This window comes from Pinus tabuliformis, chromosome 6 (assembly GCF_031772625.1).
Source record: "Pinus tabuliformis cultivar Carrire ecotype Pingquan chromosome 6, CPIR1, whole genome shotgun sequence".
Taxonomy (NCBI): Eukaryota; Viridiplantae; Streptophyta; class Pinopsida; order Pinales; family Pinaceae; genus Pinus; species Pinus tabuliformis.
In genome coordinates this window covers 564947469-565091647 of record NC_142292.1, presented here as the reverse complement: position 1 = coordinate 565091647, position 144179 = coordinate 564947469, and the positions used below count along the sequence as shown (strand labels likewise).

The window sequence follows — 144179 nt, the reverse complement described above, 5'->3', positions numbered from 1 at the left end:
AATTATAAAATACTGTAGGAAAGGAGAAGTTCAAGGAAGATGACATCTTTGCCATGAGTCTTATTGTAGACTCCGTTAGAGTTAATCTAATTCCTTATATTGATACTTCCAAGAAGATGTATGAAGCCCTAACTAATTTATTCACTATCAATAATGTTGGTCAAGCCATGAGTCTAAAGAATGAGCTTCGTGATGTAAGGATGACAAATGATGATAGTGTGTTGAGAAATCTAGGGTATGAATAGTTAAAAGATTTCTCTGCTTGATAATTGCTTGTGATATACTTTTACTTCTTAGCTTATAGTCTTTTCTTTGTTATGTTATTATTGTGTTCTTTTCATCAAGACAATTACCAATATGCACAATAAAAGACAAGTGACACAGTATGTAGGCTTGTCATCCAGGGCCAAAACCTCTCACCTCTTGAGAGGAAAACCCGATCAAAATTCTTCTTCTAGATCTTCAATTGATGAGTACCAAGACCATGACAAAGACCCTTGACTCTGGTATTTTCCCAAGAACCTTGTCACTAACCTTGATGCTTTGTCTCTTCCCTTGCTCGACTTTCTTCTTGATCTCGAACTGCTCTCCTCGGCTTCTAGAGAAACTCGGTTTCTATCCTTCACACTGCTTCTTTGCATCCCCTAGAGAATCTCGGTCTTAAGTCTCTAGGTCGGTCACCAGAACAAGTACCCGAGAAGAACCCTTCCTTCGTTGATCCTAGAAGAATCCTTCCTTCGTTATCTCCAGAAGAAACTTCTCCTTTGCTGACCCTAGAAGAAACTCTCCTTCGCTAACCTAGAAGAAGCTCTTCTTCGCTGACCCAGAAGAAACTCTCCTTCACTGACCCAAAAGAATCTCTCCTTTGCCTTCTTCGTACTTCTGCTTTGTGTGAAAAATCGGTTACCCAATTACTACTGCAACAATTGATGTTAATTCTTCTAATTGTTAATTCGATTAAACAATTTACTTGCTGTGTGCTACGACAAATATCGAATTAAATACATTGCAACCTACACAAATAAAATTTGCGTAAACTAAATATAGCACAAGAGAGATAAACATCACACACATCTACACAGTTATTTTTGGACAAATGTCCCCGGAAAAACCCAGTGTGGGAAAACCGGTGCAGCAACTGAGGGTTTGTATTATTAGGCAGTTGTTTTTTTGAATAGAATCTTTGGATGCCTTGCTGGCTATCCAAGACACAGAATATGACTGACAGAGGATTAGTGAGAAATACCTCACACTATCACTGGCGATCCTAACTAATCCAGCAACAAAATGGCTAGCCCCTTGCTGCCTCTGTGCTGTGACTGCGTAGGCCCAACGTCACAACTTCTAGGGACAACGTCACCCCTTCTGTTGATCGATTTGCCTCCGAGACTTCGATTCTGTCCTCCCAGTCTCACACCCCGACTTCCGGCTTCCGAAAACGACCTCTCCAACAAAAATACGGATCTCCTCAAGGCTCTGCGCTGCCTCTGTGTTAGCCTACGTTGCCTCTCTTGGATCTCTCTCTGCCTCTCTTGTTGAGTATTCTCAGATGAGAAGAAACCTCCAACCAGAACTATCCCTGCCCCTCATTGCAAGAAATCACTTTGAATTTCTTTCGGCAACTGTTGCGCTGCTCTCTTCAGAAATTTGATCTCTGATCTCCCACTCGATGTGTTTTCCAAATTCCCATCAAGCCTCCTCTTATAATCCTTCTGTTGAGAACCAACGACCCATATTAGATTCTATTCAATGGCTAGATCATTTTGGCTTGATCCTCGTCTTCTTCTAGAAGTTTCACCTAGAGTTAGATTAATACCCTTTAATTATTTAATTTCCTAAGATTAGACTTAGGCACCCATTAAAAAAAATTAATTATTTTAATAAAACTGTCTCTGAGTGGAATTTCCCAAAACAATTTCTGGGTATTAAGAAATGCATGTGTCCAAGCCTCCCTGCAAATTTTGAGGCTTAGAGCACATCTGATGCTACCCAGAATCAACACTTTGTAGCCTCTTCTTCACACATCTTTTCACCGAATTGCTTGTTGAGTTACTTGCCTCTAAGTGAGGCCGAGTGTGGCTATATATACACCTCAACACATGTCCTTTAGGTCGACATGATCACTAGAGGTTAGGCCGACTTCTTCTAGCAAGTTCTTCCATCGTTGTAGGCTGACTTGAAGAGGATAAGTGACAAGGTCTTGGAGGATACTTTACATAGACAAGTTTGACCTTTTACAAAGTGTAACATGACTTCATTACATGACAATGACTAACATTTTATGACTAGATGACAAATAATTCCTAAACTCTCAATGGGAGTCTTGACTCAAAAATAAAATCTCTTGCTCATGAAACCCATGAAGCAAACAATACAATAATTCTATTTTTCTTCTTTACATCTCATTACTTAAAATCATAATTACATGTCATTATGAAGAAAGAACCTAGTTACACTTTTCAACACTGCCTCTTAACTAGGGAGGTATTCATAATGGTACTTGGACATTCTCAATCTGAATAATTTCTCATAAGAAGAATTTTGGATTGGTAACTCATTTGTATAGCATCATATCAACCAACATTGTCACATAGGAAGGCCTTGGCTAACAACTCCATCTCTCCACAAGACCTGAGCTCAATGTTGGCGAGACCAATGATTCATAGACACTCTCATCATTGTTTCTCTCGGAACATCCCCTACCTGGGTACGCAGGGTGTGTTCCATGAGGACTATTCTTATCTTGGACTCCCCAACCCTCAAAGAATATTGGTCCTCTGTGACTACTCTTCTATTGGATTCCCCATCTCATCCTCAAAGAGTATCGGATGCCAAATAATTACCTAATCCTCCATTCTGTCTTCCCAGGTGAAGACCAGAATGATGTGTCTATCTCTCCCTCTCAGATAGGGAGGACATATTCCAATAAAGGAATGTACCTAAGCTCCCTCTTGGCTAAGAATTTCCAAGTTTGTTTGAAGTAAGAAACTTCTTTTCAGGCTCCCTCTTAACTAGGGACCTATAGTAGCTCCTCAGGTGCAGATGATGAGACAACCAGCTGCTTGAAAAACTCCTCTCTTCTTCGATGTCATGAATTTCTTCTTTGTTGTGGAGTCTTCATCTTTTGGGGACTTCTTCATAGGGCACAAACCATCCATCACTTTCATCCATGAGTTAGTCATGTCCTTATTTCATTAGAAAGTGATCCATCAATTTTCCATCTGGCTTTGCTTCATGTCACGCTGCTTTCTTCATGCCATATTTTCTGGAAGGATCTTACATCCTTCTATATGGTTTTCCTGGAAGTCATCCACAGATCTTCCCTTTGGCAGACCTACATAAGCCCATCCAGATATTAGTTCAAAAATAAGAAATGAACACTTAAATCATAATTACCCTTGTGATGATCTTTCGTCATGACATCTTCCTGTAGGTATCAACATCTTGCATGTATGTTGACACATCTCCTAAAGATATTCATTGTCAAGGGTCTCCATCATTTTCTGACTCCTATCAGAGTCTTCATATATTTTTAGGGAGAGATTCTAGTCAACTCTTCTTGGTCTCGAATGTTGAATGCCTTCTACCTTTGTTGCATATTTTCATGATCTCTTCCTTTCTTTTCACACACTTCATTCCCAGGAGCTTCCAATCAGAGTTCCTCAATTTTAGTTAGCTTCCTCATGTTTCATATGATAACATATTATGTTGATTTCATCTAGTGTGATTTATGCCTTTCTGCAATCTTTCAGAGGAGGAAATTCTTTCTTCTTTTGATCATATTTCCCAAGATGGAAATAGTGATCCATATTATCTGCAACCATATGACATGACTTTCATAATAACCTATGGAAGCATACATACCTCATCTTTTCTTTGGGTCATCCAGACTTCCTGCAACAACTTCCTTTGAACGAAAGAGATTTATCCTTTAGACATGCTTCATTGTTATGTCATCATACCATCATTCCTTGAATCCCACGAATTGGAATTCTTGATGAAACATTTGCTTCCTTTCTAGATCGGTGAATCCTCTGATATAGATTCCATTGGAGAAACTTGAGGATCTTTCATATCCTCACCCAACAGATGTTTCCTTATTGACTATTGTATGATGATTCCAGTCGATGATGACTTTTTCTTCATATAAGTATAACTTGAGATTTCAATGAGGTTCCCAAGAGCTCTTATTCTTTGTAATCAATAGAATTTATTCCAGACTTTCTTTCTGTTTCCCATATCAAGAGCTCTTGCTTCTAAAGCTTCTTTCACGAAGCTATTTTCTAATCAGATGCATCCTATCTTATTTACACTGCTTACTATCTATAAATTACAAGTACCATCTAGTGAAGAAGATCATTTCAATCATAGTAGAGATCTTTTACTTCTTCCTTCTTAAGCTTCTTTGTCTTAGGTTCTTTCATTCCTTAGTAATATGGGCTTCTTCTCTATCTCTCTTGCCCTTATTACGTTTAGGACAATCTCTTCTATAGTGTCCAAGTTCCTAACATCCATAACATCTTACCTTAGCCGTGTTCTTCTTTTTATTTTGAGGACCAAACCTTCAAAATTTCCCTTTTCTTCTTGCCATAGCAGCATATGCTTGATTCTGCTCATTTGGTCCAACATCAACCTTCGCCTTCAGTCTGGTTTTTTTGATCTTACAGAGTGACCATAGATCTTGAAATGGAGTAGTCTCTTTCTTCCCATATAAACTTGAAGTGAAGTTACCCCATTCTTCTGGTAGTGCATTTAGTACCACTGTGGTCATCTCTCTATCAGACATGACTTCTCCTAGCTCTTGTAGTTGATCTCGAATTTCTGATATCCTCATGAAGTATGAGGCTATTCCATCTTCCTTGGACATCTTTAGTTTGTAGAGTTCTTGCCTTAATGAGATTACTTCTCCTACAGTACTTACAGAAAACAACTCTACCAATTTGTCATATATAGCTTTTGCAGTCTCCAACTTTGATACATATGGGATTAGAGAGTCTTTTATAGATTCTATAAGAATCCTTTGGGCTCTCACTTCTCCCTTCATGAATCTAGCATGTGCTTGAGTATCTTCTTTTGGAGGCTGGGTTATCGACCCCTTGATGTGATCCATGACCTCATTCTCAATAAGATTTAGGTCTTTTCTTCCATGCAAGGTAATTTGCAGCCCCAACCAATTTATTGCTTTCCTTGCAAAAAGACATTTTGTTATTATCAGATATAGTCATAGACTTACTTGAGAAATTGATGCTTGCTTCCTCCTTAATCTTGATGTTGATAGAGGATTTGCTTCTTGAGAGATTGATGAGGGAGAGCTTGATTCACGATCCTTCTTGAATGTTTTAGTCTTCCTTCTTTCTTGAAGATGGTTTCAAGACTCTTGTTGGTGTAGATTTCTTCGATCTAGGGTTTTGAAGATCTTGACCTTGGTAGCCCTTGAATCTGCTACAATCCTTCTTCGAGGCTTGATGTCTTCTTGATTGAATGCCCCTTCTTGACTTCAACACCTAAGCTCTGATACCATGTTGAGAAATCTAGGGCATTAATAGTTAAAAGATTTCGCTACTTGATAATTGCTTGTGATATAATTTTACTTCTTAGCTTATAACCTTGTTTTTGTTATGTTATTATTGCGTTCTTTTCATCAAGACAATTACCAATATGCATAATAAAAGACAAGTGACACAGTATGTAGGCTTGTCAGCCAAGGCCAAAACCTCTCACCTCTTGAAAGGAAAACCCGATCAAAATTCTTCTAAATCTTCAATTGATGAGTACTAAGACCATGACAAAGACCCTTGACTCTAGTATCCTCCCAAGAACCTTGTCACTAACCTTGATGCTCTGTCTCTTCTCTTCCTCGACTTTCTTCTTGATCTCGAACTACGCTCCTCAACTTCTAGAGAAACTCGGTCTCTATCCTTCACACTACTTCTCGGCATCCCCTAGAGAATCTCGGTCTCTAGTCTCTAGGTTGGTCACCCAGAAAAAGTACCCTAGAAGAACCCTTCCTTCGCTGACCCTAGAATAATCCTTCCTTTGCTATCTCCAGAAGAAACTTCTCCTTCGCTGACCCTAGAAGAAACTCTCCTTCGCTAACCCAGAAGAAACTTTTCTTTGCTGACCCAAAAGAAACTCTTCTTCGTTGACCCAGAAGAATCTCTCCTTTGCCTTCTTCATACTTCTGCTTTCTAGCCTCTTCTTCACACTTCTCTTCACCGAATTGATTGTCAAGTTACTTGCCTCTAAGTGAGGCCGAGTGTGGCTATATATGCACTTCAACACATGTCCTTTAGGCTGGCATGATCACTAGAGTTTAGGCCGACTTCTTCTAGCAAGTTCTTTGTTATGCAACCAGCTCACAAAATAGAAGAAAAGATAGATCAACGACTTCAAAATCAGCCTCTTCGATGGGGCAACCTCCTTACATTACACAAATGAACAATTTTGGATGATTCAAATGACAAAACCTCCTTTCTATATATAAGAGTCTAAGGGGTCACAATATAGTCAAAGCCGACATAACAATAATAATGTAAGGGCACAACAATAACAATAGTGGGCTTCTATGGGGCACAACAATAACAATAAAGGAGCTACACTAATAACAATGAGGGAATATACTAGTATTATAGGGACCTAACATACCCCTCTCCTTCAAAAAAAGTGGTGTCCTCAACGCTTGAGTAGTTCTGGATGTTTCTGTATAAAATTCTCATCCTCCCATGTGGAATCTTCCGTGGGTAAGTTCTTCCACTTGATCAGATACTCTGAAATTGATCGATGTCGTAGCTGTGGAGTTTTTGTTTCCGTGATTGCTTCAGGTTCCAATATGATTTTTCCTTCATTGTCAAGTTCTGGCAATAATGTTTGAACTGAGAGCTTGTCACCTATAACCTTCTTTAAGCATGAAACATGGAAACTGGGTGCACTCGAGAAGATGTAGGAAGCTCCAATTTGTATGCCATAGTACCAATTTTTTGCAACACCTTGTATGGACAATAATACTTTGGTGATAATTTATTATCCTTCTTAGCTTGCTTGAGGGACATTTGTTTGTATGGTTGTAGCCGTAAAAATATCCAATAGTCTACATCAAAACTTATTTCGCTGCTATGTTGATCAACCTGTTGTTTCATTCTATTCTGCGCCAAAGTGAGGTTATCCTTTAAGAGTTGGAGAACTTGTTGATGCTCGATGTTATCTTCCACTGCTTGAACCTTAGAATTTTCTCGTAAAGATGATGTGATGGACGATGGATGATATCCATAATGTGCAATAAATGGGGTCATTTTTTCTGCAGTATGGAAGGAAGTGTTATACCACCATTCAACCAGAGGTAACCACTTGATCCATTGTGTCTGTTTATCAGATACAAAGCAACGAAGATATCCTTCCAAACATTTGTTCACTATCTCAGTTTGCCCATCTGATTGAGGATGATAAGATGATCTAGGAGCTAATTGAGTACCTAGACAAGAAAATAATTCCGTCCAAAAATATCCAGTGAAAATAGGATCTCTGTCGCTTACAATAATCTTTGGGTTTCCATGTAGCTTTTGAATTGTTTCCAAAAATGCAGTAGCAACTATACTAGCTTTAAATGGATGAGATAATGCACAAAAGTGTGCATACTTGGTAAGTCGATCAACTACTGATGACACTCTTTCCTTTGGACTTGGGTAAACCTGTGATAAAATCCATTGAAACCTCCTCTGAACTTTGACTTGGAATGGATAAAGGTTGTAACAGACCCGGGGTCTTAATTGTCTCAACTTTATTTTGTTGGTAAACCAAACATTCCGCCACAAACTTTTGAATATCAGATTTAAGGCCATCCCAAAAAAAAATCTTTCTTAACCTTGTGGTAATTTTTTAAAAATCTTGAGTGCCCTCCTAAGGGAGAGGTGTGCAATTCCTGAAGAATCTTTTGTTTGAGTTGGGAATTCTTACAAAAGTACAAGCGATCTTTGTACCATAATGAATCATTATTCCTGCTGAATGTCTCAGATGTACTAGGATCTTGCTGTAACTTTTGAATGAGTGCCCACACTTCTTCGTCATTCTTCCATTCATCCCATGCTTTGGTTATCCAATCTGGTTGGATAATAGAAATGACACAAATCAACGCTTTCACATCCTCATCCTTTCTTGAGAGTGCATCTGCAACAACATTTTGCTTCCCTTTTTTGTAGATAATTTCAAAGTCACAACCCAACATCTTTGTGACCCATTTTTGTTGCTCTTCTGAAGATAATCTTTGCTCTAAAAAGTATTTAAGACTATCATGGTCTGTTTTTACCTTGAAGTGCCTTCCCATTAGGTAAGGTCGCCATTTCTTAAGTGCATGTAGTATTGCCAACATTTTCTTCTCATAAATAGCTTTGTGTAAATACTTTCCTTTGATTGGACGACTTTCAAAAGCAATGGGTTTTCCTTCTTTCATTAAAACAACACCAATTCCATTTCTTGAGGCATCACATTCCACAATAAAAGTTTTTGTGGACTCTGATGTAGCTAAGACTGGTGCTTGGCGCATTGCCTCTTTAAGATGCTCAAAGGCCTTAGTTATTTGTGGAGTCCAAGAAAATGCATCTTTCCTCAGTAATGGTGTTAGAGGTGCTACTATTCTCCCATAATTCTTAACAAACTTGCGATTATACCCTGTCAACTTGAGAAATATTCGCAGATGCTTTATGGATGTGGGTATTTTCCATTCCTTAATGGCTTTAATTTTGTTAAGGTCTACCTTAACACCCTAATGAGATACAATATAACCCATATATTCCACCTCTTGTACTCCAAAGGAACATTTGGAGGTTTTTGCATATAATTGTTTCTCCTCCAATAGCTTGAGCATTATGTCAACATGTTGAACATGATCCTTCCAAGACTTGCTGTAGATTAGCATATCATCAAAAAATACTAACACAAATTTTCTAAGAAGGGGTTTGAAAATGGAATTAATCAAACCTTGAAATGTAGAAGGTGCATTGGTAAGGCCAAAAGACATGACCAAAAATTCATAATGACCCTCATGAGTTCTAAACGCTGTTTTCAGAACGTCTTCAATCTTCATTCTTATTTGATGATATCTGGAATGAAGATCCAACTTGGTGAAGTAAATAGTTCCATGTAATTCATCCAATAATTCATCAATGATAGGAATGGGAAGTTTATCTTTAATAGTGAGCTTGTTGAGGTTCCTATAATCCAGACACATGCGCCATGATCCATCATTCTTGTGCACCAATACCACTGAAGCAGAGAAAGAACTTTGACTAGGTTGAATTATACCTGCCTCTAGCATTTATGCAACCATACATTCAATTTCACTCTTTTGGGCATAGGGATATTTGTAAGGCCTGATGTTTGGAGGAATACTTCCTGGAATCAAATGAATAGCATGATCATGATCACAAATAGGTGGGAGGCCTTTGGGAGTCTCAAATACCTTGGAATGATTGTCCAAGACTTTTTGGAGGTCTGGAGAAATAGATGATTTCGATGTTTGAGCCTCAAGTGAACATAATTGTGCAATTACACCCGTTGTTCTTTCTTTAGAAGCTTTGTCATGCTATTAGAGCTGATTATCTTTCCTGGTTTCCCTGCGATACCTGTTAATTCAAATTCTTTTCCTTTCCAAAAAAAATTCAAGAAAAGTTCTTAAAAATTAAAAACTATCGCTCCCAAAGATTGTAACCATTGGACTCCTAGTACAACATCAACACCACCCATTGGAATGGAAAACATTGGACTATTCAATACATATTCTCCCATGGATAACTTGATATTATGGCACTTTCCCGAGCAATTTATGGTTCCTCCATTTGCAACCATCACTTGACACTTTGGTGCTGGATATAGGAAGCAATTTAATTCCTTGGCTATCTTACAATGAATAAAATTATGGGTACTACCCGAATCAATCAACACTATTACCTTTTTCTTCTTTATATGTCCTTCTATCTTGAGAGTTTGAGGAGTGGTAATTCCTGCGAATGCATTACAAGATATGGTCAAATTCATTTCTTCTTTCTCTGGGGTTGGTTCTTGGTGTATATCTTCTTCTTTTGATGTTTCTTGTTCCTTTTCTTCCTCCTGTTCACAATCAATGTAAAATAATTTCTTCTCAACACACTTATGACCTTTAGTGTACTTGCTATCACAACTGTAACAAAGCCACTTTGCTCTTTTTTCTTCCAATTGTTGTGGTGTCAACCTTGTAGGTTGTGGAAGGCTAGGATCAACCACATTTCCATCTTTATAGTTGTGAGTGGTAGGCTTCCTTGTTGCCATAATTTTGCTTTCAATTTTTCTTGCCAACCTAAATGCATTCTCCAATGAATCAGGTTCGCAAAGGCGAATCTCATGTTAGATGTTATCCTTTAGAGTCCCTATGAATACATCAATCCTATGCTCCTTTGGAATATCATTTACCCTTATATTCAACTTTTGGAAGTCCTCAATGTGCTCCACTATTGAACCCTTTTGTTTGAGATTTATCAATTGGCTAAAGAAGGTGTTTCTCTTTGTATCTTCATAATGTGCTATCATTTCCTCCGTAAAAATTGACCAAGTGATAATTTGTTTACAAGAGCAAAGCCATCGATACCATACAAACTGATTGGGTTTTAAATATAAAATTGCAATGCGTACCTTTTGTGTGTTTTGCACATTATGGAGATCAAAATATTGCTCCATCTATAGTATCCATGTTACGAGATCCTTGCCATCAAACTTCCTCATATCGATCTTTGGAATATGGTGGGTCTTCAATCCAATATTAGAGTCTATGAAATCATGATTAACATTTCTTTTGTTCTCATCATGAGTTTCCTCTACTACCTTTTCGCCATTAGGAAGCATTTCGTGTAGCAACTTTGTCAAACCTCCCTTCAAACCTTCCATGTTTTTCTTCAAATCTTCAATGTTGCCTTTTGATTCATTGATGTCATTCTTCAAACCATCAATCTTAGCTTCCATGCCATTCTTCAAACCATCCATCTTAGCTTCCATGCCATTCTTCAAACCATCCATCTTAACTTCTGTTACTTTTTGTGAGAGTGAAATTTGTTGCACTTGGTCTCGTAATTTTGATATATCATGTTGCATTTCTTCCTCTTCTTCATGAGTCATAGAAGAGCTTTCAGGTTGCTTACTAGGTGTTTCCATTTTCTTTCTTCGAGGCATCAATTAATGATAATTATGCTTCAATATTCCCTTTGAATCACTTCAAACTAATTTTTCAAACAAAACTTATGCAAATTTTAAAAAAGACTACACACCTTTTATTTTTTTGTTTTGCTTTGTAGGAGCTCGATTTTGAATCTGATGTATCTCTGAAAGTTTGGATCTCCAAGGTCTGAAATTTTGTCTCGTTGTAGACGTCTGAGTCTTCTTTCCAACCCCGCAAGTCCGATCAAGATTGGATTTTCCAAGAAAGAGTTATGCCCAATCTCCCACAATGACCTGATTATACATTGGTTCAGTAGAGCGAACTTGTACGAAGTGCCACGTGTCACTGTTTCGACCTTCGACCCTGAAAACGATACCCAAAAAACTACAGTCCGTCCTCTTTCTGTATCTTTTTATGAAATTTGAATCCGATGCTCAGAGAGAAAGTTATGACAATTTTCCCAAGGTCACCTGTTTGGGATGGAATTCGAGAACCTGCAAAACCCTAACTTCCTCAGTTCATATCTCTGAAAATTTTGCGAGAAACGGTCTGAAATTCGGACACGAAGTTCTTCAAGATGTCGTCTCAAATGGGTTTTTTTTAGCTTTTGAAGCTTTGTAGAAAAAAAGTTATAGAGAAAATGCCACAATGACCTGTTTGAAGAAGCGAAACCCTAGAATCCAAAGCTTTGATACCAAATGTTATGTAACCAACTCACAAAATAGAAGAAAAGATAAATCAATGACTTCAAAATCAACCTCTTCGAGGGGGCAACCTCCTTTACATTACACAAATGAACATTTCTTGGATGATTCAAATGACAAAACCTCCTTTCTATATATAGGAGTCTAAGGGGTCACAATATAATCAAAGCCGACATCACAATAATAATGTAAGGGCACAACAATAACAATAGTGGGCTTCTATGGGGCACAACAATAACAATAAGATGGCTACACTAATAACAATAAGAGAATACACTAGCATTATAGGGACCTAACATTTTTCCATCATTTTAGGGCGATTTGAAGAGGATAAGTGACAAGGTCTTGGAGGATAATTTACATAGACAAGTTTGACCTTTTACAAAGTGTAACATGACTTCATTACATGACAATGACTCTAACATTTTATGACTAGATGACAAATAATTCCTAAAGACTCTCAATGGGAGTCTTGACTCAAAAATAAAATCTCTTGCTCATGAAACCCATGAAGCAAACAATACAACAATTTTATTTTTCTTCTTTGCATCATATTACATAAAATCATAATTACATGTCATTATGAAGACCAAACCTAGTTACACTTTTCAACACATTGTGGCTTCATATTTCGTAAGGATTTCACAAATAAGAGATCTGTTGTTTTTCCATGACACTAGAGAACCTAGGGTAGAGTCCTAGAATCTCTGACGTAACCAACTCAAATGCCACAACAAACTTCTTTGCACAGTGGAACAAATATCAGTAAATCAACAAGTGCACAAAGTGGACAACCTTTTACAACTTTTTTCAACAACCCAACTTCGTTATATTAACAAAATGTAATACAACTGTCTAGGGCTCATGTGCCAATGCTAATGGCCCTCATACAATCACTGATACAAGGAATTCAAATAGGGTTTGGTGTCAACTGCTATGACGACCAATCTACCCTGAACAAATTACAATTGACTGTCTAGCTGATGTAGCATGCCCTCACAAATTCTCTTGGTCGTACCCTGAACATATCTGCTCATCTGTCTGCTCCCATTTTGTAGCTTTGCCTCTATCAATGGTCTTGCTCCTTTAGATCACTGAACACGACTCACCAATCTGCCCTCTAGCTGATCATTCGTCCATCAATGACTCAACACATAAGGTCTTCTTGTGAGTTGTTCACAACTCCGTTTGTGAACAGCTCCTTGACTTCCCACTATTGCTTCTCAGCTCGTAGGGACTTCTTCCCACTAGTGCCTTCCTTCGCTCCTCCAATGAGGCAAACTTAGGGCATGGAGGGCTGCCCTCTATCACTGTAACCTTCTCTTCAACAAACTTGTGCTTGTCAAACTGCTCCTTTGACATCCTTCTTTAGTCCTTCAAAGATTAGTCCTCGAGCTCTCTTCAAATCTGCCTCTCCTAGCAGATCATTTGTCCTTCAATGTCTGCACTAAGGGCTCCCTTGAACACCTACTTGTTGCCCTCCAACAACCTCAATATGTCCAACAAAAATTGTCCTTCACTAGGACTGTCTATCCACTAACAACAATTCAACTTAAACACATCAACACATACCTTTTGAGCTGGTGCATCTGTTGTAGGGTTTGCGGCCTGGTTAGGGCTTTTATAACAATCACATTATCACTTTCTTTCTGTTGCAAATGACCTACCTCTAATTGCAATCTTCCTCAACTAACACACTGCTCCCATTTGCTGCCTTTTGGGGCTTGTCTACACTTGTTGTAGGCCTTTTGGCCCCTCCAAACAATGCATTACACATCCTCGGCCCTTCTACAATTACTTTAGGGAACGCGGCTTGGTTATATAGAGAATACACAACCAAAAACTCGCATAAACAGCGCAGACAAACCCTCCAAAAATCTTGGCCTGCTCCTCTCTTGAATCTGCCCAACAGTCACAAGAAGTAGCCCTTAAACTTGTCCCTTCTCCTCTTTGCTAGGAACCAAGCTCTGCGACCCAATCAAATGTGTGTTTCTTATGAAATGTTTCACTTGGATGGATGCTTATGAGGTCTACGACTTCCCTTATTTATATGCCACTTGTGGTGTGACAATTAGCCCTTAAGGGCACTCCTTACTCTAGCCCGACTTGTAACTTTTACTTGCAACTCCACAATTTGACATGTAAAAATTATATTCTCAACTTGTAGACCTCCTCTCTTGGTGTTTGAAGTTGCCCCTTGCTCCTCTAAGGGTGCTCTTCCATCTCCAAGGGTCAAATCAACAAATCTCCTCATGGATTCACACCCACAACTTTGGGTGCAAATCCCACATCTTGGGTTCTTAGCCCACAAAGCACTTTTGTGGTGCCAATTCCTCCACAACCCTGAAGCCTAGGGTTTGGAGTACTACCTCGTAGGCTACAAATCTCAACAAGATCAACTTTAATCAATTGGAGAAACTATTTTTGAGAATGAACTTGTGATTGCAACACTCAATGGTCTACCTAGATCATGGGATGCATTTGTAGCAGGTATAAGTAGTTGGAAAGAAGCCCCTTCATTTGAACAACTATGGACGTCTTGTGCTCAAGAAGAATTAAGGATCATATCAAGAGATAGGAAGGAAGAAGTTCCTCAAGCATATGAGACTAGCTTCAAGAAAAGTAGAGGAAAGAAGAAGGGTGGCTCTCAAGGCAAAGGATTAGGAAAGAAGAAGGACATGTCAAGAATTCAATGCTATGGTTGTCATAAATATGGACATTTCAAGAAGGATTTTCCTAAATTGGATAACAACAAAAAGAGAAAGGGAAAACAACATGCTTCCACAACTGATGTTGAAGATGAACACCCAAAGAAGCCCAAAGGTGACAAAGACTTCTTTTACTTTTCTGCTCTAACAGGTTCTATTGCAAATGATGATGACATGTGGTTGGTAGATAGTGGTGCATTAGTGCATATGACCAGAGATTGTGGAAACCTTACTAGCATGATGGAAAAGAGGCTATCTCAAAGGGTAGAGCTTGGAGACAATCACAACTATGCAGTCAAAGGAGTTGGAAAGGCATCCATTGAGTTGGAATCTAGTAACAATGTGCATCTCAACAATGTTATATATGTACCAGGTTTGAAAAAGAATCTTGTCTCTATTTCATGTTTAGAAGATAAAGGAGATAGAGTAGCTTTTGTGGATGGCAAAGTACTTGTATGGTCAAAGGGCTCTAGTATAGAAGATGCTAGGGTTATTGGGATTCGTGAAGGAAGATTGTATAGGCTCGTGAGTCAACCAACTCAAGCCCTAGTACATGATGAAATCAATCCAAGTGAGCTATGGCATAGAAGGTATGGACATATTCATTATAAAGCATTACCTGAATTGAATCAAATAGTTTTAGGTGTCCCAGAATTGCAGATAGATCATGAAGGTGTTTGTAAAGGTTGTGCACTTGGAAAGAATATTAAGAAACCATTTCCAAGTAGTGACAATAGATCTAAAGAAGCTTTAGATTTGATTCACTCTAATGTATGTGGTTCGATGCTTGTGAGATTGCTTGGGGGTTCACTATATTATGTGACATTTATTAATGGCTTCTCTCATAATACATGGATTTATCTCATGAAGATCAAGGATGAGATCTTCACAAAATTTTAGGAATTCAAAGCTGAAGTGGAGAACTTGATAGGTAAGAGAAGTAAGATGTTGAGATTTGACAATGGAGGAGAATACACCTCAAAGGAACTTGTGGCTTGGGATTAAGAGGGAGTTGATTGTCCCTTATAATCCACAACGGAATGGTGTAGCAAAATGTAAGAACATGTCCATTGAAGAATTTGTCGACGCCATGATGGATGGTTAAGATTTGTTGATTTTCCTATGGGTAGAAGCATCATTGACAACCGTATACATCCAAAATAGAAGTCCTCATCGAATTCTAGAAGATATGGCTCTTGAAGGAGCATTCTCTAGAAGGAAGCCAAAGGTTGGACATATGAGAATCTTTGGTTGTCTTGTCTACATTCATGTTCCTAAGGATAAGAGGAACAAGCTTTAACCTTAAGGAAAAAAAGGCATATTTGTTGGTTATAGTGAATCATCAAAGGGCTATATAATCTACATTCCAGAGCAACGAAGGATTGAGGTTGATAGGGATGTCACTTTTAATGAGAAAGTGGCATATTGGAAATCCAAGGAAGTGTCCATGGATTCCTATGATGAAGTAAAACATGAGGATGAGCATTCGAGTTCTACAGAAGGTCTCGCAGAGACAGAAGGGCCTCATGAACCAGTGGAACCGGTTGTTGTTCTAGAGATTAGAAAAAGACCAACATGACTTAGATCTACATTGGAAGAAGCAAAAGGACATGCAACTCCTGATGGCACATCTAGAGAAATTAAGAAGCTTGAAAGGTTTTATAGTTATGCAACTCTCATGACTAATCTGATTGATGTAGAGTCTTCCACTTATGAAGAAGAAACTAGCCAACAAGTGTGGAAGGAGGCCATGAATGAAGAATATCAACCTATTATGAAGAATGATGTCTGGGAGATTGTGCCAAGGCCGAAGGGGAAGTCAGTGGTGACTTCCAAGTGGATATACAAGATCAAGCATGTTGAAGATGGAAGGATTGACAAATACAAGGCAAAGTTCGTGGCCAGAGGATTCTCCCTGAAAGAGAGAGAAGATTATGATGAGAACTTTGCTCCAGTTGCTAGATACACCTCCATTAGATCCATCATTTCCCTTCCAAGGTTATGAGGTGCGTGGAAACTCTTGCCTGCAAGTTAAAGAAGGCCTTGTATGGACTCAAACAAGCTCCAAGAGCTCTGTATGCTTGTATTGACAATTATTTGATGAGATTGGGATTTAGCAAGAGTGATATCGATCCAACCCTTTATTTTAAGGTTGTGAAGAATGCATCCGTGATCCTATTGTTATATGTTGATGATTTGTTTATGACAGGTGCTGAGCCTCTTATTATTCAATGCTAGAAGCAATTGGCTTCCGAGTTTGTTATGAAGGATCTTGGTTTGATGCCTTATTACTTGGGACTATAAGTATGGCCGAAACTTGACAAAGTATTCCTTGGTCAAGGAAAGTATGTAATAGAGATCCTTCAGATGTTTGGCATGATGGATTGTAAATCCATGGCTACTCCCATGGTGACCAACTTGAAGAAGTTGAGAGGCTATGATTCTAGTTTGGTAGATCCATCGATGTATTGGCGATTGATTGGCTCGTTGATGCATTTAGTTAACACCGGGCGGTACATCTGCTTTGCTATGAACACCTTGAGTTAGTTCCAGGTGGAACTGAGACATGAGCATTGGATTGCTGCAAAGCACATTCTGAGATATCTATGTGGTACTATAAACTATGGCCTGAGATATGTTGCAAACAAAGATGTATAGATTCAGGGATATACAAATACTGATTGGGATGGAAGCGCTGATGTCAGGAAAAGTACTTCAGGGGTATGCTTCAGTTTGGGCTCCATTATGATTTCTTGGATGAGCAGGAAGCAGAGATTTGTGGCACTCAAAACCACAAAAGCAAAGTATATCGCAACTAATGAAGCATGTACTGAGGAATTATGGCTTCAAAAGTTGTTTGCAGGGCTGTTTGACTAGGAGTTGGAACTGACAGTGATATATTGTGATAATCAAAGCTGTGTGAAGCTTTTCGAGAATACTATGTTCCATAACAGGTCAAAGCATATTGAGAGCAAGCACCACTACATCCATGACATGGTGTAGGGGAGAGCAGAGAGGCTCGAGTACATCTCCACTGATGAGCAAAGAATTGCTATTTTGATGAGCTGTTGCCCAGGGAGAGGTTCGATACTTCAGAGATAAGCTAGGGCTTGTGGAGATTACCCCTCTTGTTGAGAGGGAGTGCTGATATGACACTAACATGGATGGACATTCTCCCGAAAAGGAGAATGGTCCGAGAGGCCCAGAGTGCTCTCTAAGGTAGGGTTGATTGTGTGCTTCTCAGTGAGGAGGCCCGACCACTCCCCATGAGAGGGTTGATTAAAGTTTGTTAACATCCAGACCCGATTACTCCCCAAGAGAGTGTGAGTGAGGTATTTTAGCATCAAGGCCCATAGTGCTCCCTAGGAGGGGTGAGGAAGTGCTCCTTAGGAGGGTTAAGCAAGTACTCACTGGGAGGGTTGAGCGAGTACTCACCAAGAGGGTTGGGTGAGTTCCTGCTAGTACTCCCCAGGAGGGTTGAGTTTCAGATTTTAGGACCAATCACTCTGGAGGAGTGAGTCATGGTATGCTGATGGTGAGCCATGGGTTTGGTACCACCCCAGATATGGCTACTAGCAGATGCTGATGGTAGATGATGATGCTAATATTGATGATGATTTGATATAACCTTTTCTTAGAGAAATTTGTCAACTTAAGAACATATATGACAATCATTATGAATACCTCCCTAATTAAGGGGTAGTGTCGAATTTGTAACTATGGCCAGACTTCATAATGTATATTTGGCCACTTGATGTACTTGTAATGATTATTGTAAAGCATATTTAAAATGCTAGAGCCAAAATAAAATTTATTTTAAGTCAAAATCCCAATGCGACTTTTAAAAGAAGAAAATTTGAATTTTTGAATTGTAATTATTGGCTCCAAAAGTTGTCAAGTCGGTTTCCCTCCAAGTCCAGTTGGCACATGGAAGGGACACACTCCTTCGACCCAACAGATCATTATATAAAGGCAAGTCGACCTCATTTCTCCACTACCAATTCTCATGTATTTCTCAAGCAAGCTTCTAGACAAGCAAGCAAAGGACAAGAAGGACCAAGAGGACAAAATCATCTCTTCTATCTCTCTCTTCCAGCTCGCATGTGTGGATAGCCTCTCTCTGTGATTGACAAATTTCAAGGCAGTTTTGTTGCAGGGGGCCGAAATTTTGGGCAATTGTAGGGGCGAAATTTTTGGTGAGTGCTAGTTGTAGGAGGGCCGAAATTTCTGGGTTAGATCAAGCAGAAAGAATTTTTGGATTAGATTGGGAGGCTTGACTTGGAGGGTTTGATCAAGTTTGACCATAGTTCTAGGTGTGTCTCATTGTTGCCGCCTCACACACACACCTAAGTTAGTGAGAAAAGCCCTTAACCCCACAAGGTACGGTTGGTGGCAAAATCAAGAGATGGGGCTGTCACCTATTCTCAACTCTCTCTGTTTAAGCTCTCTCCTAGGCAAGCTAAGGGGGGTGGTCCCTAAATGGTTAGCTAAGTTAAAAGTGATGTGAGGTTTCTAGGAGATGTCAAAGTTAATTTGGATTACTTGAGATTATGAGAAAATATGATGAACAATATAAAAATATACTTCAATAACCATCAACACATAAATCAAAGATAAGCATATAAAACTAGTGCCTTCGATATTGCTTCAAAATAAATAATGCTCACTCTAGAAATGAAATGTTTCAAAGTGAAACACAAGTAACCTTGTCAATCAAATAGAAGTTAGAAAAAGATGATATCACTTAGAAGATTTAAAATTGCTCTCAAAGAAATGTTTTCAAAATATAACCATTCACAATTCTAAAGCATGTAAAGAAGCAATATAAAATAACTTGCAAAATGAAAATAAACTAAAACTTCACTTGCGAAATGGAAGATATGGTAGTTGCCTAATGAGATATTGCAAGATAATCAATTCAAGGCATTTTCATCGTGACAAGCATGTAAATAAATTGCAAGTAAAATAGCTTGAAAAGTAAAGTGTGTTAATATGAAATGCACTTAACTAAGATTGGACGTAATTATCTTGGTTAATTTTAAGCTAAATGCCTACTCTAAGTGATAGAACTTCCTCTTGAATTCTTGCCAAAGGTTAAAAATTGGGGTGAATGTAAGAGAGAGGCGCTGAGGACACGATGGTGTCGTTAATGATACCCTTCCCCTGAGTCTTACTAGCCAGCTTGTGCCTTCGTTCTTACAAGGGGACAAGCCACCTTCATGACTGCAGGGTCACACAATCTTTATCTTACTTTGTACCAATTGGAAGAATTTTCCAAGAAAGTCTTCCCTATGATGATAATTGAATTAAAATGCAAACTATGCTAAGACGCTTAAATGTAATGCAAGTAGAATTTCCCAAGAGATATTTGCAATGCTTCAAAATAATGGAAATGAGATGATGCTCAAAGTAAATTGCAAATGTAACTTCAATTGGACAAAGGAGATTAACTTGCAAGTGAATTAGAATGATACAAGTAAGTTTGCTCTGCGAAAGAGGAATTGCCTCAAGTAAATGGAAATGCTCACAATGGTATAACTTCAAAATTGTACAAGACACATAAGCATAAGCTCAAATGAAATTGTGAATTGCTTCAAGATACGCCAATAAACTTAAGCAAAATTTAAATGATATGGAGCTAAGAGTACAATGTTTGCATATAAAGTATGCTTGAAAAATAAGCGAGCAAGATAAAAAATTAGCCTATAGTGAGGCAATTGTATCCCAAAAGAAAAACAATATTGTTAAGCAACTAAATTAAACTTGCCACATAACTCCAAAATACTTGCATGTAAGAAATAAGTGCTCTAAAGAAAATTATCAACTTGTACTCCAAAAAAAAATGAAATGCAAAGCATCAAATGAACTTGTAGCAACATGTAACTTAGAAACCGAAATGTGATGGTGAGGTTGTGTTAATTTTAAAGCATGCAAAATGAGCTAAAGAAGAAAGTTAAAAAAGATGAGATGCAAAATTAATCCATCCACACAAAATCCTCCTTCTAAATAAGGAGAAAGGACGCCTTGGGTAAATCCCAAGCTTTCACAAGAAAAATATATCTTTTATTGTGATGTTACAATGGAGTTAAAGCCTCTTAGAGGGATGCCCAAAAGATTGAAGGGAATTTGTACAAGATTGAGAGCTAGAAATAGCAAAAATATCTCTCCAAACAATAGCAACCGCAAGGGCCAAACAAGTCTTTTTAAAATCTGAAAATTACAATCTCCACAAAATCCCACGACCTATCCTTCTTTGCAACTCCTTTTAGTGTCCACGACCTCTTTAGAATGAATCTTGGATGCTTGAGAGGTCCTACAAGAAAACTAGTTAGAGTTCAATGATTTCTCCTCAAGGCTCTTGTTGCCAAAAGCTCCAACTATGGGCTGCAAAACAAAGAGACAGTTAGTGTAGAGAGAGCATATAAAACAAACAAATATGATACAAAATAATGTACAAGATACCAAATCAAGTGATGGGAGTGAACCTGATCACTTGCCTAATTTGGAAAATGCTCTTAAATAGCAAATTTAACTTTGAAAAACTCTAAATCAAAGAACCATATAATTTGAATGAAATGATGATTCAAGTAGATATTGGAAAAGGAACTCTCCTCTTGCTTATTCTTTTGATGAAAGATTTGAAGAAAGAATTGGTGAGTCTTGAGCAATCTAGCATCCAGGAATGAGTTGATCTATGGGAGAATTCTCCCAAGCCCAAATGGATTCTTGCACAAAAAAAAAATAGCTCTTCCCTACACACTTGAAGCAAATATTAGCTTTCCTAATGGATTAGAACAACACAATGGATTGAGATAAACCAAATATTTCTCCAAAAATAACTTGGCAAGCTCACTCCTAGAATGCTACTTCTAAATCAATAACATGTGCAAGATAGCTCTACACACATCAATCCAACCAATGGCATTAGAAGCTAATAGAATTCAAAAACATAAGAAATACAATAATAACAATAACAATATGCAAATATATTACCTCAAAGTGCGAAGAGAACACCATCAAAATTGCCCCAAAGTCTTTGATTATATTAGCAAATTGCAAGTACAAAATGACAGAGTTTCTTCAAGCTCCAATAGCTTATAACATGAATACATAGTGAGAGCTTTTGACTCTATTATATATAAGTTTGGGAGGCAATCCCAAGGCAAATGGTGTCAATCCCTGGACAAATGGGTGATAATCCCAATGCCTCTACATGCAAATTCAAATTTACGAAGTGGTCATTCGATTTCCTCTAGAGAGGCCCACGCAATCCTTGAGGAGAACTCATTGGAGTGAGAGAGGGACATGTGGTTGTGTGAAGTGGAGTGATAGGAGACCACTCTCCACTTCATCTCAAGCAAACTCAATCAAATATCCACCAAATACTCAACTCAACTTGGAACTCGAGCTATCTTTCACACTTTATGCGATTTGTCTTTGGGAACTCATGGTTCTTCTCTAAGAAATTCGATTTACCTTTTTGTCACATGTTTCTCCTTGATTCCTGGTCCATGGTGGAGTCCACATCATTCTTTAACTCCTTGATAATTTCCCACCTCATTTCCACATCTTTTAGCATGTGTGGATATTTATTTTCTCCAATTTATTTAATCGAGCACTAATTTATTGCCACATTTTCCACAGAGCTTAGGAAAAATGGGTTTTGAGGGTCTATAACTTATTTTTTACCCCTCAAAGTGTGTCATAGTATAAAGTTGAGAGTGAGAGGTGTAATTTTGAGCACACATATCCCATACAACTTCTTTAGACATCACTTATTACATATTACATTCAGATTTTATTCCAATTTCCGCCCTGCAGGAAATTTAAAAAATGACCCCTAGACCTAATCAAATTCCACGAAATTTTACGAATGATCTAGTATGGTAATATACAATGACTCTAGACACTAGGACTCACCCAAGGCCTCACCTTCAAGCTATACTTCGACTTTGGGGTTATGCTTGGAGGAAAAAACTCAATTAATTATTAAGTCCCCTTAAGGATATAATAATTAACCAAGTAAAAAAAACTTCCTAGAGTAAACTCACTTGATGACAAGGTCCGAAGTTACCTACGCCTGTTACATGACTTAACTCATCATACTAGCATCACTTTACACCATCCCCGTAAGTCTTGTGGAATTTGAGTACAACAAAAGAAGATGAGAAGAAGTAGAGTTGAAAAAATCTGGTGATATGATGATCTCTGATGGTGCATGAAGCCTCTGATACATCCTTGGGCATGGAGTCTTAAAAAAATATTTGGGTACACTTCAATGGTCAACATTCGACTCCACATGGGGATACATGCTAGATAGGAAGTGATAGTATGCAAGAACCTGGAATCTGCATGAACAAAAGACATATATGAGTAGCGTCCATTCAAAATATCATCATATGAAATCAAATACAAAAATGAAGAAATGAAATTTTATTCTAAGAGCATAAATGACAATTTATTCATGAAATGAAACTACTTAACCAAAATGACAAGGAATAAAGTTAGAAATACAATATAGAAGATGCCCCATGGCATCAGATATTCTCTTTGTAAAACAATTTGAGCAGTTGGCCATTGACAGGTAGCTCAAGTGATTCTCTGTCCAAGGTGCTCAAATGGTAGGAATTCTGTCCAGTTGCTTCTTTGATAATGTATGGTCCAAGCCACAAACTATCAAACTTACCATGGTTGCCCGACTTTTCATTCCTGCGATCCCATAACAAAACCATATCATCGTTAGAAAAATTCCTATTCCTAGATGATTTTTCAAAATTTCTTTTAACCTTCGATTGATTTTTGCAACAATTTTCAAAGGCTCTTCTCCTAGTTTCATCCAATTCTACAATTTGGTCAATTCTATTTTGCACAACATCTTTCTCAGATGTAAAGCTTTGTAGAAGTTGGTAAGTTGGTAGCCTTAAGTGCATGGGAAGGGTGACATCCAAGCCATAAACTAACTCAAAGGGACTCTTTCCTGTTGAATTCTTCTTTGTAATCCTATCAACCCACAAAGCATATTTAATTTTGCTATCCCATGCCCTTTTGTTATCCCCTACTATCTTCTTGATGATGGTGATCAAATTTTTATTGCTAGACTCAGCTAGGCCATTACCCTGAGGATAGTAGTTTGATGAATGGGATAAAACAATACCGTACTTAAAGCAAAATGATGAGAATTCAACAGAGCTAAAAGCTTTGGCATTGTCAGTTGTGATCTTGGTAGGGACACCAAAACGAGTGATAATCTTATCTTCAAGAAAATCCATCACTACTTTGTTGGTGGCGTGTTTTGTAGGGATGACTTCTACCCATTTAGTAAAATAATCAGTGGCAATTATAATCCATGAGTAGCCATTACTTGAATTTTTGTTAAATTTCCCTATAAAGTCAAGCCCCCAATGTTGAAAGGGAGCTTCCACGACCACAAGCTGAAGAGGCAAAGAAGCTAACTTTTGCTTCCCAGTGAATAGTTGACAAGCTTGGCAACCTCTAACATACTTGTGCACATCAACAAAAATGGAAGGCCAATAATAACCAACTCTCAGGATCTTATGGGTAGTAGTCTTAGCAGCATAATGCCCTCCACAAAATCTTGAATGAAACTCAGTGAGAAGATTTTTGGCTTCAACTTCATCAACACATCTAAGTATCATCCCCTCCGGATTTCTGCAACCCAGACCATCGTTCATAATGCAATACTTAGTTTCTCTTAGCCTTAATGTTTTTCTTTTGTGACCAACTAAATGGCTAAGACATGATAAATTTTGCAGATAGTAAATAATGTCTTTATGCCATTTCAGTGGGCTTAACCTTTGAAGTTCCAATAAAGTTGATTCCAAACCATTTTGACAAATCAATCCTAATGCCCTCCCATTTCCCTCGGTCAAAATTTTGGCCAACCCTTGGCCCTTTAACAACTTCGTAGGTCTAATATCTAAATCATATTCTTGAATCTTTGAGACCCACTTAGCCCTGGTTCCTAAGCAATCAGTTTGAGTTAAAATATCTTTCACAGTAGAGTGGGGGACAAATGCAATAATTCTAGAATATCCCACATAAACTCTAAATTGCTTAAGAGACTTGACTAAGGCATAAGCTTGCTTCTCCATGGTGTTATAATTTAGCTCAGATCTTTGAAGGGTTCTACTCATAAAAGAAATAGGTTGCTCATACCTTTCCTTATTCTTTTGAAGCAACACTCCAACAATAGTATCTTCAAATGCAAAAGAGAAAATCAAAAACTCCTTTGAATAATTAGGGCTCACAAGAACAGGTGCTCTAGCAATGGAATCCTTAATTTCCTGAAAACCTTTTCTTCCTCCATCACCCCAAACAAACTTAGCATATTTCTTTAAAAGGGTTTGAATGGGTTTAACAATTTCAACATAATTTGGAATGAACCTTCTAAGGAAATTGATTTTTCCCAAAAAGGATTGAAGGGACTTAACATTGTGAGGCAAAGGAATCTTTTGAATTGCCTCAACCCTCTCAGGGTCAATCTTGATCCCATCCTTGGAAATGATGTGACCAAGCAACTTCTCTTCAGTCACTCCAAAAATAGATTTAGCAAGATTCAATGATATTCCGTACTCTCTACACCTATCAAAAATTTGCCTTAGATGGCCCACATGAGAAATTCCATCTTTGAAAAAGACAGTTAAGTCATTGTGATAAATCTCATTGAATTTCCTAATTAGACCCTTAAAAGCATAGTCCATAGCTCTTTGAAAAGTTGCTCCAACATTTGTTAGTCCAAAAGGCATCCTCAAATATTTAAAAGTACCCCATGGTGTGGTGAATGTTGTCTTATGTCTATCTTCCTTCTTCACCATGACTTGGTTATAACTGAAAATTCATCTAATAAAGACATCATTCCAGATCCTGTTACCCTTTGCAATAAAGTGTCCATATTAGGTAAAGTGTAATTGTCCTTTTTACAAGCTAAATTAAGATTTCCAAAATCCACACATAGCTTGAATGACCCATTCTTCTTTCTTACAATAACCAAGTTTGAACACCATGTGGAATGCTTAGTGTGAGTTATGATTCTAGCTTGGAGCATCTTTTGCAACTCCTTTTGCACCAAGGGGGCTAACTTAGGATTTATTTGCCTAAGTTTTTTCCTAAAGGGTTTGGCATTCTCATCCTTAAGAGGGATAGTATGTTCTATGACATCCTCCCTATATCCTTTTAACTCCTCATACGAAAAGGCCAAAACATCCTTATATTCTTGAAGTAAATTTATCAACTTTTTCCTTTCCTCCTCAATGGTACCCTTCCCTATCTTAATCATCTTTGGATCATGAAGGGTGCCAATGTTTACTTCAATGAATTCCCTTGGGTCAATTTTCTTATCCTCTTTTCTCTTTACAACATCATGCCTATCAAACATTTGCTCCATAGCTACGCGATTCCTAAGGGTGGGGTTTGACATTGCATTACACTCCTCATAACTCCAACCCTCTTCTTTTTAGCCAACTTTAAAATCAGAAAATTCCTCCATATTATTAAAAAATCGAATCATTCGGCTTTCATCATTAAAGACTTGCCAATGCTCAATATTATCAGGAATTGATGGTTTAAAAATAACTTCCATCTTAATTTTATCATCCATCAAGTGTTCTTCAAGCTGTAAAGTAAATGCAGCAACAACCAGCTCATCAGCTTGTTTATTTCATTCCCTAGGAATTGTTTGAAGATCTAATGCATCAAAATATTCCATATTGTCCCAAACAACATTACGATACTTCTTGAATCTATCATTCTTACAAGCAAATTGATTCTTTACTTGAAGAATGACTAAATCAGAATCCCCCTTGATACTAAACATCTTAATTTTCAAGTCCTTTGCCAACTCTAGACCCAACAATAAAGCTTCATATTCTGCTACATTGTTAGTTGCATCAAATTCCATTCTATTGGCAAACTTGAATATATGACCAAGGAGGGAGGTATGGACAATTCCAACACCCTTATGAAACTTTGAATGGGCACCATCAAAGTTCATATGGCAAATCCAATCCTTTTTAGTTTCCACTTCCTTCTCCAAAGGAGCAATAGAGTTAGCCAAGATAACATAATTTCCCAAGTCATTAGATTCATACACAATTTCATTATAAGGATTCTTGGATTTTCCACATGATACTTTCTCTCCAACTCCCTATCCAACCTAACCATCATGCCCTCACTATTAGGGATGGTAGCATAACTTAGATCCATTTGAAAATTACCCCTTATATCAGTTCCCCACTTTCTAGACAACAACATCCCCCAAGCATTAGGCACATCAATCACCACAATATCCATGGTGATCATAATATCAGGATGTACTGCCAAGTGGACTTGAAGATCCTTTATCAAACCACAAACTTCAATAATTTTTGAATCCATGGCAAAAATGTTGTGGTAAGGTCTAGAAATCCTCAAGTTCAACTAATTCACGACCTTCTTAGTCATGACACAAGATGATGCTCCAGAATCAAACATACAATTGTGCAAAAGTAACCCATTAACCAACAATGTAATAAAGAAAGGTTGATGGTCCTTGTCACCTCTACACATATCACTACTTTGCAAAATGATAGGGGCACCCTCATACCCATCCTTAGCAAAATTTGACATTTCTTTTACTTGAGGTGCATCAATGGCTTTCAACAACTTAAACTTTTGGGAGGGAATCTTTAGGATTTTAGTTACAGGTACTAAAATTTTTGCATTGTTTATCCATCCTCCCAAATCAATATTTAAACCAGATGTAGGTGGAGTGAAACTTTAGGGGCATTTTGATTTCTTTCCTTGTTCTTTTCCCTTTCTCTATCTTAGGCTATCTCTAAAACCTGTCTTGATGAAGACCTTTCCCCATATAACTTTGTGATCCTATCCAACTCTTCAAAGTTATTCCCATTATGGGAAGATGGAGACTTCTTATATTTTGGTTATTCTCTACAATGTCCAATTTTCCATGGACAAATGATGCTCTTTGCCAATCACATTGATTTGCTCATTTGTCCCAACCATTCCTCCTTCCAAAATCCTTCTCACATAAGGACAAGTGGCTTCATCATGCATTTCATCACAAAGTCTACAATAGGGTATTGAATCATCAATTAAATTAGTAGACTCAAGTGGGTTTGATGGCCTATGCTCATTAGGAGGTCCCTTCTTTTGCCATTTATCATTCCCTCGATTTTGGAATCTCCCAGCCTGATTCCTTTCATTCATTTGAGTAGTGTGATTTGCCTCCATAGTCTTAATGAGTTGGATTAATTCTTTGATGGGATCATGTGCACTTTCTTCCTTGGTCTTCCCTTTAGAATCGTGAGACTTTGATGTCCCTCTATTGAAACCAGGGATGTCAGACTTTCCTGATTCCTTTCCATCCCTTTCCATCTTCAAGGCTTGAGTTTGAGCTGCCCCTAGATTTGCAGGTTCTTTCCTTCTCAACTCATAGGTACTTTCAACACCAAAAGCATCCAAATATGAGCATAAAAGAAACTCATCAAGAGGCTTAACTGTAGCAAACATGGTCTTCACCAAATCATTAAATCTCTTATTGAATTCCTCCATGGTTTCATTTTCATTCTTCTTCATATTGCTAATAATGTTGATCAAGTGCCTATTCCCTTTCTTCTCTCCAAATTTTCCCATTAAAGCAGTGATGATAGCTTGTAAGGAGTCATAAGAGTTAGCAGGTTGCTTAGTGAACCAATCAAGAGCATCATCTTCTAAAGAGAGAACAAAAAGTCTCATCTTTACATCCTCATGGTTAGTAGTGTTACGCCACTTGAAAATGCAAACATTGAAATTCATAACATGTGATGTAACACTAATGGCATTGTTACCTTGAAAGGAAGACAACTTTTCAATAGCCTTGTCAGGGATATTGTGGGGATAGCCATTTATGTTAGCAAAATTACAAGGAATAAAAAGATCATTCATGATGTTAGGCTCTACTTGTACTTGAAAAAGCAAATGGATATTAGAAATAGCCTCTTGCCCAAGATTGGCAATAAGTCTACTATGAGAGAGTCTATTTAACCTCGCTCTAAAATCTTTGTAGGCTCAAGAGTGGGGCTAACTAGACCACCTTGAATGCCTCCTAGTAGAAACTAATGCAAAATTTGAATTAAGTGGAGTCACCACTTGAGCAAGAATCTAATCCTAAAGGTCCAATTTGCTAAAACCAAAAGTTAGTCGATTTCCCAGGTATAAGAGGACTCGTTCCCGGCCAAAATAATATTGTTGCTGCGTCACACACACACACCTAAGTTAGTTAGAAAAGCTCTTAACTCCACAAAGTGCGGTTGGTGGCAAAATCAAGAGATGGGGCTATCACCTATTCCCAACTCTCTCCGTTTAAGCTCTCTCTCAGGCAAGCTAAGGGGTGTGGTCCCTAAATGGTAAGCTAAGTTAAAAGTGATGTGAGGTTTCTAGGAGATGTCAAAGTTAATTTGGATTACTTGAGATTATGAGCAATATAAAAATATACTTCAATAACACATAAATTAAAGATAAACATATAAAACCAGTGCCTTCGATATTGCTTCAAAATAAATAATGTTTGCTCTAGAAATGAAATGTTTCAAAGTGAAACACAAGTAACCCCGTCAATCAAATAGATGTTCGAAAAGATGATATCACTTGCAAGATTTAAAATTGCTCTCAAAGAAATGTTTTCAAAATATAACCATTCACAATTCTAAAGCATGCAAAGAAGCAATATAAAATAAATAGCAAAATGAAAAATAAACTAAAACTTCATGGTACTTGCCTAATGATATATTGCAAGATGATCAATTCAAGGCATTTTCATCATGAGAGCTTGTGAATAAATTGCAAGTAAAATAGCTTGAAAGTAAAGTGTGTTAATATAAAATGCACTTAACTAAGATTGAATGCAATTATCTTGGTTAATTTTAAGCTAAATGCCTACTCTAAATAAGAGATCTTCCTCTTGAACTCTTGCCAAAGGGTAAAAATTAGGGTGATTGTAAGAAAAAGGGGTTGAGGACACGATGGTATTGTTAATGATACCCTTCCCTTGAGTCTTACTAGCCAGCTTGTGCCTTCGTTCCTACAAGGGGACAAACCACTTTCATAACTGCAGGGTCACACACTCTTTACCTTACTTCGTACCAATTGGAAGAATTTTCCAAGAAAGTTTTTTCCCTCTGATGTCTATCAACCAAGATTATGCTTGGAGGTTAATTGAATTAAAATGCAAACTATGCTAAGATGCCTAAATGTAATGCAAGTAAATTTTCCCAAGAGATATTTGCAATGCTTCAAAATAATGGAAATGAGATGATGCTCAAAGTAAATTGCAAATGTAACTTCAATTGGACAAAGGAGATTAACTTGCAAGTGAATTAGAATGATACAAGTAAGTTTGCTTTGCAAAAAAGGAATTGCCTCAAGTAAATGGAAATGCTCACAATGATATAACTTCAAAATTGTACAAGACACATAAGCATAAGCTCAAATGAAATTGTGAATTGCTTCAAGATATGCCAATAAACTTAAGCAAAATTTAAATGATATGGAGCCAAGAGTACAATGCTTGCATGTAAAGTATGCTTGAAAAATAAGTGAGCAAGATAAAAAATGAGCCTATAGTGAGGCAATTGTATCCCAAAAGAAAAGCAATATTATTAAGCAACTAAATTAAACTTGCCACATAACTCCAAAATACTTGGATGTAAGAAATAATTGCTCTAAAGCAAAATATCAACTTGTACTCCAAAGTAAAATGAAATGCAAAGCATCAAATGAACTTGTAGCAAGATCTAACTTAGAAATCGAAATGTGATGGTGAGGTTGTGTTAATTTTAAAGCATGCAAAATAAGCTAAAAAGAAAGTTAGAAAATAAGAGATGCAAATTAATCCACCCACACAAAATCTTCCTTCTAAATAAGGAGAAATGATGCTTTGGGTAAAACCCAAGCTCCCACAAGAAAAAAAGATCTTTTATTATGATGTTACAATGGAGTTAAAGCTTCTTAGAGGGCTGCCCAAAAGATTGAAGGGAATTTGTACAAGATTGAGAGCTAGAAATAGCTAAAATATCTCTCCAAACAATAGCAACCTCAAGGGCCTAAGATGTCTTTCTAAAATATGAAAATTACAATCTCCACAAAGGCCCACAACCTATCCTTTGCAACTCCTTGTGTCCACGACCTCTTTAGAATGAATCTTGGATGCTTGAGAGGTCCTACAAGAAAACTAGTTAGCGTTCAATGATTTATGTTCAAGGCTCTTGTTGCCAAAAAATCCAACTATGGGCAGCAAAGCAAAGAGACAATTAGTGTAGAGAGAGCGTATAAAGGAAACAAATATGATACAAAATAATGTACAAGAAACCAAATCAAGTGATGGGAGTGAACCCCATCACTTGCCTAGTTTGGAAAATTCTCTTAAATAACAAATGTAACTTTGAAAAGCTCTAAATCGAAGAACCATATAAGTTGAATGAAATGGTTACAAGTAGATATTGGAAAAGGAACTCCCCTCTTGCTTCTTTTTTTAATGAAATATTTGAAGAAAGAATTGGTGAGTCTTGAGCAACCTAGCATCTGGGAATGAGTTGATCTATGGGAGACTTCTCCCACGCCCAAACATATTCCTGCACGCAATTATTTTTTATAGATCTTCCCTACGCACTTGAAGCAAATATTAGTTTTCCTAATGGATTAGAACAACACAATTTCTCTAAACATAACTTGGCAAGCTCACTCCAAGCATGCTACTTCTAAATCAATAACATGTGCAAGATAGCTCTACACACATCAATCCAACCAATGGCATTAGAAGCTAATAGAGTTCAAAAGCATAAGAAATATAATAATAACAATAACAGTATGCAAAGATATCACCTCAAAGTGCCAAGAGAACACCACCAAAATTGCCCGAAAGTCTTTGATTATATTAGCAAATTGCAAGTGCAAAATGGCTAGTTTCCTCAAGCCCCAATAGCTTATAACATGAATACAAGTGAGAGTTCATGACTCTATTATATAGAAGTTTGGGAACCAATCCAAAGGAAAATGGTGACAATCCCAAGACAAATGGGTGACAATCCTAATGCCTCTACATGCAAATTCGAATTTCCCAAGTGGTCATTCGATTTCCTCTAGAGAGGCCCATGCAATCCTTGAGGAGAACTCATTGGAGTGAGAAAGGGACATGTGGTTGTGTGAAGTGGAGTGATAGGAGACCACTCCCACTTCATCTCAAGCAAACTCAATCAAATCTCTACCAAATACTCAACTCAACTTGAAACTCGAGCTATCTTCCACAATTTGTGCGATTTGTCTTTGGGAACTCATGGTCCTTCTCCAAGAAATTCGATTTCCCTTTTTGTCACATGTTTCTCCTTGATTCTTGGTCCATAGTGGAGTCCACATCACTATTTAATTCTTGGATAATTTTCCACCGCATTTCCATATCATTTAGCATGTGTGGATATTTATTTTCTCTAATTTATTTAATTGTTGGACTAATTTATTGCTACATTTTCCACAAAACTTAGGAAAAATGGGTTTTGAGGGTCTAAAACTTATTTTTTACCCCTCAAAGTGTGTCATAGTATAAAGTTGAGGGTGAAAGGTGTAATTTTGAGCACACATACCCCATAGAATTTTGCTAGACATCACTTATTACATATTACATTAAGATTTTATTCCAATTTCCGCTCTGCTGGAAATTTAAAAATGACACCTAGACCTACTCAAATTCCATGAAATTTTACGAGTGATCTAGTATGGTAATATACAATGACTCTAGACACTAGAACTCACCGAAGGCCTCACCTTCAAGCCGTACTTCGGCTTTGGGGTTATGTTTGGAGGAAAAAACTCAATTAATTATTATGCCCCTTAAGGATATAATAATTAACTAAGTAAAAAAACCTCCTAGAGTAAACTCACTTGATGACAAGGTCCCAAATTACCTAGGCCTATTACATGACTTAATTCGTCATATACTAGCATCACTTTACATCATTCCCGTAGGGCTTGTGGAATCTAAGTACAACAAAGGAAGATGAGAAGAAGTAGAGTTGAAAAACTTTGGTGATATGATGATCTCTGATGGTACATGAAGCCCTTGTTCGTTCTGTGCAGACATAAAGAGCCTTGGAGACACCTTGAATGAAGTGCTGGAGTTGACATTGTAATGTACTAGACCTTAAAGTATCGTGGAGGCCATTTGAAGCATTTGCTAAAGTAGATCTTAGAGCAATTTGTAAAGCATTGTTGGAGCAATAACATTGTTGAAGAAATACTTCAAGACTTGTTGAAGAAACTTTTGGAAGTCTTGAGGAAGCATTGAAACTACCTTGGAGAATTGAAGTGAATTGAGAGGGGTGGAGCCCAAGAAGATTGGAGCCCTCACACAGGGTTGGAAGTTGGAACCTTGTGAAAAACCAGGTTGGAACCTGGATTGTAGTGAGGATTAGAGTCCTCAAGTAGACTGAGTTGGAGCTTGAATATGTTGTATAGGTTGGAGCCTGGTTTGTACTTGTGGATTGGAATCTTCGTTTAGTGTTGGAGTCCTGAAGGAGTACATATTGGAACTTGAGTTTTTATCAGAGAATTGGAGTCCTCATCATTCTTATTGATTCGGATTGGATCATTGCATTGTTTGTCAGCGATCTTGATAAATTTAGAGTGGAAAAAGTGGAGGAATCAACTCACGGGACCGTTTTTACTGGCAGAACCCAATTTGGCAAATGGGGTCTGAAACCTTTCGAGAGCGTTTTGAGGCATCAAATAATGTTTTTTGGGGGTAAAAATTTGCCGCTTTAGTCTTGCATTTTTTATGCTATTCTACACACAAAGATCTTTCCAACGACGCAAGAAGCGCATCAACCAAAGTCCGTATGCGAAAGTTATGCCACTCAGAAGTTGACCTTCCTGTTTTCACCACCATGGTTTGAGAGGATGCCACATGAGCCCCCATTATTCATGAAAAAAGGGGCTAGTCACGTGATTGTGATGTAAAAGACTCTAGAAGAGTTTCTATTGTAACTCTAGTTAAGAGTTGATGTAGTCAAACTTAACCACTAGTAGGCTATTGGGCTGTGTTATAACTGGGCCACTAGAAGGAAGAGACATTCCATTCTTCGAGTGCTTTTGCTCCATAACTGAGAAAAAATAACCAAGAGGGATAGGAGGTAGAGTACACATAGAGGATTTGTGCACTGTAACAACCCACGGGCCACAGACCATACTTCTTTGTGCTTGCAACCATATTTCCAAACAGAGATAGAACGCAGAGCGACTTCACCTTCCAGCTGGGTTTTCTCCCGAAAGGGTTTCCCAGATAATATTTTGTGGCTTATGTGTGTGAGAGCTTTTATTTTGCGATTCTCTATTTTCTGCATAATTTCTATTCGCATGCATGCACTAATTACAGTAAAATCTACAGATCTAGAAATTTAATAAAACGATAATAGTGTAGAATTACAGTTTTTTAAAATAATATTATCAGATCTGTTGTGACGAATTGTCTAGGTGGAATATCCACGACAATTTATGGATCACTTATTAATAAAATTATTCTTTTGTTGTACATCTTGTGTTATGGTTTAATTAATGATCTTAACTGGCATAATTTAACAATTGAAAAGAAATACTGATTTACCCCCCTCTTATTATTTTGAACAAGAAGAATTTATCCTAGAAGAAGAGTTGCTGGGTTTTCTCCCAAGTTTGGGTTTCCCATGGAAAAATTGTTGTCTCTATTATGCATGGCTGTTTCCTTATGATCATATTTGTTTCTACTGTTTTCACTGCTTTACTGTTGAGATTTTGTGTATAATTGCTTAATGATATATGTGGCACAAGATAAATTAATTGAAGATCATTAGAAGTAATTAGAAGATCAGAAAATTGATTTCTACTATCTTTAGTGTAGAAAAATCAACAATTAGTGACCCTCTCTGGGTTTTATATTTTGTGTTGGAATTTCTAATTCTAACCCGTTAGAAATTCTTCCTGTACTATCTGGTTTATTTCACCTACTTGTTTAATTACTTAACAAGTTACTTAACCATATAAATACTGAAAATAAGCACAAGTACAGTCTCAACGTCTACAGATCATCAACTGAAAGAAAACAAGCACACAAGTGACACCGTTATTTTTGGACAAATGCCCCCGAAAAAACTCAATGCGGGAAAACGGTGTAGCTATTCAGAGGGTTATATTATTATGCAGTCTTTCTGAGTACATCTGGGTGCCTAACCGGCTCACTTGATAGAGAAAAATACACGGCAACAATATTTCTATATTCGGAAACAGGTATTCAGAAAACCTGTCCCACGAAACCCTCTCCGGCACAACTGAAGCTCAGTGCTGGCCCTTTTTGCCTTTGCGTCAGCCCCAGGACCCTCTGCGTCAGCCCTCTGAGGCACTGCGCAACCTCTGCGTCACTCCCTCTGCCCTCTCCGTGGATGACGTAGTCTCTCTGGGCTCTGCGTAGCCTGGACTGACTACTGCTCTCGCTCTCTCTGCTTCTGTGCTGGTCTCCCAGCATTTCCTGCCTCTTTGCCTTGTACTCACTGCCCCTCACTGTTGATCACTGATTCAACTTTGCTTAGCAACCCCGCTCTAGCAAAATGAATGACTGATCACTCTAGTGTGTTCTCCAACTAACCCTCAAGCCTCTTCTTATACTTTTCTCGTTGGTCCTTCAACGACCAAGATTAAATATCTAATCAATGGCTAAGATTAGATTTGGCTTGATCCATGACTTTTGGAACCTTCTAACCCAGTTTTATATTAATACCCATTAATACTTTATTTTTCCTAAGTTTAGACTTAGGAACTTCCTTAAAATATTAATTATTTTAATATCTCTCAAACTGGATACAATTTGTCCAAACCATTTCTGGGTCTTGGAGATCTCATGTGCTTTAGCCTCTCCACCAATTTTCATGGCTAGAGCACATCCAATGCTACCCAAATCAACATTTTATAATATTAAAACAATTTGGTCGTGTCTTGTTTCTATCACTCACCCTATCTCAAAAATTTAAGGCATATTTTATGGAATGAAGGTAGCAGCATTATTCTCTTTTTCTAGGGAAAAAGCCTTGTGGAATAACCTTTGAGTACTTCCCTATTATCCATGGATGGTACATGGGGTAAACCATTGGCCCTGATTATGAACCTTATCCACAGGTGGATCAAGAGAGTTGAACCTGTGACCTCCTCAACTTTGGGGGAGAGATTTTGTGTCTGGCTTATTACTGCTTGAGCTAACCCTCAAGGCTATTCAACATTTATCCTCTGATACAGAAGGCAACACGTTTTTCTACTGTGTGAATTGTTTTCTTCAATACTGGATTCATATTTTTTCATAATCTACAAGGTAGGAATTTGTTAAAGTGTCCACATTTATCTAACAGTTCAAGATCAATTTCCTTTGTTATATTTTATTAGTAACCGTTTTGTAAAGTACTTATTGGCACCTTGCATATGGCGTTGGGATAGAAAATATGAATATGTTTCGAGAATAAAAATGTGATAGAGCTTGATGCTGCTCTCTAATTGAAAGCATAGATATTCCCTTTCAGCTTGAAGATTTTCTCTAATCGAGTTTCTCTCTCAATATACATGCATGTTGCATTATGCTGTTATTTTCTGGTTAATAGTCCCTATAATTTGTTTTACTAGCTAATTTCAGTTATTTCTACCATATGATGCCATAAAAGTGGGTTAGAACCCATGGATGTACAGATTGTGAACTGGCCCTATGATAGAGTGGTTTAGGACTTTTGATGCATTAGTGATTAACTGTTGGGATTTTCTTTGATCACACTGATACACTGACTTCACTGCAGGCAGAGGCTATTATATCAAAGATTGCAAATCTCAAATCCGGTGCGGAAATAAGCTCAGAGCCATTACTTCTCATAACTGCAGATCAAGTAAAATTCAATATCTTGAAAGTTGTTCTTTACTTTCTGTGTAGTAATGATTTAAGGATGTCTATAAATAACATAATGGTTCTGATATTCAATATCCTGAAAGTTTATTCTTTACTTTCTGTGTGGTAATGATTTAAGAATGTCTATTGATAACATAATGGTTCTGATAGCTGGGGACTTGATTTTTGCTTCATATACCATGGGCTTGAACTTCACAAAGAAAATGATGGGAGTACTCGAAAATTAGTATATGATGAAAATAATATGTAAATTACAGCTTTTAGCATAAGAAAATTATAGAGGTTTAAATGCGAGAGCATATATCAAGATTGGGACGTAACTCAACATTATACAGTTCTACCTAATTTATATGGGAAAGAGTATTTGAGATAAGAGTTTTTCTTTCTGGGAGTGAGAGAGCAAGAAACAAAACCTACTGTTCATACGTCATAGAATAATCAAGAAGCTGATTTGGCAAATTAACAATTATGCGAGCAATGTCAAGTTGCCAACATTTTGAATTTTGTAACTAGGTTTGGTCTTCATAATCTTATGTAAAAAGTAAAAAGTATAATTGTTTTTGTCTTGTCCCATTCAGACATTTAAAACAAAAGAAAATTGAAATTTTATAGCATATTTAGGTCTCTGCAAAATGCTTGCAGGGTTCTAAATTCGGAGAATTAGGAAATTAATTCTAACAATACGGACAGTGCAATTTAGGCGCAGACTTTACCAATTAAATTCACTATATGTACCTAGCTTTTGATTTTGATGTCGATCCCGGGCTTTTGTTGCTCCGAATTTGCTCCTGTTACCAAATGACCAAATCCTCCCTACCAAACTGGGCACAATCCTTGGTACCCAACTCCAAAATACTTCGTAATTGAAGCACTCTGGCCCCCGTGCCCAAAAGCTTCAAGAACAATTGCTCAAATCTCCAATTCTCAATTCCAATCCTTCAGCTCCGAATTCCAATCTTCAGTTCAGAATTTCAATCTCCCCCCCCCTCCTTCCTCCCTTCCCCCCTTCCAGTGCTCTGCGTACTTGTATAAGTATCTTTCCTAGGAAGTCGTCGCCTTCTTCCACCGCTCTCGACAGATTTGATTTAGAGAGTCATAAGGTTACGTGTTGCTGGAAGGTGAGGTACGTAGATTTAATAGGTGTTGATATTAATATGTTTGAAATGTTTAATGGATAACTTTTACTTTTAAATTTTAATTATAGGTATATATATTAATGTGTTTGTGATGTTAATTATCAAAATTAACTTTATAAATTTTAATTATAATATTTAAATAAAGTGAATTTATATATATTTTACAATTATTAACTTATAACTTTAATATTATGGTGATCAATACTTGTATTAGCAGGATGGAGAGTATTAATTTTATTTATTAATCTTATACTAATGAAATATTTGTTATGTATATTTTGAGTGTCAAATTTGTTGAGAAATCTAGGACATCGAGATTAGGTGAAGTCTCTTAGTTAGATAACTGCTTGTGAATGCTTTTTACTTCTTGATTAGGATATTCTTTTACTTATGTTATTATAATGTTATTCTTCATCAAACAACTACTAAGCATAAACCATAAAGAGACAAGAGACACAAAATATAGGCTATCAGCCAGGGCCAAAACCTCTCACTCTTGAGAGGAAAACCTGAACAAATTCTTCTTCTTATAGAGATTCCAATTGATGAATACCAAGACCAAGACCCTTGACCTATTTGCCACTCCAAGACCAAGACACAAACAATCCTTCTGCTCCTTTCTTCTTCTCGGCTACTCTTCAACTTTGACTTCCTTTTGCTTCAAACCTGCACCTTATTTCGGCCTCCTTGGAAACCCTAGTTGCAACACTCATGAGAGAGATATATGGTGATCCAATCCCTTAACCTTCTTCGCTTGGACTGTATAGCTATCTTCTCCAACTTGGCTTGCTGATTTGACTTCACAAGTAATCTTGCAAACCTTGGTTCTTCTTGGTTCTTTCTGCAACATATGTTGCCTCCTTTCTTCGCACGTGTGATAAGAAACAACCCTAAAACAATCCCAAAACACTCCAAAAGACTTTGCTGTTCCTTTTCCTTACTTCGCTGGTTGTAGGACCATCTTCGTTGACCTTTTTCGCACTTCTGTTTCAGACTATGCTTCATCGAAATTTTGTCTTCAACTGAAATCCGCACCGCCCTATTTATAGTTGTTGGAGTTTGTAATAAGCCGACTTGAAGAGGGTGAACTGACATGACTCTTTGTGTATATTATTTACTCCATCTTGTAGCCGACTTGAAGGAGAGGTCTTGTGCTTGTCTTGGAGGGATTTCATACTTATTTAATGACTCATACAAATGTGTAACATGCCCAAGAAGGGTCCTTCATACATGACATAGACTCAAATTGAATTTTATGACTAGATGACAAATCCTAAAGGCTCACAATGGGAGCCATCACTAAAAATAAAATTCCTTGCTCATGAAACCCATGAGACAAGCATTACAAAAGTAGTTTTATTTTTCTTCTTTACATCAATTACATAAAATCACAATTACACATGTCATTATAAAGACCGACCTAGTCACACTTTTCAACAAAATTTTAGGTAATATCTCCCTTAATCTTTTTAGGTACTCAACCCCTTTATTATTTGTTTAAACATTTTTCATAATTATTTAATACGTATATTAGTGCAAGGCATGCAATGTATGCATATGTAGCTATCATATGCATACATCGTATACATGCTAATACCCTTTTACCTATAAATCGAAAAAATGGGTCATTACAATGCCTAAGTCGGCCCTACAAGAAGTCATGTTGGCCTGCCTATGGACACACCCATTCACTATTGATGAAGACTATTTATAGGTCATTTCGTCTCCCTCCAAAAGACACATCACAGAAGAAGATACATCTGTGGAAGCATACAAAAATCTTAGGCTACATATCTTTGTTGTAGACAGTGAAGTCTGAGGCAACAACTCTGTTGAACTAGACGAAGTTCTGAAGTCCTCATTCTGAAGTGTTCACCTGTGACATGATCTGATGAAGAAAACGAAATTCGACCCTTACGAAAAATTGAAGTAGACTTCTTTGCAGACCTAATTGAAGACAATTTGAGGCACCTTATTTTGGAAATCTTGAAGGGTTGACTTGACATTTGGAGAGTAATCATCTAGTTACTGTTGAAGAAAGTGTAACTAGGTTCGGTCTTCATAAAATGTAATTTTGATCTTTGTACTTGTAAATTAAAAGAATTATTATTTTTGTCATTATCAAGAATGGGTTTCTTGCCCATTCAGTAGGTCAAGCACATGTTTAAGTGGTTCTAGGAAAGTCAAAGAGTCAATGTAATTATTGGAGACCCATGTGGGCATGTTACACTATGTAACCTATGTAATTATATCAAAGATTTGTGTCAAAAATGATCCTCCAAAGCACAAGGACAAGTCTCATCTTCAAGTTAGCTCAAAGAATGAATTTTGGTGCACTTGAAGTCAAGTCGGCCTCACTAGCTCAAGTCAACCCAAATAGGAGGGACAATCTCCTATATATAGGGCAATTCGACTTCACAAAAGCATCACTACTCATCTCTGAAATCAACGAGCAAGGACGAAAAAAAGGTGTGAAAAAGGAGCATTGAAATGATTTTAGGGCAGCGAAGAAGAAGAAAGAGAAACCGAGTTTGGGAGGACTGTTTTTGGGCCTAATTCTGTCATATGCGAAGAAAGAAGGGCAGTTCCGCAGTCACATCAGATCCACAAGGGCAGCAACACAATAGAGTTCGATTGGGCCAAGAAGTGACTCCAAATAAGCCTCCATCTCAAGCGAAGGAGGTCCCACATCTAGTGAAGGAAGGGAGCAAGTAAAAAATTTCAAGCCCTAGATCTGCCACACGTGTGAAGAAATCATATCTGTACTAGGGTTAAGAGGATCAACCTCTAAACTTAGAAATACACCAGAAGAAGAGGCTCATTATCTAGTCGAAATATCAAGAAGAAGAAAGATTGCCAAGCGAAGGAGAGGAAGGCATCAAAGAGGTCTCGTTAAGGAGAGGAAGGCATCAAAGAGGTCTCTAACGAGACCTAGGGTTTTTGCAGTTGCCGGAAAAAGGGCTATCAATTGCCGGAAGAAGTGTGAAGGAAGAAATCAAGGTGCAAAGTAGAGGAAGGCATTAATTGAAGGACAAATGGAATACTGTGTCTTGTGGTTGGAGAATCTACTAGTCAAAGGTCTAGGGTTTGGCATTTGTCAATTGAAGTTTCAATAAGAGAAATTTGCAGAGGGGTTTTCCTCTCTAAGGGAGAGAGGTTTTGCCCTGGCAGAGAGCTAACATTTTGTGTTCTTGTCTCTTTTGTTTTGGTAGCTGTTTGATGAAGTAAGAAGAACGCACACTAATAATAATAAGAGAAGATTGTGCAAATAAGAAAAGTAAAATGTACTTCACAAATTGTTATCATTGTCAGAAGAATCTCACTGTGAACCAGATGCCCTAGATTCTTCAACATGGTATCAGAACTAAGGTGACACATCAAGGAAGGGCATCTCAAGAACACATAGAAGATTGAAGCATCAGGATCAAGAAGCAAGGGCACAAAAAGGTTGAAGCACTAGATCTACAAGCAAGGGTTCCAGATCCATCAAAGACAAGGAGGATTACTATCTCCTCTTCTAGATCCATCTGTTGAAGAATCTAGGGCAATTAGAGTTAATGAGATTCTTCTTCTTCATGATAACTATTTGTGAGGTATTTTAAATTTTTTTCTTAGCACAATCTTCACTTATTATTATTAGAGTGTGTCTTCTTAGTTCATCAAATAGCTACCAAAACAAAGAGACAAGAACACAAGATGTTGGCTTTCTGCCAGGGCCAAAACCTCTCACTCTTTGAGAGGAAAACCCACACAAAATTCTTCTTATAGAGATTCCAATTGACGAATACCAAGACCATGACCCTTGACCTATTTAGCTACTCCAAGACGAAGACACCAATCCTCTTCTTTGTCACTGCTGAGATTATCATCATTGTTGCACCATTGAGGCCATCACTGCTGCACCACCAAAATCTTCATTACTGCTACAACATCATTGCTGCACTCTCACCGAGGTCTTCATCGTAAGAACTAGATCATTGTCGCTGCTTCACTGAGATCATTGCCGCTCCTTCATTTAGATTATCACCATAACACCGAGATCTTTATGCTAAGATATATATACCGAGATCATCATCATGCTTGTGACTGTGTCTTTATGATTACTTCTATGTTCAGAATATAATTGCATCTTAAGTGTATGCCGAGACTGAGGGTGATTCTTTAAGATCCTCTTCTTCACAAAAATGCCGAGAATGTATGCTTGAGACAGAGGTATGCCGAGAGTGTATTTCACCACATATATCCTAAGACTGGGACTGTGTTTTAGCATGCCTAGACAATGCTTCATTGAGACTGTGAGGAGGTCGAGACATCACTGAAAAACTCAGAGATCCTTCCATCCAAAAACCTGAACTCCTGCACTTATCTGAAATTCCTGAGCTACTGTACTTTATCCGAGGTTTCAAACGAATCCGAGTTTTCCTGCACTTTCTGTGGTGACCCTAGCCACATATATATAGTGGTTAGCCTTTTATATAAGTCAACATGACAGAGTGAAGTGTTGTGTCTCCTTTTTGCAAGCTGACATGACTTCTTTAGCTATTTAATTCATTTTTGAGGCTCACATAACTGCTTTCTTCATCGTTCTGCTTGTTGCCTTCTTCAAGAGGATTGTGCTTGTCTTGGAGGGCTGATCTAGACACTAGGTTGACTCATATACATTACATATATGCTCAAGAAGAGCTCTTTAACATTTTCTTTGACTCTTTGACTTTCCTATAGCACTTCAACATGTGTTGGACCTATGTAATGAGCAAGAAACTCATTTTATAATTTACAAAAATAATATTTCTTTTCTTTTACAAGTACAAAGATCAAAATTACATTTATGAACACCGAACCTAGTTACATTTTCTTCAACACTCCCTCTTAACTAGGGAGGTATTCATAACGGTACTTGGTCATTCTCAATCTGAAGAATTTCTCATAAGAAGAATTGAATTGATAATCCCATCTGTATAGCATCATATCAATCAACATTGTCACAGTGCAAGGCGTTGATTAACAACTCCATCTCTCCAAGAGATCATGAGCTACAACGCTGGCGAGACCAATGATTATAGACACCTCCATCATTGTCTCTCAAGGTACATACCCACTCGGGTGTTCACTGAGTATGACCTTCTAGGACCATTCTTATCTTGGGTTCTCAGCCCTCAAAGAATATCGGTCCTCTTGCCTATTCTTATCTTGGATGCCCTACACATACTCAAAGAGCATCAGATGCCATATGATTACCCAATCCTCCATTCTTTCTTCCTAAGTGAAGATAAGAATGTTGTGTCTATCTCTCCCTCTCAATTAGGGAGGATACATTCATCATGTGTGTACATTTCTCTTCATGGTCTTCACTAAGACTTACGGTTGTTAGTCATAGTCTAGTGCATGGCACATGAAATAGAAAAACACAACTGTCACTCCTTTTTAATCATGGGTGACCCAATCCAAGCTCCCTCTTGATCAGGGACCTATTAGGGTTCCCTCTTAACAAGGGACTCTCCTTTTTCATCAACAACTTCTTCTTCGTGGGTCCTTCAGTTGCTTGATCAACTTCTTTCCTTGATGTCATGAATTTCAGTTGAGCTTCTTCCTTGTAGGGCATCAACCATCGATCACTTTCCTTCTTGGTTCGTCATGTCATTCCTTTCTTCATGGAAAGTGGCCTTCTTGATACATATCTGGAACCTTCATCATATGGCTACTTCTTCCTCATCATGTTTCTTTCAGGAATTTCCATCCACCACATGAATGCTAGTTGTACTTGTACTTACAATTCTTGTTCCAGTAGCCCTGCATGAACTCATCCAGATATTACTCAAGAAATCAAAACATAACATTAAATCAAATCGTACCTTTCGAGATGGCTCTTCATCATGACATCTTCCTGTAGGTATCAACATCATACATGTTGACACATCTCCCAAAGATATCCATTGTCAAGGGTTTCCATTTTCAGACTTCCATCAGAGTCTTCATATCTTTCTAGGAGATTTCCTAGTCAAATCTTCTTGGTCTTTTGGATGTTGATTGCCTTCATCATGGTTGTATATTTCACGATCTCTTCCTTCCTCACACATTCCATTCCTAGGAGCTTTCAATTAGAGTTTCTTAATTGTAGTCAACCACCTCATACTTCATGTGAGGACATATTATGTTGATTTCATCTAGTGCGACTTATGTCTTCCTACATCCTTTCAAAGGAGGAGATTCTTTTTCTTTGATCATACTTCTCAAGATAGAAGTAATGATCCATGTTACCTGCAACCATATGACATGACATTACAATATTAAATACAAATAGACATACCTCATTTTACCATTAGGTCATCTAGGCTTCTTCTAGCAGCTTCCTTGATTGAAAAGATCTTCAATCCTTGATCTACTTCATCATATCATCCCAAGAATTCCATAAGTTGGAGTTCCTGATGAAACACTTGCTTTCTCTCTAGATTAGTGAACTCTCCGGTGAGGATTCCATCAGAGAATCTTGAGGATCTTTCATCTCCCCATTTGGCAGATGTCTTCCCTTTTTGACTGATGAGCCTTGTCCTGGATGAATTCTACCTTTCCTTTAATGTCAAATGAGGTTCCCAAGAGTTGTAAGCGCAAGTACAATCGACATTCATGTGGTGGATGGAAATTCTTGAAAGAAACATGATGAGGAAGAAGTAGCCATATGACAGAGGTTCCAAATATGTATCAAGAATGCCACTTATCATAAAGAAAAGAATGACATGACAAACTATGAAGGAAAGTGATTCATGGTTGATGCCCTACAAAGAAGAAGCTGAATTTCATGACATCAGGGAAAGAAAGTGATCAAGCAGCTGAAGGACCCACAAAGAAGAAGTTGTTGATGGAAAGAAGAGTCCCTAGTTGAGAGGGAGCTCTATCAAGTTCCTGGTCAGAGGGAGCTTGGGCAAGTTCCTGGTCAGAGGGAGCTTGGGTACATTCCTTCACAGGAATGGGAATATCTTCCCTAGTTGAGAGGGAGAGATAGACACAACAATTCTTGTCTTCACTTGGGAAGAAAGAATGGAGGATTGGGTAATCATTTGACATTCGATACTCATTGAGGATGTGTAGGGCATCCAAGATAAGAGTAGGCAAGAGGACCAATATTCTTTGAGGGCTGGGAACCCAAGATAAGAATAGTCCTAGAAGGTCAAACTCAGTGATGAAGGTGCCTATAATCATTGGTCTCACCAACATTGTGCTCTGATCTAATGAGAGATAGAGCTGTCAGTCAAGGCCTTGTTGTGGAAACAATGTTGGTTACTATGAAACTATAACAGATGGATTGCCAATCCGATTTCTCTTATGTGAATTTCTTCAGATTGAAAATGTCCAAACACCTTGTAATGATTTATGAATACCTCCCTCGTTAAGAGGGAGTGTTGAAGAAAGTGTAACTTGGTTCGTTCTTCATAAAATGTAATTTTGATCTTTGTACTTGTAAAATAAAAGAATTATTATTTTTGTCTTTATCAAGAATGGGTTTCTTGTCCATTCGATAGGTCAAACACATGTTTAAGTGCTTCTAGGAAAGTCAAAGGGTCAATGTAATTATTGAAGACCCATGTGGGCATGTTATACTATGTAACCTGTGTAATTATGTCAAAGATATGTGTAAAAAATGATCCTCCAACGCACAAGGACAAGTCTCATCTTCAAGTTGGCTCAAAGAATGAATTTTGGTGCACTTGAAGTCAAGTCGGCCTCACTAGCTCAAGTAGGCCCAAATAGGAGGGACAATCTCCTATAAATAGGGCAGTTCGACCTTACAAAAGCATCACTACTCGTCTATGAAATCAACGAGCAAGGATGAAAAAGAGGTGCGAAAAAGGAGCATTGAAGTGATTTTAGGGCAGCGAAGAAGAGGAAAGAGAAACCAAGTTTGGGAGCACTGTTTTTGGGCCTAATTCTGTCACACGTGCAAAGAAAGGAGGGAAATTTTGTAGTCACATCAGATCCACAAGGGCAACAACACAATAGAGTTCGATTGGGCAAAGAAGTGACTCCAAATAAGCCTCCATCTCAAGCGAAGGAGGTCCCACATCTAGCGAAGGAAGGGAGCAAGTAAAAAGGGCTATCTCAAGCCCTAGATCTGCCACACATGTGAAGAAATCATATTTGTACTAGGGTTAAGAGGATCAACCTCTAAACTTAGAGATACACCAGAAGAAGAGGCTCATTATCTAGTCGAAATATCAAGAAGAAGAAAGATTGCCAAGCGAAGGAAAGGAAGGCACCAAAGAGGTCTCTAAGGAGACCTAGGGTTTCTGCAGTTGCCGGAAAAAGGGCTATCAGTTGCCGGAAGAAGTGCGAAGGAAGAAATCAAGGTGCAAAGCAGAGGAAGGTATTGATTGAAGGACAAAAGGAAGACTGTGTCTTGTGGTTGGAGGATCTACTGGTCAAGGGTCTAGGGTTTGGCATTTGTCAATTGAAGCTTCAATAAGAGAAATTTGTAGAAGGGTTTTTCTCTCTAAGAGAGAGACGTTTTGTTCTGGCAGATAGCCAACATCTTGTGTTCTTGTCTCTTTTGTTTTGTTAGCTGTTTGAGGAAGTAAGAAGAAGACACACTAATAATAATCAGAGAAGATTGTGCTAATAAGAAAAGTAAAAAGTACTTCACAAATTGGTATCATTGTCAGAAGAATCTCACTATGATCCAGATGCCCTAGATTATTCAACAGTTACTACTAGTCGGTTTGTTTATGACTTGGATTTCTCTTGTTGACAAATCTTCTACAAGGAAGGAGTGCTGGGTTTTCCCCTTGTGGGTTTGTCCCTAGCCATTGGCCTAATCTTTGGTATCTCTTGTCTATTATGCACTATGATCTTTATTTTCTTTATGTTTTTGAATGTGTAATTGCTTGATGACATAACTAAATGATGTTTATGCTAAAAAGAAACACATATATTAGTGTCAAGTAATTATCATGATTAAAATTCCCACTCAAATTTCAACATGATTTGTAGGATAGAATACAACAAAAACCTCCTAAACACACAACCACCCTTAAAAAAATAAAAATAAAACCAAAAACAAACAAATAAAAAAAATTGTTTTGCTATATTTGTGCATGTAGGAAAGGATGTGGTAGAGCTTCTTAAAATGCAGTCTAGATAGATAGTGACTGCATTAATAAAGTTTCCTTTGTAGACTAGTTTGCATAAAACCAAAATTGTAAAAGATGTGTTGGCGTGGGTGCAAGATTTACCATCGTAGAGACTGCTTTGCATAAAACCAAACTTTGTAAAAGATGTGTGGGTGTGGGTGCAAAGTTTACCATTTTCAAAGTATTGGTGCGGAAATTACACCATTTTTAAAAATTGGGTGCAAGAGTGTTTCTATCTGTCTTTGTATGTGTCTGCTCATAACACCAAATCAAATCACACGAACAATTTTGAAAATTGGGGCAACTATGGGACAAATTACCCATGAGAAACCTTACCACGCTAAAGGAAAGCCATTGTGCCCCAAAGAGAATTTATATTGGTCAAAGGACAATTCAGATGGATAAAGAAATATTATTAATTGATATGAAAAATTTACTTGGCTAGAAATCATCAAACATGTGGAAAATATATTTAAATGTTAATGGCAAATTTGAATTTGGGTTTTTCCCTCCAAACTTACAAGTCGGCCTGCCCAATAGTCGCGACCCTTCATGAAAACAACTAGAAATATGTATCTATCATCTTCCCTTGGAGACAAGAAATATTTGTGCTTTCTAAGACAGATCAATTTGATTTTGCAGTTTGCATTAGTCACTCTAAGGCTCACATGAGAAAGGCTTGCATGGCATTTTTGAGGATCACATTATTCTCTACAATGGGTCGCATTTCTGTGGTAGCTCATATGGATCAGATCTCTATCTATGGCTTGTATCTATTGGCAACTCATACTTTGTCTCCATGACTATGGCTTGATTTCTGTGGCTTATGTGACAATATCTTTGTGACTCGATTTAAGTGGTTCGCAGTACTTACACAGTGGCCCGAATACATTACCTTTGTAGCTCTTTCTCTTTATTCTGAGGTTCACAAATATGCAGTGACTCTCATCTCTTGGTTCACATCCTTCATGTGGCACGTTTCTATAAGTAACCCGCATACTATACCCTGTGGTGTCTCACATTATTGACACGTAATATTTCTTTGGTCTGATCCGCTCACTTTACTCTGTGGTAGCTCGCTCTAACAAACTGTGGCTCACATTGATCTTTGGCTTGCATTGGAAATTTTGTGGTGGCATCACTCTCACATGACAATGACAATGATAACCTCGTGGCTACACTTGATTTATATTATAGTGGCTTGACTTAAATTAAAGTGGCATCGTTTGATTTATATTACAATTGCATCCCTCGAACTACAGTGACATTGCTCGACTCTATGAAGCAATAATATGGCACTATGACAATGATAGGGCAATAATCTTGTATGAATGCTACAATAGTGATAGTAATCTTCTTGTCAATGAAAATAACCTTATTCTCTCTACAACAATAATACATGATGATAGTGATGACACTTGTTGTATGATGACAAAGATGTATATGTTCATTAGAGACATGTGACATGTGATAGTTGTTGAAATGTAACTAGGTTCGGTCTTCATAATGACATGTGTAATTGTGATTTTATGTAATTGATGAAAAGAAGAAAAATAAAATTATTATTGTGCTTGTCTCATGGGTTTCATGAGTAAGGAATTTTATTTTAGTGATGGTTCCCATTGTGAGCCTTTAGGATTTGTCATCTAGTCATGAAAATGAATTTGAGTCTATGTCATGTATGAAGGACCTTTCTTGGGCATATTACACTTGTGTATGAGTCAATAGAAATGTCAAATAACCCTCAAAGACCAAGCATAAGCATTAAACTCAAGTCGGCTTCAAAGTGGAATTAATTATCTCTCTATCATGTCGGCTCAGCTTGATATCAAGTCGACTTATTACCTTGGGAAACAACTATATATAGTGCAGTGCGTCTTCATTTCAGGACAGGATTTTCGGTGATCAAGTCTGAAGTGTGAGGTACAAAAAAACAGTGCGAAGGTGATAGAAGAGGAGCCTAAGGATCAACAAATGGAGAAGGAAGACTAGGGTCTGTTTTTTGGGTGTTGTAGTTGTCACTTGTACGAAGAAAGAAGTAAACTTCTGCTGCAATAAGGCCGAGTTTCAAAGGAAACCAGATTAAAGTCATAAAGAAGGCCGAGTTGTTAAAAGAAGTATCCTCCACCTTGACGCAGGGTTACCCCCGCTTACACCCACAGTATGTATCTACAATGCATAAGTACATTTGTCTCAAGAATTTTAACTCTCTAAGGAGTCAAATCTTCATTTACCAAGGTTTTAGGCTCCTTTCAACGGTATCATTCATTACAATAGCCCAGTCTTTCATTTCCTTCTATCGGGACTCCATCTGCCCTTATAAACCTTAGTTTAACTTTACCCGCACACTAGGCCTTCATAACATTGTTGTCGCATATATATAACCAACCCCTCTTTAAACTTTGGTTAATGCAGACTTAACCCATAAAACCCTCCATCGACGCTTTATTTCTATTATACATAGAAATACACATAAACATGCATAACTTACCTTTTCGCCTTTTTTAAAAGCCTTGCTTTTTTTCCAAGGTTTCCCCTTTATCGCTGATCGCAATCGAGGCTCTCCGCAGTCACATTAACACACACCTCCCCCGCATCCGATATGCGATTACTTGTCGGATTTCAAATATTATACAATTGCGCTTATAAACCTTCTCGGTTCCACTTCTTATCGCTCATCGCATTACTTCTCTGATTTCCGCATTACACAGAAAACACACGGAACTCCGCTCCAAAGCTTAAGGCTGGAACTCAAATGGAATTGAGTCCGCCTCTATAAACTTTCGGGTCCGCGCCTTTCAACCATTTCTGAAGCACTGCTCCTTCCTTCCGCCGATCTTTGATTAAATCAGGGCCGCAGATCTGGCTTCCGATCCGACGATCGAGATCCTTCCCCGTTCCAAAAGTCGCTTGACGGTCCTCCGCCATTGATCTACACTTAGTAGATCCAACGATCGACGATGACTTCGGATAGACAACAGGCACAGAGAATAACTGCCCGAAAAGCAGTTTCCTCTCTCTCCTCCGTTGCTACGTGTCGCTCGATAAGTGGAATCGGGTGCTCACCCCTCGATACCACTTACCGCTTCTTCGCCACCCGAAATACCACTTAAGGTTTGCGAAACCACCTCTTCTTTGTGTTATCTCCTGCGCTCTTTCACCGTGCGATGACCGTTGATCTATGAGATCTAACGGTTCCTGCGCATCACCTCTTCACTTCTCCACTCGTCCCTTTTCTTTGACTTTAATTCATCCTTCAGTGTTTTTCCTGTGGTTTTGGGTTTTTCTTCAAGGATTCATTCTTTCTACTCTTCCGCTGCTCAACTCTCTTTGAGCTTTGCTCCGCGAATTCTCACTTCGCTACCTCTCTAGAGCTTCACTCTGATCCTCTAATTGGATTCAAAGACCCGTTATGATTCTTCTGAATCATTCTTCTCCTCTGCGTGTTCTACAGAACTCTGCCTGCAACCCCTATTACAGAACCTACGAATTCACATATAATTCAACACTCGAAACACACATTCGAACTCAGAATTGAGTTGATTATATTAATAAATATAAACAATGATTACAGAATGGGATCTCTGTCTCTCAGGCCTAATCTTCAGTATTAGTGGCCTTCTCTCTACTCTGCCTGTAGGCTTACATTTATACCAGAAAGGTTTTATTGAACTAATTATGGTTCAAATCATAGATCTAATGAACTGACTCCTAAATGTCCTCTATGTCCACTTCTAACTTCAATTAATTCCTAAGAACTCTCTCTAGTTCCTCGAATCATGAAACTACCTTTAGAGTTATAATTGACTTCTAACTCTCTTGTCATTATTAGCCACTCATGTTCTCCTTTATTCGAGACCATTTACAAACATCCTCACACATCTAATTAATTCCTATTCTATTCACTTAAAAGCCTAAATATTACATTAATTTGAGACTTAGAATCCAACTTCCTTAAAACACATGACCCCCCTATGTTTACTAAAATACAATGATTTTCCTTGGGTTGAATGCTCCTGCATCACACCTCAAGCGAAGGAGTTTAAGGAATGCTATCTACACGTGCAAGGGCTCTGATTTAGGGCCGAAATGTTGCAGGTCTAAAAAAGAGGAAATTTAGCCTAGATATGAAAGGAAGGAGCAAGCAGTTGACCATCGTTGATTCAATAGGGCAAGATAGGAAGCTTGGTGTCTTGGTCTTGGAGAGGTCTAATAGGTCAAGGGTCTTGGTCTTTGTATTCATCAATTGGAATCTCTATAAGAAAAAGAATTTGTTCAGGTTTTCCACTGTTACGAATACAATTTATATAAAAACAAAATAAATGAGTGAAAAAATAATAATTATAATTATAGTTAATTAATGAGTAGTTAGTGAAGAGTCATGTCTTAATGGACATGACCATTCATGAAAGGGCACTTGCCTAGGTATATAAGCAAGCCCTCATTGTAACATTCAATCATCCTTGTACATTTCATATTATTAATAAAATATTATTTATAAATACCTTTGTGTATTTTATATTAAAAGCACAAACACCCTTAAGTTTTGTCGTTTTAGTCGTATCGGAGCCAAGCGAGCCTTTGGATGTTATCCGTTGCACAATATGCTAGTAAGTTTACACCCTAAATTCATTGAGCAGTTAAGTGAAATTTGAGAATCATTTCAGCAATTAAAAAAATCATGTGCAGAATTTACAACATGTCTAAAGGAAGAATACATTAACATGAAAGGAACTAACATTAAAGAATGTTCTAATCGAGAAAATGATGTTGAACATGTTGAATTGGGATCTCCTCAGGGTAACATAAATGAGACTAAAAATCAAAGTGAGTGTAAGACAACCAAAGATGAAGTAGCTAAAGATGATATTGCTAGTGGGACAACTATTGAAGAAAATGATAAAATTAAAGTTGCAAACCAAGGAATCGTGAATTCTGATTTAGTTAAGACCATATCCAATACAGTTGATTTGGAGCAGACAAGGGAGGATGAAGAACAAAATAATGATGAATCTGCATTTACAACAACTATCAAAGATGATAAATATGAATGTAATGATGTGCTTGCCCCATTAAGGGATAGGAAGAAACAAAAGAAAAATCTTTTAGAAGAAGCTGGCAAAGCATATCCTTTCTCAGAACCAGTTGTCAAGCCTAAACAAGCAGCTCAGAATGGTGTGATTGAGCAATCCACAATAGTAAAGGAGGAGCCTGCTCATGTTGTTGAGGAGGTACATAAAAATCACATGCAACAGAGGGAAGTCCTTGAAGACTCAACTGGCCAAAAAGGATAAGAAATTAAACATGCTCATAAGGAAGTGCCACCTCATCCTCCTCAAAGAGCTCCAGTTGAGGTCCAAGCACATAAAAAGTTGTATGCTTCATTTATTAAACAAAATGCAGCACCATCCATCGTTGCAATCCAGAAATCGTCTCTTGTGATGAGCAGGGTTGTACCAATTTTAGCTCAACGTCCAACAACTGCTCCAAGTTCCAATTATGTCAATTTCATAGATAAGAGCACTGTAGAAGAAAGTGGTTCCTATGTTTTCATCAACAACTTGCCTACGAATGTTAACCCGCTTCCCAATTATCCTAAGAGTTTCATGCAAGAGTTGGGGAACTATATTATTGAAATTTTATCAAGCATCTCCACTTTGGATCCTAGCTTGCTTCCTGCCTTCAATGATCAATTCCAAACAGAATCACTGAAAATCATGCAACTATCTGGAGATGGTGCATCACTTGAATGCAAGCAACGCATGGATCAACTTTCATAATTTTTCTCTTTATTGGGAACATGTGTGATAGAGAAGAAGAAGGAATGTCTGGCCAAAGCTGATGCTTCCAGTTCAGCTGGTGATTTGCATAATGCATATGAGGCCCCAGAAGGAAAGCATAAAGATCTAAGCTATCCAGGTGCATCTACTGTAGCCGTTCTCGTTGTTAATGAAAAATCCTTTGTCAATGACTCTGACAAGGATATTATTAATTCAGAGACTTGTGATGTGAAAGCACAAAGGGGTGCCCTTCGGAGGCAACACCAATTGAATGAGAAACTCCAGTATGAGCTGGACGAAGAGAGGAACACTTCTGTGGACGCAACACAGGAAGCTCTCGCCATGACTTACCGGTCATAGAAAGAAAAACATGAAAAAGAAAGAGAAGCATCTCTATTCAAGAAAATGCAAGCTTCCACTAAGCAGGAAAATTTGTCTCTGGAAGATCTCCTTGATGAAAAAGATTGTCATTGAAACCCTGCGGTCTGAGATTCAATCTTTGAAGTAGTCGGTTAGGGTCCAAAATCATAAAAATAGTAATGTTAATCATGAGATGATATCATCAAATTTCACCAATGATTTTTTTAAGGTTAAGGAGGTAGTAAATGACCATGCCCTCTTAATTCCACTGGTGGAATCTACTAACTAGAAAAGGGGGGCAAAGTAGGTAGAGATATTTACTGGTGATAATATAAGTACGATGGACAAACAAAGTACAAATTCAAAAAATGCAAATGAAAATGGCAGTATTAATGTGAATATGAATAAGAAACGCTGTATTTTGATAACAGAGAAGGAAACAAATACCAGTGAAGCCTCATTTCACGCTGTTGATGCTTTAGCTCAGCCTCAATTTATGGAAGAAGATGATGAGAATAATGATACTTGCATAGTAGGATCTGGATTTGATTTTTTTGTATTTGATCGTCTTTCCCATGATGAGGAGGTTCAACAAATTTATGAGAGGATGCAAGCGTTGGTAGAAGAGAGGAAGTCCATGGCGCAGACACTACAACACTTGAAAATGCAGAATGAAGGTTTAATGGAACTCATCACCAAGTTTGCACACCAACATGTTGAAGAATCTAGGGAAAATGTAGTTAATGTGATTCTTCTAGCATGATAACTACTTGTGAGGTATTTTAATTTTTCTTCTTAGCACAATCTTCACTTGTTCTTATTAGAGTGTGTCTTCTTATATTCATCAAATAGTTACCAAAAACAAAGAGACAAGAACACAAGATATTGACTTTCTGCCAGGGCCAAAACCTCTCCCTCTTGGAGAGGAAAACCCACACAAAATTATTCTTATAGAGATTCCAATTGACGAATACGAAGACCATGACCCTTGACCTATTATGCCATTACAAGACCAAGACACCAATCCTCTTCTTTGTCACTGTTGAGATCATCATCATTGTTGCACCATCACTGAGGTCTTCATCAACAAGATCTCCATATTTAGATATGTATAGGAGAGCTACATGTAGATCCACCGATATCATGACTGTCTTATCATAATTGTACCTTCACCGAGATCATAACTTTTGTGACTATGTCTCCATCAAGAACGAGATCATGACTACACCTTAATGCATGTCGAGATAAAGTGTGTCACTATGAGATCCTTCCATCATAATTATGCCGAGACTGTGTGTGCTATTGTAGGATTCCTGTGATCATCCTTGTCACCAAGATTATGATTGCACTGAGATCTTCACCGAGGATGTGACTGTGTTCTCTTTGCACCTAGTCACTGCTATGTTGAGAATACATCACTGTAATACCCATCTGAAAACCATAGTGATCCCTCTCCATCCGAAGTACTGAACTGCTGCCTTGATCCGAGTTTCATGTACCATTGAGATTTCAGAGGTATGTTGAGATCAATGTACCATCCGAAATTCTGTACCTCTGCCCTCATCCGAAGTTGCAGAGAAGTCTGAGTTTTTTTCTGTCTCTCTGTGGTGACTCTCACTGCGTATATATAGTTGTTTGTCCATGTTTATATACATTTTGAGGCCGTCATAACTGCTTTCTTCATCATTTTTGTTGCTACCTTCTTCAGGAGGATTGTGCTTGTCTTGGAGGGCTGATCTAGACACTAGGTTGACTCATATACATTACATATATGCTCAAGAAGAGCTCTTTAACATTTTCTTTGACTCTTTGACTTTCCTATAGCACTTCAACATGTGCTGGACCTATGTAATGAGCAAGAAACTCATTTTATAATTTACAAAAATAATATTTCTTTTCTTTTACAAGTACAAAGATCAAAATTACATTTATGAAGACCGAACCTAGTTACATTTTCTTCAACACTCCCTCTTAACTAGGGAGGTATTCATAATGGTACTTGGTCATTCTCAATCTAAAGAATTTCTCATAAGAAGAATCGGATTGGTAACCCATCTGTATAACATCATAGTAACCAACATTGTTTCCACAGTAAGGCCTTGAATGACAGATCTATCTCTCATTAGATCAGAGCACAATGTTGGTGAGACCAATGACAATAAACACCTTCATCATTGTCTCTTAGGTACATACCCACCTGAGTGTTCACTGAGTATGACCTTCTAGGACTATTGTTATCTTGAGTTCCTAGCCCTCAAATAATATCGATCCTCTTGCCTACTCTTGTCTTGGATGCCCTACACATCCTTAAAGAGCATTAGATGCCAGGTGATTAACCAATTCTCCCTTTCAATTGGGGAAGATGTGTCCATTCCTTGAAGGAATGTACCCAAGCTCCCTCTGATCAGGTACTTTCCCAAGCTCCATTTTCGTTGAGAACTTGTTAGAGCTCCCTCTTAGCTAGGGACTCTTCTACACATCAACAACTTCTTCTTCGTGGGTCCTTAAGCTGCTTGATCAACTTCTCTCCTTGATGTCATGAAATTCAGTTGAGCTTCTTCCTTGTAGGGCAATAGCCATCGATCACTTTCCTCCTTAGTTCGTCATGTCATTCCTTTCTTCATGGAAAGTGGCCTTCTTCATATCTGGAACCTTCGTCATATGACTACTTCTTTCTCATCATGCTTCTTCCATCCACCACATGAATGCTAGTTGTACTTGTAAGTAGCCCTGCATGAACTTATCCATATATTATTCAAGAAATCAAAACATAATATTAAATCAAATCATACCTTACGAGATGGCTCTTCATCATGACATCTTTCTGTAGGTATCAACATCTTGCATACATGTTGACACATCTCCCAAAGATATCCATTGTCAAGGGTCTTCATCTTTTTCCATCAGAGTCTTCATATCTTTTCGGGAGATTTCCTAGTTAAGTCTTCTTGGTCTTTTGGATGTTGATCGCCTTTATCGGGGTTACGATCTCTTCCTTCCTCACACATTCCATTCTCAGGAGTTTTCAATCAGAGTTTCTTAATTGTAGTCAACCACCTCATACTTCATATGAGGACATATTATGTTGATTTCATCTAGTGTGACTTATGCCTTCCTGCATCCTTTCAGAGGAGGAGATCCTGTTTCTCTTGATCATGCTTCTTAAGATAGAAGTAATGATCCTTGTTACCTGCAACCATATGACATGACATTATAATATTAAACACAAGCATACATACCTTATTTTACCTTTAGGTCATCTAGGCTTCTTTCAACAACTTCCTTGATTGAAGTGTCTTCAATCCCTTGATCTGCTTCTTTTCTTATGTCATCATCATCCATGAATTCCACAAGTTGGAGTTTTTGATGAAACACTTGCTTCCTTTCTAGATTAGTGAACCCTTTGATGAGGATTCCATCAGAGAATCTTGAGGATCTTGTATATCCCCATCTGGCAGATGTTTCCTTTTTGACTTGATGTATGATGAGCCTTGTCCTGGATGACTCCTTCCTTTCCTTCAATGTCCACTGAGGTTCCCAAGAGCTATATCCTTCATGTTTGTTTGCCATGGATTTTGTCCTTCATGATTCCCATGGTGATGTCACGAGTTCTTGTTTCTAATGCTTTCATGATGCCACGATGCATCTTATTATCTTGGTCATATCTATAACACAAGATTTAGGAGCTTATGATAGGACCCTTTTGTGAGGGATACCATCTTACTCATAGTAGATATTTGTTACTCCCTCTTTCCTTGGCCCTTTTTCTTCAACTTCCTCCATCTTTCCGGTGATATGAGCTTCTTTCCATAATCTTTCCATAGCATTGAATCTTAGCTATACTATTCTGTCTTGCTTGAGGACCAAACTTGCCTTTCCTTTTTGCACATGTTTGAGTTCTTTTATCCTTCAATACTTTTGCCATCAACTTGTCTTTCTCTATTTAGCATAGAGACCATAAGTTGTCGAATGAGGTAACTTTCTTATCCCATGGATATTTGTTACCTTGATTGTTAGTGCATTATGAATCAATGATGGTTATCTTCCTTCCTAGATCTTGTAGATGGGACCTTATGAAGATATCCTACATCCTTTGATACCCTTTACTTTCATGTAGATCAGATTTCATGTGACCTTCTTCATTGCACCTTCAGAGAATGAGTTTATCATATACATCTCTTTGATGTCTCCAATATTGCTATATGAGGGGATCTTTCATAAGTATCCCTTTCCATGAATTCAGAGGAGACCTTTTGATATGTTCAATGACTTTAGCTACTTAGAGGACTATGTCTATCCTCCTTCTTTATGCAAGGAATCTTGATGACCCAACTGATTTATAGATCTCCTTGCAAACACGAAGTCATTTAACCAAATTTGATTATAGAATGAAAAGATACTTACTTGACATGTGAAGATGAAATCTTCACCTTGATTGCTTTGATGATGGTTGAAGAAGATGTATTAGTACTTCTTCTTGGATGACCTTCTTTTGAATGAGAGAATCTTTCCTCAATAGAAAAGGTTGCTCCTTTTGATGAGGATGATTTGTTGCTTCTTCGGATGATCTTCTTCTAGGGCAAGGAGATGATCCTTTCTTGAAGATGACCACACCTTATTGCCTTCAATATGCTTTGCCTTCTTTTGTAGTGTAGATCATGATTGCTGCTCGGGTTTCAACCTGTTCCAAGATGAGGTGATCTTCGATTTTGAGGTCCTTTGAGTTACCTTTCTTTGTAGACTTCTTGATGAGGGTGTTGGTGGCCTTTTTGATGATCACTGTGGAGATACAAGCTCTTGCTGTTGTAGACTGTCTCCTTGATTATGTAGACAAAAACCCTTGTTGTTGTAGACTAATCCTGTTAAATTGGCAACTAGGGCCAAACTCCACGTGGGTCGGCTTATTTATGGCAGCTGATATTTTTATTGGATCCCTCTCGTCGAGAGGTGTAGGATTGATCCAAAGATCATCCGATTCCAATAAGTATTTATGGAGATATGAATTTATTTTGTTTATATAATTATTATCAAGCCGACCAGCTCTTATGTAGGCTCTAGAAGCCCAAACGTCATGTCTATTCAATCATCCACCTTTAGTATAAATAAGAGAGGATTTGAAGTCATTAGCACAAGGCATTCTTCAAGTGATCTCCTCCTGTCCACGTCTTGGGTTATTGGTGAAGGAGAGACACTAAGAAGAATACGCTGGCCTTGGATGATGCCCTAGCTCTCACGCAGATATGGAGCAACTACTTACAACAATCTCTAATTTGTTGGCAATGGAGACCTAAACGCACAACAAATACTCTATACGCTGTCATGCACATACGTAAGATCAGGAAGACTTACACGCTGGAGACTCACATGCTGAGGTAAACGTAGTCATGATTGCATATACGTTGGGCATTATATATACGCTATTCAATACGTTGTGTATGAGTTCATGTATACGCTGGCAATAAATATGTATATGAAGCAAACAGCAATACAATCACACGCATAGCATCTGAACAGAGCAAATGACAATAAAGTCATACGCTGTCATGTCATCGCAGTCACTGGAACTCACACATGTATACGCACTCATATAAGAACTCGTTCATATATACTCGTAGTCCTGTTCATGACCCACACAGTCTCAATGTTCACGCTGGATAGCTGTATGCAGTCATCACGCTGTCTGCAGTCAATGATATACGCAGGAATATATATGCGGGAATATATAACCGCAGGAATATATAACCGCCGGAATATATATGCCATCAAGCCGCAGTAAGGAAGGAATAGATGCAGTCTCCGCATGCAATGGAGACACATATGCAGGACATAAAGATCCGCAGGCAAAAGAAGACAGTGGCATCTTCATGCTGTCATTGCCAATCTCAGTGTGAAGATGACATCATTACGTAACCCTAAACTGCAGCCATGTGATGCCCTTAACACTGTAAAGGAGTAGACTTATGCGCAGGACATTGAGAAACATATACGCAGCCATGGAATTTATATATAGGCCATGGAAATTATATACAGGACTTCGAATCTTTTATATGCAGGCCATGGCAACATTTATATGTAGGTCATGGATACATCTATACACTGTCATGTTGACACCTTATGCACAGTCATGGAGATACGCTATACTTGTGAAGACAAGAATCTTGAAGGGACACTCCTTGTCTTGATCTACCCTCTAGAGACATTTCTGTAAGGACAACTGTATGATGATGATGCATATTAGTATGGGCAGCATGATGATTATCATGTCTACTGCAGCATGGTGTAGTATGCATCGGTGCAACTAGAGGATGCAGCACGCTGATAGGTATCAGTTGAAGCAGAATGTCTTCAACTGATCTCATCGTTATAGGAGATGATCTATGCTTAGATCTAGACAAGTCAAAGTGTTGACATCTGTTGTAAATGTACTATCTCGCTCTCTCTCTTTCTCTGCTGAACCTTGAAGATAAAAGAAGATTTGATCAAAGGGTTTCCCCACACATTGTGGGGTTTGTCCCTGGCTGGTGCCACATCTTGTGTCCTCTTCTCTTGGCTTGTCTTCTGCGTTTTATATTTATGTTCTATCTGCGATTTATCTTAATGCTGATGTGATAGCTAACTATGAAAATTTAAATAAATTGCTCTAGCATAGAACATACCTAAACTTAACATGGGATCAGAGTTGAGGTGAAGACAATGCCCAAGTAAGAGTGAAATAGCAATCACCGAAGACAATTGGGATAAGACAAAAGGATTAATGGGTTCCTTATAATTCACCTAGGGTGAATTCGAACCAGAGAATGTTATCAGAATGGCGCAACAGAAGTTTTTGATGGCCCATCTAAAGATCACGTCATTGGGAAGTTCGAATCTAAGGGTGGAAGGAAAGGCGGATGTCTTGTTGAAATAAGTTCGGCCATTATGCGAAGGAGTGTCCGAATGGCAGTGACACATCTCTTGATGAAGATAACAATTATTCCTGGGACATCTTCAATGATCAAAGGAATGACTGGTAATGCAGGTCATCAAAGAAATGGTCAACTCTTCCACAAAAGCAAGGAACCCCAGAATCTCTTTTATGTACCTGATCGCAAGAAGAACCTAGTGTCCATCTCGGAAATGGAAGTCAAAGGTTACAGGGTGGCACTTATCGATGGAAAGGTACATGTTTGAAAATAGATCTTTCAAAGATGTTTTTGGGTTTAGGGTTGTATCAAGTTGTAGGAAGTCCACTGGGGACCATGTCCATTGACTCAACACCGGAGGTCTGTGAGTCAGATGGTGACTAGGATCCCTGAATTCAAAAAGGAGCATGAAGGTACATGTCTGAAATGTACCGAAGGAAAATATTAGAAGGGGACCATTCCCCTCATGCAGCAAGTCCACAGGCTTGGAACAACCCGAGGAGTTTGAGACTCATGATCGGGAATCTCATGTGTACAGGTGCAAGAAAACCCTCTATGGCTTGAAGCAAAACACGTCGGGTGTAGTATGAGAAGGATTGATAGCTGTCTAGTGTAGCTGAGATTCACTAGGAGTGAAACCGATCCAAACCATTACTCAAAGGTTGTGGATGATAAACCTCTTGTACCGGCACCTATGTCTGACAGGTGCAGACCCTCTCATTTATAAAAGACAGAGGGAGTTGGATTCTGAATGTGGAAAGAAAAGCTGCAAGCCTATGACTACCTCGAGGATCTTAACTTTCAAGAAGTTATATGGTAATAATGTCGGAGCTGATTTGGGAAATGCCTCTGAGTTTTATAAACTCATTCGCATTGATGTTCTTGGAGAACCTCCGTCCAAACATATGTGTTGCAGTTAGCATGGTGAGCTCATATTTGGTTCAGCCTCACTGGATTGGTGCCAAGAATCTTCTGAGATATCTTTGGGGCACAATCTCTCATGGATTGAGATACACTGCCGGAAATATGAAACCACATGATTATTCGAATGATGAGTGGGCAGGCAGTGTGGAGGATCACTAGAGCACTTCTCAGTGCTGTTTCTCTTTGGAATCTGCCTCGATATCTTAGATGAGCAGGAAGCAGAAGTCGGTGACTCTAAGCACCACCAAGGCAGAATACATTGCTGCTAGTATGGCCTTCTGTGAGGCAGTTTGGTTGCTGAAGCTCTTCAGTGAGCTGTTTGTACACATGATGAATACCACTGTGATTCTCTGTGACAACCATAGGTGGGATTCGATTATTGAGAAATCCCGTATTCGACGATTGCTCTAGCAGGTAGACATCAGATATTGCCTTATTTGGGATATGGTAAGTCGATGAGCAAGGAGGCTCCATCGCATTAAGATGATGTACATGTCGATACACTTTGTTAGAGCCCCATGGAAAGATCAAACTTGTGATTTTCCCAAACGACTTGGAGTCGTCAAGAAACCCTCGTACAAGGGACCTGCATGTTGCATACATTGAGCTTTGGGAGCTCTGGGGGCTTGCGGTTCTTACTGGAGCAACATACGACCACAGGGTGACTCACCCTCCCCTGGTGGTGCGCACTGGAACAAGATGATTCTCTCTCTTGTGGGGCAAGATGATTCGCTCTCTTGTGGAACAGGATGATTCGTTCTCCTGTGTAGCAAGATGATTAGTTCTCCTGTGAGGCCTGGATTTATGTGTTCTCCATGGCGGCCTGGATTGATGTGTTCTCCATGGCGATTGTAGCAGGATTGATGTGTTCTCTTGTGAGGACAGGATCGATTAAGTTCTCCTATCGAGGCATCCTACCCATGCAGTGTGGGACTCATGCGAAGTACCTCTCATCTGATCAATGAGCAGGGAAATGAAGTTAGGGACCATAGTAGTACCGATGGACGCATCGTTGTATCTACCGTACTCCCTACGCTAGGATGACCTAAATTGATTTGGGATCAATGATACTGGTCTGGGACCAGTGGTAGGAGTTGTACATGTTATGACACTGACTTCGGGTCGGCTGAGACTGGTCTGGGATTAGTGGTACATACTCCAAGACTGACTTTGTGTCAGTGCAGGACTGGTCTGGGACTAGTGAGAGTCGTACATACTATGACGTTGACTTCGGGTCGGTTGAGACTGGTCTGGGACCAATAGTACACTCTCTGAGCCTGCGATACTGGTCTGGGACCAGTGGTAGGAGTTGTACCTACTATGACATTGACTTCGAGTTGGTTGAGATTGGTCTGGGACCAGTGGTACATACTTCGAGATTGACTTCGTGTCAATGCAGTACTGGTCTGGGACCAGTGAGAGTCGTACATACTATGACACTGACTTCGGGTCGGTTGAGACTGGTCTGGGACCCGTAGTACACTCTCTGAGCCTGCGATACTTGTCTGGGACCAGTGGTAGGAGTTGTACCTACTATGACATTGACTTCGGGTTGGTTGAGACTAGTCTGGGACCAGTGGTACATACTCCGAGACTGACTTCGTGTTAGTGCAGTGCTGGTCTGGGACCAGTGAGAGTGGTACACACTATGACGCTGACTTTGGGTCCGTTGAGACTGGTCTGAGACCAGTGGTACACTCTGAAACTGCGATACTGGTCTGGGACTAGTGGTAGGAGTGGTACTTACTATGAAGCTGACTTCGGGTCAGTTGAGACTGGTCTTGGACCAGTGGTACGCACTCTGAGACTGACTTCGGGTTAGTGGAGGATGATATGACTCATTCTCGATCAATTCTTCTTCTTCATAGTTCAGCAGAGCCAGCAGAGCAGAGCAGAGCCAGCAGAGCTGAGCAGAGCTAGGCAGAGCAGTGCAAGGCACTAATGGCCGAGATAGTACAGTTGGACATATGGATCAGCGGATGGAGTTCTCCCTAGTTGAGAGGGAGTGTTAAATTGGCAACTAGGGCCAAACTCCATGTGGGTCGGCTTATTTATGGCAGCTGATATTTTTATTGGATCCCTCTCGTCGAGAGGTGTAGGATTGATCCAAAGATCATCCGATTCCGATAAGTATTTATGGAGATATGAATTTATTTTGTTTATATAATTATTATCAAGCTGACCAGCTCTTATGTAGGCTCTAGAAGCCCAAACGTCATGTCTATTCAATCATCCACCTTTAGTATAAATAAGAGAGGATTTGGAGTCATTAGCACAAGGCATTCTTCAAGTGATCTCCTCCTGTCCACGTCTTGGGTTATTGGTGAAGGAGAGACACTAAGAAGAATACGCTGGCCTTGGATGATGCCCTAGCTCTTACGCAGATATGGAGCAACTACGTACAACAATCTCTAATCTGTTGGCAATGGAGACCTAAACGCACAGCAAATACTCTATACGCTGTCATGCACATACGTAAGATTAGGAAGACTTACACGCTGGAGACTCACATGCTGTTAAGGTAAACGTAGTCATGATTGCATATATGTTGGGCATTATATATACGCTGTTCAATACGCTGTGTATGAGTTCATGTATACGTTGGCAATAAATATGTATATGAAGCAAACAACAATACAGTCACACGCATAGCATCTAAACAGAGCAAATGACAATACAGTCATATGCTATCATGTCATCGCATTCACTGGAACTCATACATGTATACGCAGTCATACAAGAACTCGTTCATATATACTTGTAGTCCAGTTCATGACCCACGCAGTCTCAATGTTCACGTTGGATAGCTGTATGCAGTCATCACGCTGTCTGCAATCAATGATATACGCAGGAATATATATGCGGGAATATATAACCGCGGGAATATATAACCGCCGGAATATATATGCCATCAAGTCGCAGTAAGGAAGGAAAAGATGCAGTCTCCACATGCAATGGAGACACATATGCAGGACATAAAGATCCGCAGGCAAAAGAAGACAATGGCATCTTCACGCTGTCATTGCCAATCTCAGTGTGAAGATGACATCATTACGTAACCCTAAAAGGCAGCCACGTGATGCCCTTAACACTGTAAAGGAGTAGACTTATGCGCAGGACATTGAGAAACATATACGCAGCCATGGAATTTATATATAGGCCATGGAAATTATATACAGGACTTCGAATCTTTTATATGCAGGCCATGGCAACATTTATATGCAGGTCATGGATACATCTATACACTGTCATGTTGACACCTTATACATAGTCATGGAGATACGCTATACTTGTGAAGACAAGAATCTTGAAGGGACACTGCTTGTCTCGGTCTACCCTCTAGAGACATTTCTGTAAGGACAGCTGTATGATGATGATGCATATTAGTATCGGTAGCATGATGATTATCATGTCTACTGCAGCATGGTGTAGTATGCATCGGTGCAACTAGAGGATGCAACACGCTGATAGGTATCAGTTGAAGCAGAATGTCTTCAACTGATCTCATCGTTATAGGAGATGATCTATGCTTAGATCTAGACAAGTCAAAGTGTTGACATCTGTTGTAAATGTACTATCTCTCTCTCTCTCTTTCTTTGCTGAACCTTGAAGATAAAAGAAGATTTGATCAAAGGGCTTCCCCACACATTGTGGGGTTTGTCCTTGGCTGGTGCCACATCTTGTGTCCTCTTCTCTTGGCTTGTCTTCTGCGTTTTATATTTATGTTCTATTTGCAATTTATCTTAATGCTGTTGTGATAGCTAACTATGAAAATTTAAATAAATTGCTCTAGCATAGAACATACCTAAACTTAACAAATCCTTCAATCTTGACAAAGCCCTTCAACTTGCTTTGATGCCCTTCTTGAAAACTGATCCTTGTATGTCTCTTTTTATTGCCCTTCCTTTGACTTCAACACCTTAACTCTAAAACCATGTTGAAGAACCTAGGGCAAATGTAGTTAATGTGATTCTTCTAGCATGATAACTACTTGTGAGGTATTTTAATTTTTCTTCGTAGCACAATCTTCACTTGTTCTTATTAGAATGTATCTTCTTATATTCATCAAATAGTTACCAAAAACAAAGAGACGAGAACACAAGATATTGGATTTCTGCTAGGGCCAAAACCTCTCCCTCTTGGAGAGGAAACCTGCACAAAATTCTTCTTATAGAGATTCCAATTGACGAATACCAAGACCATGACCCTTGACCTATTATGCCACTCCAAGACCAAGACACCAATCCTCTTCTTTGTCACTGTTGAGATCATCATCATTGCTGCACCATCACCGAGGTCTTCATCAATGAGATCTCCATATTGAGATATGTATAGGAGAGCTGCATGTAGATCCACCGATATCATGACTATCTTATCATAACTGTACCTTCACTGAGATCATAACCTTTGTGACTATGTCTCCATCAAGAACGAGATCATGACTGTAATAGGATCATGACTGCACCTTAATGTATGTCGAGATAAAGTGTGTCACTATGAGATCCTTCCATCATAATTATGTCGAGACTGTGTGTGCTATTGTAGGATTCCTGTGATCATCCTTGTCACCAAGATTATGACCGCACTGAGATCTTCATCGAGGATGTCACTGTGTTCTCTTTGCACCTAGTCACTACTATGCCGAGAATACATCACTGTAATACCCATTCAAAAACCATAGTGATCCCTCTCCATCGGAAGTACTGAACTGCTGCCTTGATCGGAGTTTCCTGTACCACTGAGGTTTCAGAGGTATGTCGAGATCACTGTACCATCCGAAATTCTGTACCTCTGTCCTCATCCGAAGTTGCAGAGAAGTCTGAGTTTTTTTCTCTCTTTGTGGTGACTCTAACTGCATATATATAGTTGTTTGTCCATGTATTCAAGCCGACATGAACCAGTGAACCGTTGTGTCTCCATATGTGAGTCGACTTGATATTTATATACATTTTGAGGCTGACATAATTGCTTTCTTCATTGTTTTGCTTGCTGCCTTCTTCAAGAGGATTGTGCTTGTCTTGGAGGGTTGATCTAGACACTAGGTTGACTCATATACATTACATATATGCTCAAGAAGAGCTCTTTAACATTTTCTTTGACTCTTTGACTTTCCTATAGTACTTCAACATGTGCTGGACCTATGTAATGAGCAAGAAACTCATTTTATAATTTACAAAAATAATATTTTTTTTCTTTTACAATTACAAAGATCAAAATTACATTTATGAAGACCGAACCTAGTTACATTTTCTTCAACACAACATCCCATTATTGAAGAAGAAATGCTGAAGCCAGGGCATAAGCTAAATAAAAAAACGACAAAGGAATTTTCGAACGGGAATCCATGCACCTTAGTTATTCTCCCGCATTGTATTCCATTAAAATTTATTACAACCGACTCAAATGGATACAGGCTTAAAGTATTAAATAATGTATGATCCATGGTGCCATTGAAATATGTAATGGAGATTGGGAACATATTTAAGATGATGCTGACAAGATGCGTGATAGAAGTTAGGAAAGTGCAGGATAGAGGGACACAACCTAACGAATCCTTATGGTGACTATTAGTCATAAATATGATAAAAAGAATTTTAATAATAAAGTTTCTTTATAAAAGTTATTAAAGTTACTTTGTAATAATTTTATAAAGTTACTTTGTTAAAAATTAATTAGTTAATTTATATATAATAAATAAAATAAAATTATATATATATATATATATATATATATATATATATATATATATTATATCCAAGGGGAAATGGATAAAATCTGATTCCAAGACAATAGTACCGATGACTTACACATGGGAAAGATGTGGACAAGGAAGAAATTATTAGCGATTAAGCAAAGCTTCTTGAAGAGAGAGGCAGTGTTATGAATTCAATTTATATAAAAATAAAATAAATATGAGAGAAAATAATAATAATAATTATAGCTAATTAATGAGTAGTTAGTGAAGAGGCATGTCTTAATGGACATGACCATTCATGAAAGGGCACCTACCTAAGTATATAAGTAGGCCCTCATTGTAACATTCAATCATCCTTGTACATTTCATATTATTATAAAATATTATTTATAAATACCTTTGTGTATTTTATATTAAAATACAAATACTCTTAGGTTTTGTCGCTTCATCCTCTCAAAGAGTGAGAGGTTTGGCCCTCGCTGATAGCCTGTATTCTATGTCTCTTGTCCCTTTATGATTCATGCATTGGTAGCTGTTTGATGTAGAAGAACACTAATAACTTAAGTAAAGGAAGATCCTAATCTAAAGAAGTAAAAAGTACTCAGAAGCAGTTACTAATAGAAGAGAAATCACATAATTACTATGCCCTAGATTTCTCAACATGGTATTAGAACTAAGGTGACTAAGTCAAGGAAGGCATGTTATCAAGGGACACTCAAGGATCAAATCTCAAGGAAGGCATCAAAGAAAAGATCATCTTGAAGTCAAAGGAAGCATCATAACCCTAGATCAAAGAAGTCTACAAAGAAGTATTGGGATCATCATGAAGAAGGAGAAGGCCAAAACCCTACATCTACTCAAAATGTTTTGAAGTCGATTCATCCAAAGGAAGCTAGAGGCGTTGTCATCAAGACTCTAAGGCGATCTCTCTCAAACAAGATCCCTACCATTGAAGACATCATCATCATCAAAAGATCCAAGGGATCTCCCTCTCTGTGGGATCAAGGATCATTATTGAAGAAAACTATCTTCATCAAAAGAAAGTTTTCTATCCTCTATATCATCATCAACATCAAGGAAGCAACAAGAAGAAGGAGCATTCTATCAAGTAAGTATATCTGTCAAAATGTCTTTTTGCAAGGAAAGCAATAAATTGGTTGGGGCTTCAAACTATCTTGCATGGAAGAAAAAGACAGATCTGAATCTCATTGAAAATGAGGTGATGGAACATGTCAAAGGATCTATCACTAAACTAGGAGACAAGCCCTTGCCAAGTATATGAAAGGGGAAGTTAGGGCTCAAAGGATTCTCATAGAATCCATCAAGGATCCCCTCATCCCATATGTATCTAAACTCGAAACCTCAAAAGAAATATATGACAAATTGGTAGAATTGTATTCCGCACTGCTGGAGAAGTCATCTCATTAAAGCAAGAACTCTACAAGCTAAAGATGTCTAGGGAATATGGAATAGCCTCATATTTTATGATGATATCTGAGATCCGAGATCAATTACAAGATTTGGGAGAAGTCATGTCTGATAGTGAAATGACTACAGTTGTATTAAATGCACTACTGGAGGCGTGGGATAACATCGCTTCAAGTATTTATGGGAAGAAAGAAGCCACTCCATTCCAGGATCTATGGTCAGTATGCAAGATTGAAGAATCTAGACTAAAGGCCAAATCTGATGTGGGAGCAGGTGAGCAAAGTCAAGCTTATGCTACAATGACAAGAAGAAAAGGAAAATTTGGAAAGTCTGGTTCTTGGAAAAAGAAAAGGGACATGTCTAAAATTCAATGCTATGGGTGTCAAGAATATGGACACTACAAAAGCGATTTTCCTAAGATCAAAAGGTGCAATAACAAAAGAAGAAGAGATGAAGCTCATATCATTGAAGAAGTGGAGGAAGCTGAAAAGAAGAAGTCCAAGATAGAGGAAGTAAGAGATCTCTACTATGACTGAGATAGTCTTCCTCACCTAAGTTCTTTTCAAATTCCTAAGTCTTCTGTTGTAAGATATGGCTATCATAATTCACTAAATGGGATGCATCAAGGCATCATAGAAGCATTGAAAGAAAGAGCTTAGGACATCATCATAGAGAAGCATGAAAGATGGTTAGAATCTATGGAAGTCAAGGATATAGCTCTTGGGAATCTCATTGGAAACATAAGTGGCAAGGTCATCTAGTACAAGGTTCATCATACATCTGACAAAAGGAAACATTTGCTAATGGGGATACTTTAGATCCTCAAGATTCTCTGATGGAATCTTCATTGAAAGGTTCACCGATCATGAGGAGAAGCAAGTGTTTCATCAAGAACTCCAAACTTGTGGAATTCATGGGATGATGATATGATGACATAAAAGTGAAGCGAATCAAGGGATTGAAGCTCTTTCAATCAAAGAAGCTTTGCATGAAGTTTGGATGATCCAAAGGAAAAATGAGGTATGCATGTTTACATTTGATATTGTGGAAATCATATCATATGGTTGCAGGTAACATGGATCAATGCTCTATCTTGGGAGCATGATCAAAAGAAAGGATCTCCTCCCTCAAAGGAATGTGGGAATGGGTCACACATTCACTAGATGAAATCAACATAATATGTCATCATATGAAGTATGAGGTGGTTAACTACAGTTGAGGAACTCTGATTGGAAGCTCTTGGGAATGTAATGTGCGAAGAAAGGAAGGAAGAGATCATGGAATATGCAACCATGGTAAAGGCAATCAACATTCGAAAGACCAAGAAGATTTGACTAGGATATCTCCATGGAAGATATGAAGACTCCGATGGAGTCTAAAAAGGCAAGAGACCCTTGACAATATATATACCTTTGGGAGATGTGTTGATATGTATGCAGGATGCTGGTGCAAACTAGATGTCACGAAGAAAGACCATCACAAAGGTAATGTTGTTTTTAATGTTCATTCGCTTATTTTTGAACAAATATCTGGATGGGTTTATGCAGGGCTGCAGAGGGAAAATCTATGGATATCTTCCACCACAGATGCACATGCAGTAGGATGAAAGATCCTTAAGTAAACATGGCATGAAGAAAGCAACATGGCATGAAGGAAGGTCAGATATGGACTGATGGATCACTTTCCGATGATGACATGGCTGACTCATGGATGAAAGTGATGGATGGTCGGTGCCCCTTGTAGAAGTCCCAAACATGAAAACTCCTAGATAACAAGTTCATGACATCATGAGGAGGAGTTCTTGAAGTAGCTGGTTGTCCCATTATCTCTATCTGAGGAGCTGCTATAGGTCCCTAATTAAGAGGGAGCCTGGAAACAAGTTTCTTACTTGGAAGAAACTTGGAAATTCCTAAGCCAAGAGGGAGCTTAGGTACATTCCTTTTGTAGGAATGAGTACATTCCTTTATTGGAATAGATATGTCCTCCCTAATTAAGAGGGAGAGATAGACACATCATTCTTGTCTTCACTTGGGAAGACAGAATGGATGATTGGGTAAACATTTGGCATCCAATACTCTTTGAGGATGAGTTAGGGCATCCAAGATAAGAGTAGTCGTAGAGGACATATATTCTTTGAGGATTGGGAATCCAGGATAAGAATAGTCTTCGTGGAACACACCCTAAGAACCCGGGTGGGGTATGTTCCGAGAGACACAATGATGAGGGTGTCTATATATCATTGGTCTCACCAGCATTGTGCTCGGATCTTGCGGAGAGATACGGCGTTAATCAAGTCCTTGCTATGTGACAATGCTAGTTGATATGATGCTATACAAATGAGTTACCAATCCGACTCTTCTTATGAGAAATTCTTCAAATTGAGAATAACCAAGTAGCATTATGAATACCTCCCTAGTTAAGAGGGAGTGTTGAAATGTAACTAGGTTCAATCTTCATATTGACATGTGTAATTGACGAAAAGAAGAAAAATAAAATTATTATTGTGCTTGTCTAATGTGTTTCATGAGCAAGGAATTTTATTTTAGTGATGGCTCCCATTGTGAGGCTTTAGGATTTGTCATCTAGTCATAAAAGTCAATTTGAGTCTATGTCATGTATGAAGGACCCTTCTTAAGCATATTACACTTGTGTATGAGTCAATATAAATGTCAAATAGCCCTCCAAGACCAAGCACAAGCATTAACCTCAAGTCAGCTTCAAAGTGGAATTAATTATCTCTCTAACTGTCATGTCGGCTCAACTTGATATCAAGTCGGCTTATTACCTTGGGAAACAACTATATATAGTGCAACGCGTCGTCATTTTAGGATATGATTTTCAGTGATCAAGTCTGAAGTGCGAGGTACAGAAAAACAACGCGAAGGTGATAAAAAAGGAGCTTAAGGATCAGCGAAGGGAGAAGGAAGTCTTGGGTCTGTTTTTGGGTGCTGTAGCTGTCACTTGTGCAAAGAAAGAAGTAACCATCTACTGCAGTAAGGCCGAGTTTCAAAGGCAACTAGATTAAAGTCATAAAGAAGGCCGAGTTGCCAAAAGAAGTATCCTTGACCTTAAGCGAAGGAGATTAAGGACTGTTATCTACACGTGCAAGGGTTTTGATTTAGGGCCAAAATGTTGCAGGCCTGAAATAGAGGAAAGGAAGCCTAAATATGAAAGGAAGTCGAAGCAGAAGGAAGGAGCAGGCAGTTGACCATTGTTGATTCAAGAGGGCAAGCTAGGAAGCTGGGTGTCTTGGTCTTGGAGAGGTCTAATAGGTCAAGGGTCTTGGTCTTGGTATTCGTCAATTGGAATCTTTATAAGAATTTGTTCGGGTTTTCCTCTCAAAGAGTGAGGTTTTGGCCCTGGCTGATAGGCTATATTCTGTGTCTCTTGTCTCTTTATGGTTTATGCATTGGTAGCTGTTTGATGAAGAAGAACACTAATAGATTAAGTAAAGGAAGATCCTAATCTAAAGAAGTAAAAAGTACTCACAAGCAGCTACTAATAGAAGAGAAATCACATAATTACTATGCCCTAGATTTCTCAACAATAGTGACCCTGCTCTTATGATACATGTGACAATGACCTTACTCTTATGATATATGTGACAACGACCTTACTATTATGTTATATGATGTAAGTAAGATATATGATGACAATAAACTTGATGGCAGTGACCTTGATGTCAGCGACCTTGCTCTTATGATGCATGATGACACTAGACAGTGATATGGCAACAACTCTCTAGAGATCAGATTGTTTAGTTTACAAAGAAAGTTGTGAACTGACTTGGGTTGGCCCTAGGAGGTCTGATGTGATTGTTGTATTTCATTGTTCTTTGTATTTCAGCTGAATAATTGATGAATATCTAATAGAAGAAGAATCTGGTTGGGTTTTCCCCTTTGTGGGGTTTTGCCCTGGTTTCTGGCCTAAATCCTGGTGTCTCTATTGTGTATTCTTTTCTTTTGTTGTTCCTTTTTGTTCCGTTGTATTGTTAATTTTTATTGTTCTCTCTACGTAATTGCTAATGATGATATGTTATGGGGTCAATGTTATATGATAATGTTGTTTTTTTTGAAAATTCAATTACCTACAACAGAGAACAATCTAGCGCTAAAGATTAACAAATAATTACCAAATATACATTCATTGGTTGATAGGAATTCCATCAATTATATGCTCATCCATTCAAAAGTTAAAGAATAATTTGAAACTAAATCCAATTGTGTGTGTGCACACACCCACCCCCGCGCGCGTGTGCTCCCACATACACACACACACCTATAGAGAGAGTATTGATATTTATAATTTAGATATTGACTTATGTCGAAAATTTGGCAGTCTAAAGATCTACAATGACAAAATTACATCAAGCTAACAAGAAACAAGACTAGTATATGCCACTGCAACTATCAATGTCACCCCCATTGCTACATCCTCAATACTTTGTCAAGATACTCACGAAATACTTATCACTCTCAAGCTCTAGCCCGTTTGTGGGTTGTGTAACTAGAGTTAACTCAAGAAGGCTATTTGATGCATTCTCCTTGTCCACACATTTTGCATCATTCGTGAATTGGTGCCATTTCTATGAAGGACATTTGTACCCAAAATCTCTACAAGACAAAATTCAAAGAGTTCTATGTGTTGAAGTTTCTACAATAATGCATAATAGAAACTAATCTTCTGATCTGATAATTACTTTCCAATGATTTTCAATCAAGTTATCTTATGTCACATATATCATTAAGCAATTATACACAAAAATTCTTGACAATAATGCATGAAAATAAGAGGATCATAAAGAGACATCCATGCACAATAGAGACAACAAATTTACCCTAGGAAAACCCAACCTTGGGAAAAACCCAACAACTTCTCTTCTAAGGAAAAATTGTTCTTCGACAATATTTACAATTCCAAGATATTTTAGAAATATGTGCCAAAATCCAAGTCTATTTATCAGTCAAACCTGGTCAAAATCCCTATGTAGTCAATGTTGGTCAGGCCTTCAAAATGGTCAATTTTGGTCAACCTTTCCATACTAGTCAACTTTGTTGAGAAATCTAGGGCATAGTAATTATGTGATTTCTCTTCTATTAGTAATTGCTTGTGAGTGCTTTTTACTTCTTTAGATTAGGATCTTCTTTTACTTAGGTTATTAGTGTTCTTCTTCATCAAATAGTTACTAATGCATAAACCATAAAGAGACAAGAGACACAAAATATAGGCTATCAACCAGGGCCAAAACCTCTCACTCTTTGAGAGGAAAACCCGAACAAATTCTTCTTCTTATAGAGATTCCAATTGACGAATACCAAGACCAAGACCCTTGACCTATTTTCCTCTCCAAGACCAAGACACAAAGCTCCTTTGTCAATGATAGTCCATCTTCTGCTCCTTCTTCCTTCTCAACTTCTTCTTCAACCTTGGCTTGCTTTGGACTTTCAACCTTCTTCCACTCCAGCTGCCTAGGAGGACTGCACCATTGCTGCAACAGACTTCAGCCTTCACTGCTGCAATAGACTTCTCCTCTTCTCAATCTTCATTGTTGCAATATACTTTCACCTTTCCTTCTCTGCTGCAATGTACAAGTCTGCAATTTCGTGTGTGTGGAGGTAAGATGGCCCACAAAACAGTCCCAAATCAACACAAACTTCCTCGCTGTTAACTCAGCTCCCTAAATGACTCTCGCATTTCAGACTGTGATCTGCGAAAATCTGTCCTGAAATGAAGACGCACTGCACTATATGTAGGTGTTTCCCAAGGTAATAAGCCAACTTGATAGCAAGCTGAGTGGACATGTCAGTTGGAGAGATAATTAATTCCAGTTTTGAAGCCGACTTGAGGTTAATGGTTGTGCTTGGTCTTGGAGGGCTACTTGACTTTTCTATTGACTCGTACACAAGTGTAATATGCCCAAGAAGGGTCCTTCATACATGACATAGACTCAAATTGACTTTTATGACTAGATGACAAATCCTAAAGGCTCACAATGGGAGTCATCACTAAAATAAAATTCCTTGCTCATGAAACCCATGAGACAAGCACTACAATAATAATTTTATTTTTCTTCTTTTCATCAATTACATAAAATCACAATTACACGTCATTATGAAGACCAAACCTAGTTACTTTTCAACAAACCTATCTCTTGAGAGGCTTATTTTTCATATTGTGGAGCTATTTGGTGGGCTTGTCACCAAAAGGATGTTATTTTTCACATTATTTTTATTGTAGGGGCATTGTTAGGCCTAATTTAGCCATTCAAACTCCTTAGAGGAGTGTATAAATATGAGAGAGGATCATTTCACCTCTCATCATCACTTGGATTTGGAACTTGTCTCTAAAAGAGAACTCTGACATGCAATTAGGATGAATTTGGAGCTAGTAAATAAATTTTGATGTATGGATTAACTTCACACTTCTTCTTGGAGCTAATGTTTTGCATGTGGGATGGGTGGATATACTCTCTCTTTCCTTTGTAAGTGCATTATGATGATTATTTCTGCTATAAGAAATGTCTAATGCATGGAATTTTCTCTTGTTGTAATTGGATATGCCCTAATTAATGCGAAGTGCTTGGAGCATTGAAAATTGTTGGGATTTTTGCATGTGTTACTCATTTGGCAAAGATAGAATGAATGTTCCTAGGGGATTAATTGTATGATTAAGTCCTTGAAACTCCATCTTAACATTGTTTTGGAAGTATAAAATTCATGAGGGTTTTTCATTTGTCATCTTCTATTTGACAACGAGGTCCCTCAAGGTCTCCTTGAAGCATCAAAGTTGCTTTAGTCAAAATCATTTGAATCGATTTCTCCCAAAGGCCAGACACTGATCCATAATCCTTTGTTGATCACCCCAAAACTTTCTTTTCTTACCTTTTCTTTGAATTCTTCCCTAGCCTTAGTAGGTCTCCGAGGGCATCAAGCAAATTGCTTTGTAGCCATCCAATTTTGGAGCGAGTGGTCAGCTATTTGCCCTGGTGTGTTCTCTAGAGGTTCTTCAAGTTTGAAGCCATTCCCATGGTTGGATTGGGAGATACACCAAGCCCTAGCCATAAGACCATACTTGTCTAGGTTCCTCCTAGGTTAAGGTGGATTTCAAGGGTCTCATTATTAGAAAAACTCAAAGGAAGTTCATCATTCCTGAGGCCCTTCTCATCCTCCTTGTTTGGCCTTGCATGACCATTGAAAGCAAGATAAATTTTTTCAAACCTAGGTCAAACTTGAACCTTCCCAAGGCTCCTTTGTGGTCTTGCATATTTGTCATTCTTTATCTCATAAGGCCACTTGGAAACCTTGATTCTAAAAGGAATCTTAGGTCTAGGGCATCCCTCATTAAGGAATACCCCTAATCCTCAGGTCTAAGCCTCCCTTGAGCCTTTCTTAGAGAGCCCTTCACCTTGCTTCTAAAGCAAGCAAGCCCTATTATTTGAGTCTCTTATGAATGGGCCCTAGAAATCATTACCTATCCTATCATTGAGCTATCATTCCTAGTGATTTCCTTATACCAGGACTCCTCCTGTCGGTGAACGTCTGTAAAGAGCAAGGGACATCAACCGAGGTGACAGTGGGTCCTTGTCCCCTTGTTGCCACTTGGTCTAGTAGTTTCCCTTTTGGAAACTCTCCTAGGACCCTTGCTAGATTGAGCGGTAACAGGTCCTAAGATTGCTTCCCTTGAGAGATGATTGTTAATTTTTGGTATGTTCTATGCTTAGAGCAATTTACTTCAATTTTCTTATTAGCCCAATATCAATATCTAGATTAGCAATCACATCAGCATGATAGTAAAATGCAGATAGAACATAAACATAAACAGTAGAAGACAAGCCAAGACAAGAGGACACAAGATGTGGCACCAGCCAGGGACAAACCCCAATGTGGGGAAACCCTTGATCAATTCTTCTTATAATCTTCAATAGTTCAGCAGAGAGAGAGAGATAGTACAAATATACAAAACTGATATTTTATGATAGCAACAGTAAAGCCTTGACCAAAGAAGTCAATGCTGGTCAAACATGGCAGAATTCTACCTCTAGGTAGCTTGATCAAACCTAGGCAACTTTGGCTTGCAACTGTAAATACAATCAGCCCAAACACTGCTCATAAATCTGATTTCATTCTGCAGTAGATAGCTGATCTGATTAGGGCACTTGCAGCAGCCCTAAGCTTCCTTGACTGTATAGATTCTGGTTAGGGCACTTGAATAAGTCCTCCCTATGAAACTGTGGCACATCCTTGACTGCCCTTAGCAGCCCTTGCTATGGTGCTATGGCCTGCGGCCTAGCACATAGCAACCCCTGTAGCAAACGTATCCCAGATAGTGTCCATTCATCATTAACGCAACAACATTTAGCCTATAGAAATGTCAACACTTGAACTTGCTGCAATGCTGCAATTCTGGGACTGGTTAGGGTACTAACCACAGTCCCTAACAGCCCATCAAACTGGCCCAGAATTGCTCCTAATGGTTGCGGTTGTCCTCCAATGGGATGCTGCCCTCCACGCTGCTCCTTTGGGGTAGTTTCAAGCCCAATGCTTTTACTTATCTCCCTAACACCGCTATGGCACCCAAACACATACCCTGTTCTACCCTACGTTGTCTTGAAGACAAACTTCTTCAGCGCAATGCTTCTCCTTATGACTGTAACTTCCAGCCTTGCGAACAGCCCTTTAATTCAAGCCTTAAGGCTGCCTTATTTGCCACGCTGTCAGCTACAACACACAAATATTTCCACGCTGTCCATCTAGACTTCTTCACGCTTATGTTGAGGTCTCCTCTTGTTGCGGCTAGGTCTCGTCTTGCTGTGGCTAGGTTTCTCCTCGTCTTGCTATGACTAGGTTTCTCCTCGTCTTGCTGTGGCTAGGGCATCACAAACTGTGGCTAGGGCTTCATTGACTATGGCTAGGCTTCATTATGACCGCGGCTAGGGCTTCACTATAGGACTGCGGCTAGATCCAAGGTCTCTCTCTTGACCTCTCTTTCCACCAAACCCAAACAAGTGGAGAGAGATCATGAGAGATGTGTGTAACAAATGACTTGAGGCCTCCTCTATTTAAATGCAACGTTGAGGTTGAGCTGGGGGTAATTTGGTTGCTGGCCGACCTTGACAAATTGTCATATAATATAAATAAATTCATATCTCGATAAATACATGTCGGAATCAGATGATCTTTAGATCGATCCTACACCTCTCGAAGAGAGGAATCCAAAAAAAATATCAGCTGCCATAGATAAGATGACCCACATGGAGTTTGGCCCTAGTTCTCAATTTTAACAATGATGCTAAGGTTTTTGCCATAGAAGAAACCAAGGACTCAACCAAGATGACAATGGAAGAATTGCATGACACTCTTACAACATATGAAATACGAATAGATACTAAAGACAAAAAGTCAAATAGAGAAGCAACCTTCAAAGCCACAAGAAGACGAGGAACAAAGAACTCAAGCTAGAAGACACACAAGACGATGAATTCATTAGAGAACTTCTGAGGTCTAAAATGGGCCTCCTAAGAAAAATGTACAACCAAAATAAACTTTATAAGAACTAATAAGATTCAAGATGATGATGTCAACCATGGGGGATGATTCACCAATTTTGGGGTAAAAAAGTAAAAAGATTAAAAAATAATAAAATAATAAAACTACTTTTTCAACTTGTATTTTCAACTTATCTCCCTAAGGCTTTACTCAAATTTTGAGTTGGAGTACTCGTTGGATGCAAAATTTAATTCTTCATCCAAGGAGTACCCATGTTGCATACTTTTGATGGACCCTACTACACGAAAAATGAGAAACACATGAAATTCATGATTGCAATCAGTTTTTTATGTATTTCTCATTTTTTGTGTTGCAGGTTCCATCAAAAGTATGTAACTGCTTGGATGAGGAATCAAATTCTGCATCCAACGAGTGTTCCTGCTGAAAATTTGAGTAAACCCATAAGGAGATAAGTTGGAAATACGAGTTGAAAAAAGGAAAAACACTTGCTCGAAATTTGAGTAAACTCGTAAGGAGATAAGTTGAAAATACGAGTTGAAAAAGTAGTTTTTCATTTTTTCCTCTAAAATTTGATGATGTAATCTAATCTTATTTTATTATTTCCACCATTATTTTATAATTTCCTTAGGAGGCCCATTTTAGACCTCAAAATTCCCCTAATGAGATATAAAAGTGAATTTAATTAGGAAGCTCAAAAGAGTAACCGGAAAAAAACAAAGGTAAGTTACCTTTTAAATGTTTCGATTGTGGCAGAATAGATCATTATGCTAAGAGATGTCCTGCCAAGAAAAATAAAAGCTTTGACAAGAAAGATCTTTATTCTAAAGAAGACAACAACTCTTCATATGAAAGTGATATAGAAGACCAAATGCAAGAGAAGTTCCCTTCATAATTCAAGAAAAAAGATAATGATCATGATGACGAAGAGGTCAATGATTCATATGATAGAGAACCAAATATGAGAATATATTCTTTCTGGGGATTCAAAAAGATTCAAAGACTGAACAAGAAGATGAAAACCTTCAAGAAAAATTGAAGAATAATGAAAAGGAAAATAGCAAGCTCAAAAACAAAAATAGAGAATTGAAAAGCTATCTTTAAACACGCGATGAAGAAATTATCTCCTTAAAGGTTCAACTTGAAGAAGCAAATAGAGTTGAGGAAGTAATAAAGACTCAAATGATTAAGAAAGAAGATTGTAAGAAGATGGAAGAGGAAATTGATGTTGAGGGCTGTTGACCACTACTGGTCAACTGCCCATGCAGTACACCTCCTTTCTGTTAGCAGAGAGGGGTAGCTCCGGAGCGACATGTCCGTGCCAGCCTACAGTCATCGACGGCTTGATCATTTTTGTTGTAAACCTAGTCTGCATGTATAAGTTGTAAATAATCTAAGCAGATCAGAGTCATGTATGTAAAGTTGCCTAGGTGGACCTAACTTTCTAATGATGATCTGCGTCCCGGGAGGTTTTTCGTCTCACCGATCTACGATCGGCAGAGTTTTCCTTCAATCCTGACCCCAAAGCCGGGATGGATTTCGTCATCAGAACTTTAGGAGAATCTTATATGTTAATCTGCTAGATTATAGTTGTGTCGCAGAACTGGGTGTTCTATGAGGGGGTCTGTATTAAGTGGATTCATCCCTTTGAGATGAAAATTGTAAAAATCATGATGAAGTGTGTCTTGAGGGTTAGAAATATTTTAAATCCCCTCATGAGTCCTAAGTCCTAGGTCCTAGGTGATGTTTCCGAAAGGCTTAGTTCAGTGATCCATTTTAAAATGAATTAAAAAATTAAAAAATGAATAAAAATAATAAAATAATAAAAAATAATAAAAAATTAAAAAATGAAGCAAAAACCCTAACTAATAAAATAATAATATTTTTAAGTTAATAAATCGACGGATGAGATCAAGAGATGTCTTGATCCTCATCAACGGTCGAGATCATTTCTACATGGATCACTCGAACTAGCCGTTAGGATCATTTCCTTTATATAGGGTCTTAGGGGGTCATTTCAAATCATCTGATCTGTGAGTCTGTATTGAAAAAGCTCTCTTGTAATCTGATTTCTGGTTAATAAAAGAAGACTTTGGGGTCCAAATCGTGCTGGTGTTACTCTCTGGGATTGCTGTGAGATCTTTAATTTTCTGCATATTTCAGTTTTTAGCCCTTAATCATAGCTTGTTTTTAGAGCAGTGTGAGCACAGGTATCTTGTTCACCTGCTAGGGTTTGAGGGCTGCTAGGGTTTCTGAAATAATGGCAGGTATCTCCATTATTTTCAGAGATCTAGCAACATTCTTTCTCTCTGTACTGATGGTTGCTTGAGATGTGCAGGGAAACTTTTTAGTGAAGGATATTTGTGGGCGTTTGGGGAAGTTCTGGGCTGAACCAGCCGACTCCCACAGGCTTTTCTTTGCAGAGCCTAGCTAATTTTGGCCCTGGGTTAATCATTAAGAGTTTATTTCCTGTTTTACATGAGAGATTTTCCTTCTGTTCACAGCGAAGTTCAATTTTTTGATATTTCGAAAATATTACTGCTGTTATTGCTAAATCTGGCATTTCAGGGGCCACAAATCTGTAAATTTATTAGCTGTCTTAGGGTTTCAAATTTTTCTGTTCTAGGGTTACAATTTTTTCATTAAGGTTTTGTATTTCTATGTTTGCAGCCACAGGGTTTTCATCAAGAGCAAATTTTTCAGAAAGAGATCAAGGCTGCCCAGATCATAGCATTCAGCTGCCAGGCTTTGGACGAGTTCTGAGATCTTTTCATACGCTGTCTCCTTCTGAGCCATATCTTGTCCCTACTTAATTAAAATCGTGGTCAGAACCAATATTTCAATAATATTTTGAAGGATTCAAATTCTTATAACCCGAATCTGCACGTGCCTCCTAAAATAGCTGGGAAAGGGCAAAATTATGCTCATATTCTTGTGGAGACTCTGCGGATAGATCCATGTACAGGGGTCTCGGCCTCCGTAAATCAACTCTTGGCTCCACAACTCTCAGAAGCACCTGAAGGGGCCGCGAGTTAGCCAGGCACGGGGTTACCATTCGACTGATAAGCATTAAAACTGGCGATTTCTTCCTGTCCGCCGCTATTACCTGTGCCATCATTCGAAGGGATTTCATTGTTCATAACGTCACGATTCTGGGCAAACCCGTGGAAGCTCCAGGTAACAAAACCAACTTCTATTCGATCCTCAACCACTGCAATCCGTCCGCTGTCCTTTCTCTCGGGTTAGGTATGCTGCGTATCGATTTATTTTTGTAAGCGTGAATGAGTCCTGAGAGGGTTACGGCTTAGTTTTTTGGTTTTGGGTAGATTGTATTAATTTTTGACATTACGCTTTTTAATATTTACCTAGTCCGTAAATCTTTTAGATTTAATTTTGATTTTGTGTTTAGTGTAGTTACGTTTCAGTCATAGTTTTTAGTTAGATTTTATTTTTGTTTTATTTAGTTTTGTTTTAATTAAGTTTTTAATATGTTAGCGTTAGTGCTTTAGGTTAGATTTTAGTTTAATTTAAATTAATTTAAATTCAATTTTTCTTTAGATTTATTTGGTAATTTTTTTAGATTTTCTCTTATAATAAAATAAAAATGAAAAAATATATTTTTTAGTTTTATTTTTAATGGCTAGAATTTAGTTTTAGATTCTTTCCTTTTTGATTTTTAAAATATAAAAAAATAAAAATAAAAAGGTTTAGGTTTTGTTTTATATTTTTTTTTATATAGTTTAGTTTTAAAATTAATTTAGTTTTAGAATTTTAATTTTTTAGATTTTTAATTTCCATAATATTAAAAAATAAAAAAATAAAAAAATTGAAAAAAGATTTAAAAAACTTTCAAAAAAAAAAAAAAAAAAATTTTGTGGGAAATTATTTTTGCAAGTCTCAGGAGCTTTCGCGTTATATGTTTTATGCTGAGATGCTAAATTTTCAAGTTTGAGTTACGAAATATGATATCTGGTTGATAATTTACGATTCTCGTGGTGGTTTTAAGCATTTATCTTTTCGAAGTTTTCAATTGCTGGATATCATTTTGGTCATGTGATTTAGCTGATGATAGATGGTCGCTGTTCATGGTCCATGTTTCTATATCATTTAAAAAGTAATCATTTCAACATTTACTCCACAAGGCACTGGTCTATTAAATCTCTAAATCCATCTAGTGCTTATCATATCGTGTATCGTGTCTCCCACCCAACTGTTTGGCAGTTGGTCTTCATTATCTCGCAGGGTCTACCCCCCTTAGCCGCGGGAGACAGGCTTAAACGGAGGGATCGGGGATCAGAGTGACAGCCCCCGGTCCGAGCGTTGTCGTGCCAATCTGCGCGACAACATTTTTTGGCGCCGTTGCCGGGGACAGAGTTTTTCTGTTCCTGGGGTTTCATCGACATTCATCTTCTCATCTTCTCATCTCTCATTTGAGCTGGCAGATTCAAATATTTTGGCATCTTTTCATCACATATCAGCAGCATCTCTTCGGTTTTGTTTCTTGTTTGGGTGGCGACTCCATTTTCTCATTTTTCCCAGACAAGAAGCTTTCCTCATATCTGCTTGTGGTTACTTCTTGGATCTTAGAATCAGTTTTATTGTTCAAGTGGCGACTCCACTTCTTTCATCTTTTGATTTTCTTGAGCAAAGAGCTAGTTCTATCATCCATCTGATCCCTTATTGTTCATCATGGATTATTCATTTAAACCATGTCGTTTTACTCACCGTCTCCATGATCTTCCGGAGGAGGCCATTCCTGAATTACCTATTTTTTCAGATGGTGATCCAATCGCTGCTAAAAGGCATCTAGACTTGTTTATTCGCATCATGATCATATATTGCAGATCCCCTCAGTTTAGTCATGGTGATATCAAAATGCGTCTATTTGTCCTTTCTTTAAAAGATGATGCTTTGAATTGGTTTAACAATTTTCCTAAGGATTCTTTTACTTCTTTAAATGACATTGTAAATGCTTTTGAAGATAGATATGGTTATCCAAACAGCTTGCCTTCTGCCTCTAAAATTGTGCAACAGAATAAAAATAATTTGATAAGAGGTCCAGCTGAAAGATCCCAAGACGATTCATCATGTCAGAATGTGTCATCCACCGGAAATATTGCAGTTCATGATAGTGACAAATCAGGGACAAATGACAATGAAAAAGAAGAGCAAAAGCAAATAATACAAGATTTAATGATGCTGGTGAAAAATATGGAAAGCAACCAAACTAATCTTATCAATGATGTTAAAACTTTACGCACCCATCTGAAAAAACGTAATAAGGAGATTGAGGGCACGCAAAATCAGCATGCTAAGGAAATTGAGGCCATGAAAATTAAATATGAAACAGAAATTAGAAGCATGCAAAGCAAGATGTCAGTCTTAGAGGAAAATATGGTGACCATGAAAGCTGATCATGATAGGGAAATTGACTCTATGACATTCAATCATAACAATCAATTGGCTGACATGCAAGCGAAACATAAAGAAGAAATAAATTTCATGCAACATTGCTTGATGGACATAGAGGAAAAGAATGATAAAGTGATAAAACACATGCAAGAACACCATGCCATACAAATCAGTGCTATAAGGGATAAATGCTCTAGTCAAATGGATGCCATTAAAATACAAGTTCAAAAGATTCAACAATGGTCAGATGATAAGAGAAACCAGGAGCCTTCTCATTTGCCGCAACAGGGTCCATCTTATTATGAGGAGGTCATTAGGTGGTTAATTGAAGGTGATCCAGATAAGCTTAAAAACGATAAAAATCAGATGCAAAACACAAAAAGACTTAGCATGCACACTTCATCTGATAGTTTCGAAACAGAAAGTTCCAGGTCATCAGTAATTCGACCTGCCAGAAAGAAAAAGCGCAAGAGGAAGAAAATGAGAAGAAGATTTGACGCATCAGACGGCCGCGAGCAGCTTGATTTTCGGATAGGAAAGAGTCCTACCATATGCAAAATGGGACATGGCACATCCGACAAGCAGCCGACAGATTTGCCTGAAAGCAGGCAAATGCTCAGTATGCACTATATTGAAAACATCTGATGCCGTAGGGCATCCTTTGTATCGTATTTCTAACCCTACTCCTTGTTTTTTTCCGCATTTTCGTTTCTGTTTTAGATAGTTAATAAATGAAGAGCTTTTATCTTTATTGTGCTTAACGTATATGCTGATTTTTGGAATGGACGCTACTTATTTTCATTTGTGCGTTGTATGGATGCAGATTCTGGATTCTCACATTCCTACCAGTGCAGCAACGTGTCCCCAAGTAGAGCCAGATGTTGACCACTACTGGTCAACTGCCCATGCAGTACACCTCCTTTCTGTTAGCAGAGAGGGGTAGCTCCGGAGCGACATGTCCGTGCCAGCCTACAGTCATCGACAGCTTGATCATTTTTGTTGTAAACCCAGTCTGCATGTATAAGTTGTAAATAATCTAAGCAGATCAGAGTCATGTATGTAAAGTTGCCTAGGTGGACCTAACTTTCTAATGATGATCTGCGTCCCGGGAGGTTTTTCGTCTCACCGATCTACGATCGGCAGAGTTTTCCTTCAAACCTGACCCCAAAGCCGGGATGGATTTCGTCATCAGAACTTTAGGAGAATCTTATATGTTAATCTGCTAGATTATAGTTGTGTCGCAGAACTGGGTGTTCTATGAGGGTCTGTATTAAGTGGATTCATCCCTTTAAGATGAAAATTGTAAAAATCATGATGAAGTGTGTCTTGAGGGTTAGAAATATTTTAAATCCCCTCATGAGTCCTAAGTCCTAGGTCCTAGGTGATGTTTCCGAAAGGCTTAGTTCAGTGATCCATTTTAAAATGAATTAAAAAATTAAAAAATGAATAAAAATAATAAAATAATAAAAAATAATAAAAAATTAAAAAATGAAGCAAAAACCCTAACTAATAAAATAATAATATTTTTAAGTTAATAAATCAACGGATGAGATCAAGAGATGTCTTGATCCTCATCAACGGTCGAGATCATTTCTACATGGATCACTCGAACTAGCCGTTAGGATCATTTCCTTTATATCAGTGTTGCACACATCGCGATCGGGATTTAATCGGCGCCGGGAAAAAAGCGGAAAAAATCGTTAAAATCGGGAAAAAATCGGAAAAAAGCGGGAAAAAATCGTTTGGCACAAATTGAAAAAAAATTGAAAAAAAATGAATATTTTTGTGCCAAACGATTTTTTCCCGCTTTTTTCCGATTTTTTCCCGATTTTTCCGATTTTTTCCCGATTTTTCCGATTTTTCCGATTTTTTCCCGATTTTTTTCAAAAAATCGCGATTTTTTCGATAAAAATCGCTATAAAAAAAAGGGGCGATTTTTTTCGATAAAAATCGCGCTTTGAATCGGCAAAATTAAAAAATCGCGATTTTACGATTTTATCGCGATTTTATCGCGATGTGTGCAACACTGCTTTATATAGGGTCTTAGGGGGTCATTTCAAATCATCTGATCTGTGAGTCTGTATTGAAAAAGCTCTCTTGTAATCTGATTTCTGGTTAATAAAAGAAGACTTTGGGGTCCAAATCGTGCTGGTGTTACTCTCTGGGATTGCTGTGAGATCTTTAATTTTCTGCATATTTCAGTTTTTAGCCCTTAATCATAGCTTGTTTTTAGAGTAGTGTGAGCACAGGTATCTTGTTCACCTGCTAGGGTTTGAGGGCTGCTAGGGTTTTTGAAATAATGGCAGGTATCTCCATTATTTTCAGAGATCTAGCAGCATTCTTTCTCTCTGTACTGATGGTTGCTTGAGATGTGCAGGGAAACTTTTTAGTGAAGGATATTTGTGGGCGTTTGGGGAAGTTCTGGGCTGAACCAGCCGACTCCCACAGGCTTTTCTTTGCAGAGCCTAGCTGATTTTGGCCCTGGGTTAATCATTAAGAGTTTATTTCCTGTTTTACATGAGAGATTTTCCTTCTGTTCACAGCGAAGTTCAATTTTCTGATATTTCGAAAATATTACTGCTGTTATTGCTAAATCTGGCATTTCAGGGGCCACAAATCTGTAAATTTATTAGCTGTCTTAGGGTTTCAAATTTTTCTGTTCTAGGGTTACAATTTTTTCATTAAGGTTTTGTATTTCTATGTTTGCAGCCACAGGGTTTTCATCAAGAGCAAATTTTTCAGAAAGAGATCAAGGCTGCCCAGATCATAGCATTCAGCTGCCAGGCTTTGGACGAGTTCTGAGATCTTTTCATACTTTGTTTCCTTCTGAGCCATATCTTGTCCCTACTTAATTAAAATCGTGGTGAGAACTAATATTTCAATAATATTTTGAAGGATTCAAATTCTTATAACCCGAATCTGCACGTGCCTCCTAAAATAGCTGGGAAAGGGCAAAATTATGCTCATATTCTTGTGGAGACTCTGCGGATAGATCCATGTACAGGGGTCTCGGCCTCCGTAAATCAACTCTTGGCTCCACAACTCTCAGAAGCACCTGAAGGGGCCGCGAGTTAGCTAGGCACGGGGTTACCATTCGACTGATAAGCATTAAAACTGGCGATTTCTTCCTGTCCGCCGCTATTACCTGTGCCATCATTCGAAGGGATTTCATTGTTCATAACGTCACGATTCTGGGCAAACCCGTGGAAGCTCCAGGTAACAAAACCAACTTCTATTCGATCCTCAACCACTGCAATCCGTCCGCTGTCCTTTCTCTCGGGTCAGGTATGCTGCGTATCGATTTATTTTTGTAAGCGTGAATGAGTCCTGAGAGGGTTACGGCTCAGTTTTTTGGTTTTGGGTAGATTGTATTAATTTTTGACATTACGCTTTTTAATATTTACATAGTTCGTAAATCTTTTAGATTTAAATTTTGATTTTGTGTTTAGTGTAGTTACGTTTCAGTCATAGTTTTTAGTTAGATTTTATTTTTGTTTTATTTAGTTTTGTTTTAATTAAGTTTTTAATATGTTAGCGTTAGTGCTTTAGGTTAGATTTTAGTTTAATTTAAATTAATTTTAATTCAATTTTTCTTTAGATTTATTTGGTAATTTTTTTAGTTTTTCTCTTATAATAAAATAAAAATAAAAATATATTTTTTAGTTTTATTTTTAATGGCTAGAATTTAGTTTTAGATTTTTTCCTTTTTTGATTTTTAAAATATAAAAAATAAAAATAAAAAGGTTTAGGTTTTGTTTTATATTTTTTTATATAGTTTAGTTTTAAAATTAATTTAGTTTTAGAATTTTAATTTTTTAGATTTTTAATTTCCATAATATTAAAAAATAAAAAAATAAAAAAATTGAAAAAAGATTTAAAAAACTTTCAAAAAAAAAAAAAAAAAAAATTTTGTGGGAAATCATTTTTGCAAGTCTCAGGAGCTTTCGCGTTATATGTTTTATGCTGAGATGCTAAATTTTCAAGTTTGAGTTACGAAATATGATATCTGGTTGATAATTTACGATTCTCGTGGTGGTTTTAAGCATTTATCTTTTCGAAGTTTTCAATTGCTGGATATCATTTTGGTCATGTGATTTAGCTGATGATAGATGGTCGCTGTTCATGGTCCATGTTTCTATATCATTTAAAAAGTAATCATTTCAACATTTACTCCACAAGGCACTGGTCTATTAAATCTCTAAATCCATCTAGTGCTTATCATATCGTGTATCGTGTCTCCCACCCAACTGTTTGGCAGTTGGTCTTCATTATCTCGCAGGGTCTACCCCCCTTAGCCGCGGGAGACAGTCTTAAACGGAGGGATCGGGGATCAGAGTGACAGCCCCCGGTCCGAGCGTTGTCGTGCCAATCTGCGCGACAACAAGGGCTAAAGTTGATAAACTCAAAAGGAACTTGAATAGCTCGCTAGTATTGGATAACATTCTCAATTATCAAAGATCACCAGACAATAAAATAGGTCTTGGCTATATAGGTGCATCTTCAAGCAATGAGGACAAAATCTCCAAGGAAGAAACTAAAAGAAGTCATGTTGATGATTCCAAGAACATCCATCACAATGATCAACAATGGATTGAACCTCCTCCAAGGAAAAACAACTTCAGAAGATCATCCTACTCTCCCAGGTATGAAAATATCTTTCTTGGTCATTGTTACTCTTGCGGAAATTTTGGGCATAAAGCAATTCATTGTAAAATCAATACAAGATGCAATTATGCAAGGAGCAGGAATGATTATGGATTTAGATCTAGAAATGTCCATGGATCTACCAATAGAAACTACAATCCATTTGAACCACTAATGAATCAAAACATTGTATGCTACAAGTGTAATAATCTTGGTCACAAGGCACAAGATTGCAGGCTTGTGAAAGAGAATGCTCTAGTCATGCAGACAAAGAAGCCAACTATGACATGGGAGAACAAAAAGAAGGAAAATTGCAATCTAACATTGATCGTTGAAGATAAAGAAGATGAATGGTACAAAGACAATGGATGCTTGACCTATATGACTGGAGATCAAAACAAATTTGTTAGTCTAAAAGAAAAAAGCGGCAATGTTGCTTTCGGAGATAACTTTTCTGTCCAGATCTTGGAAAAGGTGTAGCAAGTTGGAAGTGAACATATGAAAGTGCAAAATGTTTTGTTAGTTAAGGATTTGAAGCACAATTTTCTTAGTGTTGGAAAGATGTGTGATCAAGGGTATAATTTCTTGTTTGACACCCAAAAGTGCAAAATCAAAGAAAAAAACTTGGGAAGATTGTTGCAATAGCCACAAGAAGACCAAACAACATATATGTTCTAGACCAAGTAGAGCGAAAAAAAATTGCAGCCAAGGGGAGCCGAAAGCACAACAAAGAAGGAAAGGATAAGAAGACAAAAGTAGTGTTGAGTGCCATATGCTTAGGTGGAGCAGCCCCAAGGACATAAGTCACCCTTTGACATTGATGTCAAAGGGGGAGAGAAAAGGAAGTGTAGCATGGAGACGAAGGAAGTGAAGCATGGAGACAAGGGAGCATGAGTATTGACATCAATGACAAAGGGGGAGATTGTTGGATGAAATTTGTCATTGATGTCAAAGGGTGAATGGGTCATTGTTGAGTAATGTTGTCATTGATGTCAAATCCCTAATCTTAGGGATGATGCCCTAGCTTTGGGATGATCAAAGCATGTGATAATAGTTCAAGAAGCCCTAAAGAGCAAAAGGGTTTAAGCCCTCAAATGCAAAATTGACAGTCAAAAGAAAATCAAGGAAAAGGTGGTCAAAGCCAAAGCAAATTCAAGGAAGGAATATATCATCATGTAGCCCTCATCAAGACCTTTCCAATGGTATATGGCACTCCCTCTAACTCCTCATGGTTGAAGAGAAATGATTTTTGGATTTTTGATGCTCCATTTGGATACCCTATCTTTGAATGCATTTTTTACTCCATTTACCTAGCTCAAATGGAAGTATAACATAAATGGTTGGAAAGCTTATTCCGATATCTTTCCAACGGTATACGAAACTCTCTCTAACTCCTTACGGTTGGGGAGAAATAAATTTTTGAATATTCACTATACATTTTGCCAGTTACACAAGCAAGTCTAGCTAATGGACAAGTCGGCCTAGCCAGTGGACAAGTCGACCTAGTCTAGACCCCAGATGCACTATATATAGGCGTGAGGAGGAGGCATTTTAGCAATTCACTCAATGAAAATTCGGATTTGTTGAAATAAGTGAAGAAAAGAAGTGTTTTTGGGGTTCATATCTCATGAACCAGAATTGAGGAGAGGCCAGATTGGGGAGAATATCTGTGAAAGGACTTTTGGCACATTTTTAAAGGATTTTGTTATAGTTTTTGTTCTTTTTGGAATCATTCTTGTAGAAGTTTGGCGCAGATCTTGAAGTTATTCTTGCAGAAGTTTGGAGTAGATCTTGAAGTCATTCTCATAAAAGTTTGGAGCTTACACTAATGTCATCCTTGTAGAAGTCTTGAAGCAGATCCAAGTTACCTTTTGAGGCATATCAACAGTTGTTTCCAAGGCAGAGTTCCTTGAGGGAGATTTGAGCTACTTAAAGCACCATCCAAGGTCTGTTCTAAGGCATATCTAAAGCAGTTTATTGAAGGTATGAATTAGAATCTATTTTGTTGCATTGGAGGTCAGAGTTACAGTGGCATACTTATTGGAGCAGATCTAAAGTTGAATATGTTTAGGCAGAGATAACAATGATTATATATTGTTGTATTTTGGTCATTATCCCTGGTACGGGAGCTCAAGAGTTTTATTCCTTCTTTTATTATTGAAAGTGGTAGGGTGGTGTTAGAGAAGGGAGTTCTAGCTTCCTTCAGGAGGTTGTCACCTTCTTCCAGTGGGAGTTGGTAAATATTGGGGTTGTATGTAATATCCCTAACAGGAAATAACAGTGATAACAAGAGAAAATATCAGCCTGCAACACACAATTTTAACCCATGCATAAACAACAACATAAAACACTTGAAACTGCACCAAGCTGAGCCATTTTATTAATATAACAAGATGGAGTACAAATATATGGAGATAGATGAACTTGGGCTTGCTACAGCAAGCAAGGAAAAAACCTAGGTGGAGATGAAGGCATCCAAGTGCTGGAAATGGCTCTACTGCAAGGACTGTACCTAACCAGAAATAACTGTTGCAACTAATGGGAAATGAACTGCTAATTTAACCGTCCAAACTGCTCAAAAAATTCAGCGAAATTAGCCACAACCTCTACACCTCAAACCCACAAAAACCCAATAAGAATTGGCCTACTTCCGGTTTCTTTGGAAGGCCCTAAAAATGCCCACTCCTTTCTCGGCCTGGTGGATGCATAACTGAAGGAAAGACGCTGCTTTCAAGCCCAAACTCCCTCCAAAAACTCCTCCACATTTTCCCTGACAATGGCTCCAAATCCTAGCTAGTACCTCTCTTCAACTCCGACAGCTCCACACGATGGGCAAGCCCAGCCAGTGACCCTCTGCGCACTGTCAAAACACACTAGAAAAACCCTCCAAACTCCCTTCAATTCAGATCTGCAAAACACGCAAAATATCTGGCAAATACCAAGGCAATCTCCCTTCAGAAAGCCCAACAACCAATATACCTTGTAGCTTTTTTTCCCATTGATGTGTGCTCCTTCTATGCCCAGTCTGCTCCAAATGATGGTTGAACCGTTGAATACACCTATATGTCTCCTTGGAACAACGTTGAAATGTAGCAAGAGGCTCCCCTAGGGTGGCACTCGAAGTCTACCAAGGAAGGAAATCTCTTGTGCTGAACAACACGATGTTGACTTGGCTCAGCAGCCGAAGTGAACAAGGGTTCAGTTTTGAATTTGGAAAAGGTCCCAAAATGAGGCCCTCCATCTCTATTTATCCTTGCTGCCTTTCTCTCTTCATGTGGGCCCCACAGATTGAACTCCTTTCCCTCTCTCCCTTCCCACAAGTGTGAATTCTCCTAAGGGGTGTGAATTCCCTCTTGGGTGGCCCCCACATTCCACTTACTCTTTAATTTTGCCTCCTCTTCCTATGTTTGGAGTCTCCTTCATCAAAATGTCAAGTGGGGTCCTCCTAACCCACTTTCCCCTAAGTCAAAACATGCCAAAAATATCAAAATTGTGCAAAAATGTATTACTTAGAGTAGGAACATCATAGTCCTCCCTAGCCAGATGTTGCTTGTCCTCAAGCAACTGAAGTGATGGATGCTAAAATACTTGTTCTCTTCCCAAGTTTTCCTCTTCAAGTCGGTCCTTCCATTTCACCAAAAGCTCCCGGATAGTCCTATTCCTAAGCTTCCTCTCCCTCACCTCCAAAATGGCCTTCGATACCAAAACCAAATGCCCCTCATCATCCAAGGGTGGTAACTCCATGGCAGCTGTCACCTGTTGCCCCAAGGCCTTTTTCAGGCAAGAGACATGAAACACGTTGTGCACTTTACTCCCTGGTGGGAGTTCTAGCTCATACGCTACCTCTCCAACCCGCCTAGTCACCCTGTAGGGCCCATAAAAGTGTGGCTTGAGCTTCTCAGCTCCTTTCTGCTTCAAGGTGGACTGCCTGTAGGGTTGGAGCCTTAGGAAAACAAGGTCCCCAACCTCAAAATTCCTCTCAACCTTGTGCTTGTCAGCATACATCTTTTGTTGATTTTGGGCAGTCTGTACGTTATCCGTGAGAGCTCTAAGAATCTCTTGGCTCTCCTGAATCCAATATTTGGCCCTTGGGGCTATAATATCCCCAATTTTGATTTTTAGCATTAGAGGTTAGTTTTGGGAGAGGACGCAATTCCGACATTGGGACTTAGGAGGAAAAGGGCAAAATTGTGGCTCTAGTGGAATGTGGGGCACACAAGAAAGAGAATTCGACCCAAGGAGGCAACTCACATTCTTGGAGGAGAGAGGAAAGTGAAGGAAGTGCGAATTAGGAGAGAGAGAGTGCGGACCACAAGGAGAGAAGGGACCAACAAATTATAAATAGAGCTTGGGGGTCTCACTTTTGGGCATCTTTGATCATTTGACAATCTAACAATTGTTCTCTTGAGCTGCTTAACCAAGACAACTGTGCTGTTTAGCACAAGGAATTTTCGAGCGGGAATTCCACCCTCATTTTGGAGAACTTCGAGTGTCTCCCTAGTGAGGAAATTTAGGGAGCTCAATTCAGAGTTTCCTTTGGGCATCATTGCAGGAGTTACTTAGCAGTACACATTTCTTAGGCGCAGAGGTATTTCCGTGGAGCACATTGTGGGAGCAAGCGTGGATTAGAGGCTCCAGGTTTTTGTAGGAAATTATCTTATAGTTAGACTAGAGTTTGGATAGGGATGTTTGGGCTGGATTGGAGGCTGTCACTTACATCGATTTTCCTACCTCTTGACAGGGACGCAAAATCTAATTTGTGGTGCTTGGGGGAGGAGATTCACGGAGAATCTCCCTTTGGGAATTTACAGGAAATTTCCTAGGGAAGGACGAAATTATGGAGTAATTTTCAGGGCTACAGGTACTTGCTTCAGTGTGGGACAAATTTGCCTTCCTAGGGCCTGCACAATCATTTTCTGGGCTTAGCTTGCAACAATAAAATCACTTAGAGTTAGCAGGATTTGAGGGCTGGACTCACTTCTCTTCCGGGAGAAATATTGTAGGAATTTCCAACTCAGCGGAGGAGTTTTGGAGCAAGGATTTAGCAAATATTTCTAAACTGGGTGTTGGGCCAACAGTTGGAGGAGAACACACCAATTTTGGGTTGGTGGATTCAGGCCAAACACTTTCTTGGTTTTTGTGGGTTTGGTGGGAGGAGCCCGGGATTAATTTTGTAGAATTTTCTGGGCAGATTTGAGGGGTCAAACAGGGGTCTCAACTCAACCAGTAGCTAGAGGAGCTAGGGGGAATTTTGGCCGAAATTCCGAGGTCAATATTTGGCCAATTCCTTCGTGGGTTATTCTGGGTATTTGGTAGAGAGCCCAAGGTTAATTTCTTGGAGTTTTCTGAGCACTACAGGAGGCCCTAGAAGCAGATCTTATCACCCAACAATGTATTTTTGGGCAGTTCAACGCAAAGCCAGGAGACAGAGAAACAATGTACTTGAGGGGGATTTCCTATTGTTCATTTGGGTTTAGCCATCTTGCCTTGAGCAAGCCCAGGTGCACTCTTTCCAACACCTAATTGTACCCTCATCATAATTTAATAAAATGGCTTAGCAACGCAGTTTTGGTGCATTTCTGTGATGTGATTTGTGTGTTTTAATTTTGTGGCTTCTGTCTATGTTTGCTTTGGATATTTACTGTAAATTTCCCTAAGAATATTACAGTGGTATCAGAGAATGATATTGGCCAGCTGTGGGGGTAGGGGGGGGGGCCTAGCAAGATCATGGAGGAGTTGATGAGGCAGAGCCAACAATTGGTGAGGCAAAATGATCAAATTCTAGAGGGGATGGAACGATTGATACATAACCAACACAGAAGCCAAGCACATACACGCACATCCCAACAGTACAACACCCACGCGTATGGCCATTCTAATCTAGTAATCGTCCTACCATGCCTCATTCCTTGGATGAACAAGAGAAGGAGAAGTATATTTCAGGGGTTGGATCATCATGTAGAGGTGGGTAGTTAGAGGATGAGAGCAGGAGGCATTTCTATTGGTGGAGACCAGGTTTTAGACATCGGAGCCTGGGAGGATGCCAAAGGTACGCAGTGTAATGAGGAGCACGTAGATACACTTAGTGTGACACAAGAGCCACCCTTGCGGGAGTTTGCTTTGGGAGCCTCGATTGACATGTTGGTGGAGACAGTTGGGTACACACACATAGGTCCTTCCATTGATGAGGTGCAGTAGGCACAAAGGTACCCAGAGCTATGACAAAGTTCCCAGATGACTGCTACATACAACAGCAGGGAGAGCACCTTGAGGAGAGTGAGCTAGATGAGGATGTTATGCTTGAGGAGCTACTTGTGGTGGGGAAGCTCAGGACTCCTGTTGAGCCCATGATGGAGGAGGATGGGCAGTCATCTTTTGGGTCTGCCATCAACGAGTCACAGATAGATACATAGGCAACTAGCAGAGTTGCAGTACTTCTAGTCAGTAGCTCTCTTCAGGCTTACATAGAGGGGGCCTGCAATATTGTTAGGTTACCTCTGCATGTTGGAGGGAGAGTGGCTGAGTTACCTAGACAAATCGTATATGTTGACCAGGACAGTGAGATGAGGCAACATGAGTTGCATAGGGCACAACACTCGTAGGGTGGAGTTGTTACGTATATTGGTGCTCTTGCATTTGATCCCTCTCATGGGGTTGGATGGAGAGAGGTATTGAGCTGGTACTCGATGGAGTGGGCTAGGTGTTGGGATGTATCCATGGCCATAATTCGACATTGGCCGTGGGTTACTAGAGGGGCTCGAGGGCCAAACTATTTTTGGGATCTAGGTGGGATTCCTCGTCACATCATGGAGTCAGTTGGTGATGGTAGTAGCTGTGCACTGGATCTGGGGATTGAGGTCACACACTTCCACAGTTTTCTATCAGAGTTACGAGCAACATTATTGGCTAGCTAGATCGACAGGGGAATAGGTGGACTCCGTGAGTTGACCTGGCATGTGGATCAGGCGTGGAGTCGCAGGATGATTAACATACTCTTGCAGGGGTTGATCGGAGGAGGTGGCATCGGCAGGTCACCAGACAGAGCATTGTACAAGGATGAGGCTTTCCTACGGATATGTGGGGTGTAGAGGACACTAGGCAACAACACCTTAGTGACACCGCCACTGACACATAGGGAGGTTTTCCTGTTAGATCTCTCTGAGAGGATTAGGAGGGGAGGTCCACCTATTCGAGGTCATGGAGGTGTGGCAATAGAGATGGCGACCTTGACAGGATGCAGGTTGCTGCACATCGACTCAGCGTCTGGCCGTGGAATTCTATGGTGTATAGAGATATGCAACGATGAGCGCCTCTTGAGTATATCCATAGGGACTTGCATACAGTCACAGAGGAGTTGGTTGTTGTCCCTTGATGCCCTCATCATGAGCAGTAGGGCACAAGAGACTCACCTGAGGCAGATGGATGTGACCCAAAGGATCTTGGACAGGAGATGAGTTTTCCTGTTGGGGCAGATCGACTATGTGCATGTTGGCATGTGGAGGCGTAGGTATGACATGGTATGTTGCAAAGGTAGCATATGCTTTGCCCTCGAGCCCCCCCTTGAGGGTATGATTATGCGGGATCTGTATGACACACCTTTGACAAGGCATTCCGAAGCATTACAAGGGCATGCGGCACCGGGGATGATAAACCTGTTCTACAGGAGGGCATGTAGGCTTCTGGCATTTTTTGGGTACACCATCCAGAGACAGGATGGTAGAGTTCGTCATGTGATCAGGTAGGAGAAGGGTCGTGGGGTATACACCAGATTGTCCCTTGATATATGGAGCCTATACCCGCTGGGATTAGAGGTGAGGCGTGGATGGATCCCAATAGTTGTCAGAATTATGTCGCCACAGACTTGGGAGCCAGGGGTTCGGTTGATGAGTGGATCACTCTACTTCGAGATGAGCAGGGTCCTGACAGAGAGTGATCTAGCTCATTCCTGGGTTAACACATGGGGGATCGCTGAGACTTTCACCATGTGGTGGGGCAGGTATTCACTGTTGTTGCCCAAGATCGAGGCTAGCCATGGGGTGGGAGGTTTAGGCATTGCCGAGTTGTCCTCACAGGTTTGGCATAACTTTGATCATTACTTGTATGGTGGTCGAAAATTCTAGGAGAGGAGGGCCCAGTATGAGCATGTTGGACTGTCTGTTATGACTAGAGATCTGCAGCGTCAGCATGGCAGTTTCCTTTTGCAATTAGCATGAGATCTCGACCTCTCAAGGCTTGGTAGTTAATCCACATTCAAGGATATGCTAGTTTCCACAGGGAAAGATCGTACAGGTCTTCCGTTGGGTTTCAGTTGCATGGAGAGTAGTTCGCCCCCTAGAGATTCGCTGATGACTTGGGGCACTGCGTTAGTATGGCAGGATGATTGGTACATGTGGTTCTTGGTGGTCATTGGCACTACTCAGTGGCAAGAAACAAGAACTGGGAGCGATGGGCCTCTAATCTGGTTGTGGAATTCAGGGATCCATTGGGTTAGAGGACAACATTGTTTGGGAGGATCATGGGGATGACACCATATTATTCACATTCACCTATAGTAATATCCAGACTCACATTTAGCATTATTTTCTTTCCTCTTTCTATAGCCATCTAGGTAGGACCTCCTTCTTTAGGAGATAGTTTAGGGGACAGGATAGCTTTTCAAAACCCTATCAAAAATGGTGAAGAGTACTGCTCCATCCTTCCATATTCTCGAAAAAGGGAAAGGATCAATATAGATTCCCATCCATATCTATCTAGCTATAGCTAGAAATCGAAATACGAATCGTAAAAGACAGGATTTCATCTCCCTTCAGATGACAGGGCGGAGACCATCAGGATGATCACTATGGGTCAAGGAAGACCCTTCTCACTATTGTTTCGACAGGAGACTGGGCATGGATCAGTAGATAGTAACCTTGGCGGAGTACCCTGGCAGGATAGACCTGCGTGTAGTAGAGTTGCCCCTTATTGGATTTGTAGCGGAGGTTTACTGGAGTGGATGACTCTGCAGGAGCATGAGAGGGTCACAGTTATGACCAGACCGGGGCAACATCCACTTGGTGGACTCACTTTGAGATTAGTTTGGGACCCGGGAGCTACAGGGCTAAGCAGTTGGGTTACAGATTGGGGAGAGTGGGTTCTCACAGGGGGAGGTCACCCAGATTTTCCATTGGGACTTCGTTCAGTAGCAAGGACTTCACTTCCCAGAGACCAGTCAAGACAGGATGGCGCCTCACTTGGGTAGCTATATGATTGATAGTTGGTGGCCATGATTGGCACGCTAGGATGAGGGATCTATTTTATGGGACTTGGGTTGTATCTTCAGGAGTTCCCTCTTGAGGTATCCAGGATCGATTTTTGGCGAGACAACTTTCCGTGGAGTTGACAGGGGTTTGGCAGCATTGAGGTGCTCTACTTACTGACAGGAGGTGGGTGGACTCTCACACCCCTACACCTTGGGTCTGTGCATGGAATGGGTGCTTCACATTGAGTGGGATGACTTGGGTCCCTAGTATCTGGGGACTCCTTTATGACAGGTTAGCGCATGGATTGGGAGTGGCTCAGTGGCACATTTGGGACCTCGGTATTACTGGTGATGTTAGTGGTGATCAACAATTAGGGGGGAGCGCTTGTTCAGGCATTGCTTGAGGACAAGCAATTTTTTGCGGGGAGGACTGTAATATCACCAATTTTGATTTTCAGCATTAGAGGTTAGTTTTGGGAGAGGACGCAATTTCGGCATTGGGACTAAGGAGGAAAAGGGAAAAATTGCGGCTCTAGTGGAATGTGGGGGCCACAAGAAAGAGAATTCGACCCAAGGACGCAACTCGCACTCTTGGAGGAGAGAGGAAAGAGAAGGAAGTGCGAATTAGGAGAGAGAGAGTGGGGGCCACAAGGAGAGAAGGGACCAACAAATTATAAATAGAGCTTGGGGGTCTCACTTTTGGGCATCTTTGATCATTTGACAATCTAACAATTGTTTTCTTGAGCTACTTAGCCAAGACAACTGTGTTGTTTAGCACAAGGAATTTTCGAGCGGAATTCCACCCTCATTTCAGAGAATTTCGAGTGTCTCCCTAGTAAGGAAATTTGGGGAGCTCAATTTAGAGTTTCCTTTGGGCATCATTGCAGGAGTTACTTAGTAGTACACATTTCTTCGGTGCAAAGGTATTTCCATGGAGCACATTGTGGGAGCAAGCGTGGATTAGAGGCTTCGGGTTTTTGTAGGAAATTATCTTATAGTTAGACTAGAGTTTGGACAAGGATTTTCAGGTTGGATTGGAGGCTAGCACTTGGGTTGATTTTCCTACCTCTTGACAGGGACGCAAAATCTAATTTCGTGGTGCTTGGAGGAGGAGATTCACGGAGAATTTCCCTTCGGGAATTTACAGGAAATTTCCTTGGGGAAGGACGAAATTATAGAGTAATTTTCAGGGCTAGAGGTACTTGCTTTAGTGTGGGACAAATTTGCCTTCCTAGGGCCCGAGTATCCATTTTTTGGGCTTAGCTTGCAGGAATAAAATTACTTAGAGTTAGCGAGATTTGAAGGTTGGACTCTCACTTCTCTTCTGGGAGAAATATTGTAGGAATTTCCAACTCAGTGGAGGAGTTTTGGAGCAGGGATTTCTAAATTGGGTGTTGGGCTAGTAGTTGGAGGAGAACGCGCCAATTTTGGGTAATTTTGGGTCGGTGGATTCAGGACAAAACCCTTTTTGGGTTTTTGTGGGTTTGGTGAGAGGTGCTGGGATTAATTTTGCGCAATTTTCTGGGCAGATTTGAGGGGTCAAACAGGGGTCCCAACTCAGCTAGCAATTAGAGGAGCTAGGGGGAATTTGGGCCAAAATTTCGAGGTCAACATTTGGCCAATTCCTTCGTGGGTTATTCTGGGTATTTGGTAGAGACCCCAAGGTCAATTTCCCGTACTTTTCTGAGCAATACAGGGGGCCCTAGCAGTAGATCTTATCACCCAACAACATATTTCTGGGTAGTTCAGCATAGAGCCAGGAGACAGAGTAACAATGTACTTGAGGGGGATTTCCTATTATTCATTTTGGTTTAGCCAACTTGCCTTGAGCAAGCCCAGGTGCACTCTTTCCAGCACCTAATTGTACCCTCTTCATAATTTAATAAAATGGCTCAACAATGCAGTTTTGGTGCATTTCTGTGATCTGATTCGTGTGTTTTAATTTTGTGGCTTTTGTCTATGTTTGCTTTGCATATTTACTGTAAATTTTCCCTAGGAATATTACAGGGGCCATGCTGTCTCCAAAATTCATGGCAGCGACAGTCAAAACATTGTAACCATATAGAGCACAGAAGGGAGACATACCAATAGACATATGATAGGTGGTGTTGTAGCAGTACTCCCCAAGGTGTAGCCACTTCACCCACGCACGCTGCTGCCCTGTCACATAGTTCCTCAAGTACCCTTCTAGCCATTTGTTCACGATCTCGGTCTGTCCATCGGTCAGGGGATGATAGCTCATGCTGGGTGTGAGCTCGGTACCCACCAACCGAAAAAGCTTTTGCCAAATACCCCCGTAAATCGACTGTCTCAATCACTAACAATTGTATTTAGAAGACCATGCAACCTGAAGATCTCTCTAAAGAAGAGCTCTACTACTTGTGATGTTGAATATTTGGCTGGGATGGTGAAAAAGTGGGCGAATTTTGTCAACTTGTTCACAACTACATAAATACAGTCACGCCACTGTACCGTTGATAGCATTGTAATGAAATCCATGGATATGCTCTCCCACTTCCCCTCAGGAATAGGGAGAGGCTGGAGTAGACCTATTGGATGTGTCAACTCCCCCTTGTTCCTTTGACAGACATCACACTCCTGCACATGTCTCAAAACATCTCCCTTGAGACCCCTCCAAGTAAAGCGCTCCCGAATAGCACGGTATGTCTTGAGGAATCCCTGGTGCCTTGCTAAAGGGGAGTCATGTCATGCCTGCATTATTCTCTCTCTCAACTACGAACTTGGCATCAAGTATATCCTCCCCTTGTAATAGATCACCTCATTCATCACTCTGTACTTGTCATCCTCAAAAGTGCCATCCAATATCTCACAAGCCTACCTGTCCTTGGAGTACTCTACTAGCAATTGTGATCTCCAGTCCTGTCAAATACTCATAAGGGAGAGTGTCACGGGCCTCTTGGATAGAGCATCAACTACCACATTTTGCTTGCCCTTGACATACTCTATGTCAAAGTCATAGGCTTGGATCTTGCTGACCCACTTGTGTTGCCTCTCATTGAGCTCCCTCTGCTCCAAGAAGAATTGAAGACTATTGTGGTCAGTCTTCACCTTGAATCTGTTGCCCACCAAATACTATCTGAACTTGGCCAATGCATGCAGAATGGGCAACATCTCCTTGTCATATATAGCAAACAACTTCTCATGAGGAAGGATCTTCTTGTTGATTTGTGGTAGCATTGCATGTGCTCTAGCCATGAAAATTGATGGAGAGGTTAAAGCACATGAGATCTCCAGGACCCAGAAATGGTTTGGGGGAATTCCACCCGGTTAGAGAGATATTAAAATAATTAATATTTTTAATGGAGTTCCTAAGTCTAAACTTAGGAAAATTAAAATATTAATGGGTATTAATATAAAACTGGGTGAGAATGTTCTAAATGACACAGATCAAGCCAAATCTAATCTTAGCTGTTGATTAGAGACTTAATCTCGGCCGTTGAAGACTCAACAGGAAAAGTATAAGAGGAGGTTTGAGGGTCAGTTGGAGACACACCAAGATTGATCAGTCAATTCGATTTTCTGGAGTGGGGCTTGCTGAGAAAATTCGAACAAGTGATCTGTTGCAGTGAGGGGCAGTGAGTACATAGCAGAGAGGCAGCACAGTGACCAGAGAGGCTAACACAGAGGCAACCAAAGCTACGCAGAGGCAGCAGGAGCCACACAGAGGCAGCTAGAGACTACGCAGAGGCTGAGGGGCTTGCATGGGTGACGTAGAAGGCCAGAGAGCTGACGCAGAGAAGCAGAAGGCTGACGCAGAGGGTTCCAGAGCTACGTTGAGGCTAGCAAGGCTGACGCAGAGCCTTGGAGAAGCACCAAGAGGATTTTCGTGGGGCAGACTTGTTGAATATCTGTCTCCAAGAAGAGTATTACTGTTGTGTAAAAATTTCTATTGGGTGAGCTAGTTTGGCACCCTAGTTGTACTCAAGAAATCTGCATAATAATAAAACCCTCAGAACTGTTGCACCGATTTTCCCGCATTGGGTTTTTCCGGGGACGATTGTCCAAAAATAATGGTGTCCCTTGCGTGTTTGTCTAGTATTTCAGTTGCTGATCTGTATATGAGTTACGACTGCATTTGTGTTTATTTTCAGTATTTATATGTATAAATAGCTTGTTAATGTAATAAACAAGTAGGTGAAATAAACCAGATAATGCAGTAGGAATTTCTGACGTGTCAGACTTAGAAATTTCAACATGGTATCAGAGGATTGTAGATCACAGGAGGACTGAAGGCACTAGCATAATCATAAGTATTTGCAGCAGTCCTGAGAGACAGAGCTGCTCCTAAGCAGAAAGCAGCAGAGAAGGAGTGACATAGAGGGCCTGCGTCATCATTTCGAGCCAGAGAGAGGGCCAACACAGAGGCAGAGAGAGGCAGAAGAGGCTCACGAAGAGCCACGTCATCCTACTTAGTTAGGTAGGCTTGACGCAGTTGGCCAGAGGAGTGATTCAGCCTTTGTCGGGATTGCGCAGAGCTAGAAGGCTCAGTTTCTTTAGTTGCTGGGGCATAGGGAGCTGTGGGTAGATTGTGGATTAGGAAGCTGGTGGGGTGCTGTTGCTGTCAAAGCAGTACCTAATGAGACAGAACCAAGGTAGAGGGAGTCGTTGCCTTGATGGATTTCTAGCCAAGAAATCTAGATCCAAGTTGCAGTTGCAAAGAGGATTGGAGAGGAGCAGATTGATAGTTGGCGGGAAGATTTCTAGCAGGGAAATCAGGACTTAGAGGGAGATTTCCAAGAGGGAAGTTGAATCTCAGAGGGAGTCTATAAGAAGGAGCAGAGATGGCAGTGAATGGACTGAGGGATCAAGATAGGTTGGATGGGGCTTCCAACTTTGTCATCTGGAAGGCCAGGATCCTGTCAGTGCTGGATAGACATCGCATCAAGGGCTTCGCCTTGAGAACCGTGGCTATCCCAGTCGACCTAGCTGATAATGAGAAGTATGAGGATGCAATGGCGAAGGCAAAGTGCATAATCCTTGATGGGGTCAAGGATCATGTCGTACCACATATTGTCGAGAAGAACACGGCAAAGGAGATGTGGGATACTTTGACGACATTGTATCAGGGCACTTCCGTGCAGCGGAAGATGCTATTAGAGAATCAACTACGGTCGTATCAGATGCAGAAGGGGGAGCAGATAGATCTATACCTCCTCAGATTGTAGGAGATTCAGGACCAACTTACTTCCATAGGGGCCACGTCAGATCAGGAGTTCATGGTGAGGACCGCCCTGAATGTAGTCTTTGAGGATTGGGAGACATTTGTCCAAAGCATTTTGAGCAGATCTAATCTTCCAGGATGGGAAGAGATGTGGGCAGCGCTTCGCCAAAAAGAGATCAGACAGTTGACCAAGGCGGGGAGTAGCAACAAAGGGGGTCGAATCAAGGAAGAGGAGGAGGATGCGCCTCTGGCATCTGCGGGACAACAGGGGAAGAGGAAGAAGGACATCTCCAAGGTGAAGTGCTTCCATTGTGGGGAGCTGGGTCGTTATGCAACCCAGTGTCTCAGGAAGAAGAACAAGGGAGAGGCTTTTGACTCCAAGGCAGCTCCGGCTAAGGTGGAGAAAGAAGTCAAGATTGATGACGATTGTGCCATGAGTGCTCATGCACTTCTAGAGAAGAGGTGGGGAGACATCGAGTTGTAGTTAGGACGACTACAATGGATGTAGGGGCAGGATCCTTGAGGTACCCAAATTCTTGGATCATATTCGACTACGGATCCCTTAACGACAGTAGCAGGATGGCGGATGTCGGGTAGAAGCAAGATGTGATGAAGCAACAAGGCAATGCTAGAGTGCAGAGGTCTGTAGCAGTGTAGTGGGGGTTGCAACAGTGTGAGAGACACAGAGGTGGTTGCAGCAGTGCGAGAGGCACAATGGAGGTTGCAGTAGTGCGAGAGGCAGATAGGTGGTTGCAGCAACGCAGATGCAACAAAGGGAGCACCAGATAGCAGCAGAAGTAGCTTCAACATCAGGAGGCTTCCAAACTGACAAGGATGTCAGGATTTGGGTAGATCAGTTACTTACTTCTCGGTAACTGAGTTGCAGTGCAGCAGTTAGTAGTGGCAGTGCTAGGGGCAGCATGGGCAACATGTTGAGAGGGAGCTGCAATACAGATGTAGCAGTGGCAGTGGCAGAGCCATGGGCAGCAGTACAGGAAGCAACAGTGCAGTGGATGTTGGGCAGCAGGCCAAGCATCAACACAAGTACTAGTGTAGAAGGATCAGTGTGATGTTTAGTGGTGGAGCATTACTAGAGCACATTCCTCGCTAAGAGGGAGTGTTGATTTGTGGTAGCATCGGATGTGCTCTAGCCATGAAAATTGGTGGAGAGGCTAAAGCACATGAGATCTCCAAGACCCAAAAATGGTTTGGGGAAATTCCACCCGGTTAGAGAGATATTAAAATAATTAATATTTTTAATGGAGTTCCTAAGTCTAAACTTAGGAAAATTAAAATATTAATGGGTATTAATATAAAACTAGGTGAGAATGTTCTAAATGACATAGATCAAGCCAAATCTAATCTTAACCGTTGATTAGAGACTTAATCTCAACCGTTGAAGACTCAACAGGAAAAGTATAAGAGGAGGCTTGAGGGTCAGTTGGAGATACACCAAGATTGATCAGTCAGTTTGATTTTCTGGAGCGGGGCTTGCTGAGAAAATTCGAACAAGTGATCTATTGCAGCGAGGGGCAATGAGTACATAGCAGAGAGGCAGAGATAGTGCCTGAGGGTCAGCGCAGTGACTAGAGAGGCTAACACAGAGGCAGCTAGAGCTACGCAGAGGCAACAGGAGCCAAGCAGAGGTAGCTAGAGACTGTGCAGAGGTTGAGGGGTCCGTGTGTGTGACGCAGAAGGCCAGAGAGCTGACGCAGAGAAGTAGAAGGCTGACACAGAGGGTTCCGGAGCTACGCTGAGGCTAGCAGGGCTGTCGCAGAGCCTTGGAAAAGTGCTGAAAGGATTTTCTTGGGGTAGACTTGCTGAATATTTGTCTTCGAGAAGAGGTATCACTATCGTGTAAAAATCTCTGTTGGGTGAGCCAGTTTGGCACCCTAGTTGTACTCAAGAAATCTGCATAATAATAAAACCCTCAGAACTGTTGCACCGGTTTTCCCGCATTGGGTTTTTTCGGGGACGATTGTCCAAAAATAATGGTGTCCCTTGTGTGTTTGTCTAGTATTTAAAGTTGCTGATCTATATATGAGTTACGACTGCATTCATGTTTATTTTCAGTATTTATATGTATAAATAACTTGTTAATGTAATAAACAAGTAGGTGAAATAAACCAAAGAATGCAGTAGGAATTTCTGACATGTCAGACTTAGAAATTTCAACACTTCCGACTCTCAAAAGCTATAGGGTGGCCTCCTTGCATCAAAACAACTCCAACGCCCTCCCCAAACGCATCACACTCCAAGACAAAGTGTTGTGTAAAATCTGGCAAAGCTAACACCGACAACTGCTCATAACCCCGTTGAGGCGCTCAAAGGCCTCATGTGCCACATCAGATCACTCGAAAGCCCCTCTTGGTCAAATCTGTGAGGGGTGCTGCGAAGTATGAGAATCCCCTCATGAACTTCCTATAATAGGTGGAAATGCCCAGAAATCCCGTAGCTCTATCACATTCCGGGGCGTAGGCCAATCTAGAATGGCCCTAATCTTGTCTTGGTGTACACAAATCCCATCCTCACCAGTTACATGGCCAAGGTACAACATCTTTGTCAGTCCAAACTCACGTTTGGACACCTTGGTGTACAACCGCTGCTCCTTAAGAATACGTAGCACCTCCTCCAAGTGCCTCAGGTGCTCCTCCCAAGTCTTGCTGTAAATCAAGATGTCGTTAGAGAATCCCAACATGAACACATGGTTTATACAAGACTAGAACGTAGCTGGGATGTTGGTTAGCCTGATAGGCATCACCAAGCACTCAAAGTTCCCATAGTGGCACCGGAAAACTATCTTCAAAATGTCCAGCTCCCGCACCTGAATCTGATGGTATCCCAACCACAGATCTATCTTAGAGAAGTATTTGGCTCCTCAAATCTCATCCATGAACTCATCTATGCGCGGAATCGAGTATCGGTTCTTCCATATCTTCTTACAAAGCCCTATAATCAATACACATGTAGAGGGTCCCATCCATCTTCTTCACTAGCACCATGGAAGAAGCGAAGGGACTAGAACTGGGCTTGATGTGCCCCAAAGCCAACAACTCCTGTATGGCCCTCTCAATCTCATCCTGATAAGCCTTGGGATGTCTATAAGGTGTGGTGATGACTGCATTTACCCCCTCCTCCAGTTCAATCGTGTGCTCAAATCCCTTGTCTGGTGGTCGGCCTGGAGGAATGTCTCCAAAGACTACTAGGTACCGGTCTAATATCGTCTGAATGTTTGGATGTGGTGGTCGTGGTTGAGTCCCTGCCTTCGAGATCCCGAGCTCCACTCCCACTCTATATCCCCATGTCGTAAGTCAGAGGAATGTCTCCAAAGACTACTAGGTACCGGTCTAATATCGCCTGAATGTCTGGATGCAATGGTCGTGGCCGAGTCCCTGCCTCCGAGATCCTCAGCTCTGTGAAAATTCCTAGATCTAACAATCTCTGGAATCCTACTACAACCAACTGAATCTGCTTCACCTAGATCGTAAATTACATTAGAAACTTATTTTAGATTTCTTCTTGAAACATTGAAGTAAATTACTGAAGCAAACTACAACAAATTAAATATGATTTTGAAACATAGAAACTGAGCAAGGAAATAGAAACACATAGGACACCGCTATTTTTGGACAAATGTCCTCGGAAAAACCCAACGTGAGAAAAACGGTGCAGCAGTGAGGGTTTTATTTTATTATGCAATAGTGAAATCTGAGTACATCTATGGATGCCCAACTGGCAATCCAAACAGCAAGAAAATCTGGCAGAGATATTCCCTAAGCAACCCCGACACTCGTGTTGCTTGTACTCGCGTTCTTGCACTTGCACGTTCCTACACTTACGCGTTCCTACACTTGCACGTTCTTGCACTCGCGTTCCTGCACTTGCGCGTCCCTACACTCACGAGTTCCTGCACTCGCGCTTTCCTGCACTCACGCGTTCCTGCACTTGGAATAACTCAGCCTCTTGCTACTACGTCTCCCGATCTGGAAATCTTCCTTCGGTTCACTGTCCCTGCCCTTCTACTACAAAAGATCTCTTCGATTAGAATTTCCTCTTGAGAAATTCTCACTTCAGAAATTCGATCTCTTGATCTCTTAGTGTGTTTTCCAAATGACCCTCAAGCCCCTTCTTATATCTTCCTATTGGACAACCAACGACCTAGATTAACTCCTAATCAAAGGCTCATATCGTTTTGACTTGATCTTCGTCTTTATCTAGAAGATTCACTCACAATTAGATTAATACCTATTAATATTTTAATTTTCCTAAGTTTAGACTTAGGAACCCCATTAAAAATATTAATTATTTTAATAAAATCGTTTCTAGGTGGAATTTCCCAAAATGGTTTCTGGGTTATTTGGAATGCATGTGACCAAGCCGCCCTGCAAAATTTGAGGCCTAGAGCACATCCGATGCTATCCCAAATCAACAAACTCCGCTGCCCACTCTATATCCCCATGTCGTAGGTCAGCCTCCATCCGATGTGCTAATATTATCTGCGGTGGGTACGAATGCATAGCCCTCAACAAGACTAGCTTCCCATCTGGCCCTGTGAACTCCATCTCTAGCTTCCTGCAATCAGTAGTGACTTGCCCCAAAGAATAGAGCCATTGGACACCCATCACAACGTTGGTGTCCGACACATCCACCACAAAGAAATGATCGGTCAGTGAATAAATCCCCATCATCACTGTTAGACTAGGGACGTACCTAGTGCACTCCATGGTCCTGTCTCTTGACACGAGAACTGAGAAACCCTCAAAGCCCATAGTGTGTATACCTATCCGCTCCACCATCTACACATCAATAAAGTTGTGGGTAGCCCCACTGTCCACTAGCATTGCCATGCGCTGCCCCTGCACTGTGCCTCTAATCCTCAATGTCAAATACTTGGGGACTCCCCTCAGTGAAGCAATGACTCCAGTGGGTTGGAAAGGGTCTCCCAAGCAGGGGTGGTGGGCCTCCTCCACCTCCTCCAATAGTCTGCAGCTCACCGTCTCCTCCATCTACCTCCTGCTCAACATCATCCTCCGACTCGCTATCTGAGAACACCTCTATATAGTGTGCCTTGCCCTTGGTGCACTGATGCCCTGGTGCCCATGGCTCCTAACAGGTGAAGCACAACTTCCTCCTCTGGAGGTCTCTCCTAGTCTCCTCATCCAACTGACCACACACCTGAATCTCCCTCTGCGGTGGGGGTCTGGTGTCTCTACCTCTTTGTGGAAAAGCGGGCCAAGTGGGTACTGGTGCTCTGGTCTTGGGAATTGCATCTTGCAAATATCAAGTGCGACTCACTACGTCCTGGAGGGTAATAGGTTTGCTCGACCTCACTAACCCACGCAAGGGCTCAATTAAGCCCTCCACAAACAAAAAAACTCTCCTAGCCTCTGACAAGTTTGGCACCATCACTGACACCCTCAAAAACTCTGCTATGTAATGCTCTGGGTTGCCTGTCTGCTTGAGCTGGGTCAGCTCTCTGAAATGTGCCTCAGGATCCCTCCTGTCAAAATGCTCCACAATCCTCCGTGTGAATTCCTCATAAGAGGTCACACTGGCATGCCCTAAGGTAGATAATCCATGGAACCACCAATCATGGGCCTCCCCCTCTAAGTGCAAGGTAGCCATTTTAATGGCTTCCACCTCCGTCATCTGATTAAGTTGAAAGTATGTGTCTAGTTTCTCCACCCATGCCCTAGCAGTGCACTTAGTAGAGCCATCAAATGTGGGAAGGTACAACCTCCCAATGGTATGCTGTAGATCTGAGCTCTGTGTGTATGAGCCTCCTGCTCCCTTGCCCTTATTGCCTTGCTTGAGTAGGCAATAATCCTTGAAGCTCAAAGCAGCTCGAAACTCCTCCCCTTGGGACTGCCACTCACGAAAGTACTCCCCCATAGGCATCTCGTCCTGACCCTGCTGCTCCCTAGCACTTGGAGCCAAGAACGTGGGTATAGTAGCCCTAGTTGGTCCACTGTAAATGTGAGGGTGGCTCTGAGGGGAATGGTAGTCGAACTGATGGGATGCACCCGAGCTCTCTCCTCCTATGAAATCCCTATGGATGTCCCGTTACGATTCTATTGCTTAATCTCCTCCAACATCTCTTTCTGCCCCTTTGCCAGATCATTCAAAGCCTTCAAGAGGCTCTGGAAGGTTGCATCCTCTTTGCTCCCCATGCTTGTTTCTTCTACTCCCTGCTCAGGAACCTATGGATCTATGGTAATCTCTAACTCCTTTCCTTGCTCTGTACCCCTGCCTTTTGTAAGTGATGTTTTATCTGTCTTTTGGGGTCATAGAAGGGTTTCTTCCCCCAGCTGGCCCATGATCAAGCCTTTGATACCACTGTAATATCCCTAATAGGAAATAACAATGATAACAAGAGAAAATACTAGCATGCAAAAAAAATTTAAATCCATGCACAAACAACATAAAACACCAGAAACTGCGCCAAGCTGAGCCATTTTATGAATATAACAAGACAGAGTACAAATATATGGAGATAGATGAACCTGGGCTTGCTATAGCAAGCAAGGCAAAAACCCAGGTGGAGATGAAGGCACCCAAGTGCTAGAAATGGCTTTGTTGCAAGGACTGCTACTAACCAGAAAAACTTCTGCAACTACTGGGAAATGAACTGCTGATTTAACCCTTCGAACTGCGCAGAAAATTCAACGAAATTAGCCACAACCTCTACACCTCAAAACCACAAAAACCCAGCAAGGAATTGGCCTACTTCTGGCTGGTCCGGAAGGCCCTATAAATGTGCACTTCTTTCTTGGCCTGATGTACGCACAGCTGAAGGAAAGACGCCGCTTTCAAGCCCAAACTCCCTCCGGAAATCCCTCCAAAAACTCCTCTGCATTTTTCCCCGGCAATGCCTCCAAATCTCGGCTAGTACTCGACCTCAACTCCTAGAGCTCCACACCATGTGCAGGCCCAACCAATGACCCTTTGCGCATTGTCAAAATGCACCAGAAAACCCCTCCAAACTCCCTTCACTTCAGACCTGCAAAACACCCAAATTTTTTGGCAAATACCAAGGCAGTCTCCCTCCGGAAAGCCCAACAACCAATATACCTTGTAGCTATTTTTCCCACTGGTGCATGCTCCTTCTGCGCCCAGTCTGCTCCAAATGATGGCCGAATACACTTGTATGTGTTATGAATAAATATATAGGAAATAATGTAAATGATAATAATTAATAATGATTAGTTAATTAGTAATTAGGTTGAAGAGTCATGTCTAAATGAGACATGACTCTCCATGAAGAGACACCTGCATAGTATATAAGCAAACCTCTCACTCTCATTTGTATCATCTTATTCATACATTTAATATATAATATTTGTATCCTCATGGATATCTTTATATTCCAAGTCTTCTGGAGTAATAATTTGAAGAAGGAACTTTGTTCGCTTCATTTGGTATTAGAGCAATCGATCCTTTGGCTGCTTCACCACTGCACAGAGCCACGCTCTTCGATCTAGGCCCTTGGCCATCAACATTCGTCAACATTCTTGCCATATAATTGAAGCGTTTTTCTCAGAGTTGGAGTTTCTCCGTTTCTCAATCCCTTGGCCATTTGAAAAAAAAAAATTAATTAAAAAAGAAAAAAGAGATTTATTGAAAAAAAAAACTAGAGTTAATATATCTATATATATATATTTGAATATAAAAATAAAAATATATAAAGTCGAAACCAAACCCATATAAAAAAAATATAAAAATATCAAAACAACAACCTAACCGGGTCTCGATGTCTGATAGCCTTTGGTCGCTTTGTTTGACTGCTCCCCTAACTCATCACTGCAACCCACCGCCATCTCTACTGCTACCAATGTTCGATGCCAACCATCGTTGCCGCCATAGTCTCTCTCTTGACTTAACAATCGTCCACATTGTTGGCTGAATACCCCCATTAGCCATTGATCCACCTCGGCTGCCGCAAATTCCCTGCCACTTTCCGCCAGCAGCCCATTCGAAGACGCAACCCTTTCGCTCTCGCCACAGGTAGCCGCATTATCCACGCCCACAAACAGGCATTCGCTGTCGCCGCTTCCCAAATCCTGACGCCTCAACTTCATAAACCGAAGGCTATATGCCGGTCAACAGACCACGTTCTGCGATCGCTGACTGCCGCCGTTGACCAACACACAACAATCGGCCCTGCCACTGCGTTGTTTGTCATTCCATCCACCAGTCTCCGCCACAGTTCAACTTATGCCTTGTGCTAACTACAGTTCATAATCTGCTCCCCCAACACTATCTTTTGCGCTTTCCTGCCAGACATAACCCGTTTCACCATCGCTTGAGTGGACATAGCGACCATCCATTCACGCCCATTCCTATCCACTGCAGCCTATTCGACCACGCCCATTCCTCTACTCGCACGTCCAACCTGCTGGCGTTCCATTGTTGACCAAAACCTCTAGTTGACCATCACGTTGATCTGGTCGCACCTCTTATTGATAATACCACATTGGGTATCGTTGGGTTATCATCGATTATCGTTTAGTTATAATACTATATATAATAAGGTTATATATATTATTTATATAACTATATTATAATAATTTAAAAAAACATATTTAATAAATAAATAATTGTTATTTAATATATATATATATATATATATATATATATATTATATATATATATTATATAAAGAAAAAAAACTATTAAAGAAATAATTTTCAAGAAAAAAGTCAGAAGTCAGAATTTGAAAGGTTTTTGGGGTTAATTAAAATTATCTATAGGCCAAGTGAAGCATTAATAAAAAGCTAAAGGATTTTATCTTTAAAAACCCTAAGCTCATTTCAACCAAGCAAAATGAAGTCTAATCCAAAATGAAGGAAGCAAGGTTTTTAGGAACCTCACGCTGCGCTGCTCCAGTGCTATTCAGAATTAAAGGGACTCTTGCAGGAAAATATGTTATTATTTCTATCTCTCCCACTGAAGGGAAAAATTATATAAACTCTAACCTTGCTAACCAATTGGTGATTCTAGAGTCAAATATAATTGAGAGTTTAGACTGCTTGGGTAGAAAACAATATGACGTAACCGAATTACAATTAAACATTGGTGATTATACTTTTATATCACAATTCTCTGTTCAATCTCTATGGAATGATCTAGGTGACATTGTTTTGGGCTCACCTTGGATGGAAACTCTAGGGTCCTTTATTCTAAATACAAAAAAGAAGTTTTTGACATTTTCCCACAAAAAGAAAAAAATAACGCTACAAGATGTTACTTTGAAGCCAGATTCAGTGACGCTAGAAGACATACAAGAAATCTCAAAAGTAATTCTTCAAGAAAGTAAAAAGGCGATACAAAATATGCAAAAGGAAGTTGACAAAATCATCGCTGACAAGAATGAGGAAGTTTCTCGACTTAGAGACCATAGTGAAAAATTACTAACGCAAATTAAGAAGCTTAAGAAGGATAAGAAGTTGTTGGAAAACAAGGGGCAACAACTTGTTGAAAAGGAAGCGTCAAAATTTTCAAATGTAGAAATTCAAGTTGAAGAAAAAACGAACATTGATCCAGTGAATATGACAACTCAAGAAGACAAGTCAGTTGAAGAAACGACACACTTAGATGTCGTAGTTCAGATGATAAACATCCCAAGTGAAGGTTTTGTAACCAACTCAACAACATCGTCTCCTGAAGTAAATAAAAAAAAATTCACACACCTAATAAGGGAAAGTCAAACCAAAAAGGTTCCCTATCGACATCTGAATCATGAGAGTAGACAACTCAACCAAGCTATGTATTGGGACCGTTCAGAGCAGAAACAACAAACTGATGTTCCAGAGAATAGTGATGTAACCTCAATCTAGTCCTATGATGACAAGTCATTACAAAGTTCTAGTGATCAGAATATTCCACAAAAGATTATTCTAGGATGCTCTGATTCCTTTTCAGTACAACAATTTTGTTTGTTACTTAGAAGATCATATCAAATTGTATCGACGAAGAGGACTGTTCCGAGACAAGAAGACATTCGAACCCGAAAAAGAGATCAAGCCTTTTTTATCGACAAGCTTTGAGGACAAAGCTTTTTGAGGAGGAAGGCAATGTTATGAATAAATATATAGGAAATCATGTAAATGACAATAATTAATAATGATTACTTAATTAGTAATTAGGTTGAAGAGTCATGTCTAAATGAGATGTGACTCTCCATGAAGAGACACCTGCATAGTATATAAGTAGACCTCTCACTCTCATTTGTATCATTTTATTCATACATTTAATATATAATATTTGTATCCTCATGGATATCTTTATATTCCAAGTCTTTTGGAGTAATTAATCTGAAGAAGGAACTTTGTTCACTTCAGTAAGTCCCCTGGAACAACGCTGAAATGTAGCAAGAGACCCCCTAGGGTGGCACTCAAGTCCAACAAAGGAGGTGGGATTCCCGCCTGGAAATCTCTTGTGCTGAACAGCACGATGTTAATTTGACTCAGCAGCCCAAGCGAACAAGGGTTCAATTCTGAATTTGGAAAAAGTCCCAAAATGAGGCCCTCCACCTCTATTTATCCTTGCTTCCCTCCTCTCTTCATGTGGGCCCCACAAATCGAACTCCTTTCCCTCTCTTCCTTTCCACAAGTGCGAATACTCTTTAATTTTGCCTCCTCTTCCTATGTTTAGAGCCTCCATCAAAATGTCAAGTGAGGTCCTCCTAACCCACTTTCTCCGAAGTCAAAACATGCCAAAAATATCAAAATTGTGCAAAAATGTATTACTTAGCAAAACTTGCTAAATAGGAACGTCACAGTGTAGCCCTTCCAGCTGTAGCTGGTAAACCAGAAGTTGTAGCTTCCCTTGTAATAAATAAATTGTTCACATATTTCGCGTACTCTTCATATGATCTGATTGGTTAATGCTTGTGATACTTAGATTGTAAGAAAAATGAAACACTGAATCACCCCCTCTTAGTATTTCCAATAGAATTAATATTTTCTTAGATTTCCTTCAAACATAGGCTATCTGTATCTGCAAACTGGATAATCTCTCAAACAGGTTTTAAATGAAATCAAATGCAACCTTGACATCAGCCCAGAAAATGATCGTGAACCAAGTTGTGCCAATTATAATTTTAGATGAAGATTGCCTCTGTGATGCCCACGTGCCACTGATTCTGGTGTCACATAAGGCTCTTTTTCTCCCAAAAAAAATGTCGGAAGTGAATTAAAAAGGAAATGTTGATTTGATGGATTATACAGTTTAAGCAAATTGAATATGACTACCGTGCTGTTTTGAATTACAGTCATGAACTTACACATGATTTCCAGCTTGTTTACTAAAGGTTTTCAACACTCAGCAATTTGTTGTGAAACTGGCTTCATAATTGTGTCACCTATTACATTAACATAGTAATTTTTACTGCAACTGTTCAATTGAGTCATCTGATGGGGCTGTAAGTAGACACAAACAACTAACTAGATTGCACAAAAGATGGCTGTTTTCTTCTGTTACCTCTTGGCAGCTCTTTATTTACGATTGTTGCTTTTTTTATTCGTGCTTAATATAAATAGCTAAATTGATGCTTAGGTGGTTGTCCATGAAGGCGTTATTAGGGAGAAGCCAACCAGTGAGGAGGAGGCACGGCTATTCATAAAAGGTCTAACAATGGTGGATTTAGTATGTTCTTTTCTTTTATTAAATATTCATCTACCATAAGCATTGGAAATAATTTTCTATTGGATGACAAGCATCGAGGAAGAGAAACTTCTGTCAGTTTATGTTGAAAAAAATACAATTCATTTACTTTGAAAGAGTCTTCTGGATTTAAATCACTGCGTTGCATATATTTAATTGATATGCTTGGCATATATTTTCCATGTTCACTTGAATCATTTTCTTTCTTTTGGTCATTGATATAGGCTATTCAAGGGCCCCTGCATGCACTGTAGGATCGGTAATGGTTACAAATCTCAAGACAGGGTTGAAGAAAGGAGGATGGGACAAAGCTGAGGTAAGATGTTCTGAAGTAACTTTGGTATATTAAAAAATTTAGTTTTTGTAGCTATTAAATTACACAAAGCCAGTGTCCATGTCCATCTGTCATTATCAGAATTGCAGCTTGTTTCTCGTATTTCATATGGTTGGATCTTTCTAAGTCCACATTTCAAAAGAAGTTTCTTTCATCAAATATTCTAATATTATACTTTGTTATTCTTCTTGTCACAGGTCTACTTCCATCCAATTCCAGACGACGTGGTAGAAAGCCTGGTCAGCTGAGCATTTTCTGAGTCCTTGATTTAAACACAATAAGTAGCAAGTTAAATGCTATTTTGTGCTGTTATATGAAAAAAGGGGATTTTTTTTTGGAACAGATCAAGGAGGGAACAGTTTTTAAGGTAGCAGGTGGCTTGCTTGTTGAACACCCACTAACCTCTCCATTAGTGGAAGCAATGGTAAAATTTTCATTTTAATTATTTGCTAACTGTGAAGATGTTATCATATAGACAGTACTTCATTTATGTCTTCTTGTGGCAGTAACTGGTAGATCTGATATGATTACATTTTCTCTTACATTTCAGTGAATCTGTAGCTAAGCATGTGTAATTGCAGGTTGGATCCATTGACAGTGTAATGGGACTACCAAAGGATCTCACAAGAGCCCTGATAAATGAAGTTCTTTAAGTTGTAATCATTGTAACATACAACTCTGCAGTGTTGCAATGATAGGCTGAAGAAATTTGGGGGCATGCCTAACGTGCTTTTTGGAAATAATCCACACAATATTAAGTTATTACTGGATTCCAATTCAAATGCCACTTTGTTCTTTGAAGCTTTTCAGTAAACGAAGGGAGACCTTTTTGTGATCTGATTAGGGTAAGAGGAGATGGTTTTCAAGATAGCTGGTTGAGTTTTTTTTTCTCTTTAACTTCCACTGAAAACTTATATACATTCCATTCATATTACAAATTGTAAAAGTAATGGAATCATTCTGTTACAATGGGAAAAAGCACCCATCGTTTAGTGGAATAATACTATATGCATTAGTTAATGTTCTTGCAGAATTGCATGGGAACCACTCCAGGGGGATGGGGGACTTCTTCCTAATGTTCCACCATTTCTTGGAACCTGGGAATTGGAACAAAACATTATTGTGGAGTGGCTTTGGTAACCTCTGGCACATTCCAGGAACTTCAGTGGCAGTTCTGAGTTGCTCCCTTGGGTGTTCCCTGCTTGTTCCATGCAGGAAACAGTGTAAGGGCTCCTGGTCTGTTAGGGAGCGCCTAGATGCTCTTTGACAGATTCCTAATGTTTTTTCCCATTTCTTGGAACCTGGGAATTGAAACAAAACATTCCCTTTCTGATGGGAGTGGCTTTGGAAACCCCTGGCACAGTCCCGGAACTTTGGTGGCAGATATGAGTTGCTCCCTTGGGCATTCCCTGCTTCTCCCATGTGGGAAAGAGAGTGCAGAGACTCCTGGTCTGTTAGGGAGCACGATGCTCTTTAATAAGTTGAGGGCTTTGTGTGTTATCAAACGCATGGCCAAATAAAAAATGTGAAAATTTAAAGAAAATTGTTGCTTATTCAAATTCAGCAATTTCATTTCAACCTTGAGGCTTCCTGCATCTATTTGCTGTGAACTTTCAGCACCAGTGTTGAATCGGAAAAATAAATTACAGCATTCATATTTCACTTTTCTTCAAGCAAGACATAATACAACCCAATAAAATAAACACTGCAGATTTATATTTCGAAGGAACTATGTTTCCAGCCCTAAGGGCACAAATCCCGACTTATAACAAATATGAAAATAATTCATTAACACCAGATTGTTTGAGCTGAAAATATGCCCTCTTAGCTTCTATGGACATGTCAAATCATTCAACAATATCTGGGAACTATTCATGAGAAATCAACATACCAAACAGCCCTGGAATTAATCCACCATGAGAATTTAATTTGAAAATCAAAGAAAAAAATAAAAGCAAGTGCACAAAGTTTGGACACAAGCAATATATATATATATATATATATATATATTCAAAAGAAGAAAACTGTATATATTTGGAAGTAAAATATATACATAAGCTGTCCACCAACTGATATTCATGATATCAAGTCAGAAATTTCCTAACATCAAGTCTAGTACTTTCTGTAGGAAGCATCTGGTTCCCAGAAAATTTTAAGAACCTGGACATTGAACAACTTATAATGTGCTTGTTACAAGAATCAAAAGAGAGGAAAACATAAAGAGCTGCTAGAAAGGGAGCTTGGATTCGATGGAATCGGACTCAACAACATCTGCAAACTCGTAAAGCCCAATTAATCCAACCGGGAGTGCAAGGGCATCCTTTGAGAGACCGTTTGCTTCCAAGTTTAGTTCACAAAGGATGTGACAGAAAGTTACTTGGTCGAAGGAGCTCGTGAAAACATGAATGTTAAGTAGTGAATTGAGACCGATGTTGGAGATCTCTTCCTTTTTGTTTGTCCAATCAATCACTAATTTAGAATCTGTAAAAACCTGTAATCTGGGGTGCCTTTTTTCCTTGCCAATTCCAACAGGCACCATAGAGCTGCAAATTCGGCTTTGTTGTTTGAGCCACTACCTAGATCATTGTGACAGTGAATGAAGTGAGAGTGACTAAAGTAGAGGATGACTCCTACGTCGCAGTGAGGAGGGTGCCTCTTACTGGTGCCATCACAGTACCTCCACGGGGTGTCATAATTTAGCATTTGCCATAATCAGATTTTCTGTTTGGTTGGCTTTGGATCTGTCTTGAATTCGCTGGCCAAAGCTGCCACCTAAGCTGCACGTAAGTAAAGGGGTATGAAACAGTCTTGAAAAACCTTGAAATTTCTAACTCTCCAACCCCATGAGATTAAAATGTATGGCAGACCATCAAAGGATATCACTTGCTTGTTGAACCACCACCCACGAAATGCATCACAAAGGGTTATACCAGTCCAAACAACTTTTGTCTTGTAAGAGCTCCATAGAGATTCACAAACCTTTGTAAACTATTTGCACTTCATAAGTAAATGCAAGTGGGATATATATATATATATATATATATATATATATGAATAAAATTACAAGTACATACCAACAACTTATTGTACATTGATACAAGATAGCCTTTCAAACTCATCACAAGCTAGGACTCTTTAATGCCTCCAAACGCTAGCGCTATATATATAAGAATGAAATTGCAATTACATACTAACAACTTATTGTACAGTGACACAAGATAGCCATTCAAACTCATCACAAGCTAGGACTCTTTAATTCCTCCAAACCCTAGTTAGGGAATCCACCATCAATAATAAACCCTAACCATCAATACAAAGGCATAGTAAGGTGTCCCACCTGTTGATTTTTCTTAGGGCTATATTGTTCTTTGCTTTAGATAATTGCATTTCTTCATTTGCATATTAAATTCACCCTATAGCATCATATCATTATTCAGATTTACATCATTGTTCAACAACTTATGCAATTATATAGAAAGAACAATATTCATATTGTTCAAATTATTCTTCTTATTAGATTTTCGTTGAATGATTCAATAAAAGAGAGTACAATGATACATATCTTCAACCATAAACCTATTCAGCAAAATCAACTAAACAACATCCATGAGATGAACTCAACAATGCTGATAATCAAAACCCTAATTCAAAAACCTATGATCAACTGTCATTGTTTGCAGTCAATTGTCAAACTTTGCGATCAAATGACTAAATCTTCAGTCAAATGTAAAATTCAAACCTTAGGTCTCAACGACACAGAGAGAGGGTCGTGCGTGTGACTAAAACCCTTGAACCGCACACATAGGCTTGCGAGCATACGGTTACAACTGAAATTTCCCTATAGCATGCCTTGCGACTGGGAACCAAAAACCCTAGATCACACGTGCGAGCTTCAGACCCTGCAATTTCAGACCTATGGGAGCTAATCTCTGCGAATTGCCTTAGACCTATGCGAACCAAAACCAAAAGAGAATAGAAGAATGCTTCATGATGATGTCCAATTGAGGGTCACTTGACTTGTATTTATAGCCATCCATGGGTATCCAATTTATCTTTTGGGCCGACCTGTCCTTCTGTGCACGTGTGAAATTTAATTCAAAAATACACTTTGCCTTGTTCAAATTGAGCATTTCAATAGTCAAAATTGGTCCGCTCAAAAAGATGAATCTCGTCCCATGATTGGAATTTGTCATTGAACTGCCAAATTAACACTTCCTCTCAGCTTGGGAGAAATTCCAACAACATCACATAATCATCACAAGTGTCCCGTCATCAAATGTTGTCATTGTTCATCTTAGCTCACCTCTGCTCATCTCTTGATTGTCTCTGCTCATATGTTGAACATTCTCGAATCTAAAAGAAGAATTGGACATCAGAGGGGAACCTAAGCCACCATCCTCTATCTATCGAGGAACCACTGCTACCACCTGGAATCACTGCTAGTGGGGAGCCCAATGCTACTACCTGGGAAACATTAGAGAGATTATCACCAGGGAGCCCTGCTCAACTTGGAACCACATCGGGGAGCACATCTCAACTCAGAATCTAATGACAATGAGGAAGATCCTATTGGACACTCTCACCTCATGTCCATGACAGTGGGGAAGGTCCTACATGACACTCACCCGATGTAAAGCAATAGGCAAGATACCACTTACCAAAAAAGGATCACAACCATCCTATTGCCTGTCGATCTTCCCAAGAATGACACTCAATAGTCACGTGGTAGAACACCTGCATCATAATCAACATGGGGTGTATACCTCCAAGCACTCTCTCAACCTGTTAGCTAGACATGGAGTAGTATTCCCAACAAGCCTAACTTGTGGTTATGATGCCAACTGGGGTATACTCTGCATAGACCAAGATAGAGGAGCAACATCTCCGACCCTATGGGTAACATATAGAGGTGATACCCTATTGTCCATAGATTCCTCAACCCTAGGAGCCCTCCATCTCAATTCCACACCCTAGGAGCTCAGATAGGGGGGAAGAGCTGGTTCAGTGTTCTCGATCAACCCTGCTCTCTGTAGATCAGAAACATATTATCGTGCTCATATCTGGTACCGGCTTAAACAACTCATTGAAGAGTTCAAACATAATGTCTCAATAGCAGTAGTCTCCTATTCATGCAGGTCATCAAATCAAATATTATATTAGAACAAATATATATCGCAAATAAGATATCTTATTCATCCTCCCTCTCACCGAGGCGGCAACCACAAGCCTAAGCTTGTTTCGTACAACAACACTGACTCAATATATGAAGATATCTCAGTCCCAACTATATATAAGGTTCTCTGCCAATCAGATCCCACTCTATATTATTGCAATGTATCACTGTCACGTCTAGAACCTGTTCAAAATAAGTCTCCAAAGAGTTTCTTCAACCTACCTCATAGCTAGCAATGCTAGCAACATTGCACTCAACCTCGGTCGTGCTCAAAGCTACAAACTTTTTCATCCAAAAATATCATGGCAGATCTCATACTAAGGCAACACCCAGATGTGTTCATCTCATCAATAACGATCTGAAACAACATTAGTACATCCATGCAGTCACATATCAGAGGAAGAATGTCTTAGACCAAAAATTAATCGTCCCATGCAAATATCTCGAAGTGAGCTTGGAAACAACCTAATGTGAATGAAGAGACTCAATCATGAATTGACTCAGATTCTATGCAAAATATATATATATATATATATATATATATATATATATATATATATATATATATATAAACAAGTGTTCACATGGAACATTTGTGCTTCAATCAACTATTGGTTGCCAAGTCAGGTTCAACAATATCTCTTCATAATTTCTTGAAATTCAATCGGAGCGTCCAAGGATCCACTTTCCAAAAAGTATTCAATAGCTTCATGATATAGATTTTCTTTTCCAAACTTCAGAAAGTAATTCATCATGCCATGATTCTTCATTTTAAACTTGAGAGGCCAAATCCCTCTTACTTTGATCATCAGAGGCTCATTACCTGTCAGGAATAGACCATCAACATATTAAACCAAAATCAAAGCCATACCTTACACCTATAGGTTTGGATTGACACATCTTACTGGCTTCACTAGGTAACTGTTAATGCAGACATACCAGGCTCGGGAAGCTTGCTTCAAACCATACAATGCTATCTGCAAACATTATATTGATGAAACCAATATACTCAACCTCACACAAATCAATATTGTGCAATCAAATCAATTCAGTCTGTTTATCAAGCTTTGGATGCCAAATAAAAACTAATATCAAAGTCGTAAAGGTTTCCGCCAATATCACTGTAACAAACTCTTCGGACCAAGTGTCAGGTAGAGTTCACATCTAAATACCAAGTTATGAATTCGTTTTTTGTTATGTCAACAAATTGTTATTAAGTAATGCCAAACTTCATCATGCCATCCATATAATCATAATATGAATTATTTTTGTCACTAGATACAAATGCATACACCCAAGATAAGTTTTAAGTTTCATCCATTCGTTGTGATATCACTGCATCCTGAATCACCACTGTTTTTACTTCAACCAATGTGCCAAAGCCAATGATGCCAATACAAAATCACTATTGAATACCAATTAATCTCTGAAAGTCATTATGCCCACATAGCACTGTCATCAAGGCAAATCATCAGTTATCAAATCAAAATCTTAATTTGTTATCACTGTGAATTCAAACAATCCATAAGCCAAAACATATCCATGAACTATCAAGCATCATGTCAAAGGTCTAAAACATCATCAATTATCCAAGCCAATATTGCTACTAAGTCAAGCCAATAAGCCAAATCTTGTAAAACCCTTGCAATTGTTATCAAACACTGTCATATACTAACTTCAATGATCAAATCAAAATGTCATACTACTATGTATATTCTAGTTCCATGCAAATGCAAGCTTAGTCAACACATTCACATTTTCTATAATATGTTGAACATTCAAACCTCCCTATTCATAGAACTTTCTATTGTCTGCTCCATATCTGTAGCACTGCCATTCTCCAAGTGCACTCTTGATCTCGTGCATAAGGCTTCAGTTGTTGTGACCTACATGCATAATCACACCCATATGCCTTCTTCCGTGCAGTTGAGAGGCCTATAACCACATTGCTAAGCCTTTTTCCCAGCAGTTGGGGCTTAGATTGGGAGAAACCTTCTATTCTTAGACCAAAACTTGCTAGCAACATCATATATTTGATTATTTATGTCCAAAAAAAATCTATCTTCAACAATAAAGAATCTTCTATACATTTAATGCAAATGATAATAGGTGTATGTATCTTATGGAGAGTTTCTTCCTCTGAATAGGAAAATCACTTTAGTGATCATCAATCAAAACATCAATCTGTCTATCATAATACTGTCATGCATCCGCAGAACTATTAGATCATGAAATCAAACTATATCAGGTTCTAAAACATATATTCATCATGGTCATAACATGTTAGCATTAAATCATCGCATATGAACATGCCATCAAACTTTCATCAAGGGTTTGAGTCATATGAATAGGGAAATTGATAGGTGTATCATCATACTTCAAGGATTATAATCACTACATTACTTTTTTATCATATTATTCAACCATCAAGTCAGGGCATCCAGATTTATCACATTGTCCAATTTACTAGGTTTATCAAAATCTAAACAAGGTTAACAAGAAGATCCTGAATATCAATCTTATTTTTACACTTTCATTATTAAAGTTTCCATGCTTATCACAAGTATCAAATCACAATATATCAAAGTCAATGCATCTGGGAAATTCATCATGTCTAAAATGTAAGATCCTTGCCAAATATCAAGTGTACCAATATATATCACATGTACCATAATCAAACTTACTCTCATATTCATATATGAGCCATTCATGAAGGTGATATTCCCATCATACCTTAGGGTTTACCTTGCCATCCAATATTGCAGCTGAAACAATATACTATACATACCTTATAACATTCAAATTCCTTTACACTTTGTATCACTTACTTGTCATGTGCAACTGTAGCTCTTCTCTTCATGCACTAGCCATCTTTTCCTACACCTCAGATGATCCTCAAGAAGGATCCACTTATCACATCTCATTAGGAGGTTAGAAGTATCCAAATATACATGTAGGAAGTATAATCATGATCAAATCAATAAATCTAAAAGAGAGTAAATACATAAAGGAGTAACTTAAATTGAAAAAATACTTATCTTCAATGAGGGGTGACCATCTCCCTCTTGAACCAACCATCAAGAGTCATGACTGTCCATTGACCATATAACATTGTTGCCTTCAACATTTCAAGCAACTTCATCAACAACCAAACCTAATTGAGACAATCCCATCTAGAGCTACATCAAATTTGTCACAAGTGCTAGAACATCTTCACACTGAGAAAGCTAGGGTTTCTAGATTGCATATCTGAAATCTTTGTCATAATCTAGGGTTTCTTCCAAACCCTAACCTCATAATATCCATCAAAAACAAATAACCAAATTGCCTAGGGTTTCTTTCAAACCCTAGCCTTATTTTAGGTATCCTCCATATTCTCGTACTTCCATCAAATGTGTCTTCATAGGGGTGATCTTAATGACTTTTCTTCAGTCCAACTTTGATTCCATGTCAATTTTTCTTAGGGTTATATTGTTTTTTGCTTTAGATAATTATATTTCTTCATTTCATATTAAATTCACCCTATAACATCATATCATTATTTAGATTTTCATAATTGTTCAACAACATATGCAATTATATAGAAATAACAAAATCATAATCAATGCAATGTAACATAACGGAATAATAGAAGAAAATCATTCACATAGAGACACCAAGATTGGTCGGAGACTAGGGCAAAACCCACTACGAGGAAAACCTTTTCATATTCTTCTTCTTATTAGATTGTCATTGAATGATTCAGCGAATGAGAGTATAATGATTTATATCTTCAACCATAAACTTATCCAACAAAATCAACTAAATAACATCCATGAGATGAACCCAACAATGCTAATAATAAAAACCCTGATTCAAAACCCTGTTATCAACTGTCACTATCTGCTCTCAACTGCCGAACTCTGCGGTCAACTAACGAAAGCTTCGATCAACTTTGAAATTCAAACCTTAGGTCTTAACCGCACGAAGAGAGTGTCGTGCGTAACCACATGCATAGGTTTGCAAGCCTGCGGTTGCAATCAAAATTTCCCTGTAGCATGCCTGTGAATGGGAACCAAAAACCCTAGATCACACGTGCGAGCTTCGAACCTTGCAATTTTGGATCTGTGTAAGCCAATCTCCGCAAACTGCCTTAGACTTGTGCGAGCCAAAACCAAAGAAGAGAATAGAAGAATGCTTCATGATGATGTCCAATTGAGGGTCACTTGACTTGTATTTATAGCCATCCATGGGTATCCAATTTATCTTTTGGGCTGACCTATCCTTTTGTGCACATGTGGGTTTTAATTCTCAAAATTGGTCCTCTCGAAAAAGGAATCTCGTCCCATGATTGGAATTTGTCACTGAACTGCCAAATTAACACCACCAAGCTATCTAGCCACATTAAAGGATCCATAATAAGCTATCGTCAACAATAAACACTCCACTCGATATTTCATTAAGATTTCCACACACAACTACCCTTTAGGGTTTCTTTGCCACAAACATAGGTCCTCACCAAAGGACTGAAGTCCTAACACTTAAAGTCTCCTCTATCTTTTGCCTCTCGCAAACCTGAGCACCTTCTTTCCTTGCACAAAGACAAGTACAAAGACTCAAAGCAAGTTCATCTTCAAGGTACAAATGATCTATTGAACTCTCACACACTTCTACATGATTACTACAACTCAATGCTCTTCCTGTTGAAGAAAAGGTTAACTAGGTTCGGTATTTGTCAATGTAATTTTGATCTTTGTACTTGTCAAGAAAAATAATTATTATTTTTATAATTAATATGAATGAATTTCTTGCTCATTCGATAGGTCTAGGAAAGTCAAAGAGTCAAAATTATATTGAAGAGCTCTACTTGAGCATCTATGTAATGAAAATGGGTCAACTTAGTGTCTAGCAGCCCTCCAAATGACAAGCACCATCCTCTCTGTCATGTCAACTTGGAAATCGAATTAAAAGGCAGTTAAGTCAGCTCAAATAATAGACACATCGGTTCAACAATACAAGTCATCTTATTTATGGAGACAAAACCACTATATATACCCCATTAGGGTCTGCGCAAAAGTAGGGATAGAACTCAGATACATCTCAGATTTTCAAATAAGATTACAGGGTTTCAGAACTTCGCATAAACCTCTACTACTTCGGGTACATTTGAAATTTCGCTAATAATCTTAGTGATATCTCGGACAAGTAATAGAACAGGAATCTCGGATGAAGACTATGTTGCAGTGTTACAATTGAAAAAGGAGTCTATTAGTGTTCGAATGGATATTACCGTCTCAACATAATGAGAAGGAGCAGTGATGATAATGACAAAGAAAATCACAGTCTCAACTATTACAGTCTCGGCGTAATGAGAAGGAGTAGTGATGACAATGACAAGGATGATCAACAGTCCCAACCTAATGATGATGGAAGGATCTCATAGTGACACACTTTATCTCGACTTACATTAAGGTGCAGTCATGATCCTATCATAGTCATGATCTCGTTCTTTAAGGTTATGATCTCGATGAAGGTGCAAAGATAATCTCAGTGGTTATCTCAAGGAGCAATCATGGTGCAACAATGATGATCTCGGTGAAGTAGTAATGGCATTGATGATCTCAACAACAAGAAGAGGATTGGTGTCTTGATCTTGGAGTGGCTTGATAGGTCAAGGGTCATGGTCTTGGTGTTCGTCAATTAGAATCTCTATAAGAAGAATTATGTGGGGGTTTTCCTCTCCAAGAGGGAGAGGTTTTGGCCCTGGCAGAATGCCAATTTCTTGTGTTCTTGTCTCTTTGTTTTGGTAGCAGTTTGATGAAGTAAACACACACTCATAATGAGAAGAAGATCAAGACAAGATAAATAGTAAAAGCATTTCACAAATTGTTATCAAGTATAGAAGAATCTATCTAATGTTAACTGCCCTAGATTCTTCAACATGGTATCAAGACTAAGGTGCTGAAGTCAAATCAAGGGCAACAAAAGAGACATACAAGGATCTGTCTTCAAGGACATCAAAGCAGGTTGAAAGGATTAAAGGAGCAAGTATACAACAAGAAGGTCTACAATAGACATGGAGTATCATCTTCAGTAATAACAGTGATGCACTCAACCCATGCTAAGTTTGATGGAGTATATAAGTGATCCTCACTTCTTGATCACTGAACTTTTTCCATGCCATAAAATATAGTCTCAAGTATATATATATTGCAGAAGTAATCCAAGGAATACCTCTCACAATCCATGATTACATCTCTGTCTCAGTATAGTTATTACATCAAGGCAATTTCGGTGATGAGATAGTCCATCTATACAGTGCCACCCACAATTTAGTTATGTTATTCAGTGACAAGTTTGGGCTCTATACACATTGCATCTCTACACAACTCTATGCACATAAGGCATCACTGTCTCAGTGCAATAACATATCAATATACTTGTCACAGTCTCAAATTCTGTCTATGACTATGATCTCAATAGCATGATGCTTGGATCAGAACATAGTATCACTAGAATGTCAACAATATGTTGAAGTCAAAAATACCTTCAAGATGAATTGGGAAGGTCATGAAGCAGTTTCAGTGATGTTAAGACCGCTAATGTCATGGTGCTAGAAGGTCTCCAAGGAATTCGTGATGAAAGGATACTAATGATGGGCAACTCAAGAAAAAGAAGCATCAAGGTGAAGATCTCCTCTTGACACACCAAGTAAGTATCTTTCAATTTTATAATCAGATTTGGATAAATGATTTCATGATTGCAAGGGGATTTATAAATCGGTTAGATAATCAAAATTCCTTGCATAGAATAAGGAGGATTGTCATAATCCTCATAGAAAAGAGAATTCATTGAAATCTATGAAAAGGTCTATGAATGTCAATCGTTGTTTGAATCCATCAAGAGATTCATAGGATTCATATGATATCACTCAAAATTCCTCTCATACCTAAATAGCAGAAGAGGAGACATAAAGAGAGATATATGAAATGCTAGATATACTCTCGGAAATTAAAGTAAAGAAGGTCACTTAGACCTACACAATAGTAAAGGTATCAAAGAATGAAGGAATAACTTCATGAAGATCTAGGAAAGATGATAAGAAGGTAGTCATCATTGATGAGCAAGGTAACAAATATTAATGAACAAAGAAGGTTACCTCACTCACCAATTTGTGGTCTCTATGCTAGATAGAGAAAGACAAGTTGCAATCTATAGTATTAAAGGATGAAGGAATTCAACCATGTGCAGAAAAGATAGGCAAGGTTGGTTTGCAAGCAAAGACAAAAAAAGTATAGTTAAGATTCAATGCTATAAAAAGATTTTGGAAGCTCATATCACCGAAAGATGAAGCTAAAGTAAAGGGCCAAGGAAAGAGGGAGTATCAAATCTCTCCTATGAGTAAGATAGTATCCCTCACAAAAGGATCCTATCATAAGCTCCTATATCTTGTGTTATAAGATATGACAATGATAATAAGATGCATCATGGCATCATGAAAGCATTAGAAGCAAGAGCTCGTGACATCACCATGGGAATCATGAAGGACAAAAAGGGAAAAAATCCATGGCAGTCAAACATGAAGGATATAGCTCTTGGGAATCTCATTCAACATTGAAGGAAAGAAAGATGTCATCCAGGAAAAGGCTCATCATACATCAAGGCAAAAAGGAAACATCTTCCAGATAGGGATATGCAAGATCCTCAAGATTCTCTGAAGGAATCCTTATCGGAGGGTTCACTAATATAGAGAGGAAGAAAGTGTTTCATCAACTCCAACTTATGGAATTCATGGGATAATGGTGTGATGAAATGAAGCAGATCAAGGGATTGAAGATCTATTCAATCAAGGAAGCTGTTGGAAGAAGCCTAGATGACCTAAAGGTAAAATGAGGTATGTATGCTTGTATTTAATATTATAATGTCATGTCATATGGTTGCAGGTAACAATGGATCATTACTTCTATCTTGAGAAGCATGATCAAGAGAAAAATGATCTTCTCCTTTGAAAGAATGCAGGAAGGCATAAGTCAAACTAGATGAAATCAACATAATATGTCCTCATATGAAGTATGAGGTAGTTGGCTAATAAACTCTGATTAAAAGCTCTGGGAAATGGAATGTGTGAGGAAGGAAGAGATCGTGAGATATGCAACCATGATGAAGGCAATCAACATTCAAAAGACCAAGAAGATTTGACTAGGAAATCTCCCAGAAAAATATAAAGACTTCGATGAAACTCTAAAAAAGATGAAGACCCTTGACAATGGATATCTTTGGGAGATATGTCAATAAGTGTGCAGGATGTTGATACATACAAGAAGATGTCATGATGAAGAGCCATCTCGTAAGGTATGATTTAATTTAATATGATGTTTTGATTTCTTGAATAATATCTGGATGAGTTCATGTAGGGCTACTAAAACAAGACTTGTAAGTACAAGTACAACCAACATTCATGCGATGGATGGAAACTCCTGAAAGAAGCATGGAGAGAAAAGAAGTAGCCATATGAAGAAAGTTCTAGATGTATGCCAAGAAGGCCACTTTCCATGAAGAAAGGAATGACATGATAGAGTAAGAAGGAAAGTGAAAGAAGCATGAGAGAAAAGAAGTCACCATATGAACAAAGTTCTAAATGTATGCCAAGAAGGCCACTTTCCATGAAGAAAGGAATGACATGACAGAATGAGAGGGAAAGTGATCGATGTTTGTTGCCCTACAAGGAAGAAGCTCAACTAAATTTCATGACATCAAGTAGAGAAGTTGATCAAGCACCTGAGAACCCATGAAGAAGAAGTAGCTGATGTATAACTAAGAGAGAGATCTAACAGGTCCCTAATCAAGATGGATTTTGAATTAGATCACCCTTGATTACAAAGGAGTTATCATTGTGTTTTTCCATTTCATGTGTCATGCACTAGACCAGGACTAACAATCGTAAGTCTAGATAAAGGCCATGAATGGAAGGGTAGACACAACATTCTTGCCTTCACTTGGGAAGAAAGAATGGGAGGATTGGGTAATCATTTGTTATCCGATACTCTTTGAGGATGTGTAGGGCATCCAAGATAAGAGTAACCAAGAGGAACGATATTCTTTGAGGGTTGGAAACCCAAGATAAGAATAGTCCTAGAGGGTCATACTCAGTGAACACCCGGGTGGGTATGTACCTTGAGAGACAATGATGAAGGTGTCTATAAATCATTGGTCTCACCAACATTGTAGCTCATGGTATCATGGAGAGATGGAGCTGTTAGTCAAGGTCCTGCACTATGACATTGTTGATTGATATGATGCTATACAAATGGGATTACCAATTTGATTCTTCTTATAAGAAATTCTTCAGATTGAGAATAACCAAGTACCATTGTAAGTACCTCCCTAGTTAAGAGAGAGTGTTGAAGAAAAGGGTAACTAGGTTCGGTATTTGTTAATGTAATTTTGATCTTTGTACTTGTCAAGAAAAAGAATTATTATTTTTATAAATAATATGAATGAGTTTCTTGCTCATTCCATAGGTCTAGGAAAGTCAAAGAGTCAAAATTATATTGAATAGCTCTACTTGAGCATATATGTAATGAAAATGGGTCAACTTAGTGTCTAACAGCCCTCCAAATGACAGACACCATCCTCTCTGTCACATCGGCTTGGAAATTGAATTAGAAGGTAGTCAAGTTGGCTCAAATAATAGAAACATCGGTTCAACAATACAAGTCAGCTTATTTATGGAGATAGAACCACTATATATACCCCATTAGGGTCTGCGTGGAAGTAGGGATGGAATTCAGATACATCTGAGATTTTTGGATAAGATTACAGGGTTTTAGAACTTCGCATAAACCTCTGCTACTTTGGGTACATCTGAAATTTTGCTAATAATCTTAGTGATATCTCAGATAAGTAATAAACAAGAATCTCGTATGAAGACTATGTTGCAGTGTTAGAGTTGAAAAAGGAGTCTATCAGTTTTCAGATGGATATTACAGTTTCGACATAATGCGAAGGAGTAGTGATGACAGTGACAAAGATAATCACAGTCTCAACTATTACAGTCTCGACATAATGAGAAGGAGCAGTGATGACAGTGACAGATATGATCACAGTCTCAACCTAATGATGATGGAAGGATCTCATAGTGACACACTTTATCTCGACTTACATTAAGGTGCAGTCAAGATCCTATCATAGTCATGATCTCGTTCTTGAAGGTTATGATCTCGATGAAGGTGTAGAGATAATCTTAGTGGTGATCTCAAGGGGTAGTCATGGTGAAACAATGATGATCATGGTGAAGCAATAATGATGATGATGATCTCGACAGTAAGAAGAGGATTGTTGTCTTGGTCTTGGAGTGGCTTGATAGGTCAAGGGTCATGGTCTTGGTGTTCGTCAATTAAAATCTCTATAAGAAGAATTATGTGCGGGTTTTCCTCTCCAAGAGGGAGAGGTTTTGGCCCTGGCAGAATGCCAACTTATTGTGTTTTTGTCTCTTTGTTTTGGTAACAGTTTTATGAAGTAAACACACACACTCATAATAAGAAGAAGATCAAGATAAGATAAATAGTAAAATCATTTCACAAACTGTTATCAAGTATAGAAGAATCTATCTAATGCTAACTGCCCTAGATTCTTCAAAACTCCCTTTATATAGAATAGGTGAGGGATGCCAATAATAGTTAAATGAACTATGTCCACAGGCAACCTAATGTAGTCCTCAAGATAACATTTCCAGGTGAGGCACTCTCTTTCCAAGGTGAACAAAATTTAAGATAAAGCTCTTCAACTCGTGCACCCTCCAACTAGGGGCCCTGAGTGTCTAGTGCTTCTCATCACTAGGTTAATCACTCTCTAAGACAAGCATCCAATGCTCTAATGTCCCTTCTAAACACGTGTCTCAAGTCCACATGCGAATCCAAGCTATTTTGTCTCAACCCAAGTGTCCTCAAGTAACATGTTCATCGTCCTATGGCATGCATAATGATCCTCATGATCATAGTGCTAAGCACCCTCCTAATGCTCAATGTTCCTTCGTGATGGTAGATCCAACACCCATGTAATCAAGCAACCTCCTCAACACACATGTCACGTAGAATATATCAATGCCACATAAGATAGCCACCCCATCAAAGAGTGTGGCTTATATGCACGAAGTACAAGGTCAAACAACCACCTTTAGAAAGATCTTCGACTGTCAAATCAAAAGATCTGAGATACAACTAAGGGGCTAGGGTTTTACCATGCACTCCATATCACATGAAGATGCCACTAACATGGTGTAAGTGCTTTTGGAGAAAACCAAAAGCTAACATTCCCTCTTCCAAAGGAAAGTGTTTTCACCAACATTACTATTCTCCCTTTGGATCTCAACTAAAATTTCCATTTACATTTCTAAATCTATTTTATTCTTAGAATTAATTAATGATTCCTCAAATTTAATTGTCATCTAAATATCATTTTCCTCCTTTTAATGCTTCACACTACATTTCTTCGAAAGAATTAGAATGTTCATAAATGTAACTCACTAATGCAATATGGTTGGAATATCCCCAAGGAGGCATGCTTGTTCTCATTCAAGTTTAGGGGCTCCTACATGCTCTTGTGTATCCTAAAATCTTTGAGTAACCCATATTGGCTTTTGACACTTTGAAGTAGAGGGTAAAATTGCATCTTTCCTCAAGCTCTCCCCACCTACACCTAGAACCGAGTCTTCTCTTACCTTTGAATTAGATTATGGAACAACAACCTCCTCACTCCCTTCAATCATAAGGGATACTTATGATCTAGAGGACCATACATCCCCATCAAACATCACATCTTGGCTCACCACAATGTTTTGCTATGCTACAAAGTAAATCCTATAAGTTTTGGATGTCTCATTATTTCCAACAAAGCAATATATTATCACAACATCTTGAATCTCCCCTTTGGTAGGGATTGACCATCTATGAATATGAAGGGACATAATCATGGACCATGACCAACATGTCAAAATCCTCCATCCTTCATATCAACTTTATGGTCCAAAATCTTTAGACACCACATTATGAGCTATTTAGGAGTTCCTAAAAAGATGATCACATCTCCATACAATACCAAAACAAGTGGATTAAAGTGATGGAAATCACAAAGATAAAAGTTTGCATAAATTTCATCCATATTGAAACAACAAGCTTACATTGCAAACAATGTTCCAAACATGACCTCTAATTAACTATAAACATTGTTGTCTTTCCCATGCAGCTCAAAACCTTCAACAATTGAAGCAAAACCCTAAATATGGTCAATTGTAACAACACCTACCATGTCACTTATATTTTTAGGGGATTATGGGAGGTGTTACTAAAATTTAAATTTATTGTTCTCAATAAAAGTCAATGCACCAAGTTGCAATGATGTCTATATCTAAACTTGTGTGGAACTAAAATGTGTCTATTAGGATTGCTTGGTGAGAGTTCCTTCACTGAGATAACAATTTCAGCGATCAAGTACATGGCCCTTGTGGAATTATATATATATGAGAAAAACATTAGCTTTCTATTAGAAGTAAAAAGTTGATACATATAGTATATGTTCATATATTCCCCATTATATACCCATAGTCATGACCACAAAATATAGTCGTCACATCCTGTACATATATACATGTTTGTGCAATTGTACCAAAATATATTATCCTTCTAAATCCCAACAAGACAAAACCATATATGGTAGGGAACAAGTCCTTGTATAGTGCCCATCTAGATGTTACAACATTTGTACCCCACATTACACTTACAAAATTAAAACTAAAAGAAAGGGAGAGAAACAAAACCGATAGGCTGATTCCAGTCTCAATAGGAGACTAAGCAATGTGGATGTTCCTCGCCATATGGAACTTGTTGTTGCAAAAATCTTTATAAAATATCATCCCAGGCTGAAAGTTGTGGCCTTTGATAGTGCATCAACCACACCATTTCGCTCCCTATAAATATGAGAAAAAGTTAAGTCCATGAAAACAATCCAACAACATCTTGATTCTCTTCATCCAATTAATCTGTAATGAGGGGTCGAAAGTTGACCGATTCTAAATCCAATCAATGACCACTTTGGAATCACCATATATGTCATTTTTCTAAATGGAGAGAAACTTTGCACAAAATAGTACGCCCGAGAGGGCAATCAAATCCACATGAGTATGAGAACCTGACCCATTTTCCAAGAAAATAGATAATATGTGCCATTCTTTTAGACAATATAAACCCAACTCAAACAACTTTTTGAACATGTTGCTCCATCAAAAAATCAATAGGGTACCAACTCCAAATATTTGTGAGATGTGTGCATCTCGCAACATTTGTTTTCTTTATTGGCCCACTTTCATTGAAGGAAGCAACAATATTTATACACATCCTCTTGATATCCAATGGAAATCCCTCAAAGTTCCTTGCATTTCTACAACGCCAAATACCTCATATAATGTAAAAAGGGAGAGTGCACATTGTCTTATATTTTGCGAGCTAGTCATGCAAGCGTGCACCAAAAGATCCGGTGTTCCATTCCACATTAACCCCAATGATATCCATTATGCCATACTAGATAGATCATGTGGCTAGACATAGTAAAAATAGGTGATTTACATCCTCATATGTCATCTCATATAATCCACATCTTGTTGGTCCCTTGTATCCCCTCCTACATAGGTTTGTCCACGTCAAAATCTTATCTTGCCATGCCAGCCAACCAAAACACTTTAACTTTAGTGGAAAGTTCCACTTCCAAACCTTGAAACCATCCATAATGCTCAATGAAATGATGAGCAGGGGAGATATAATTAGAACCCTCCTTTACCATGATATGATCCTTTTTTGTTTTCCATCCCATGTGAATATGTCCTCCTCCACACACATATTTATGCTAGCCATATATAAATCATAAACATATCGATCCCAAATATTTTCCAAGTCCCCCAATAAGCTAAGATCCCATGAGCACAACCATGATGGACACAAAGAGTGAGGGTCAACAAATATTTGAATTTGATTCAAAAAGTAGATACCTCGCGTTGAGAAATCTAAGGGCAACTGGATTAGGTGATTTCTCTTACTTTGATAACTTCTTATGATGTCCTTTTACTTAACTTGATTAAATTCTTCTTTAACTTGATTATTACTGTGTTTTCTGTCATCAAACAACTACCAAACAATGAAGATCCAAGAGACAAGAGGACACAAAATGTAGGCTTCTAGCCAGTTCCAAAACCTCTCCTCTTGGGAGGAAAACCCCCAATAATTCTTCTCTTCTTATAGAATCTTCAAATGACAAATTCCAAGACCTAAGACCCCTCCAAGACAAAGTCAACCTTCCACTTTGATGAGATTTCCTTACATAGCTTACAACAACAAACTTTGACCTTCCAACAATAACTTTGACCCTGCAACTTCTCCAATAACTTTGACCCCAACAAATTTTCCAACAACTTTGACTTGCCCAACAACTTCGACTTTCCCAACAACTTGCAACAACTTTGAATTTCCCAACAACTTCTGTTAATTTTCAAATTGTTCTATGCTATATCAATTAATTTAGCCCAATTCAATACTTCAATTATAAATATTTCCAATTATAGTTAGTCTTTCCATTCATTAACGATAATTGAAGATAGAACAATAAATGCAATGACATGTTAATCTAGGTTGTCATTGATGTCAATAGTTGATCGTTGATATAACGATGATTGGATGGCAAATATTCTTGAAGATGTCAGAAGATGACTACAACTCTTGTTTAAGATGATGAAGTGTCAATCATGCTATGACATGTCTACATGATGACTTATGTGGACCATGATGATGAAATATGTGGACCACACTTGATGAGAATGATTGGAAGACTACCTTGGAACCTATGACATATCACTACATCGCTATGACTGCGTTAGTATATGAAGGACATTGTTGATGTGTCATGCTACATGGATGTTGCACTCTACATAATAACTCTATGATCCTATAATGACATTGATAACAATGAAGAAGCCAAAGAATGAAGCCACGTTGTCCCAAACATTCCTCACGCTGTCCCAAACTTTTTATGCATAAAATATAAGGACAATCACAAAGAAAAAATATTTTGGACACCTTGGAGGCATCCTTTAAAAATGGATCCTAGACCATCTTAAAGATGATTTTTTCCTCTTTCTAACGAGCCTTTATTTACCCCACAACTCCCAATAGTTTGTGAGATATTGAATTTTTAAGTTAAGAAAATTATTCCTAGCAGTGAGCCAACCTACACTTAGTCATACAAGTCGGCCTCGCTTAAAATAAACGTGTCCCTTCAGTTATAAACGAAATCTCTATAAATAGACATCTAAACACTTCATTTTGATTAGCAATTCGGGCAAGAATTCAGAGATACAAAGTACAGAAGAAGACCAAAGGCTGAGGAGAACATGGAGACTATTGTTTAGGGCGAAAAAAAAGGATAATTCTGTTTGGGCATAAAATCTTGGTCGAAGTTGTCGTAGTTGCCATAGTTTCTGTGGTCGAAGCTGTTGTAGTTGTTATGAAACTAGCTCACAAAAAGATAGAAAAGATAGATGAACGCCTTAGAAATAAGCCTTTTCGAGGGGGAAACCTCCTTTACATTGCATAAATGAACAATTCTTGGATGATACAAATGACAAGACCTCCTTTCTATATATAGGAGCCTAAGGAGTCATAATATAATCAGAGCCGACATAACAATAATAATGTAAGGGTACAATAATAACAATAGTGGGCTTTTATGGGGTACAATAGTAACAATATGGGGACTACATGGGCACAACAATATAATAAGGGGGTTGTACTGATAACAATAAGGGGTTACACTAGTAGTATAGGGGCCTAACATGCCCCTCTCCTTCAAAAAGTGTTGTCCTAAACGCTTGAGTAGTTCTTAATGCTTCTGTAGAATATTCTTGTCCACCCATGTGGAATTTTTAGCAGGTAAGTTCTTCCACTTGATGAGATACTCTGAAATTGATCGATTTCGTAGCTGTCGGGTTCTTGTTTCTGTGACTGCTCTAGGTTCCAATATGATTTTTCCTTCCTTGTCAAGTTCTGGAAATATTGTCTGAACTGGGATCTTCTGCAACTTTTGAATGAGTGGCCACACTTCTTCGTCCTTCTTCCATTCATCCCTTGCTTCATTTATCCAATCTGGTTGGATAAGAGAAATAGCACAAAACAATGCTTCCACATCCTCATCCTTTCTTGAGAGTGCATCTGCAACAAAATTTTGCTTCCCTTTTCTATAGATGATGTCAAACTCATAACCCAATATATTTGTGACCCATTTTTTCTGTTCTTATATAGATAATATTTGTTCTAAAAAGTATTTAAGACTATCATGATCCATTTTTACCTTGAAGTGTCTTCCCATTCGGTAAGGTCGCCATTTCTTAAGTGCATGTAGTATTTCCAACATTTCCTTCTCATAAATAGCTTGCTTGAGATGTAGCAATAAAAATAACCAATCACCTACATTAAAACATTTTTCACTACAATGTTGATCTACCTATTGTTTCATTCGATTTTGCACCAAAGTGGCGTTATCCTTTAAAAGTTGGAGAAATTGTTGTTGATGCTCGATGTGATCTTTCACTGCTTGAACCTTTTTCTTCTTGATATGTCCTTCTATCTTGAGAGTTTGAGGAGTGGTAATTTCTTCCAATGCTTTACAAGATATGGTCAGATTCATTTCTTGATGCTCGATGTGATCTTTCACTTCTTGAACATTTTTCTTCTTGATATGTCCTTCTATCTTGATAATTTGAGGAGTGGTAATTCCAACCAATGCATTACAAGATATGGTTGGATTCATTTCTTCTTTCTCGATGTGATCTTTCACTTCTTGAACCTTTTTCTTCTTGATATGTCCTTCTATCTTGAGAGTTTGAGGAGTGGTAATTCTTGCCAATGCTTTACAAGATATGGCCGAATTCATTTCTTCTTTCTTTGGGGTTGGTTCTTGGTGTATATACCTTTCTTTTGATGTTTCTTGATCATTTTCTTCCTCCTCTTCATAATCTATGTAAAATAATTTCTTCTCAACACACTTATGACCTTTAGTGCATTTGCTATCACAATTGTAACAAAGCCCTTTTTCTCTTTTCTCTTCCAATTGTTGTGGTGTAACCCTTGTAGGTTGTGGAAGGCTAGGAGAAACAACACTTCCATTATTATAGTTGTGAGGGGTAGACTTCCTTGTTGCCATAATTTTACTTTCCACTATGTAACAAAGCTCTTTTACTCTTTCCAATTGTTGTGGTGTTGCTCTAAAGAAGGTGTTGCTCTTTGTATCCTCATAATGTACTATCATTTCCTCCGTGAAAATTGACCACGTAACAAGTTGTTTAGGGGAGAAAAGCCCTTTATACCATAAAAATTGATCCGGTTCTAAATATGAAGATGCAATACATACCTTTTGTAACAGTGGTACACCATGTAGATCAAAATATTGCTCCATCTGAAGTATCCAATTTACCAGATCCTTGCCATCAAACTTCCTCATATCGCCTTTTATTGATTTTAGGAGCTCGATCTTGAAATGACTATAACTCTATAAGTTCGGTTCTTCCAGTTCTGAAATTGCGACCTGCAGTAGCCCTCTGTGTCCTCTTTCCAATGCCACCAGTGTGATCCAAATTGGATTCTCTAGGGAAGAGTTATGCTAAATCTCCCACAGTGACCTGATTATAGACTAGTTCAGTAGAGCAAACTTGTACGACGTGCCACGCGTCACTGTTGGGACCTTTGGCTTTGAAAAATATATATAAGAAACTACAGTACGTCCTCTTTCTGTAACTTCTTACGAAATTTCAGTCTGATGCTCAGAGAGAAAGTTATGACGATTTTCCCCAGGTCACCTATTTGGAATGTAATTCAGGAGTTTACAAAAATACCAATTTCCTCAGATCATATCTCCGCAAATATAACGCGAAAAGCTCTGAAATTCGGACCCAAGGTTCAGTGCGATTTCTTCTCAAATGGGTTTTTTTTTTTTTTTTTTTTCGCTTATGAAATGTCGCAAAAAAAAGTTATAGCGAAATTGCCACGATGACCTATTTGGGGCAGCGAAACCCTAGAATCCAAAACTCTGATATTAATGTTATGAAACTAGCTCACAAAAATATAGAAAAGATAGATGAATGCCTTAGAAATAAGCCTTTTCGAGGGGGCAACCTCCTTTACATTACACAAATGAACAATTCTTGGATGATACAAATGACAAGATCTCCTTTCTATATATAGGAGTCTAAGGAGTCATAATATAATCAGAGCCGACATAACAATAATAATGTAAGGGCACAATAATAATAATAGTGGGCTTTTATGGGGCACAATCGTAACAATATGGGGACTACATGGGTACAACAATATAATAAGGGGGTTGTACTAATAACAATAAGGGGTTACACTAGTAGTATAGGGGCCTAACAGTAGTTGCCGTGGTCGAAGCTGCCGTAGTCGTTGTGGTCGAAGCTTCCGTAATTGCCATGGTCGAAGCTACCGCAGTTGCCGTGGTCGAAGCTACCGTAGCTGTCTTGGTCGAAGTTGTCGTAGTTGCCGTGGATGAAGCTGCCGTGGATGAAGCTGCCGTGGTTGAAGTTGTTATAGTTGTGGTGGTCAAAGTGTTGTTTTATTGGGATTGGAGAAATAGAGTTTTTTGAAGTCTTCTCTTGAGAACAGAATACGGTAGAGTTGGAGAACTTTGTGAAGAAGCATATTGAATATTTGTCGAGATCATTGAAGACCATGATGCGTTGAAGCCATCATGAGGTGACCTTGGAGAATTTTGTTTGGGTAACATGAAGAGGAGTGGTGAAACCTTCATGTGAAGAACAAGGCTATCATTGATGATGAGACGTGGAGACTAAAGTGAAGGGATAACTGAAGATTGATAGGGCTCGTTGAAGAAGACATTGGGAGCCGTGAAGTATAACTAAATATATCTTGACGAAGTAAAGCTAAGGGTTGGAGCCCATGAGGTTGGAGCCTCAAAAAGACAAGGTTGGTGCCTTGGAATATAGGGCTGGAGCCCTAGAGGATCGGAGTCCTCAAGAAACCAGGCTGGAGCGTGAACCAGAAATAGGGTTGGAGCCTTAGAGGTTGGTGCCTTGGGAAGTCCAAGTTTGTGCTTGGCATATTGCATGTTGGAGCTTGGGAGATTGAAGACTTGTGTCTTCATCTAGGGTTAAAGCCCTACATATATTGTAATTCATTTATTGAAAGAAGAAGTTAATAAAAGTATTTATTCTATCTGTTAGCACTCAATAATTTTCTGAGGTTGTAGAAGAAAATCTCTAAGGAAACCACAAACCAACTTTGAGAACCTGGGATCTAGCCTTGCCAGCTTCAGAGAGGGCTCTCTCTGTAAGATTTAACTTTCTTTGATTGAATATTAGGCTAGTTATGAAGTTTGGAGTTTGATTTGTATTTGAATGGTTGGTTGATAACTAGATTACCATTGGGCTATGGAGTCTGTTACATAAAATACAGATTGACTGCAGTGTCTACAGATAGATCTCATAGGGAAGGGTAGCCAAACCAAATGGATTCTTTTAGTTTATGAGATGGAGAAGAAGAAAATATTAAGGTTCAATTTAAATATAGAGCATTGTTACTTGAATTCTATATTTAAAGATCAGAAGAAAACATTGAAATTATTCGTAGCTGGGTGTAGAGTGTAGATTTAAACAAATTTTGCCCTTTATTTATCTATTGAATAATTCAGATTTGGAAACAAAATATGTGCTGTAATCAAAGAAATATAAACACATAAGACAATAGATTCACTTCACCAACAACTTGACATGATAATTCTGTGAAAGAGCTTCTGTATTATTGGTAAATCCGCTGATGCTTCACCAATATACAATAGTGTTCTTCATACAAAAACCAACCCTACTTCAAAAGCTGAAGTATTTATAAATTAATTTACAAAATATCTTGAGATCTTCTGCTAAACTAATATCAAATCCCAAAAAAAGAATTGATTTACAAAATATTCTCTAATAATCTTTGGAAAAATCTGAATAAAAATTATTACAAACAATATCTACCAAAAACATGTAGATATTTCCCAAAATATAACTAAGTAATAGGAAGTCTATACTATTTCTGATCTTCTATTCAAACTTTAAAGTGAATTGTTGATGACTGTGGCTATTTTTGGAAAAATCTGCTGGAAATCCGTTGTTTCTGGGCATTTTGGTTGTGACTGGGCCTCTGAATGAGCAATGTTGTTTGTTGTCCCTCTTTCTACTACATTCTGTTTGATGACTGTGGTGTTGAATATATGCAGCAGGTTGTTGATGTCCTTCTAGAGATCTGATGACTGATTGTGCATTGTCTTATCCATCATCTTTTAAATACTTTGTTTTGTCACAAAATATTTGGATTTAAATAATATATTTAAATTAATATTTCCAAATATTTAAATGAAATTCATAATTCATAATTCAAAGTATTTATTAGAATGATTTATAAATCCATCATGTTTTTGAATCCATATACTGTTTCAAAAATCCATGGCTTGTTTTCTAAATCTATGTATTGTTTCTCTTCCCTTGGATTTTGAAACCCATGTGTTATTTTCAAAAACCATGTCTTGTTTCTCCTTTTACTTTTACTCATGGAAATATTTGGATGGATTTCCAAAACCATGTGTTGTTTTTGTAAATCCATGGCTAGTAAAACATCTATATTGACTTTTATCCCTGTAAAAACAAAAATATCTTGCTTCTCTATAAAAACTCATTTTTACTTGTCTGCTTATGTGTAAAACTCTTTTACATGAAGCTCTCTATTTTTTTTATCACGTGCATTACTTTCATGAACATAGGATTGCAAAATTCCATTTTATTTTCTCTCATTAATTTATTTTCTTGCACCCATGAATTTCTTTTTCCTATAGTTGTAAATTTATTTTACTCCTTTGCCTGTCATTTGATTTCACCCACTTAGCCTTCCATCCACCTTTTTCATTCAACCTACGGTTTTGCTGATCTCTTTCATTCAGCCTCCCATCCACACAACATTGGTTTCATAATCGCATGAAATTCACATGAAATTCCATTCCCGCCATATTTATAAAAGTCAAACCAATACAATTAATGGATTTCAGAGGGGGGTTGGGCAGTAAGAGGTTTAGGGGGAGGGGGGTCCGAAATCACATGAGGGTGATATCTATAAAGGCTAGTAAAAGTGAAAACTACTTTTCGGACCCTCCCTTTGGTTGAATGTCGGAGGGGCTGGGGTCCGAAACATATTCATAACCATGGATTTAGGGTGACAGTAAAGGTCAGTAAAAGTGAAAACCACTTTTCAGACCCCCCTTTGGTTAAATGTCATAACCATGGATTTAGGGTGACAGTTGTAAAGGTCAGTAAAAGTGAAAACCACTTTTCCTGGGGTCCGAAACATATTCATAACCATGGATTTAGGGTGACAGCTGTAAAGGTCAGTATAAGTGAAAACCACTTTTCAGACCCCCCTTTGGTTAAATGTCATAACCATGGATTTAAGGTGACAGTAAAAGTGAAAACCACTTTTCAGACCCCCCTTGGTTAAATGTCATAACCATGGATTTAAGGTGACAGTTGTAAAGGTCAGTAAAAGTGAAAACCACTTTTCGGACCCCCTTTGGTTAAATGTCATAACCATGGATTTAGGGTGAACGTTGGGGGGGAATTAATGCATGAGTGCGGGGTGGGCCATAGGCCTTGAATCTTGGATTTATAATGAATAAATGAATTTTCATGTTTTTTTAGAGTTTAGATTTATTCATTTATTTTTGAATTAATTTAAATATTTCAAAATATATGATTTCTCACTTCTGCCTTCTTATATGCTTTCTGATGTAGACTTCAACTTGCTCTTGCCTTTGATCCAGGAATTGGATTTGAGTGCATGATATATTGTTGGAAAGCTACTTTTGAGCTCTTTTTGATGAAAATACTTGCAGTTTGATCTGATCCAAACATTTATATGCAAAAAATCTCCCTAAATCTTAGTACTTGGTGTCGCTTTGAAAATAATTTGCAGGAGGAAATATTATTTACAACATCTCAAACATAATAATGATCAACTATAATCAAACGGTCCTATAAAAACTATAGGAACCTAACATAGGCTCCAGCTAGGGATGGTACTCTCCTTGTGAGGTGTTAAGAACACCGTAGACTAGTAGCCTGATCCATTGGGCTGATCCCAAATCTGCAACCTGCTCTGTCATAAAAACCTTTGTGACTGAAAGTCTTCAAATTGGAATCAAAACTATTCTGCACACTGAAAACTGTACTGCTATCTGAAACTGAAACTGGAAAGGGTGCTTGAAAAAAATGCTCAAAGCAATGAGCTTATTTGCACACTGCTACCTACTCCATATTGCTGAAAATTCTGCTGAATCAAATAATACAATAATGGCAATGAAGTAAGTCACGCAGATGACTACTAATTTGAAGCTTGCATTCCATTTCTCCAAATAGAAAAATAAACTCAAAAAATGGAAACTCAAAATTCTGATTGGAGCCTTCTTCATCATCCATAATTAACACATAATTCAGTTTTGTTAAAGATTCCAATAGATTTTCCAAAGGATCCTCAAAATCATGGAGAATTTCTCTTTGTTGTACTATGCTTGAAAATAACTTCTCATATACTTCCTAAAAATTGTATCTATCCCTTTTTTATTTTTCTGGCATTGTGTTTTCAAGGGATGTAAGATTATAAATACTGTGTTTATCATCCATAGGATGTAAAACAACTTGTTGTTCTTCAACATCTCCTTGAAACTCACTGATACAATTCCCTTGTATTGAAAAGGTGATAAGCTGAATTTGTTGACAATTATGTTCATCTTCATATGACTTTGTTTGAAAATTGTCCTGCGCAGGTTTTTTATGTACATTTTTTACACATACAACTTCAGGAATTTGAACTTGACAATCTCCTCTTTGAAATAAAATTTCAGAAAGTGAAAATTCAGAATAAAAATTTGAAATACAGTCCTCATCCATATCATGATCAGATAAAAATTTGCAAGGCTGATGTAAAGTATTAAGTATTGGTTTCCAGGAGACTATATGATTTTCAATCTCATGGTTACTTAATAACTGTGATTTTTGAATAAAGGAGTCTCCAATGTAACAGAAAATAGGGTCCTCATATATATAAGAAGGTTGTTGCTCTGTTATGCTAGTTTCATCTTGCTTTGCTACTTCACCAATAATCTTATAATTTTCTTTCAACTTTTCAATTGTAGCATAACATAAAGGTAAAGACAGTTGATCAGTGGTTTTCATTGATGTCAACCCAAGCAACACCAGGGGCTACCTTGATCTTGCATGGTCATTTTGACTTGAAAACTTACTCTATTATGAGTCAAGGATCTTCTAGATGGATTCTACTCGTCAAGATGTTTCTGTTGATATATGGCACAATGTAAGGACCAGTTCTATACTATATATTTTATTTTTATATTTTTTTTTCTATAAACAAATCACAATAAAATACAACCAGAAGAGAAAAACATTGTAAATTCAAATTTATTCAGCAACTGTCTAACACATTCCTAAATTTCATTTCACTGAACATATCATAAAATTGACATATATTTAACTACGGCCATAAAGAAATCATAGAAAATAATATTTCAACACACATGTACCGTTCACCAGAAGATGAGACTCCACTTGATTTTCCGTTACTTGTCTTCCCTTGTTGCCAGTCACCTCCGAGAGTGAATGACGACGTGCTTGATCCGAATGCAATGACCCATTGGTTAACCTCCCAGCCTACTCCTTGGGTACTCTTCTTCCTCACGGACCCCTGAGTTGCAATGGGGTTGTACAATGGAGGAATGCAATAACTGGTAGAGGAGAGCACTCCTTGGCTCAAGAGTCCCCTCTCTAAAATCATCTACCTCACCAAACTCACTATAGTTTCGTAATCACTGCTCTGAAATAGTCTCATCCATCCAACAATAGGGTTCAAAAGTTCTGTCTCCCATGGTTTGCCCCTTCTTTTATAGGAGTCCTCATAGGTGACACTTGGCATGTCATGCATAATTAATTTTTTTTTATAATTCAATAGTTTGATTATTCACCCACCCATGTGTCACTCTCTCATCAAGGGTCTCCAAAATTATTTACTTAAATTTTAATTTAAAACTAATATTTTTCTCACCTCAATCAAGATTCCTATTTTTTCTCCTAGTTGCCTCTTGATCCCCTTTTTACTCCTTAATTTGTGTTCATTACTAAAGTTAATTAATGAGTCAATATTTGATCCCCTATCTACTCCCTAATTTAACTCAAGCTATCTCTTAGATGGATATTCTTATGTTGGTTGTTGCCACATGGAGGTTCTCTACATTTCTCTAGAATTTAATTTATTAATCTTATTTTAATTCACCATCCTCTTCTCTTAATTAGGTTTAACTATTTTAGGATTAATCTTTATCCTTACAATTATGTCTCTCTTTCCCCTTGTACCTAACTAAACTACATAATCTACCTACTATTATCCAACATGGGAAGGGTAGAGTTTTTAAGGTAACCTATTTTATTTCTTCTTATTATCCTCTTAACCCAAGTTTTATTTTTGATTTAATTACCTCGGTTTATAACGTCATTTACCCTTCATGTAAAGTTACCTAATTTTCATTCCTTGATTATATTTATTATTTAATTTATTTTTAATGATTCCAAGGGTGCCAAGTTTGGTCGTGCCCTTCAAGAACTTCCTTTGAAGTTCCAAGGGTGCCACGCCTAATAGTTTATTTGTGATGCCAAGGGTGCCAAGTTGGTCGTGCCCTTCAAGAAATTCCCTTGAAGTTCCAAGGGTGCCACACCACTTGCCCTTCAAGCATTCAGTGACTACGAGGGGAAGTATAGGTGCAATGACATAGACCACTATCATCTCTTATGCTGCATACTATAGTGAGACTAATGGTGTCTGGGATCAAGGAATCCGCCTTGATGCACACTCCCCAGTAAAATCCTCATGAGCGACCCAACTTTGGGACTCGCCCTCATGACATCATTATCTTCAAGGCGAAGGTGTTTCAACCCTTCCAGCCCAAGTCACAACGGGAGTGCTAGTGGGTGAGATCAGGGACATTGTCCC

The 144179-nt window shown here is 38.8% G+C and overlaps 1 protein-coding gene across 1 annotated transcript; it reads left to right on the top strand.

Moving 5' to 3' along the window:
* Positions 1-36320: 36320 nt before the first annotated feature.
* LOC149259772 (uncharacterized) lies at positions 36321-114705 on the top strand. Its single transcript, XM_089455156.1, has 7 exons — positions 36321-36326; positions 36437-36523; positions 113429-113498; positions 113761-113852; positions 114068-114109; positions 114214-114294; positions 114452-114705. Exons 1-7 carry the CDS (start codon positions 36321-36323, stop codon positions 114521-114523), a joined length of 450 nt encoding a protein of 149 aa, XP_089311282.1. The 3' UTR covers positions 114524-114705.
* Positions 114706-144179: the final 29474 nt, after the last annotated feature.

What these genes read in the sequence shown, in the direction of transcription:
- LOC149259772 (XM_089455156.1), top strand. An exon ending in GGCACGGCTATTCATAAAAG is followed by an intron (nt 113,499 to 113,760) that starts GTCTAACAATGG and finishes TCATTGATATAG; the next exon opens with GCTATTCAAGGGCCCCTGCA. An exon ending in GAGGATGGGACAAAGCTGAG is followed by an intron (nt 113,853 to 114,067) that starts GTAAGATGTTCT and finishes TTCTTGTCACAG; the next exon opens with GTCTACTTCCATCCAATTCC.